This window comes from Neovison vison, chromosome 1, assembly GCF_020171115.1.
Source record: "Neovison vison isolate M4711 chromosome 1, ASM_NN_V1, whole genome shotgun sequence".
NCBI lineage: Eukaryota > Metazoa > Chordata > Mammalia > Carnivora > Mustelidae > Neogale > Neogale vison.
This window is the reverse complement of record NC_058091.1, coordinates 23,960,659-24,092,457: the sequence shown is the minus strand read 5'-3', so window position 1 is coordinate 24,092,457 and position 131,799 is coordinate 23,960,659. Positions and strand designations below refer to the sequence as shown.

Below are 131,799 nucleotides of genomic sequence, written 5' to 3'. Positions count from 1 at the left end.
CTTTTCTCCTCCCCCTCCTTTCCCAGAGTCCGAACAGGGTTTTGGGGGCTTCATTTTAGGGGGTCCCAGCAAAGACCCGTGGAAGAGTGGGTGTGCGTGGTTCACCTGGATGCTCCTGGAACCGCAGCTTTTCTGAGCAGAGCTGAGGCTGCGTTGTCTTTCCCTTCTCTCATCCTTACCTTACCCTTTCCGCCCTCTCGCTTATAAATTCCCTGGTTGATGATAACATTTCTTTAGGTTCCAGATCCATTCTTCCAGTCCCCACATTTTGAAAACAAGGGTCCTTCAGAATTGGGCGGTATAGGGAGTTTGGTGGTGGTGGGAGGGTTGTTGTGGTTTGTTTGCAAAGTAGTGTTTGCTACCAAAAGACTGCGATCTACGCTGCGCCCATTTTGCAGATGCAGATTCCGCAATCGGATAGAGATGGTGCTCTACCCCGTCCCAGATCACCAGCGTTTTCTTCAACCCAGGCCGTAGGCTAAGACCTTTATTGCTTTATTATCATTTAATCGTCAGTAAACCCCTTGGAATAAATCAAAGCATGCTCTCTCTCCAGATGAGGAAATTGAGGCTCAGGTTGGCTAAAGTCATGCACAGTGAAGAAAGTTCTGGGGATTCCAACTCAGATCACTTCGACGCCACAAAGCCAGTGCCCTTAGCCACCACCTCGTCATGGACCTTGACATTTCCCTCAGAGCAGCTGGCTCTCCTTGCAAGGTGTGGGCATGATCTGTGCTCTGAAAGGGATGGGCTTGGGAAGCAGGAACCTCTCACTTGGCTGTGTCTGAGGTCCCAAGGGCCAGAGTTGAATTGGGAGAGAGAGAAGTGGTGCCCTAATCTGGGAATGACCCGCATGGTCCACTGCAGCCCTGCCTGACGTCTATCCCCGTGTCTCCATCTCCCCCACCCCGGATCAAAAGGAAAGACCCACCCAACCTAACTCACAGAGTGGTTGTGAAGATTAAAGGGAATTATAGTGAAAATGCTTAGAAAAATGTAATAAGCCAATACCACACATTACACTATTTTTAAAAACATGTTTTAAGACTACAGTCTATTTACTAACTTCCTTTCAATATGCCTTCCGTTGTTGGAAGAGAAATCTGGTCACGTGTCCTTTATTTTGTGTCCTCAAAACTAGCATTGATCTTAATCGGTAAAGCTTTTCTTCATAATGGATTATTTTCACATGTATTGTCTCTTCACTTTCAAGTATCCTACCCATTTTGAAAGAACATTTTTTAAAATCGTGTTCTCTGCATTTCCCTCCCTACTTTTTTCTAATGTGAAGTTTTCAAAAGCTGTATTAGAGGTGAAAAAATTAAAGAGAAGTGAGGGGAAGAGGCTTGAACTATGAAGTCAGCATGGCAGTCTGATTACCCAAACGCAGATATGCAGAGAACAATTTGCCTTGTTCCAGAAACAAATTAGCCATAAAATTGGCTCAGCTGAAGTGGGTCGGTTGCTGAAGTTTCTTTTGTTTATGTTGAATTTGTTATTAAGTTGTCCCGGGTTTTAACAATGCTGAACAGGTTATTTTTTATTACTCTGATTATACATTTACTCAGCATTTGTGCAAAGATAATACATCAGTTTTATAACCTTGTGACAATATAAATTATTGATAATTATTCTTCTGACTTTTTCCCTGCAGGAATAATCTTTTCACTGCAGCTTTGGGATCATGCATAAGAGGGGCTTATGAACCATGAAATATTTTGAACAAATCATATTTACTTGCTAAATTCTAGAGCAATCTAAAATATGATTTTTTTAAGCAGATTAAAGAATGTGAAAGGAAAAAAATTTTAAAAAAAGAATGTGAAAGGAGCTGTCGGAAAGATATTAGGGCTTGATTAGGCTCAATTCCGAAATTATGAAAACAAATTTAAAGAGGGATTGAGGGCTATAGTTTGTCCTTTCGTATTGGGAGCAGGTCTGTATTTTGGCTCCTCTCTTTTCATAGGTATCTTCTATTTTTAAGGATAGAAAGACATTTTATCCTAGAACTTAATGTTACTGCACATAAATAAACTCAGATCACCCAAATATTCTCAAAGCAAATCTGAACCATACCTTTAATTAATCACAATTTCTGATTCAGCGATATTTTTAAATTAACACAATAGTTTCTTTCAAGAGATCCTTTTAATGAAATATTTAGTAATAGTAAGTGAATATGGTAGAACTAGATCTACAAACACATTTTGTTCTTAATCTAACAGCATGTCTTAAAGGGCATTTTTGTATTGTCTATATGTCTTTAAGGTTTTTGTTTGTTTGTTTGTTTTTTTAAAGATTTTATTTATTTATTTGACAGAGAGAAATCACAAGTAGATGGAGAGGCAGGCAGAGAGAGAGAGAGGGAAGCGGGCTCCCTGCCGAGCAGAAAGCCCGATGTGGGGCTCCATCCCAAGACCCTGAGATCATGACCTGAGCTGAAGGCAGCGGCTTAACCCACTGAAACACCCAGGCGCCCCCATCTTTAAGGTTTTAATCAACTTCATTACAGTTGCTAGGTAGATCATTCCTGTTAAGTATAGAAAGCCTGACTGTTTTTAGATTCTTCTTAATAAGTTACTCTTTCCTTAGAGCGAATCTGTCCTTCATTCCAAATCATCACCATACTGCGGGTGTTGACTTACATTTATACGTAGCAAAATACATTTGTGAGGCTATAATCAATATTATTTAATTTCCTGGTTAATGGAATTAGCCTCAAAGAGACTGGAAAGACCCGAATTAATTAAGCAGGGACATGCAATTATTTCTAGTCTTTTATCCCTCCCCCCACCCTACAATAACCTTCACTGCCAAAGCCTCGAAAATCATCCTTAATATTAAACCCCTTATTACTTCATTTCAGACTTAAGATTTTCCTTCATTAAGAGCTAAATCTCAGGTGCCTAAGTGGCTCAGTCTGTTAAGTGTCAGACTCTTGATTTCAGCTCATGATTTCAGGCTCACGATCTCAGGGATTGAGCCCCAAATGGGGCTCGATGCTCAGTGGAGAGTCTGCTTCAGATTCTCTCCCTCTGCCCCTCCCCCTGCACACATGCTCTCTCTCTAAAACAAATAAAAATTTTTAAAAGAGCTAAATCTCTTCTAAAACAAATTAACCAATTCTTTTTTATTTGTCCTTAACAGAGATGAAGAGTTCCCCCCATAGTAATGACAAATCATTAAACATTACATTAAACTTTGTAATCAACAAAGTAAAATCTGTACAAGACTTATGATTTACAAAAAGCTTCCACGACATTATTACAGTTAAAATTTCAGATCATGACCTACATGTTGGAACTTTGGCTAGATAAAAGGCATCAAACCATTTTAATTCTTTCATTCCCTACCCCTGTAAGGACCTCAGGATGCAATGAAACCCCAGTCTTACACTTGGAGAGAATATGAAGGGAGGTATGGGTTGGAAAGATGTTGGGACTTGATTATTCTCAACTCCAGAACCATGAAAACAAATTTTGAAAAAGATTTTATTTATTTATTCGAGGGAGAGAAAGCATGAGTGAGAGAGAGCATGAGCAATGGAGAGGGGCAGAGGAAAACGCACACTCCCCACTGAGCAGGGAGCCAGACCTGGGGCTTGATCCCAGGACTCCAGGACCAGGACCTGAGCAGAAGGCAGATGCTTAACCCACTGAGCCACCCAGGTGCCCCATGAAAACAATTTTAAAAGAGGAATTGAGGGGAGTGGTCTTTCAGAAGTATTGGGAGTAGGTCTGTATTTTGGTTCTTTTTTCATGAGTATGTTGGACTTGTCAACACTGTCCTTATTCCATCCCTACTTTTGTGATTACAAAACTGAGAATTTATTTTACTAAAACCAGTTGTCAATGATGTCTCAAGAAACTCGGGTCATTCTTTTGTGAATTAATTACCAACATACCCAAATTTGCTTGATTTAAAAAATAATAATAATGATTGACATTGCCCTCTAAGGTGTAGAACAGTTCTTGATGAGATTTCCCACCGAGATGGAAATACAGCTTGGAAGAATGGCCATACATAAACAGAAGAGTTCACTTTGGACAAATTTCAAATGTATGTATTTGATTAAGAAGGAAAAAAATTCTCAATAGAGATTAGAACTTCAGGAAAAACTTATATCATCTGGTTGAAAAGCAAATATTTGTAGGTCCTAAAGCATATAAAATGGGGAGACCCTAATTAGGAAAAAGAATATAAAATTATGATTATAAAATTAGGTACAAAAGTTAATATTTGCTATGGACTTTGGGCGATAATGATGTGTCAATGTAGGGTCATCCATTGTGACAAAGGTACCACTCTATGGGGGACACTGATAATGGGAGAGGCTATGCATGAGTGGGACAGAAATTATATGAGAAATCTCTGTATCTTCCATTCCATTATGTTGTGAACCTAAATCTGATCTAAAACAAAATAACGAAGTCTACTAAAAATAGTTAATATTTATAATAATTATAATTACTATAGGTTTGTGTACTACAAATGGAAGAATTCTGATAAATTCTATTTGCATGATTTCCATCAGGATTTTCTAAAACTATTTGGTACATTTATAATTGTATACATTGCATATTGAATATATTCCTACCAAGAGAGATTTTCCTTTTTGATAAGGCTTAATGAGAACCAAATCCTCTGCCTACAATTTTAACACCTACTGAGTGGAAGAATTTTCCATAGAGTTGTTTCTGGCTCTGTATATTTCAAACTATGTTTCCCCACTATTACCTATGTACTTCAGGTGCCAGGCCTCCTGGAATATACTGATATCTCTAATCAAGATGTATCACTCTTTCATGTTACAATAGGGCATGACTTTGCCCAGAGGGTGAGGTAGAAGGGATATACCTGAAGGTAGTAACAATTATACACAGAAGTAACTATACACTACATAAAAATATCTCTCTAAATCCAAAATGAATGTACCCTCTAACCTTCAAATATGCAGATTCTTATAAAGAAGAAATTCAGGGAGGTGCCTAGGTGGCTCAGTTGGTTAAGCCTTCTGCTCAGGTCATGATCTCACGGTCCTGGGATCAGTGAGGAGTCTACTTCTGCCCCCTCCGCCCTGCTCATGCTCACTTTCCTCTCTCTCTCTCTCACTCAAGTAAATAAATAAGCAAAACCTCAAAAAAAAACAAAAAAGAAGAAGAAGAAATTCAACAATCTAAAAACTAACTGTGATGAAAGATAAGATTGAAAGAAGATACGAAAAAATAAAACCAGTTTCATTCACTGGACTAACCAAAAAAAAATCATTTATTTTATTTTTACTTATCTAATATATATTGTATAATAATAAATGCAATTAATTAACATGGGAAAAAAAAAGAAATTCAGTCATTCAACGTTTAACGTCCAGAGAGCTGGACTGTTAGCCAGTGCAGGGAATATAAGTATAAGTGTTGGGAGTTTAAGAGTTTAAGTCTATGACCTCCAGAAATTCACCTACAATTTAATGAAGAGGACATGCTATCTCAATAAGTAGCAAAAACCCAAGGAAGGAACTGACAAACATTGCAAGAAGTATACTGATAAAAATATTTGCTGAGTTCACAGGAAAGGCATTTCTCTTGTCAGAAAACATCAGAGGGCTTCAAGGAAGAGATGACATTGAGTTAGGCCTCAAAACTTAAATAGAAATTGAATTTAAAAATCCAGATGGGAGTCAGCTCAGAGAACATTTGGAGAATAGCATAAAGTCCAGTCTGTCTGTGAATGGGACTAACAGTTAAAAAATGCTTTTAAGTCCATTCCAGGTCTAAGTCCAAGCTACATATTAGCAATTTTGCTTTTAAAATGAACTTTGTTAAAAGAGTGAATGAGTGGGAGACATTGCGGTCCCCTTGGGCTACCTTAAAGAAAGAGAAAAAAAGGAACGGTTTGAACTAGCATGGTTTAAGGACAGTCCTGCAGGAAACAAGAGGGTGAACTAGGTCACCATTTCTATTATTTTCCTCTTTTATCTCTACCCAGAATATAGTTTGCACTCTTTGATATCAATCAAACCTTCTTAAGATCGAATACAAAAGTTGTGTCCCCAAAAAGACTTCTTTGACATACCTTACCTCACTTGGCGGGCTCTTCTGTTTCACATCCTGTTCCCCCTCTCCTTCCAGTCTTGCTGCCCACCTCTCTTAGGCCTCACATCTGTTCCCTACATAGCAGTCAGGGATCCCTTTTTTCCCTCCTTTCAACTTTCGATTTTGAAATAATCATAGATTCACAAGAAGTTGCAAAAATAGTAGAGAGCAGTCCATGTACCTTTCACTAAGCCTCCTCCAACAGCAACATCTTATGTAACTAAAATACAATATCAGAATCAGAAAATTGACATTGGTACCATCTATAAATCTTACTCAGATTTCCCCAGGTTTATATGCACACACATCTGGGTGTGTGTACATGTGAGATTCTTCAAAGCCCTGTAAGATCTCTTAAAATCCTCCTTTCCTCAAAATCCTCTACAGTCTTCCTATCTCACAGAATGAAAACCCAAGGTTTGGGTCTGCAAGGTCCTAAGTCATCTGCCCTGTGCCCCACCTCTCTGGATCCATGACTACCACTGCCTCCTCATCAACTAACTCCCAGCCTCCTTATTGTCCTCAGGGCCTTTGCTCATAGTGAGTTTTTCTGCCTGGAATATTCTCCCCCAGCTACACAAGCGGTCCCCTTTGAAGTCCTCATCATTCAGGTCTCTGATCAAATATTGCTTCCTCAAAGAAGCCTTTCCTGATCTCCTTATAAAATTGTATCTGATGTGCCTGAGGGGCTCAGTTGGTTAGGCAACTGACTCTTGACTTCAGCTCTGGTCTTGATCTCAGGGTCATGAGGTCAAGCCCTGAGTTGGGCTCCACATTGGGTGTGGAGCCTACTTAATAAAAAAATAAAGTAACATTCTCCTTCATTTTCTATCTCCTTATCTGCTTTATTTTTCTTTAGGGCATTTCTCACCAAGTAATATATCTATATTGATTGGTTTGTTTATTGAATTTCTTCCCCCGCTATTTGACAAAATTATTTTTATTTTTAGTTTAGATTTTATTTTTAAGTAATCTCCTCACCCACAGTGGAGTGCAAACCCACAACCTTGAGACCAAGAGTCACTTGCTTATTGGTCTGAGGCACCTGAGCCAGCCAGGTGCCCCTAAAATTGTTTTTGTTATATTCTATATGTTCTATCTCTTACCTGTTACGTAAATTCATGTTAAATGTTACAATCTCAGAAACTTTTCTGCTTAAACTTGAGCAAAAGCTGATCAAAATCTTCCATTTAAATCAAGCTTCAGGGATGCATGGTGGCTTAGTCGGTTAAATGTTTGCCTTTGGCTCAGATCCCGAGATCTGGGATTGAACCCCACACAGGGCTTCCCCACTCAGCTGGGAACCTGCTTCTCCCTCTTCCTCTGCCACTCCCCCTGCTTGTGATCGAGCTCTCTCTCTCTGTCAAAAAAATAAATAAAATCTAAAAAGTAAGAAGGTAATAAAAGTAATAATAATTAAATAAGCTTCACTGGGATGGCTGTGTAGCTCAGTGGGTTAAGTCTCTGCCTTCAACTCAGGTCATGATCCCAGAGTCCTTCACTGACTCTTTTTTCCCTTTTTGTCCTTTCCTGTTTCTCCCCACTTTATTTGGTTCACACTGTGGAACAGCAGAAATAGGAAGGAGTGTGCTGTGGGATTTTTGCATTTGTATAGAGTGGAGACTTAAGCCGTACAGCTGAGCGCAATGGGTGGGTCTGGGTGGGTCTGGGTCACAGCCGTGCTGTAGTTGCCGGGGAGACGGGGAAAGTGAGCATTTGGTGAGATGAGAAAGTGAGTATCTTTGGTGAGATGGAGGTTCTGTCTCATGAGATGGGAGAATCTCAACCTTTGGGCTGCGGAAAGTGGGCAGTTAAATGGTGAGATCCTTTAGCCATTACTTCCTGGGCTTCAGTTGGCATCTGGCTGAGACCCTTAATTGAAATAAGAAGATACTGGAAGTTCAACTTGCCTGGGTTGATAAGGTTGGCAACCTTTGCCTGGCAGCCTAAGACCAGGGCAAGCAGCTGGATTGGGAGCCTGCTCTGTTGTTGGGTTACGGAGGGGTGAAGGTTATGGTCACTCTGGGGTCCGCAGCTCTCATGGCTCACTCAGATCACCACAGACTCAGAGTAGCCACCCTTGAGCTGAATGACCATGAACCAAGATATTTCCACATCAGTGGGCGCTTTCAGTCCACCGAAAACACATTTCCCTGAGTCATCCCTGGCAACTACTAACTACTCAGATAGAGGGAGGGAAACTTGGACTTAATAGGCTGCCTAGATTCAACCCTCATTTTCACTTCCGATTCGCTGGACAAGTTGGCAAGAGACCCTAAGTGTTGAATCAATGAATAAACTTGCCCTACAGGTTAAGTCTTTGCCTTGTTTTGATAGGTAAGGAGACCTCTGTGACAGTAGAACTTTAACACATAAACTTTACAGCAACCAGTTCAGGAAATCAAAACACAGTCTCTTCAGAAACCAGCCCAGAACATCAGGAGTAGGGCAAAAACTGCCAGCTTCCCAGTTTCCCCCCCCCACACCCCATTTTCGAATCAGGATCAACCAGCCAAATACGCTGCCTAAGCCAATCACACAGGATGACCCGCTCTGAGTTGGCCTGTCTCCAACTTCTCCAAACCCACAACCTCTAATCAGAGCATACAGGAAGCCTTCCCTTCTTGCACTATAAAGCTCCCCGATTCCCCTGGCTTTAAGTCTCTGCCAAACCCAAGTGATGGTGGCAGAGTCCCTTGCTATGGCAAACTCTGAATAAACAGCCTCCGTTTGTTCTCAGTTGGATGATCTTCATTCATTTCCACATCAGGTAAATGCTTAATGAATTGCTTTTAACAGTTGTTAGTTTCAGCAGTGCGCACAAACTAGTAGCCTAGCACACATGTCTTAATCATCTGTCAATGCCTACATCTCCTCTCACCAACACCCAGACACTCTGGGAAAAACAATTGACCAACCTGGAAAGGCAGCTTGCTGCTTGAAATTGGAGGCAGGACCACAGAAATAAAAAGCCTTTTTAGAATGTGAGGAATGTTCTTTCTTTGCAGGGATTACTGATTTGATCCTTATAATGAGCCCTTCTGCCTACTTATTTTACATGACACTCTCCATTCACATGCATGAGAACTGCCAAACCTTGTACCATATACAGCTGTGCTTTTCAAACTGCTTTTGACCATTATTCATAGCAAGAAATATATTTTACATTACAGCTCAGCGTATTACCGGGAAAAAGGTCAAAAAAAGAGCTCATCCTGAGCAGTAGAGCTGTGATATTTTTCTGTCTTACCCTGTAAAACTATTCAGATTAAATATAAGCAAATTATGCATAAATGTAAGCAAATTATGCAAATTGTGCATAATTTGTTTATAAAGTGCTTTCTTAAAGATATTCTCAACTACAGTGTGGAAGCTTCCTGAAGATGTGTAGGGATACTTGATCCCAGAATACAGCTAAAGTCCCCTTTGACAGCCAGTGTGTCCTTGGACATCCTTTGTCTCGTTGTGGTGGGGAATGTGTCCTATAAAGAACTCTGGTGTAGTAGTTCTTAAACTTTAGTTGCAAGAGAATCCCCTGGGAGGCTTGTTAAAACACGGATTTTACTATCATTTTACTGAGTGATATGACTATCACTCAGAGTCTCTGATTCAGGCTGTACAGTGTGGCCTGAAAACTTGCATTTCTCGTGCATTCCCAGGTGATGCTGATTCTGCTTAGTCTGGGAACCATACTGCTCTAATGAATTATCTGTAAATCAAATCACCCTTTTGTGCAGTGAATTACCACTTCATAATTTATCCATTTGTCATATGTCAAGTTTACGGAAGTAAACTTCCTGACTCAAAAGTCAGGAATTAAGGGAGTTAGTCTGCTTGTTGGCTCCTTCTCCTGGCCACTCTGGTGTTCCTTTGTAGAGTTATTTTACCACTCATAAATTTATTTAACAAATATTTGAGACCCTGTGCCAAGACCTGTGCTAAGCTCTAGACTACAGTCAGCCTGAGCATTTTATAAGAAAACATTTCCCGTTAGACAGCTGTAGAATGATGCCAAGACCATTTTTCTACACTTTTAAACTCAAGGAGCTCCTGATGGGCAAAGATCAGGTGCTCTTCCAGAAATAAGAAAACGATAGATACAGGGAAATGCTACAGGTTTTAGAGCTTCTAATCCACTGGTCTTTGGAAACAGTATCCTCCAAATCTCCTCTGTGAGGGGGAGAACAGCACTAAGGGCTGGCTAAAACTACAGCTCCCAGGCCCCTGGTGATTCTGACTCAGTGAGGTGGGAAGAAGGCCTGATTATTATATTTTCAGCAATTTCTCTAGGTGAGTCTTAAAATCAAATATGGGAAACCCTGTGTTACCTTTGAATATAACATAGACCCCAGAATTATGTTAACTGGAAGAAGGTATTCACAGTAGGTCAGTGGTCTCAAACTTTGCTGCATATAAGAACCACTTGGGGAACTTAAGAAATTTCCAATGCCCAGGCCATTCTCTATACCAGTTACATCAGAACTGCTCTCCCCACCTCCCACTGTAATTCCAGTTGGCAGCCATATTTTAGAATGACTACTGTCCTTTATAAAAGGTAAGCTCCTCTTCATGTTGAAGCATCTTTCACAACCTTTTACCATGGGAATTGCCTTCAATCACCGTGAAAACCTACAGCTTGCTTAAGTGTTGGAGTAGGTGATACCCCGTCAAATGATTTTGAGGGTTCTTGATCTGCTTTAGAAAGCTCTGTACTGAATTAGGAGCTACCCCCAAAGCTAGGTGGCTTCAGGGATGCTGCTCAAAGCTATAGACTAGTGCATTTCAAAATCTGGTGTGCATATGAATCCCCTGGGGACTTTATTAAAATGACGTTCTAATTCAGTAAGTTTGGGGTGGGATCTATGATTCTTCATTTCTTTTTTTTTTAATTTAAAAAAAATGTTATTTATTTATTTGAGAGAGAAAAGGAGAGAGAACAAGTCGGGGAAGAGTAGAGGGAGAAGAAGAAATGGACTTCCCATTGAGCAGAGAACACAGTGGGGCTCAATCCCAAGACCCTGAAATCATGACCTGAGCCAAAGTCAGACACTTAACTGACTAAGCCACCCAGGCACCCCTGTGATTCTTCATTTCTAACAAACTCTGGCCATGCTTATGTGGCTGGCCATGAACTACACTTTGAGTAGCAAAGCTGTAGATTTTCCCCCAAATCTACTGTCAATAGATAAAAGCTGCAGAAGTATATAGTGATTGCTAAAAGAGGAGGGACTGGCGACTATGACTCCCATATTGGCAAGGCTCTATATACCTACTGAACCTCAAAAAAGCAGTACTTTAGGAAACAAGAGTAGGAAGAACTGTAAACCAAACTGATGAGATAGATTTGAGACAGAGAGTGTGTGAGCAATACTGGAATATATGGCTGGAAGTATAGATAGAGAAAAGCAGACTAGCATAGAAGGGAAGGGTTTGGGCTTCGGAATCAGCTTACAGTTCAAAACCCGGCTCTACTACTTTCTACCCATGTGATCTTAGGCAAATGGCTTAACTTCATCTGTAAAATGGGAATAACCTTTTCATGTATGCTTGGAAAAGGAAAGGGCTTGGCAACAGTAGGTCCTCAATAAATGATTGCTACTAGTGTATAAATGTAGCCTAAGGGTCTAGAGCTTCCCCAGATTTAGGTTCATTCTCCCAGGTTTTTTTTTTTTAAAGATTTTATGTATTTATTTAACAGAGAGAAATCACAAGTAGATGGAGAGGCAGGCAGAGAGAGGGAAGCAGGCTCCCTGCCGAGCAGAGAGCCCGATGCGGGACTCGATCCCAGGACCCTGAGATCATGACCTGAGCCGAAGGCAGCGGCCCAACCCACTGAGCCACCCAGGCGCCCCAATTCTCCCAGTTTTGATGGGTCTCCATCCCTGCTTGGCAGGCTGTGGGAAATCCAGCCTCATACAGAAGTTGCACAAATGACCAGGGGAGCACTCTCATGTGCCTATTTTGAACTTGCAAATTGCTCTCCGCCATGGCCAAGTAGGTTACAACCCTAGAGGCTCAGACTACAGTGGAAACCAGAGAGGCCATTGCTCAGCTTTCACCATCATTGTTGTCACTGCTTAAGTGCTAGAGCCTTTGCATCTGATTGTTGAAGTCCATGTCATTGCCCTTGCAAAAAGAATATGCCCCAGTATCACTATGTTGCTTGGTGATGGCAGTAGAGTGTTCTTTGAAGTTGGGGATGGGGAATAGAAGACCCAACAGAGAAGTCCACAGGAAGGATTCTTGAGTGCCAAGAAATCACAGAACCTTCAGTTCATAGACAAAGACATTTTCTCCCCAGAGCATACAAATGAAGAGCAGTTCCAAGGTCAGTCTCCACTCTCTCCAGAACTGCTCCTATAGACTCCTCGATGCTAAAACCTTATTGATGATAACAGGGATATTTGCTGAATACTTTACATACATTAGTTCATTTCATTCCCAAACAACACTGTAAAGTAGGTACTGGAACAGCACCCACTTTTAACACAAGGAACAGGAGGCTTAGAGAGATAAAGAAATGTGCCCAGGGACACACATGTGGGAAGCAGTTGAGGTGAGTTTGGAATCCAGGCAGTAGGAATTCAGGACAGAGATGTTCCTCTGTGCTTCTGCTCCCTACCCCGCTCCTGGCACCAAGATTCCCCTTACTTACCAATGTGCTCTCTCAGCTTCCACCTGGGACCCCCAGTCAATCAGACTTTTCTATAGATGTTTTCACCCCAGTTGTGGACAGAGTTCGAGTGTTTTACCGAGGTCTCCTCAGTTCTGATGCCTGTAAATGCAAATAGTTTATAAAGTAAAGAAGTTCATCAGGCTCCACTCTCCTAGGGCGTCTGAATCTTAGATATATTCTGGCAAAGTCACCTAGTTATGGGATTAAGATGATACTGGTGGAGCCAGTTGGTAAAGGGCTTAGAAGATCAGAGTAAGGAATCTGGACTTCATAGTTAAATTCTAAGACTATATCATTAATATAATGTCAGGGGGTACAGAGGATCTTTAGAAAGGGCAAAAGGAAGAAAAAAATTAATCTTAGTTTCATTTGTTCAGGTTGTCGATGACTCAGATTTGGGTTCCAAAACTAGAATGAGGGCAGCCCCAGTGCTTCAGATGGAAAGTTCCATCTCCAATAAATGAATAGCTGTCGGACTGCCTTATTACCAGTCATACATCCCGCGCTATAGCTGCGGTGACCCACCCCTTACCTGCAGGTATCAGACGAAGGTGTGCTGAACTGGAATCAGGCAGGAAGAGAGAACAAAGAGAAGAGAGGGGATTGAAGCACACCCCCAAACTCTTGATATGTTAACTGGAATGTAAATCTCTAAGATGAAGGATAAGAGGTGAGGTTTCCCAAAGTATTTGGCCATTTCCCCCCTTTTAAAAAAGGGGCATAGGGTGCCTGGGTGGCTCAGTGGGTTAAGCCGCTGCCTTCGGCTCAGGTCATGATCTCGGGGTCCTGGGATCGAGTCCCGCATCGGGCTCTCTGCTCAGCAGGGAGCCTGCTTCCTCCTTCTTCTCTCTCTACCTGCCTCTCTGCCTACTTGTAATCTCTCTCTGTCAAATAAAAAAAATAAAATCTTTAAAAAATAAAAATAAAAATAAAATAAAAAAGGGGCATAACAAGGGTCTGTGGAAATGCATTCTGGGAAATGTTGATTTAGTAGGTACTGCAAGATGGCTGCCCCTGCTGGATGCCTTTAGGAAGAGCGATTTTATGGAATAGTTGGGGTGGGGGAAGCCGGGTATAGGAATTAGAAGGGAAAGGAGAGACAGGGATGAGTGTAGGTGCTCCGCAGCTGGAATATTCTGTCAGGAAGAGAAGGAACAGGAATGAGAGCTGGAAGAAGGGGCACAGGAGGGAGGTGTGTGCAGTGTCAAGAGAGAAGTGATGGTTGCATTTTTTTCTTTCTTTCTAAAGATAGATGACTTTGCCATGTTCATATAACATGCTCTCAGCCCTTCTATTTTCTTTCCCTCATAGGATGCACCTAGCTGCTTTTCCAGGTGAAAGATAATAGAAATTACTCCTGCTGCCTCCTCTGGGGCAGGGCCCCTCCTGGTCAGCCATGACATTCCTAGGCCCACTCGGAAGGGGTCTGAGTCCTCAGTTTTAGATACAGCCTTATCTTCGATCCCTACAGAAGGCTTAAGCAATAATTTATCCAAAGGTTCAGAAAAGAGGTCCAGAACAAAAGGTTACAGAGAATGGGAGATGGGGAGGAAGTTGGTCAAGGTGAGTATCGTCAGGCCCCTAACCAGACACTTCGCTTCAAGGTACCATTCACAGAAAAAAATCCCCTGAGTGGGGTTTCTGAAATCCTACAGTCTCAAAGCCTCTGGTTTTGGTCCTCAATAGCCAGGGGAAGGGTCCATCTCTGGTCTCTTGGATGAAGCAAAGAAAAAATGCTACTATCCGTTCTCAACAGACCTAACATTCAAGGATGTTGTCAATTCCCCTCTGGCCTAGAGCATCTAAAATCAAGCACATATGATCACTTTGAAGAGTAATTTTCAAACCCCATGTAGTCACCTTAAGAAATCCATATTTCTCTTACTAAGTGCACTCTGATTCTCTATCTTGAGAGCTCATGACTGGGTCTCATTCAGTTGAGACAGAAAGTGCCTCTTCCCTGTGGTAATTAACAGGCATGTGATAGCTTCTTTCTAATTCCTGGAGTCTGTATGTGAGCATGTCAGTGTCTGGAAAAGTTAGGGAAGGGGAAAAGATAGGGAAAAAGAAGGAAACTGTAGAGGGAGTAGAGCCAAAGATACAGAGGAAAAGATCATGTGAAGACTTACTTAGGACTGCTAAACTGTTTTTCACTCTAATAATTAGTATCGTTTTATAAATAGGCTTGGCAAGAAAAATGCAGGGAATTTATTACCCCAGAGACAAAAATACAAAACTTTAAAAACAGGTGCTAGTTCTGATGATACCATTAACTAACTTGGTGACCTTGGGCAAGTCACTTTACTTTGCACTTCACAGCTGTGTGTGTTTGTTTTTGTCTAAGAGTGATCTAACATTACAAACCTTATCTCCCTCCAAGGGATGCCATGGAGGTCAAACCAGATTACATTAAAATAGTTATAATTACTTGCATTTGCATAGTGCTTTATCATCCACAAAGCACTTCTGCATACATTATTCCATTTGCATGAAAGAGCTTTGAAGAGTTATAAAGTGCTTATAAAAGGACAAACCTGGGTATGAGTACCAGCTCCATCTTGCTCTACTTCAATCAGTAAAATGGGAATACAGTAGTATCTAACCTAGAGAGTGTTTTTTTTTAAGATTTTATTTATTTATTTATCAAAGAGAGAGCGCACAAGCAGGGGGAAGGGCAGGCAGAACAGGCAGAGGGAGTAGCAGGCTCTCTGCTGAGCAAGGGGCCTGATGCGGGACTGGAGCCCAGGATCCTGGGATCATGACCTGAGCCAAAAGCAGCCACCCAACCAACTGAGCCTCCATGTACCCCTACCCTATAGGTTGTTAAGAGGAATAAATAACATGTACATCTAAGCTCAGTGCCGCATAGGAGAAGACAAAATTCACATTATTCAGACCTTTGTGCATGTGTCACTCCCTAAAGACCTCTTCCCAGGCCTCTCATCTACAATAGCATCTCCCTCTCTCATCCCTTTCTAGCTCCTGCTCCTCTTTCTTTTCCTGAGTAACACTTAGCACTATCTGAGATCACATTGACTTATTTGCTTACTGCCTATCTCCCCATTAGAATAGAATAGAATTAGAGTTAGAGATTTTGTCTGTTTCTCTGTATCCTCAGCATCCAGACCATGGTAGGTCCTCAACAACTACTTGTTAAGTGAATGAAGTGAAGGGTTATAATTGTTATTGTTGTCATTCCCTAAGGTCCCCCTCACTTTGCCCTTTCTGATACAGTTTCATGGATAGGACAACTCTGCTTCACAAATATGATTCTCACCCCCTACCCCCATGGACCCCCTTTTGGAGCAACATCTTTCTTGAAATATAATTCTCATACCATAAAATTCACCCTACTAAAGTATACACTTTCAGAGGTTTTCACATAATCATGGAGCTGTGCAACCATCATCACTATCTAATTTCAGAACTCGCCATCACCCCAAAAAGAAATCCTGTATCCAAAAACAGTCACTGATATGTCCCCCCCAGCCTGTGGCAACCACTATAAACTCCTTTCTGTCTCTGTGAATTTGCCTACTCTGAATACTTCAAATAAATACAATTGCCTAATGCGGTCTTTTATGACTGGCTTCTATCAAATTGTACAGTGTTTTCAAGGTTCATCCACATTGTGGCCTACATCAGGGCTTCATTCCTTTTTATGGCTGAATAATATTCCAGAATATGGCCGTTCCACATTTTGTTTATCGAGTCCTTGGCTGACGGACATTACATTTGGGTTGTTATGGCTATGAGCACTCAGGGGCAGGTTGTCTGTGAGGAGGCGTGCGTTCCATTTCCTTGAGTATGTTCCTAGGAGCTGAACCTACCTAGCTGAGCTAGGTCATCAGTAGCTATGTTTAACATATTGAGGAGCTGCCAAACTGTTTTCCAAAGTGGCTGCCCCATTAAAAATCCCACCAGCATTGGACGGTGGTGGTCTGGTATGAGGGTTACAATCTCTTCACATCCTCACCAACATTCGTTATTGCTTTTTTTTTTTTTTTTAAGATTTTATTAATTTATTTGACACAGAGAGAGAAAGAGATCACATACAAGAAAAGCAGCAGGCAGAGAGAGAGGAGAAAGTAGGCTCCCTTCTGGGCAGAGAACCCAATGAGGGGCTTGATCCCAGGACCCTGACTGAGATCATGACCTGAGTCTAAGGCAGAGGCTTAACCCACTGAGCCACCCAGGCGCCCCTATCGTCTTTTTTGTTTTAGCCATTCTAGTGGACTTGAGTGATACGAAACTGTAGTTTTGACTTACATGCCCCTGATGACTGATGATGTGGGTCATCTCGTCATAGGCTTATTGGCCATTTGTCTGTCCTTAGAGAGGTGTCTATCCAAAACCTTTGTCCTTTTAAAAATCAGGTTATGGAGTCCCTGGGTGGCTCAGTTAGTTAAGCATCTGTCTTCAGCTCAGATCATGATCCCAGGGTTCTGGGATGGAGTCCTGGATTCCCTGCTCAGTGGGGAACCTGCTTCTCCCTCACCCTCTGTGGTTTCCCTCTCCCCTCCACCCGTTGTGCTCTCTGGCTCCCTCTATCTCTCTGTCGAATAAATAAATGATATCTTTTTCAAAAATCGAGTTATTTGTCTTTTTATTGTTGAGTCGTAAAAGTTCTTTATACACTCTGACGAAAGTCCAATATTAGATAGGAGAGTTAAAAGTATTTTCTCCCATTCCGTGGGTTGTCTTTGCATTTTTTTATTGGTGTCCTCGGAAGTACAAATACTTATAACTCCGATGAAGTCCAATTTATCTATTTTAAATTCACTTTTGGAATTTCTTCTTTTTAAAACCAGTGATGATTAGTCTTTGCCCTAATGCTTCAAGAGCTGGCAAGGATTCATTCTTCCTAAGGATCATGGCACCAGCTCTGGAACTTTCAATCAGCCTCTTTCTCATGTTCTATGCCACAGAATCATGTGCTTTTTCCTTCTCGGAATTCCATCACTGCCCCATCTCTGCTGCTTAGCCAAGTCTTTATTGTCCTTCAAAACTTTGCTCAAATATTTCCTCCTCCTCTTTGGGAGTAACTACTCTTCACCACAGATGGTGGCAACTCCTGTGTTCTCATGGAAGCCTCTGGAAGCAGAAGTTTTGTTTTGTTTGTTATTGGCGAACAGGGTCTAAACTGGTTTGCATTTGAGTTTCAGCCTCATATTTAGCTGCACAAACATGAGCAATGCAGTATTTCTGATCCCTGGTCATTTTTATAAAATGGAAATTATTTGGAAACATATGGTTGTTATAAGTTTAAAGGTATAGTAATAAAGATAAACTATTTAACTGGCTGGATTCTCAATAAATCCAGCTGTTGTTTTCAGCATTATGGCTTTTTTGTTTTGGGTTTTCTTTCTTTCTTTCCTTCTTTCTAATGTGGGAGTATTTACTTATTACTTACCGAGAACTTAACATGTGCTCGTGTTAAGTTCTCCAGGAATGTTAGTTTTCTTATTTTCTAATTCCAACTCGATTATACTCCTTTTAAAGTTTCCAGGGATCTGTGTTTCTTGAATCAGAGCCATCTTTGAGTATCTCATGAAAATAGTGAAGTATCTCCCCAGAAAACTCACATTAATTACCCAATAGCTTGTATGGGAGGTTGGCAGGATTCCTGAACACCTGAACCCCACCGCAGGCTCAGGGACTAAAGGTTAAAAAAAAGCATTCTTGTTGTAGATGTTCATGACCAGCTCTGCCCACTTAGTCCTTTAAAAATGAGCATGTTTTACCATACCAGCCAGCAATTGCACTTCCTGGATATTTACCTAAATAAGTTGAAAACTTATGTCCGCACAAAAATCTGTACACGAATGCCTAAAGCAGCTTTATTCATAAGTGTCAAAACTTGGAAGCCACCAAGATGTCTTTTGGGCAAGTGGACATGTAAGCTGTGCTACACCCAGACAATAGAATATTATTTAATGCTGAAAGGAAATGAGCTACCAAGCCATGAAAAGACAAGGAGGAAATTTACATGCATATTACCAACTGCAGGAAGTCAATCTGAAAAGGCTATATTCCGTATTATTCCAACTATATGACATTCTAGAAAAGGCGAAACTATGGAGACCATAAAAAGATCCGCAGTTGCCAGGGGTTAGAAAGGGACGAATAGGCAGAGCACAGAGGATTTTTAGGGCGGTGAAACTATTCTGTATGACACTATAACGTTTGTCAAAAATCATGGGATAGACAACACAAAGAGTGAACCCTGATGTAAATTATGGTCTCTGGGTGATAATGAAGTGAGAGCGCAGGTTCATCAACCCTAACAAATGGGCCATTCTGGTGCCAGATGTTTGTTGGGGGACCTGTGCATGTGTGGGCGCCAGGGATATATAGGAAATCTCCATACTCCTATTCAATTTGCTGTGAACCTAAAACTTCTCTAAAAAATAAAATGTATTTTTTTAAAAAACGAATGAGCAACTGGCCCTACAGAGTGATTCCTAGTCTCTGTGCAAGCATCTTCCCAGGAAACAACTACACCCGGAATGTTTCTGAGAGACATGTTTTCTGGAACTTCGGCGTGGCTCTCTGGTGTCATCATGGTCTTTGTGAGACATTAAAAATGTTGTTCTCTGTAACATGGCAAGAACTGCTAAAATCAAGCAACAACCAAGATGTTGGAATCTTCCCGGACATTTTTTTTTTCCAATATGGAAGACCACCAGCAGATGGCAATCAAAGAATACAAAACCCAAGCTAATCTTCAAGAAGGCCTTGATAAATTTAAGACTGAGAAAATGGTAAGTCTAAGGTAAGCAGACCTCTTGGATACCAGTTCTCCACAGAGTCAGCATTTCCTGTGTTCCAAATGAACAAGTCTTCTTCCACCATTGAATGAAATAAATGTCTAGCTGTCTAGCCTCAAAAAAAAAAAAAAAAAAAAAAAAAAGCACCAGGGACAAATTCTGAAATTCTTTTTTTTTTTTAATTCTGAAATTCTTTAGTTGATCCAATGAGAACTTCAGTTACTCTTTGTGAAAATGAATTTAAAGAATTTGTTGTTTTTATTTTGACATTATATCTCCTTTATATTTTCTGCTTACATCATGAGCGGGGATAACCGCTCACTGGTATGTAAAAATGGCTATTTGTGTAAAAAATTTCCCAATGATAAAAGACATCCAGCTGTAGTAGGACAGAACTACAAAATCAGAAGGAATTTGCTTGAAACAATCCAATGTCCCTGGGGGTGTGAGTCAAAAAATGGTGGAAGGAGATGGAATGAGCCTGGGGGCGGGAAGTGTTCTTACCAGAGGATTGTAGGACTGGTTGTACAGCAACAGGAATTTCTTCTTTCCTCCTTTTTGCTATTTGCTTCTGGGGATGTACTAGTGAATGGGTTCTCAATAAAACCAAACATTCTCAATAATGTGACTATCAAGCACAGATGACTTTGTCCTTGTGGTAAATTCTGACATGTATGCTTTTCATTTTCTAAAATCACCATGAGTCCACAGAGAGAGTCCATAGAGCCTACAAAATATGAATGTTGTTTATTCATCTGTTAAGGCAAAGAAAAGTTTATAGTTTACAGTTCAGGCTTATTGGATGGCATAACAAAACCCTTTTATACATGGCTATACATTGTAGAAAATGATTAACCTGTTTCGTTTTGTTTATTGACAAGACGTCCATGAAAAAAGCCTCACAGAGCATGTAAAAAAAAGAAACATTAGACCTAGGGAGTTTGGGGAAAATACTCGATGTTTAAGAAGACACCATGAGCAGGAAATAATACTTTTTGGACTCTTACTATATACTAAACAATATTATTTCAAGACGGATAAATTAGCTTCATATTTACAGGTGGTGGAATTAAAGTTCAGAGGCTTTCATCATTTGCCAAGCTAACACATCTAGTGAGTAGACGAGCTGGGATTTGAACCCAGGCCTCTGGGTAAATGTAAGCATTTCCCTACACAGTAATTGTTGGCCATATTCTAAAAGGTGATATTATACATTGAACCCTCTTCTCATATTCAGAAATTTAACCAAATCACCTAGAGAATTTGTTAAAGATTCAGAATCCAGGCCATACCCCCGAGAGATTCTAATTCAGAAGATGAAGGGTAGAGGCCCTGGAATTTGACTTTTTTTTTTTTAAAGATTTTATTTTATTTATTTGAGAGGGAGAGAGACAGTGAGAGAGAGCACGAGCGAGGAGAAGGTCAGAGAGCGAAGCAGACTCCCCACAGAGCTGGGAGCCTGATGTGGGACTCGATCCCGGGACTCCAGGATCACGCCCTGAGCTGAAGGCAGTCGTCCAACCAACTGCGCCACCCAGGCGTCCCTGGAATTTGACTTTTTAAGGGACACCCCACAGTGTTTCTGCTGCAGGTGATCTGACTTCAAACACAGAAAATACAGGGCCAACCCATTATGCTTTAACTTTCATGAGCAAAGAACCCTTTGAGAATCTGATGAAAGCCCTGAACCGTTGTTTTTTTCAGAAAAATACACATTTCTGTATACACCCCAAATTTCTCATACGACCTTAAGGGGTTCACGGACACTCTGAGGCCATGAACACTCATTTTCCAACATGTCCCAGTGAAAAGCGGTCTAATTAAAAGTCCCTTCCTTCTCTCCACCAAGAGGTGTCACCCTTCAGCCTCAAACAGCAACCCCCAAACCTCCAGTTTTTTCCTTTTTCCTTTCTCCTCAACTACAAAGGGAAGAGTTTCCCAGGAAAAGGAGTTTGCTGTTTGGGAAGGAGCTTCCCCCTTGAAAACAGAGCAGACCGGTGCGAGTGTCAAACAAACCTGCTAAGATAGCAGGTTAGTATTGTCTACAATCACAACAAAAGCCGATCTGGAAATATAGGTGTGATTAAAACCTACCAGTAGGGACCATAGATTAATCTAGGCACAACCAGTTTTGTGCCTATTACATGAAGGGTCATGTAATATATTTTCCCAAAAGCCCCTTCTCTAAATTCTTCTCAATCCCCAGGTTTTCTCATAGGTCTCCATGTTGAAGCCAGCCTTTGCATCTTTGAATACGTCAAGACTTATGGAGCCATCATGCTTGTGTATTTTTTCTGGGGAGAGAGTCCCTGTCTTTCATCAAATTCTTAAAGAAATCTTTGACTAAAATTGAAAAAGCTATCACTTATGGAAGAACCTTATTTTGCAAGGCTGGACATGTAAACAGGGTGAGCAGAGCCCTGTGGCTCAGCCTTGGTAAGAATCTTATTCAGACATAAAAGGATAGACAACCTTGTGGCATATGTTGGATATATGTCGTGTGGACACAAATGTGCCAGGATGTATATTTTTTATGGTTTAGATTTGAGGCCCCCTCAATTCTGGTTAATTATGGTTTAGATTTAATTATGGTTTAGATTAGAGGCCCCCTGCTAGAAGGTCTACTCATCCAGAAACATGTCGTCCTTGATATGAAGCCAGGAGCAAGTGTTTTGCATCAGGAAGACCTGCATCAGTGACCAAGCAAATTATACTCACCTCTCCGACTCCTAATGTATTTGTAAGTCAGGGATGATCATTTGTGATTTGTCAGGTGATTGGGAGACGGGAGTGAAATAATATACATAAAGCCCACAGGTTTGTCTTTGTTCCTCTTCCTCACCACCACACTAAGATGCACCAACCTCCCACTCCCTTGAACAAGGATGTTGAGCATAAACTATGTGCTGCTTACCTGGGGCTGCATCCATCAGATTGATTAGAGTCTGGTCGGGCAAACCGGAAGGAAAACCAGTTTCCTTTAGGAATTCCCACTTTCCAGTCTCCCCTCCATCTCTGTTGCAAAGGTAAACAAGGACTTCAGGACAGAACCTGCCTGAGGATCACAGGGAGTCGCAAGGGATGAAAAGACATCATCCCTGTCTTTGGAGTTACTGGACACTAATAGGGAAGACATGACCCAAAATAAGCTAGCAGGAGCCATAGGGCACGAGGCACTGAAAAACATAGCACTAAGTGCAAATATTTTACACACCTGAAAACAGGTTATGCCAGAAAGGACAAAGCCACTTGGGGTTGATTTAGGAAACAGCCATAAAGAAAATGATTATTAAGCCGTATGTTTTTTCAGTGCGGGAAGGGATATGACATGGCCGAATGAGAGAGAGCAGCTAAGAAAGGAGGAGAGAGTGCCACAGGGCCTAGCTGAGGGGGGAGTTGGGCATGGCGAAAATTTCCAGGGCAGCAGGGGAAGCCATGCTGGAGGGACTGTGGATAGATGACAGCAACTAGGTGTGGGGGAAGGGAGGCAGCTAATTGGTAGAGACCCTTGAGACCCATGATTAGGAGTTTTAATTTAATTCAAGAGGCAATTGGAGCTATTGTAGGCTTCTAAGAAGGGGAGTGATATGATCAAAATGATGCTTGAGGACAATGGTTCTTGCTGCTGTGAGCAGGGTGGATTAGATGAAGGAGACCCTCAGGCAGGGAGGCTGATCTGAGGCTTTTTCAGGAAGCCAGGGTTATAGGGTCACGGCCCAGAACAGGACTCTGGGCATGGGATGGAGGGAGCAGACGTGCAATATGTTATGCAGGATAAATATTTGTTCTTTTTAGAACCAAACACTGGGGTAGGTGCTGGGACACCATGGGGAATAGGCACAGCAGTTGGGATGGGGGGAGACGGTTAATAATATGGTGAGATAAATCCTATGATCACTGAAGCAAAGAAATATGAGAGTGCCTGGCAGGAACGGCACCGGAGTTGTGGGAAGGGGACGTAGGTCGTCAGTAAAGCCTTCCCTGAAGAAGCAGTGTTTAAACTGGGAGCTTAATGAAGAATTGGGCATTAACAGAGTGAAAAATCACTGGGAGAAGTGTTCCAGGCAGGAAGCCCCAGGATGAAAGAGTAGGAGTGGAGCCAGAGGGAAAGGTAAGAATGGTTTCCCAAAAGATTCAAGAGAGCAAACAGGGTGGGACCGGACCAAGAAAGGCCTTGAGTCTTCAATATGGACTGTGAGCTTTATCCTAAGGGTAGTGAGAGGCCAGAAGAGAGACATGGTTTGTTTTTCATTTTAGAAAAATCTCTCTGGCTATGTTGTGGGAGAAAAGGATTAGGTATGGTGATAGTTAGGAGGAGAGACTTGTCGTAGTCTAAAGGAAGAGATGATTAGGAAGTAGTGATGAGACAGGTAAATATTTAGGATGTAGAACTTATGGGATGTAGGGTGCCTGGGTGGCCCAGTCAGTTAAGCCTCCAACTCTTGATTTCAGCTCAGGTCATCATCTCGGGATCATGAGCCCAATGTAGGGCTCCGCACTAGGCATGGAGCCTACTGGAGATTCCTTTTCTCCCTCTCCTTCTGTTCTTCCTGCTCACAGCATCTGTAGAATCCTCAAAAAAGTATTGCCTCAACCATGGAGAATGATTATTACCCCTGAACTAAACACTATTCTAGTTTATTCCATAACTTCTTAAAAGCAAGGCCCAAAAAGATCAAATGATTTCAGTGTATTCAGAACAATGTTGAATATTTACAAAAATTTAAAAATATCCATCACCCAACAAGATAAAGTTCATAATGTCGGCCATCCAAACATGACCACGTACACAAAGAAGCAAGAAAATAGGTATCATTGTGCAGAAACAACAATCAACTAATTGAAACCAATCCAGACCTGGTATAGATGTTGGAATTAGCAGACAGTATTAAAATGGTATTTTCCATATGTTCAAAACGTTAAGTAGAAACAAGGAAGATTTTTTTTTTTCACCAGCTGCTGCAAAAGGCTTTGCTGTTTCCATTTGGTCCATGGCTTGGGAGAGGGCTCCAGGGTGGTTAAAAATGCCTGGTAGCTGCAGAGAGGCTCAGGCAGAAGCGCTGGCACCAGGGAGATGCCTGAGTGTTCCCTCAAAGGCTACTGTGCTCCAGAGGCTCTTAGTTGTGCTTGAGGGAGAGCCTTTCAAAAAGATACTCATCCAGCCCAGCCTGGGGGCCAGCCACACAGCAAAGGTTAGACAGGAGGTTGTCCATCTTCTTGTCGAATTTCACTTCCTCACCCAGGAAGTCGTTTTCTAAGAAGTCAGAGAGATGGGGTTCTGTGTTGGCAGAGCCCAGAGCATGCAGCTCTAAAAGGGCCTGGTTCAGGTTCTTCTCCAGAACCTAGGAAGCTTCCATGACATCCAGGGTTTTACCCAACTCATCTTAGGATGGCTTCTGTACATCCTGGAAGAGGGCACCGCCACCACCACTATTTTGCATCTTCAAGAGATGCTCAGTGTCCTCTTGCTTCTCCTCAACCAACTTGTAGAAGAAGGGGCCCATGCCCTCCAGAGCCACATCTTCATGGTTGAAATAGAAGCCCAGAGAGAGGTAAGTATAAGAGGTACACACATGCACGTTGACCAGGTGGCTGACAGCAGCCTCCACCTCAGTGGAATAATTCTGACAAATCTGGGAGCTCATGGTTGATCTGAAATAAGAAGCTAAGCTCAATATAGGCTATTGGCTGGACCTGGAGGCAGACGGTGGCTGAAAAGATGGCTCCAAAAGTTGCAACTAGTAAAAAGTTTGGAGGGTGTTTGGAGACTGGTGGAAGGAGCATTCCTGGATCTGTTCCATCCAAATACTGTTGAAGCAAGAGACAGATCCCCAGGACTGCTGGGTGCACTGCCAGAAAATATTTTTTAAAACACAAATCTAGAGATTAAACCTATACTGTCTGAGATAAAATATATGCTGGATGAGATAATAGCAAATTCAACTTTGCAAATTAGTGAGCTTGAAGAAAATATTCAAAATGAAATACAGAGAAAAAAGAAATGTAAAATTAAACAGTGCCTCAGTGATCTGTGGGACAACTCAAAGCAGCTGTGTATACATATTATATTATTATTACATTAATATAATAATATAATATAGACATATTTACATAATATGAATATATTATACTTATATTACATATTGATATGATGATTAACATATAACAATTTGAGCCTCCAAAAAAAGGGAAGGGGAACAGAAAAACACATGGAGAAATAATGGCTGAAAATTTTTCAAAATTTGTTGAAAACTATGAACTCAGGTCCAACGAATTTATAAAACCCAAGCACAGGAAACATGAAAAAAAATGTGTATACTCTAAGGCACATCATAATCAAATTGCTTTCAATACCTTAGAAGCAGGAAAGAAAAAAATACACATTATATACAGAGAGGAACAATTAAAATGAGAACAGACTTTTCAGTGGCGGAACAACACTTTAAAAAAGCAAAAACCTGTCAACCCACAATTCTATACCTAGCAAAAAATCTTTCAGAAAACAAAACAAAATAAAATGCTTTTAGATCGAGAAAAGCTGAAAGAATTAATCACCAGAAGAACTGCACGGTAGAGGACCCTTTACTCTGGAACTAAGTTAAGCCTGATACAAGAGCAAGTGCTTTATCTAATATGAGGCCTCTATTCTGGCTGGCAGAAATGCAAACTACTCTCATCCCTGCATGAACTTTGAGCATTTTATTATCCTACTGTTTTTAGAGTGGTTTATTTCCAGGCCTTGGGGAGTTTTCTCTTATATATGCTCAGATCAGTACTCAGCCAAAGACTCAAAAAAACTCCTGTGTAGCTCTCTGGAGTTCACCTCCCTTGACTTTTGTATTCTACACCTCAAATTCTCCAAACTCGGATCTCTGCCTTTCAACTCAGCAAGATCAACAGGCTCTGTTTAGTTTTTTCTTCTTGCCCTACAGCCTAGAATTTGCCTCCAGACAATGAGCTATAGTACTGGTAAGTCTTCCCTTGTTTCTTTACCTTTTCTCGGGGATTACAATCTCGCATGACCTCTTGCCCAATTTCTGACACTGTTGTGTCAAATATGTTATCCATTTTTCTAGTAGTTTATGGTAGAAGGGACATTCCTATAGAGACTGAAACAAAAATTTTTCAGTTTGATTTTAACTCTCCCAATTGTCACTGTGCCCATTGCCTTTGGGACCCAGTCCTTGCCAAGTAAAATGCAACTCCAACATACATTATATGGGAAGTTTGAGAGAAAAGATATTTACTCTACCAGGAGTGGGACCTGCATGAATGAAAGGCGGGAGGAAAGAGGAGAGCTAAGTCAAGATGTTACTTACCCAGGTTTCTGACTTGGGTGTTGAAGAGATAGTACTGCCGTTTAAACAGCATGAGTAGAATTGGGGCATGTTGACTTTGAAGATTTGATAGACAATGCTTAAATCTTGGATGAAAAATCTGGGCCGGGCTGGAAAACCACATTCCACTGTTATCATCATACAGGAAACAGTTCAAGCTTGGAAATACATGCAATTGGGAAAAGAGATTGTCTAAAGGAAAAGATAAAGAGGCCAGGGGGAGAATTGTGAGTAATGGCAATATTTTGGAACATAAGATAAAAACAAAGAGGCTCACAGGAAAGAGACTGAAAAACTTAGGGAGAATTGGAAGAAAATTTGAAAGAGAGAGAAAAAAGGATGATTAGGCCTGTGAATAAAACAAAGATAGTACTGAAAATTGATCTTTTGTCCTGGCAGTTACGAGTTCAGCAGACTTTGCAAGAGAAATGTCAATAGATTATGTCAGGCTAGAGAAAGCTTAGGAGTGAAAAGACAGAGAAAGTGAAGACGATGAAGGTAGGTGATTCTGAAAACTGGGTGAGAAGGGAAGGAAGAAGGTATAGTCACAGCTGTGGGAGATGGAGGATCTCAGAGAGATAAACATAGTTTTTCTTTTTTCTTTTTAATTAAAGAAAACTGGAATTGTTCATGGCATGAGGGAAAAGTTTGAAGGAACTGGAGAGAAAGATGATGAAGGGAAGTCTCACAGGAGACCAAAGGAGGAAGGAATCAAGCATTCAAGGAGCCCGGTGATGACTGTTTCCCATACAGTGAAACAATATTTTGTAAGGAAAGTAATCATGGATATTTTCCCTTCCCTCTTTTTCCTGCAAAGCCTTTCCTACTTTCTAAAAAATGTGCATGCTTTATATACTCTATAAGTTTGGATGGTTACACATCAGGTTTCCTTGAGGCAGAATGGCTTCTACATTCAAGTGCAGGACCCAGCTCTCCCATGCTGTCCCTTTGAGGTTGTTGGCTAGGGTGGACATGGGATAAAAATCTAGTCATCTGTTGTGAGTCAAGAAGTGTTCTGAGAACTGTTCGCATGTAATGTATTCTGCCAAAGGAAGTCTCATGAGCTCAGTCATTCACTGATCATTCACTGGGCACTGGACACTGCTATTGAGAAGAAAGTTCCTGTCCTTGAGGAGTCCACAGCCCAGGTATGGAGGAGACAGACACCCTCAAAACACTAAACTGATGATCGTAACCATGGGTGCTGAACAGCACAGAGTACGGACACTCTAGACAGAAGAGGATCTTGAAAAGTGTCGGTGGGTTGGGAAAGTTTTCTCAGAGAGGCAGGGCTTGAACTGGTCCCTGGAAAGGGCTTTACAGACCGGGAATTCATATAAACAAATGCATAGAGTTTGCATTCTGTTTTGTGTTAAATGCGGTGCATTTAAAAGGCAGCCCTGCATCCTGTCAGACCATGGCTGAGGGTCCAGACGTGGGAAGAAATCAGGCTGGAACCATGGTTGGGCCATTTCTCAAGATGATGCAGAAGGTCAGGCTGACATCAGTGACTAAAAGCCCTATTCTCCTGACACCAATAGCAAAAAACCATGAATTGGATAAGTGTTTTCCAGCGCCTATTGGAAAGAAACCAGTAGGGGAGGTTTTTCTAAATTTATCTCAATCTGCTCACGGAGGCAAGAATTGGGGTTTAAGGAAAATGAAATCCTTTAAAAATTGACATTTTAGAGACTTTTACTTTTTGTGACAAATTGCCGCTAGGATGAAAAAATTGGGGGGAATGACAGAAGTGCTTTCTGTCTTGATTGTGGTGTTTATATAGGAGAAAACATTTGTCCAAACCCATTGAATTGCACCCTTAAATGGGTGTGTTTTATTGTGTGTGAAGTATACCTCAAAAAAAATATTTTTAAAAAGCACATTGCACAATAAAAAACATCAGAGTGAATCTATAAACACAGACATACATATAATCGGTACATGCAAATATTCATCACTGCCCTTGGACTCCCTTCCTTTCAGCTAAGCAATACCATTTTGGAAACAGTTTAGGGCCATCAGGAAGTAAGCAGGAAAAGAAAAAAAAGATTTTGAGTTACAAAGAGAGTGGAAACAAAATTTTCCAATTAACTATTATGGTTATTAACCAGCCAGCATGGGTTTCTGTAATTAATGATCCCAGAGGTTTTTATGACTTTCATTTTTCTTTTGCCCTTAAACATGTTCTTCTGGAAGCCAATCATGGGAATGCGCCTTAGGGAGTGAGAGGCATAACTTACTGGGTATAATTACCTCCCTAGGTGTTGTATTAGGGGCACAGATACACTAAAACTGGCATTTTAGAATCTCTCTTTTCCAGCCTGTAAGTGCATGTGTTTGCTGTATTATTTAAGAATATCTGGGGCCTGTGTGGCTCAGTTGTTAGACATCTGCCTTTGGCTTTGGCTCAGGTCATGATCCCATGATCCCTGAGCGCCGCCTTGGGCTTTCTGCTCAGCGGGAAGCCTGCTTCTCCTTCTTTCACCCCCCCCCCCTGCTTGTGTTCCCTCCCTCACTGTGTCTCTCTCTGTCAAATAAAAAAGTAAAATCTTAAAAAGAAAAAAAAGGATATCCAATTCTGGGACTTCTGGGTGGCTCAGTCCATTAAGCATCAGCTCATGTCATGATTCCAGAATTCTGGAATCAAATCATGTGTCAGGTTCCCTGCCTTGCAGGGAGTCTGCTTCTCCCTCTCTCTCTCTCTCTCTGCCACTCCCCTCAACCCCCAACTCACGCTTGCTCTCTCTCTCTCTCTCTTAAATTCTCGCTTTCTCTCAAACAAATAAATAATATCTTTAAAAAAAGAATATCCAATTCTGCTATAAAAGAAAGCAAAACAGCTAAGACAGATAAAACTCATGAGAATGGATCCACAAAGATAGAAAGTAAATGAGTAGCTTATGAGAGCTAGAACTCCCAGCATCTGTTAAATGTAGATGAATGAGCGAAGAGACTATGAAACATAGCTAGAATTCATAAGATGTGCTCAGTGTTAGGTAGTAAGTGAATATGCTATATGTTTAAAAGGACAGAACAACAGGAGTGTTACTTATAGACAGGAAAGGATGGAAAGACACGTCATGGAGTATGGGTTATGCTACATGAAGCCTGACAGTTACAAAATCAACCACCTGCCAGTGATCCTGGTTTTATTCTTTATGGCATCATGGATGCTCTGCCCCAGAAATGCAAATAAAATCCAGAGCTGTGGGGCACCCGGGTGGCTCAATCTTTAAGCCTCTGCCTTCGCCTCAGGTCATGATCCCAGGGTCCTGGGATCAAGCCCCGCATCGGGATCCCTGCTCAGCGGGAAGCCACAACACTCTTGTGTTCCCTCTCTCGCTGTGTCTCTCTCAGTCAAATAAATAAAAAAATCTAAAAAAAAAAAAAAAAAAAAACAAAACCAGAAGCTTTTGATCTTGATGAAGTCCCAAAAGTCCATTTTTGCTTTTGTTTCCTTTGCCTTTGGAGACATATCTTGAAAGAAGTTGCTGTGGCTGATATCGAAGAGGTTACTGCCTATGTTCTCCTCTACAATTCTGATGGATTCCTATCTCACGTTGAGGTCTTTTATCCATTTCGAGTTTATCTTTGTGCACAGTGTAAGAGAATGGTCGAGTTTCATTCTTCTACATATAGCTGTCCAGTTTTCCCAGCACCGTTTATTGAAAAGACTGTCTTTTTTTCACTCTGTATTTTTTCCTGTTTTGTCGAAGATTATTTGACCATAGAGTTGAGGGTCCATATCTGGGCTCTCTACTCTGTTCCACTGGTCTATGTGTCTGTTTTTATGCCAGTACCATGCTGTCATGGTGATCACAACTTTGTAGTAAAGCTTGAAATCAGGTAACGTGATGCCCCCAGTTTTGTTTTTCTTTTTCAACATTTCCTTAGCAATTCGGGGTCTCTTCTGATTCCAGACAAATTTTAGGATTATTTGCTCCAGCTCTTTGAAAAATACCAGTAGAATTTTGATCGGAATGGCATTAAAAGTACAGATTGCTCTAGGCAGTATAGACGTTTTAACAATGTTTATTCTTCCGATCCAAGAGCATGGAATGGTCTTCCATCTTTTTGTGACTTCTTCAATTTCTTTCATGAGGGCTCTGTAGTTCCTTGAGCACAGATCGTTTACCTCTTTGGTTAGGTTTATTCCCAGGTATCTTATGGTTCTTGCTATAGTTAATGGAATCGATTCTCTAATTTTCCTTTCTGTGTTTTCATTGTTAGTGTATAAGAAAGCAACTGATTTCTGTGCATTGACTTTGTATCCTGCCACATTGCAGAATTGCTGTATGAGTTCTAGTAGTTTGGCAGTGGAGTCTTTTGGGTTTTCCATGTAAAATATCATGTCATCTGCGAAGAGAGAGAGTTTGACTTCTTCACTGCCAATTTGGATACCTTTTATTTCTCTTTGTTTTATGATTGCTGTTGCTAGGACTTCTTTTTTTTTTTTTAAGATTTTATTTATTTGACAGAAAGAGGGATCACAAGTAGGCAGAGAGGCAGGCAGAGAGAGAGAGAGGAGGAAGCAGGCTCCCTGCTGAGCAGAGAGCCCGATGCGGGACTCGATCCCAGGACCCTGAGATCATGACCTGAGCCGAAGGCAGCAGCTTAACCCACTGAGCCACCCAGGCACCCTGTTGCTAGGACTTCTGATACTATGTTGAAGAAGAGTGGTGAGAGTGGGCATCCTTGTCGTGTTCCCGATCTCAACGGGAAGGCTGTGAGCTTTTTCCCATTGAGGATGATATTTGCTGTGGGATTTTCAAAAATAGATTTTATGAAGTTCAGGAATGTTCCCTCTATCCCAATACTTTGAAGCGTTTTAATCAGGAACACATGCTGGATTTTGTCAAATGCTTTTTCTGCATCAATTGAGAGGACCATGTGGTTCTTCTCTCTTCTCTAATTGATTTGTTCTATCACATTGATTGATTTGCGAATGTTGAACCATCCTTGTAACCCAGAAATGAATCCCACCTGGTCATGGTGGATATTCTTTTCAATGTGCTGTTGTGCTGTTAAAGATCCTATTTGCTAGGATCTTGTTGAGAATCTTAGTATCCATATTCATCAGTGATATTGGTTCTGAAATTCTCCTTTTTGGTGGGGTCTTTGCCTGGTTTGGGGATCAGGGTAATGCTGGCTTCATAAAAAGAGTCTGGAAGTTTTCCTTCTGCTTCAATTTTTTGAAACAGCTTCAGGAGAATAGGTGTTATTTCTTCTTTGAAAGTTTGGTAGAATTCCCCAGGGAATCCTTCAGGTCCTGGGCTCTTGTTTTTTGGGAGGTTTTTGATCACTGCTTCAATCTCGTTACTAGATATCAGTCTATTCAGGTTGTCAATTTCTTCCTGGTTCAATTTTGGGAGTTTATCATTTTCCAGGAATGCATCCATTTCATCTAGGTTGCTTCACTTATTGGCATATAACTGTTGATAATAACTTCTGATGACTGTTTCTATTTCCTTGATGTTAATTGTGATCTCTCCCTTTTGGTTCATAATTTTATAAATTTGAGCTTTCTCTCTTTTCTTTTGGATTAGTGTAGCCAATGGTTTATCGATCTTATTGATTCTTTCAAAAAACAAGCTTCTAGTTTCATTGATACGTTCTACTGTATCTCTAGTTTCTATCTCATTGATCTCTGCTCTAATCTTGATTATTTCCCTTCTCATGTGTGGAGTTTGCTTAATTTGTTGTTGATTCTCCAGTTCTTTAAGGTGTAGAGACAGCTGGTGTATTCTGAATTTTTCAGTTTTTTTGAGTGAGGCTTGGATGGCTATGTATTTCCCCCTTAGGACCGCCTTTGCTGTATCCCATAGGTTTTGGGCTGAAGTGTCTTCATTCTCATTGGCTTCCATGAATTGTTTAAGTTCTTCTTTGGTCTCCTGGTTGATCCAAGCATTCTTAAGCAAGGTAGGTCTTTAGCTTCCAGGTGTTTGAGTTCCTTCCAAACTTTTCCTTGTGATTGAGCTCCAGTTTCAAAGCATTGTGATCTGATAATATGCAGGGAATAATCTCAGTCTTTTGGTATCGGCTGAGCCCTGATTTGTGACCCAGTATGTGGTCTATTCTGGTGAAGGTTCCATGTGCATTTGAGAAGAATGAGTACCCTGTTGTTTTAGGGTGGAATGTTCTGTATCTATCTATGAGGTCCATCTGGTCTAATGTGTCATTCAATACTCTTGCTTCTTTATTGATTTTCTGCTTGGATGATCTGTCTATTACTGAGAGAGGCATGTTAAGATCTCCTACTATTAATGTATTCATATCAATATGACTCTTTATCTTGATTAATAGTTTTCTTATGTAATTGGCTACTCCCATATTGGGGACATAGATATTGTTAGATCTTCTTGGTGGATAGTCCCTTTAAGAATTATGTAGTGTCCTTCTGTATCTCTGACTACAGTCTTTAGTTTAAAATCTAATTTATCTGATATGAGAATCGCTGCCCCGGCGTTCTTTTCAGGCCCATTGGCGTGAAAGATGCTTCTCCATCACTTCCCTTTCAGTCTGGGTGTATCCTTAGGTTCGAAATGGGTCTCTTGTAGACAACATATGGATGGTTCCTGTCGTTTTATCCAATCTGCAACCCTGTGTCATTTTATGGGCACATTTAGGCCATTCACACTGAGAGTGATTATTGATAGATATGTATTTATTGACATCGTGTTACCTTTGAAGTCTTTCTTTCTGTAAATTGTCTCCATATATTTCTGTTCAATGATATTGTGGCTATCAGACACATGAAAAAATGTTCATCATCACTAGCCTTCAGGGAGATTCAAATTAAAACTACATTGAGATACCACCTTACACCAGTTAGAATGGCCGAAATTAGCAAGATAGGAAACAATGTGTATTGGAGAGGATGTGGAGAAAGGGGAACCCTCTTACACCGTTGGTGGGAATGCAAGTTGGTGCAGCCACTTTGGAGAATAGTGTGGAGATTCCTTAAGAAATTAAAAATAGAGCTTCCCTATGACCCCGCAATTGCACTACTGGGTATTTACCCCAAAGATACAGATGTAGTGAAAAGAAGGGCCATCCCAATGTTTATAGCAGCAATGGCCATGATTTCCAAACTGTGGAAAGAACCAAGATGCCCTTCAATGGACGAATGGATAAGGAAGATGTGGTCCATATACACTATGGAATATTATGCCTCCATCAGAAAGGATGAATACCCAACTTTTGTAGCAACATGGACGGGACTGCAAGAGATTATGCTGAGTGAAATAACTTAAGCAGAGAGTCAATTATCATATGGTGTCACTTATTTTTGGAGCATAACAAATAACATAGAGGACATGGGGAGATGGAGAGGGGAAGGGAGTTGAGGGAAATTGGAAGGGGAGATGAACCATGAGAGACTATGGACTCTGAAAAACAATCTGAAGGTTTTGAAGGGGCAGGGGGTGGGAGGTTGGGGTACCAGGTGGTGGGTATTATGGAGGGCACATATTGCATGGAGCACTGGGTGTGGTGCATAAACAATGAATTCTGTTACACTGAAAAGAAAAAACAAACAAACAAATAAAGCATAGCTATTCAGCACGCTAATTGGCAAGCTAAGAGTCTGTGAAGATCTGCTTGCCATGGCTCTTTCCCGTAAGGCAAGCATGTGGTAGTTCCAGGCACCTTCTTTCTGCTGCCCCACCCCACCTTGTGCAACCCCAACCCTGGTCCTCCTAAGGACAACATAAACAGAGAGAGAAAGATAATCTTCCTTCCATGCTGCTTGCCCCCTACCAAAAGGGTGTTAACTCACCCCATCTCTGTCCACCTGCTTCCCAGCTTGTGCTTTAAATAGATTCAATACATCTTTTTATTTAATTGGGTCCATGAGTCTTTCTGTTCCAAGACCTGTGAGAGTTCCCTGGGAGTGAACTTGAAAGCTGTCATTCCTTGCAACGCAGCCTAATTTGAGGGGCAGTTAAAGCAGTCCTAAGTGCATACTTAAGTGCAAATGAAATTTTATTCCTGCCTTTCCCAACCAAATCAGTGCTTATTCATCAAGTCCCTTCGTCCCAGCCCTTCCAGGTAGCATGAATGGTCATGCGGTTACAGGCTAGGGGGAGGAACCCAGACATTTTGTGCAAGGGCAGGGGTGGAGATGGAGAGATTTAAGGGAGAGGCACATCCCTCCATGATTCTTGTTCATTCACTGGGTTAGTAAACAATTAATGAAGCCCCACCTCTTTTCACTTACTGCATGCAGTAGGTTGGAGGGATAAACATGGTAGGGTCCCTCCTCTGGGAGCATGCTTTCTCCAGGAGGCCCCAGATGCAGGAAATCTGAATAAGCAAGCCAAGTGCCACAGAAGAAATAATAAAGAGCCATGGGAAAGACAGCTGGGCGTGGATGCACCTGCTCAGGGTTATGTGAGTGTGTGCATGCGTGTACCTGTGTGCAAGCAGACCTCATAAAAGATGTGTCATTTTAGAGGTCTTAAAGGAGTAAGAGTTTGCCTGGTGGACAGATGTCCACACTTTGGCTGCCCAGTAGGAGGGATTAGCATGAGAAAAGACCCAGGCATCTGAAAGAATGTGAGGGCCGAGTGGGAATAGAGCACAGAACACAGAAAGAGGGAGGCAGGGGACACCACATAGAGGTGGGCCAAAGAGAGTCCTAAAATGGAAAGCCCATTGTCTTCATCCTAAGCCATGCTTCCAGTAACTTAAAATAAATAATAACATTTTAAAACTTGCAGTCCCTTTGATTCCTCTCCCCCTGTTCCTCCTCTCTCCATCCATGCCCACCACCAGCAAATCCTCCTTTTGGCTCTACCTTCAGAAACATCCAGTGCGGCCTCTTCCCACCACCTGCAGGATCCACCTTGGTCCAAGTAGCCGCCATCTCTCGGTAAGATGGTGGCGTAAGCCTCTGACCAAGTGTCCCTACCTCTGTCTCTACCCACCACCCCCCAGTATTCCACACAACAGAGCAGCCTGGGGGAGCTTGTACAAACTGAAGTTAAATCAGTGGGTGTGTGGATGGCTCAGTTGGTTAAGCACCTGGCTTCTGCTCAGGTCATGATGTCTCAGGCTCCTGGGCTCAAGCCCCAAATCCGACTCCCTGCTCCACGGGGAGTCCACTTCTCCCCCACCCTCCTGCTCATGCTCTCTCTTTGGTTATCTCTCTCTCTCAAATAAATAAAATCTTAAAAAAAAAAAAAAAACACAACACAAGTTAAATCAAAGCCCTCTGCTGAAAATCTTTCAAAGCTCTCCTTCTCACTCGGAGTAAAACCCAAAGTCCCCAAAATGACCCCAAGGTCCAACATTATCTACCTGCCCTCCTACTTGAGCCTGTTCTGTTCAACCACACTGGTGTGCCCCTTCCCACCAGATGACCTCCTTCCCTGTGTTTCCTAGGCCCAGAGAGCTCTCCCCTGAGGTTCCCACCTGGCTTGCTCCCTCCCTTCGCCAGGCCCCCTCTCCGAGTCACCTTCCTGCAGAAGCCTTTCCTGACTGACCCAGGAAAGCGCCTTCCCATCTCTCATTCCTGTCTGTCCCTCTTTCTCCTTCTCCTGTAGCACTTGTCATACGGTACATCTGACAGACAGACAGACAGACAGACATATAGCTCATCTGACATACGGCATTCTTGTTCGGTATTGTGATTCTTCCCACCAGAGTGTGAGCTCCCCAAGTGCAGGATTTCGGAGGGTTTGTTCACTGCTGAACTCCCAGCTCCCAGCGCAGTGCATGGCACATGGTGCGCGCTCTCTAAGTGTCTGGGGGAATGACCGAAGGAAGACCAGTGGAAGGACTGAGAGCAGAGGAGTGACGATATGCATGTCTTAGAAAGCTCCATCTTGGGGTGCCTGGGTGGCTCAGTGGGTTAAAGCCTCTGCCTTCGGCTCAGGTCATGATCTCAGAGTCCTGGGATCAAGCCCCGCATCGGGCTCTCTGCTCTGCAGGGAGCCTGCTTCCCCCTCTCTTTCTGCTTACTTGTGATCTTTCTCTTTCTGTCAAAAAGTAAATAAATCTTTAAAAAAAGAAAGAAAGAAAGAAAGCTCCATCTCAAGGAGGCTGAGACCGAAGCAGGGAGACGAGAAGAGGTATGTGAGTCTTGCCACAGAAAAGGACTAGATTCTAGAGGCAGTTATAAAAACAACAGAGATCAAAAGAGCGTTTACAGACAGACAGACTGAGATGAGAGCAAGCAGTAAAGAATAAATTCAATCAGACCCTGCAAATAGTAAATATTTGCTTTAGGCAAGGGATCACGGGAGGGAGGTTAAGGATAAGGGCATACATGGGACAGACTCTGTGCCAAGGGAGTGATGGTCAGTGAGCCAAGGGCATGAGATAAGTTTGGTGCATGTGCTGGGAATGCAGAAGAGGAAAATATTTGGTTTCCGTCAGTGAAGGATATTGGAGATGTCACAGAGGAGGGAGTATTTAAATTGGGTCTTGGAAAATTGGTGGAGGCTCAAAGGCAATGATAGGGTAAAGTGTGGGATTTCTCTGTTTCTACCACCATGTAACTTTGGATGGAGTTGCTAATGACTTGAAAAATAGTTCTTTTTAAACCCAAGGTACCATTTTCAGCAAGAGGACACAGAAAAGAAGGAAGGAAGACTGAGAATAATTCACCATCCAGGTACCTTGGTCCAGAACAAGTGAACCATACCAACAAGATTTTAAGAAAACATAGACAAAATCACTTCCCTGTTCAGAAGTGTTGCAAAGGGAAGAACAACAAAAAAATCACCCAAGCGAGGAACCCTGCTGACTCCGAGGCTTGGACCCAAGGAGAACAATTTTCGGCCGGGGTGACATGGTTTCACAGGCACGTTAAAACCCTTTGAAAACAGGATTCCTCCATGAGGACTGATGGTCATGGCGGCTTGTACACCTTGCCTACATCTTTAATAAAACTGTCAGCTTAAGCTATGCCTGGCCGCAGCATGTTATTAATACGAATTCTTAGCTGTCAATTAGTTGATGGGCCAGTAAAAAGAACCTGGTTTATAAGATTGTTGCTAATGAATACAATGCTTTGTTTTCTAGCAAAACATCTGCTGTGGATATGTAATTAGAAGAAGGGCCCCCTTCCTCCCTCCCCATAGGAAGAACATGTGCGGTTGAATAAAGGAGCTTATTATACCTGTGAGGGGTCAAAGTCTGTGGGTCTGTGGCTTACGGTATTATGACAGATTACAAAACCACTCCATTATGCCAGTCAATCTGTTTCTAAGCACCTAGCAGGGAGCTGGCCAGGCCCTAGCTGCTCTGAAAAAAGGTTCTCATTGGTTTTCTTCCTAAGGTCTTATGACAGATCAGCTGTTGTTGACATCACCTGACAGCTCACGTGTCAGAACCTCTCTGTCTGACTTCTGCCTCCATCCCTGCCAGGCTCTCCTCTGAGAGTCAGCCTGTGCCTCGGGCCACCACCAGCTCCCAAGAAGAGCTTAAGTGGATTTGAAACCCATGGGTCGCCCCATTACTTGTGCTAATGAAAGAGAGAAGGAAGCCGAACCCTTAAGCCCCAATGTGTCCTTTGTTTCTGACTCTCCCTATCTCCTCTCCTTTTCTCTTCCACTGTTTCCCAGTTCCTCATCCCCACCCCTACCCGCTTCTTCTGTTGGCATATGCCTCTTTAGAAGCATGTTTAGAGAGGAGAGCGGCTTGTTAGAGACCTGTTTCCTCTAAAAGCCCTTGTTTTGAAGTCTGTTGTCACATATACCTGCAAAACTGGTTCAGACTCAAGAGGCTGAAAGACAATTTAGTCTTTGCCAGATGCTCCAATGGGGGTTTTAAGGAAATTCAATTTTATTTCCTCAGCAGACTAGTAATTACTCTTACAAGTTTTCCTCCCTGTGCTTATACGTTCTCAGCAGTGCCCTGCCCGTGGCCCGATGGTACTGGCGTGGGGAGGAGAGAGGGAGTGGCTGTCTTCATTCCCACCAACTCCAACCTCCCTGCCTATTTCTGCACCTGTCCAAACAGCTCAGAGTTTACAAAGGGGAAACTCACTGGGGGATGTGACATGCAAATCATAATATTTATAAGACTTAATGAGCAGGAGTAAAAACACAATTTTTCCAAGTAAATTATGAAAATCGTATCCACGGGGGCTGGGAGGAGTGGAATCACATCCCTGAAGTTGAGAAGAGTTTGGCTTCACGGAGAAACAAGCACTCAGTACTTGCCCATTCACTGGGGGAAGTCACACCCCTTGGAAGATATGGCTACTTTTCATCAGTGAATACTTTCTGGGTAACTGTTAAGATCCAAAAATACCTATGCTAAGGCAAGAGATGAGAAGACTCTGGACAGACCTAGGGGATATACGGTGTCATTCTGAAAGGCTCTGTGGTTACAAAAGGGGCAGCAGAAGCTGAGCCCATTACGGGTCTTGTGTCAGTCACATCTGCAATGGATTATTTAGTGTCATTTTACCCCATGTCTTCTAGGTAGACTTAGAACTCCTACAGCCTTCTCTAATGGTTCTATCAGTACAATGCACCACTGGACTGCACCATTTTTGTAAAAAGACGGACTGGGTCTATGAGATTGTGACCTGGTATGTATTAAGATGTTCTTTGACATGAGCAGAGAAGGGAAATTGGAAAGAGGTCCAGGGTCAGTGAAAAGTGGGGGAACTGCATCCTGCAATATTTGAAACCAGAGCCTCTAGCGAAGCACAGGGAACCTTGGCTCTGGCGTTAGAAACACCTGGATGTGATTCATGACCTTGAACAAGATACTGAATTTTCCTGAGTTCCTGTGTCATCATAGGTAAAAATAAGTATAATAACATTGGAACTACTTGGGAGAAAAGGTGTAAAAAAAAATGCCAAGGGCAAGGTCTAGCATATAATAGGAGCTCAGTAGTGGGTAGGTTTTAAAAAAAAAATCATAATTGGTTTTGAAACACTGGACACATTAGCGGAATCTGAAGTGTCCTAGGCTTGAAAAGGTGACGGATTCAGGAAACTTGTCAACATCTTGTATCATAGTACAGCCCTGCTAAGACTGCTTCATGTGCTAATGAAACTCCCGTGGTCTAGGCCATTTACAAACAATAAAGCCCCTCATGTCTTCCCCCTGTTAGACTACAAGATCTTTTAGGAAAGGGATGGAGCCTTCATCATCTCTGTGTCCTCAGAACCTATCATGAATAGGTGCATCACACCTCCTGACATAGCTTGGGCTTTTTCTGATTGAGGAATTTAAACTGATATGTGATAGGAAACAGTACAAAGAGCCATCAGGGTACAGCCCAGATTTAGACAAAGTTCCAATTAGAAGCAGGCTTAGGCTGAGGAGTCTACGTGTCTTACGTCCCATATGGATGTCCTTGGAGGTTTGGATGCTGGCAGGCAATTCTGAGTCTGACTGACATTGTAATTGCGCGCCCGTTGTTATCTGAACAATACTCCACAATCCTCCAGCTCGTTGGATTCATTAATTCAGATACTCAACAAATACTCGTCAAGTGTCTACAACATGCCAGGTGCTGTCCGAGATGCTGGGGACACTCGGGGTGAACGAGACAAGCAGATTCTTATGGAGCTTACCTTCTTGGGAGATGGCACAGACAGCAAACAGTTAAAAACTAAGTCAATAATTTCAGATCATGAAATCAATTTCAGGTAGGTGCTATGAGGGAAACAAATAGGACAATGGGCTGGAAATGGACTGGATAGAGGCTGTGCTGCCTGCAGGTCAAGTGCTTCAGAAAGGCTTCCTCTGGGGATGAGGAGCCAGTCCTGGGAAGGGAGAGCATCCCAGGTCAAGGGCACGGGGGAGGGCAGTACCAGGGCCTCCAAGCAGAGAAGAGCAGGTGGAATTCAAGGAGTAGAATGGAAAAACAGCTGGGCCAGAGCATGGTGAATGAGAGGACTCTGCTCCGCCAGGAGCCTAGGAGAAGCAGATGAGGTCAAGGCATGAGAGCCATGCAGGCTAAACAAACGGAGGGGTTTAGGCTAACCACGTGGTTCTCAGGATTCTCTCGTAGAATGTTTGGGGGATACTTCCCATTAGTATACACGCTGACTCTTCTGCAGGGTACTAAGAGGGCGCTATGGGTCTCTACAAACCCCATTATAACTGTGAGCAATGACTCTCCAGCCAGTCTCTGTCAACCCCCTTGAGCCATAGGTCCTATGTTCTCAAGTTATACTTAAAGACCAAATTGGAAGCAGCCCTCCCTAGGAATATTTCTATTAAGTATAATCTATTTGATCTTTCATTTTTGTGTCAACTTTAATTTTTATAGCATACCTAAACAAAGAGACACTGGAATGGGTACCTTTCAAACACCTGAGAATGTAGAAGAAGAAAAAGAGTGAACCAAATCCATGAAAAGAAAGAAACAAGTAGGCATGAAAGAGAGTTCTAAGCCTCTTGAATTAATTCATCCAGGGCTGAGGGTGCCCACTGCTCAATAGAGTGTGATTAGGAGGACATTATTAGAGTCTTGTCCTTAAGAAATATGGGACAGCTAATTAGTTAACTGGAGAAACAAGTCAGAAATCTTTTTTTTTAAAGATTTTTTAAATTATTTATTTGACAGACAGAGATCACAAGTAGGCAGAGAGGCAGGCAGAGAGAGAGGAAGGGAAGCAGGCTCCCTGCCGAGCAGAGAGCCCAATGTGGGGCTCCATCCCAGGACCCTGGGATCATAACCTAAGCCGAAGGCAGAGGCTTTAACCCACTGAGCCACCCAGGTGCCCGTAAACAAGTCAGAAATCTAATGATAAATTTATATCTGAAGTATTTATATTTTCTAGTTGAATTGAGATTTCTCTTTTATTCTTTTACATGGGTGTAGCTCTTTAACTCAGAAAATTAATATTTTTGAAAGCACAAATGCATATGTGATATTGTTATTGGTCTTTTCCAAATAAAAGAGACTTTTTTTTCCTCTGCAAGCACTAGAGTCTTCTTTCTCCTTGTTATTCTCTGAGAGAGGCAAGGCAGCATTACACAGGAGGAAGAATTTAGGGCCCTGGGTCAAAGACCTACTTTCCAGCTGCTGTGGGCAAACCATTTCAACTCTCTGAGCCTCAGTTTTCCCTCCAGGGGTTATTAAACCAGATACTGGGGAGTCTCCTGACCTTCTAGCTCTATGAGTCTGTGATTTTAGAAAGCAAGGAAATGTTTTTGAGAAAAGATGAAGGAAATATTTAAAAGATGAGAAAAACAAGAAGAGACAGACTGTAGGGAAAACTCAGGTTCAAAAAAACAAGAATCTAGACATGTTCTGAAGTCATGAAGTTCTGTAGACATCCTCGTTAAACAACAGCAAGGCTGAATTAATTTTCTGTTTTTTTTTTTCTTTTCTCTAATGCATCTGCTGGTATAAGTACAAATAGGTACTACAGTACATTGGAGAAGGGCAGGAGCTGGACGAACAGGAATGATCATTAGCATAATTAGCCCACAGCCCACCCAGATGTGAAGATAGCTTTTCCCCCTCACATAGCAGTTGTTGTGGTTGTGCATTTGTTTTTAATTGACATATAACCAGCACATACATAACATTCCAGTTTTTCAGGTGTGCAACATGATTCAATATTTGTATTGTTGCGAAACTTACCACAATAAATCTAGTTAACATCTGTCCCCACAAACAGTTACAAAATTATTTTTCTTGTGATGACAACTTTGATGATATACTCTTAGCACCTTCTTAACATACAATGCCATATTATTAACTATAATCATCATGCTGTACATTCCATCCCCAGGTCTTATGTATGGATTGTCATTTTTTAATGAAGAATTACCTGCTCTGCCTATGGATAAGGCTAGTTGGGGCACAATAACCACATTTTTGGAGATGAGCACAGGATCCAGGAGAAAGTGTTCTTTTTTTTTTTTTTCCAATTTATTTATTTTCAGAAAAACAGTATAAATTGTTTTTTCACCACACCCAGTGCTCCATGCAAGCCGTGCCCTCTATAATACCCACCACCTGGTGTTCTTAAAAATGTTTTTCTTTTGGTTCTGGTGCCAGGAACATGAGATTTGGTAGAGAATTTCCCCTGAGTTACTCCTGAGTACATCTTGATCCAAAAGTCCGTGTCACCCACAATGGCTGATGAGAAAATGACCACCACTCCCTTCCCAAAGGGCCGCCTCAGCTCTGAACCCATCCACCTTGAGGCCAGGAACAGCTCAAGCTTCCAAAAAGCAGCTCTGGAAAAGGAGCTGGAAAAGGAGATCAATTCATCTCAAAACCAGGGAGAAGAAAGAGAAGCAGGGATTGGTACAATTTCATATTCACAAAGGAGAACAAGGAGGAGAAAGAGACTGTACTGTGTCTGAAGCCAAAGTTTTCTGATCCGAGTCTCAAAACCTCGCTCTCCTCCAGTTATCCAAGCCCAGTGGTTCCAAACCCATCCTGAGGAGCACCTTGCAAAAAACTCACCATCTTCAGTTCAAAAGAATTTGAACATTAAAAAGTTTCTCATCATTTTTTTCTGCACATATGAATACCCTCCATTCACTTAGCATTTTTAAAATTTAATTTAATTTTTTCAGTGTTCCAAGATTCATTGTTTATGCACCACACCCAGTGCTCCATGCGATACGTGCCCTGCTCAGTCCCCACCATCAGGCCCTCTCAACCCCTCACGCTCCTCCCCTCCAAAACCCTCAGTTGATTTCTCAGAGTCCACAGTCTTTCGTGGTTCGTCTCCTTAGCATTTAAGACTTTTGAGTGGGGCTCCTGGCTGTCTCGGTTGGCAGACCATGTGACTCTTGACCTTGGGGCTGTGAGTTTGAGCCCCAGGTCGGGCATAGAGATTACGTAAGCAAACAAACAAATAAAATGACTCAAAACTTAAAAAAAAAAAAAAAAGAATGTTTTGAGTTATACCACCAGTTCTGAAGAAGACTTTTATTGGTCTCCACTTTCTTTTACTGAAGTTAGAATATGCAGCTACCAAGCAAACTTGGTTATGGCTATATTATCTACAAGATCAATTAATCCAGAGGGAAATCATCATGCTCTTATAGTGAATTTTGCTCTTCATATAAAATTAAACCAGCCAAAGAAACAATAACCAACCTATTAAAAAGGTTATACAATTTTAAATCTTAAAAATTTGCAATTGCCTATTTTCAGTTAAGGTCAAGTCTCCACTATCTTTAAGTTAGTAATTCCTGGTTTTTCTCACCTGGGACCGCCTAGTTCCTGGCCTGGGCACTAGACCACCTCACTGACATTGTCATTAGATCAGAAAGTCTGTGAGGTCAGGCCCATATCCCTGTGCATCACTGGTGGAGCCCCAGTTCCTGGCGCATTGCCTGTCTCTCTTATGGAACCAGAAATATCTCTTCAGTGAATAAATGCATGGGCAAAATCCAGCACCAGGCCTTTAGGATAAACCAGATCTGGCTGGATTATTTCTGAAGTGCTGGAAGGAGATAGAATTTAAGGAGTAAATGTGAATCAAAGCAGAGGGAAGGAAGCCAACATCAGAGGAGTATCGAATGTACTTTGTTTTGGTTTTCCCCGGACGGATTTTTATGAGGCCAAAAACAAGAGATAAAAGGAAAGTTCAAGCCAGGGAGATCAGGAATTTCTCAGAAACTCGGGTTGTGAACAGGGCAAAGAAAAAAGCAGGGGTCCCAGATGTCCTTCTTGTTGGTGCTGGCCAGTCATGTGATATATGGGCAGGTCCCCCAGCTTAAAGATTAGCCTTGTCCCCAAAGAAATTTTCTTGAAACCAGACTCTTTCTGGGATGAGCATAAACCTGGGCTGGCTTAAAAATTTCAAAATAATTTGATAACAAAAATCTTTACAGGGAATTATACTGTAGTTAGAGACACCTTAGCTCAAGACCGCATTCCCCAAAATATCGTTCTAAATTTTTCTTAAAAACTTACATGGGGGGCTAATAAGTTTTTGTGGAAGGGGAAAAAAGGGTGAGTAAAACAAATGTTAAGCAGGTATCTTTTTGTCGCAATTCTCAGGGCCTTTAATGTGTTAATGTACATTAGAAGTCTCCAAAAGAGAGACTAATCTTAAAACTAATCTCTTAAGATTAGAATTCTGCAGGGTGCTCTTGGAAAATACTGATTTAGAGAGTAATCCCACCTTCCTGTTAAACACTCTTCTGCTAGAAGAAATTCCCCATCAATGTCAACACTTTTCTCTTTGAAGATCTTCATTTACTTTTTGTGCAGCATGGCAAAAGCCCAAATGAAAGCTTAAAGACCTGAAATACATATTTTTCAGTAAGAAAGAAATAGTTTCCCTCCTAAGTTTTGGTGTTCTGCCTATTAGAGCCAGAATTGGTGTTACTTCTTTTTAATGAATAAACTAGCCCTTTAGGGACCATCATAAACAGAAAAATGTGACGAAACTGTTTGGGAAAAGAATACCAAGTTAGAAACACAATTTACAAAAATATAACTTAAAAAATGCTTTTAAAATAAGACAATCACAAAAAACTGAGCTATAATGTGGTTTCATCATACATCTGAAAGTAGAATTACTCATTATCTTCATAATCCCTAAGAGTACCATTTTATAATTTGCCTGATGATTTGATTTTATGTCCTAGTGACCCCAAAGGTGGTAATAAGTGCTTATAAAAGCCTTGACCAGAAAGTGCAGGCTGCTGGCTTTTTTCCAGACATTTTCTCAAGAAAACTAGATTGTACCCCAGGTGGGTAGTGTCACTGAATCAATCACCTGTGCTTCCTGGAGACTTTTATGATCAAAATTTACCTTTTCCGTCTCTTTGCAATACCAATTTCTTTCTTAGCCAATGACTAGAAAATATGCTCTGAAAGAAAACTAAAAATTGTAGAATTTTTCCTTCTTAAATGTCAAAAGACAGTAGATTACCTATGTATTTATTCTTCATTTCACGCCAAATGTTTTCCCACCTCTCTTGCTTCCTTTTAATAGAAAATTTGTGAATAATATGAGATAAACTCAACTAAGAGTGGAACGGGCCTTGTCATGTGTCTTTTAAGAAGTGTTTATCTACTGGGGTGCCTGGGTAGCACAGTGGGTTAGGTGTCCAACTCTTGGTTTCAGCTCAGGGCCCTGATCTTAGGGTCATGAGATTGAGCCCTGCATCTGGCTCTAAGCTTCACACTGAGTCCCTTGAAAGTCTCTCTGCTTCTCCCTCTGCCCCTGTCCCCTCTCTAGCAAGCACTCACTCACTCACTCACTCTCAAATAAATAAATAATCTTTAAAAAGAAGAAGAAGAAGAAGTGTCCACTACCACAGTTTGAAACAAACTTTTGGTTCCTATTGATAAAATATCCATGGATTTTTCCAAAAATGAATGACCACATTAGGCCCAAATAAGAAATAGATGTTAATCCTTGAAGCAGCTTCTTATTGACCATCATCTACCTCTACACTCTGACAGGAGCTTCTCCTAACCTCTTGCGTGAAGGAATTCAGCAATGAAGACTGAGAGTGTGCTAAAGACTGGTTGGAGGGGCCACACTGAGGAAGAGAAGACACTGGGCTTGCGAGATGAACTTGCCCACACCGTCCAGCAGATTGCCTTCTGCAGAGCTATCCTTGCAAAGCAGCATAAGTGAGTGAGGCGTATTGAGCTCTGAGAGCTGCCCTTGATCCTGTGGGACTTGTTCCTAGAATTGCCCAAAGAGGCCATTTTTAATCAAAGTCTGAATGATGGCTGGATTACAGAGATGTTGTAGCTCAGAGATGGGATGTGCTGGTTATCATTCCTCTACTTGCCTTCAAGATTCATTGAAAGGCTCCTCCTGGGCATGAGGAGCCAGTCCACCTCATTCTGCATCCTTCCCTGCCCTGCTCCGTGCCCAAGGAGATGGATCCCCTCAGATGAGAGGGTGGGAGGAGCGAGAGGTCAGGCCTTATTGTCTGCCCTTCCTGCTTAGGGGCCATGTCTCTGTTGGCAGCCATGAAGTTCCACACCTATGTCTCCCTTCGGGTGGCCCATCTCTCATGTTCTAGCTCTCACCAGGCTCCAATACCATTTTCCTCCCCTTACCCCTTCTGCCCTGGGGAAAATAATGGCTTCCTTCGAGTGTCAGACTCAAAATCCCTTATTTATTTCCTCAACCCTGGCTGCACCTCTCAAGGTAGCCCCTTTGTTTCAGTCCCTTCATCGAGCTATCTGGGGACGAATTCTGTTTCCCGTGGGGAACCTGACTGATAAACCAACTGGCACTCATTTGCACAATGAAGCTGTTAAAAGAGACCTTGAGTTAATAAAACATATTTTCTTCACAGTTTCAGAGCATTGCTTAGGAGTATGGGTTCCGAAGTCAGGCGGATCCGTTCTTATAATGTGATTCTATAAATGTTTCCCCTTCCTAAATGTCAATTTTCTTATCAAGAAAATGGAGATAAAACAGTAGTTAGCACATCAGATTGTTGTTAGATTGACATAATGTTTGTAAAATACTTACCACAGTGCTTAAAACATCAAAGACTGTCAATAAGTTGGAGCTCTCCTTTTTATCTTTATTAAGTATATTTCCATTTTCAAACTATCTGAGAAAGCATCTTTATCTCTCTATTAATTGTTTAGCATTTCTTATTTATAAGATAAAGAGCCAAACACAATATAGAACACTATTATCTTGCCAGTTCGGACACTGGATGCTCAAGGGATTTGTACCTGTAGATTAAGGACCAATAGCAGAGAAAGAAAGGAGTTCCAAGCCTTGCCCTTGGTTACTTTTAGGAAGTAACATTGCTCCTACCAAGTCCCCCAAAACACATACCTAGTTTTTCACTCTTTTTCACACCAGGCTACCACATATTCACCCCATCCTGGACGAGCAGTATAATGCATTATCTTGTCCCTTAGTGCAAAACAGAATTTCTCTTTTCATCTGTTCACTTGAAATATACTGAATCAGTTGGTGTTGGTTTAACTGTGAATGACCCCAAACTCAGAATAATAGTAGTCTAAGCAAGATGAAAGCCTATTCTTCCTTCACATAAAATCTGAGTGGGCAGTCCTGAGGTGGTAGGGGGCCTTATGGTGTCAAGGACTCAGGCTTATTGCTCTGCTCTGCACAGCCCTTGTCCTTTCTTTCAAGATGGCGCTCTAGCCATTACAGCCGTATTCCAAACAGCAGGATGGTGGGAAAGGGGAAAGATAAAGGACTTTGTGAAATAATAAAAGTAAATATATATATTGGTCTCTGCTTCCCAGTTCCTGGCACAGAGCTCCTAGAACTCTTTTAATTTCCTAAGTAATAAGAGCACTAGGAGCAACTTTTGTTCTAATGTTTGGCCCTTGACTGTAGTTCGGACACAAAATTGCTTGGAATTTCCTGGGTGTGTCTTTTGTTCTAATGAAGCAACTCTTGTTGGTCTCCTAAATAGCTTCAGGATGGGAGCCGGTCACCAGAAAGATCAAACCATAATTACAAGCTTGGAATTTTCAATCCCACTCCCTCTTCTCTGGGAAGTTTTGGGAAGGGGCTAGAGATTGAGTTAATAATTGCTCATAGGTATGAGTGATGAAGCCTTCATAAAAATCTCCAAAGTACAGGGGATTCAGAGAGTTTCTGGATTGGTAAACACACCAACATGTGGGGAGGGTGATGTACCCCAACCACACAGGCTGCACTTAAGACCCTGTACCTCTCCCATGTATCTCTTTATCTGACTGTTCATCTGTATTCTATATCATATTCTAATTACATAATAAACTAATAAATATGTGTTTCCCTGAGTGAAGTCATTGTAGCAAATTATCAAACCCAAAAAGAAGGTTGGGAAAACCCCAGTTATATAGTCGGTCAGTCTGAAGTACAGGGAACAACACCAGACTTGTGATTGGCATCTGAAGTGAGAGATGGGGGGCAGTTTTGTGGAACAAAGCCCTTAACCTTTGGGACCTGACACTAACTCCAGGTAGTATGAAATCAGAAAGAAACCAGAAAGCTGTACTGTCTATTATTTTGCCCCACCTCAAGCTCTACTCAGATCACAACTTCCAAACCTGAGCAATCAGTAGATCTTGACTATTGAGATTTCCCCATCAAGAAGACTTTTGAGTAATGTGCAAATAAGATCAGAACTGCAGTACAAGATTATTAACCTGATAATGTGTTAAGTGGTCAGGAAAGAGAGAGAAGGAAGTTGACAACCAGTGAGCAGATACTGCAGCGCTAATGACAAGTGAGGTATACAGCGGGAATGGGAAGCAGATGACAGGTAGAGATCTACTCCAAAGAACTCGGAAGTAGATTGCTTTCAGGGGACACAGTGGGAAGGGGTTTAAAGTCGGAATCTACCAATTTGTCATTCCAGGTACTTGTCTTCCAATGTTGTCTTTGTAGATACTCGTTTCTCTGCCACTCCATAGGATTTTGGCAAGGCTGCCAAGTTGCAGGACTCTGCCTTTGGAACAGATGAGCAAGGACATGAGTATGTGCATTAGCAGTTGGGGCCACCAAGCGCAGACCCTTAGGTTCAATGATAGTACTTCATTCTCTTAGGTACAGTGACCCAGTCTGGGTCAGTTTGAGCCATTTTCTGAGACTTTTCAATTTGGAGCTGGAGGAGAAGGAGTGTAACTTTTTGGAAGTATGTGAATGAGGACCTCCAGCAAGCCTTTTTTTTTTTTTTTAACTGCATGGAGAGCACCTGTCTATAGTGGGAAAGAATGATGGCAAAATAGATAAGTGGACAAAGGGTGCATAGGGCAATCAGTTGAGTTCCCGAGTCCTGTCAAACTGGAAGTGACATCACTTCCTGGACTTTCCTGCTATGAAGTCCAATAAATCTCTTATGTGTAAGCTAATTTGAGTTAGGTTCTGCCACTTGTAATCAAAACAAGTGTGAAGGAAGGAAGGAAAGAAAGAAAAAAGAAAGGAAGGAAGAAAGAAAGAAGGAAGGAAGAAAGAAAGAGTACGCTCTTCCTATTAGAAATAGACTTAATAAACACTTAAGAGTTCACAGCAAATTCAATGAAAAGAATGCTTAAGCACATTAGTGTCTAAGAAATATTTATTAGCAAACAATGGACAAATCAAAGGTGTTAGGAGAATGTCCAAGAAACCAGTTTTGCTCATTTTTGTTCTTTTCCATTCTGACACTGGTAGTTTTTGCTTTTGAAATTTTAAGAGGAAGAAAAACAGATGTGTCAGTCAAGAGAGAAGGAATTGATTGAGAGGCAGTAAAAAGAGGTATGCGAACAGAGTGATGCAAAAGGAAATGTGGAGAGATGGCATGGTGTAGCCCCGGCTACAGTCTGGGAGTCAGGGGACATGGGTCCCAGCCCTGGCTTTGCCACTATAGTTCCATCTACTTGAGTAAACCACTTTGACTAGTTGTAATTTCTACATCTGAAAAATAAGGAAGCCTGGAATAAAGGATGATGAAGGCCCCCGGGTTCTAACAGTTTAACATTCTAGTATAGCCCCTATTTCTGCCAGAAAAATGAAGGAAGCAGGGGAATTGGATTGGATTTACAGCTGTCCAGAGAATGACCTTAGGTTTCCCAAGAAGTCCAGCTTGGATGTCAGCTGTGCTGACACACTCACAACAGTCTCAGATCATCCCATGGACAATTGAGGCTCTGACTTTCCCTTGGAGGGGACAAAACATGGTCAACAATTATTGGGCTTGGGGTGGAAGTAGATCCAAGGCAGGGGGCCCCATTTATAATTCATTAAATAATTTATCTAATTCCTTAGTCAGAGAGGGCAGGACCAACCTAGTCTCCCTCTTCTCTCCCCACCCTCTTCCTACCCACTGAGGAATCCTGACCCACACTAAATCCTATCCAGAGGAGCAAACCTGGAAGCCATCCAACCAAGGAAGTGCAGCCTGCTTGGCAGAGACCTGAGCTAACCAGTTTCACACAGGAAAATTCAATAGCCTGCTATTATCACAGGGAGGGAGGCAGTGGGAGGGGCTGTCCGTCCCACCTATCACAGCGGTTTGAGGGGAGAAGGAGAAATCAGAATGGGCAGAAGAGGCAAATAAACAAACAGGGAAAGGAAGCATTATAGAAGGTGCTCCTGCCCAAAAAACTGAAGGGTACTCTGTGAGAAGAAAGAGTTTTCTTCTAATTCTTTTAAACTGTTTTCTCCATCTCCACCAAAATGGTCAGGAAGATGTCTCTCAGTTCTTAGAGTTCTGAAAAGACTTGGTACACAGTAGGCGCTTAATAAATACTTACTGAGTGAAAAAAAAATCAATGAATAGATGGACAAATCTGTTTGTTTCCATGTTTACTCTTTGCAATATGCTCCATGGAAGAGAAGACATGATAAGGACAGAGGACCCTTGAAGGCTCGGCTGGGCTGGTAGTCCGCACTGTGAATATCCAGGCAGAGTCATAATTGGTCACATCACACAGAGGGTGTTTCCTTCAGTCAATGAGCAATTGTTAAAATAACATGCCCCTTTGGGCCCAGGCCCATGTAGATGCTAGTCCTGGACTTCTAACCAAAGGGACAGTGTTAGCCTGTATAGAGCAATGATAAGAGCCATATAAATTGATAAATAGCCTTATGTAGGGAGAACTATAATTGCAATTAAAGTTTCTTTGACGTCAAAGAAAAAAGAGATGAGTGGGGGCTGGAACAGCCTAGAAAAACTCCATTGAAGTGGGATTTGACCTTGATGCAGAGAACAGGTGAATGTTCATTGACTTGGGAGGAACTTGCATTAACATTCTGAACTCTGATCCCATGTGAGTCATCACAGTGTTATTTTCCAGATGCACGGCCAAGCCCCGTTCCAATTTGCCTACCATAGTCTGCGTGGCAGGCGAGATTTTCATCACCATTGGAGCAGAGGGGGGCCTCACAAAGAGCAGTGCAATTTGAGTGCTGATGAGGCCAACAGGTTTGATTCTGAAGGTTATTATTGATGCCAGCCTCTAACCTAGACATATAAATTTGCTGCTTCAAATGTTCCATCAGGAGAATCAGCTGGGGAGCACTAATCCTAAGTGAAACCATCTTTATTACAAAGGAAGAAATGACAACACCATATCCTTTAACTGCTGAACTTTACAATGAAACACAAAGCGGCATTAAAGTTCTCTGCCTGTAATGCCCTGGTTTAAGCAGTTAATCTTATTTTAGCTGAATGGCATGTTCATTACAGCAAATAAGTAGGTAATAAGTGGGATTACTGAAAGGAAAGATAAATTAAGCCAGTTATGGGCATCATGTTGATTTTTTTTAAAACTGTCTGGTTTAACTTGTATTTTTCAACAGTCAGATCTAATATATACTCATCTAGCAGAGATTAAGTAGATGGGACCCTTGCCCAGAAAAGGTATTATATACAACTTAAGATGCTAGTTTTAAGGGCAGCAATCCATGATACTCAGAACTGCCTCCAGCCTAGAATCTTCAGGGCTTAACCTAGAAGGTTCCTGAATGGTACAATGGCAGTTCTCTCTTTCCATTAAATATGTTTTCACCATTTATGCTTCTCCAGTGCAGCTGAAGGACTTTTCTTTAAGGTCTCAAATATCCTTCTAGGTAGAACTGCTACAAAGACATCTTTTAACATAACGTATAGTGCAGGAATGCATTTCATCTCATTTACATGTGTTTTCCTCAAGCAGGTATTACTCTTCCTCCAAATGCCATTCACTGAACTAGGAGGATGAGAGGAAAGGGAGATATATAGTCCTGGAACTGGGGAAGATTACAATTGAGTCAGGAGAAAAGGGATAATAGTCACCAATATAAGGCCCCTCGGAAACCATGGGAGAGGGTGTTCAATTGAGTGCCAGTTGCACAGTACTGTCCATAAGGGGGAAAAACGAATGCCTACTGAGGGTTATGACATACTGGATATTGGGCATTGGATTGTAGACTCTTGGTATACTTACTCTCATTTAATTTGCACAATAATCTTGTGAGGGCAGTATTACTACCTCCCATTTTCACAGCCCTCCCAAAGTGAAGGCCCAGAGAAGAAAATTGCTTGCCCAAGTAAGGGGAAAAACGAGAGTTTAAGCCCAGGTCTGATTGATCCTAAAGCCCTTGCTTTTTCTTTCATGGCAAGCTGCTTCCTTAAGAAATATGAAGAGTCAAGAGCAGAAGAAAATCCTAAAAGATGGAATGAAAGGAATGGAACTGGATCCGAGTCAGAATGTGTCTTCAGTCCAACTTAAAAATCACAAAGTTCTTGATCAGTACCTAGTTGACAATCCTTTCTACTTCGAGGAATGGCCTAAAGAAATAAACTTTTCAGATAATGCAAAGACCTTAAAACATTTTGACTCCAAAAATAATCCCCTCTTGACTTTTATGCCATTGTTCTGTATTTATTCTATTCATTCTCATATAGATTAATGAACATAGAGAGAGCATATATAGAGAGACATCCCAAAGAATATTTTTATTGTATGCAGTCATTATTATTTAAATTTATCTATATATTTTACCCTTCACATCAATCTTATCTTCCAATACCTCTGAGTTTCCATCTAGGTTCACTTTATTTCTATCTGAAGAACTGTTTTTGGTATTTCCTTGAATATGTAGGCCTGCTTATGAGAATTTTCTGTTCTTATGTCCAGAGGTGCCATTATTTTCCCTTTTAATTTTGAAGAACATTTTTGGCTGGGCATATAACTCTAAATTGTTATATTCTTTTAGCACTTTGAAAATACTCTATTTGTCTTTCTGGCTTTATTTCTTTTGAGAAACAAGTAATAAGTTTAATTGTTGCTCTTTTAAGGGTAACTTACCTTTTCTCTAGCTGTTTTATAAGATTTTCTCTTTGGTTTTCATCTGTTATGAATGTGACTAGGTGTTTTTTTGGTTTATTTTAAATTCTGTTCAGGCTTCTTAATTTGTTACATTTTTCACCAGTTTTGAAAATTCTCAGCTATTATCTTTTCAAAAATTGCTTCCATCCCATTTTCTTTCTCCTTTGCTTCAGGGAATCTTAACCACATTTATATTAAATCTTCTTAATACATCCCTTATACCTCTTATCCACCCCCTACCCAATCTGTATTTCCAAACTTTTCTCTAAGTTTCCTTCTGGAGAAACTCTTCTAACTTACTTTGAATTAACTTTTTAACAATGCCTTATTTGCCCTAAAACCCTTCTATTAAGTTAATTTCAGCTACCATATTTTTTTGTTTGGGATTTGGTTCCTTTTTATGTCTTTCATAATTGTCAATCTTGTTTTTTGTTTTACCTCTTTAAGTTTTGCTTTCTTGAAACCAAAACTATTTCATTAAAAAAAAAAGTAGGCTCTGAGAACAGAAGTTTAGTCCATTCAGGCCCTCAGTGTCCTAGTGGTAATTCTGTCCTTCTCAATGATGTGGACAATGAATCTCATGCCTGACAGTGCATCCCGATCCACAGCATTAGCATGGTTTGTGAGATGGTTTCAAGCAAATGTTCTAGATCCATGTCAGGCCCCAAGGGACTCACACATCACATACATTTATTTGGAGCAGGCACCACTGATCACAATGTTGTCAGACACCATGGGGCAGCAGAAAAGGTCTGGAGAGCAAATGAGCACTTCAAGTTCTTCAGGTCCAACCCAGTGATGACTGGCTCTGTGTAGTAGGGGCCAATCCATCTCTCATACAAAATGTTGGCCACCATGCCCAGGAAAGTATAAGACTTGATCTGCCGACCTTCCTTCAGTTCATACAGGTTTAGCTGGAACTTGAGGTGCTGAGCAACAGTGTGGACATTGCTGGTGAGCCCAGCCAGGCCTATGTACAGTCAATAACCTATGGGAAGAATCTTCTAGAAGTCCATGGTCACCACCTGTGATTAGATGCCAAAGCACCTTTTGTCAGCAATGACCACACAGTTCTTCCCATTCATTGTCATGATGTCCCCTCCATTATAGGACATACTAGACATGATTGCGTGGACCTCCTATTGCCACAATTCTAGTCAACTGGCTAAGGCCCTCACTGCCTGTTTTACCTCTTTGGATGTATTAAACTACTGAGAAATTTGCTGTCCAGTAAAATCTTAGAGTTGACAATAAAGAAGCAATCAATGAGTTCTAGCCCTACTTATGATACAGAAAGCCTTAAGCACTGCTCCTACAAACTGTTTTGCTTGGTGCAGAGTACAGGAGGAAGAGAAGCAGCCAAAAAAAAGTAAGAGGGAAAAAATTGAAATGTTAACAAAAGCTTAAAGCTTAAAGACCAAGTATGAGCTAGTATGACAACTTAGACTCTCCAGGGGCCATGGATACGAGGGAGTCTGCCCCATTTGCCAGCACTTTCCATAGTCCTCCCTGGGTGTTTGTTAAGAAAGACTTGGGGGGCAGATCAGAAGGTTTGAAAGAGCCTCCCTTTGGTGAGATGAGCAGATGACAACCAGGTATCACTAGGAGAGAGGCATACAAAGAAATTCTCCCATACAAAGAAAAAGCCATCTGCCACTAGAGGAGTGTACAAAACCTTCCTATCCCCTGGTGCCAAGAAAAGTCTGGCCGTGGTAGAGGATGAGTTAAAGAAAAAACCATCAGATGCTGAAGGAAAGCAGGAAACCCACCTGTCCCCAGGATCCTTCACTGATACAGAGCAGAGGTCTGGTGCCAGTGATACAGGGACAGAAAACTCATTCCCATTTAAGACCTCACCCCATTACAATGCAGAGTCTAATTGCCAAGGAGAGAGAGAGAGGTTCACCCTAAAACTCAAGAGCCCAGGACCTGCACGAGACTGGCTGCCCCAACCATAAGCCTTGCACAAAGAAACCAGCAACAGAATTCTACAGCCAAGGGAGCGAAACGACCATGGAGAGAGATCCCATTTGTTGCACATGTATACAGTCTGCTGAAAACTGAAGGTGAAGTAGAAACACCAAGAAAAACTCTCTGGCATTCCAGGCCACACACCAAACACAAAGTAGCATCAGTCTACCACTGGAGGAATTTGAAGCCTATCATGTACTGAAGGTAATGATATTAACCAATAAAACCTAAATCCAAATCAACTACTGGTAGGAGACATTCAGTTCACTCCATACTAATAGTCTGATAGAAAGGTTTGCCTATGTGCAGGTATGAATACTTTTTATCTCAGTTTCTTTTTTTTTTTTAACTTTTAAAGATTTTATTTATTTGTCAGAGATAGAGGACACAAGAAGGGGGCACTCTAAGCAGAGGGAGAAGCAGGCTCCCTACTGAGCAAGGAGACCAGTGTGGGACTCAATCCCAGGACCCTGGGATTATGACCTGAGCCAAAGGCAGACACTTAACTGACTGAGCCACATAGGTGTTCCTTTATCTTAATTTTTACTGTTCTTTTCCATGCAATGTCTGGCATTTAACCAAAAATTGTAAGACAAATTAAACAAGAAGAAAATGACAATAATATTGTCAAGAGATAAAGTAGTCAACAGAACTAGATCCAGAGATGGCCCAGATATTGATACTATCCAACAGGAACTTTAAAATACTAAACAATCTGGGGCACCTTGGTGGCTCAGTCAGTTGAGCAGCCAGCTCTTGGTTTCAGCTCAGGTCATGATGTTTGGGTCCTGGGATCAAGCCCTACATTGGGCTCCATGCTCAGTGGGGAGTCAGCTTGAGGATTCTCTCTCCCTCTGCCCCTCCCCCCACTTGTGCTTGTGCTCTTTCTCTCAAATAAATACATCTTTAAAAACAAATAAAATACTGGGGTGCCTGTGTGCCAAGTTGTCTTGGTGTCAGTTGAGCAACTGCCTCTTGACTTCAGCTCAGGTCATGATCTCAGAATCATGAAACTGAGCCCCATGTCAGGCTTCATGCTCAGCAGGGAGTCTGCTTAAGATTCTTTCCCTCTCCCTCTCCCTCTACCACTCCCCCTGTTCACTTTCTCTCTCTTTCAAATAAATAAAATCTTAAAAAAAAAAGGAATGATCTAAACTGAAACGCAAAGCAAAAGTCAGAGTGAATATAACAGAAGAGTGCATCCAATAAAGCTGCGAGACAATATCACATCACCTAACAAATCTAATTGGAATCCTAGAAGGCAATGAGAGAGAGAAGAGGGCAGAAGTATATTTGAATGTATATAGAGTATATACTCTATATACTCTATTTGAATGTATATAGAGTATATTTGAATGTATGTATATTTGTATGTATATAGAATATATTTGAATGTATATTTGAAGTATATTTGAATGTATGTAGAATGTATATAGAGTATATTTGAATGTATGTAGAATGGCTGAGAATTTTCCAAAATTCATCAAAAAGATCTAAGAGGCTCAGATAATGCCAAGGAGAATACAAAGGAAAATATACCTAGACATATCATAGTAAAGCTGCTAAAAATAAAAAATGAAGAGGAAATCTTGAAGGTAGCCAGAAAACAATAAAAACATTACACATAGAAGAATAAATGTAAGAATTATAGCAGACCTCTCACTAGAAACTTTGCAGTCCTGAAGGCAGAGGACTGATTTCTTTAAAGTACTGGCAAACTTACACTTCACCACACTCCTATAAGGTCACTTGAATTTTTGTTGTTGGTGAAACTAATTGGGGCAAATAAAACTGGTGGCACTATGGAAATAAGAGTAGTTGACAGGGCTTAGATCCAAGGAGCTGGGTGGCCTTGAGAGCGAAAGTGATATGGATATGCCTCATGAAATCAGGCCATCAATAAGCAAGGATCCCACCCCCCCCAAAAGGGTTTCCCAGAGCCTGACCAGGTCAGAGATTACATTCTCTAAACCACTTCCAGCATGGTAGGGTTGGTTACAAGAGAAATTTCTGTACCCATCCAAGCCCCTATCCCTGGTGTTTCAAAGACACAGAATGAGTGGTGCAGATTTGGTGACAAAAGCCAACCTACTAAGGATAGTTCCTGTAACTCCATTACTGGGTATTAGGAGACAGGGAAAAAAAGGAACAGAGAATCTCCAGATGAAGAGAACATAAACCTAGGAGGAACAGCCAAAGAAGTTAAACAACCATTTCATGCTGCTGCTGAGATGTGAGTTGATGCAAGAAGTCCTCAAAGGATGGTGAACTAAGTGTGCCAAGCAGTGTAATTTCAAGCAGTTTTAGCCCTTTGTGGATATGAATATCCATCCTTCATGGATATGAATGGGATATCTATTCCCACCTAATACTACCCACTGAATTTGCCATGCACATACAGTTTCAAGACAAGGGACTCCCAGTGCTCCTTTTCCATATAGCTTTCCATCCCTAGGTCCCTCCTGTATAAACATTTGAGAATCACAGGGTGAAGGTGCCCCGGGAGAGATTAAATCTGGAGATTCTACTTGCTCACTCACACTCTTTACATCCTCTGCTAGCTGTTTGCCCACACCACAGTTATCAATTCTCCAAACCCATAGGAGAAAAGCAATGAGAGAGAGCATGTGTATATGTGTCTGGGTGGGGCAGGGAGGGTAGGGTGGGAAATGCTGGATTTGGGCTGAGTTGTACAAAAAACACTGCCTTATTTAGTGAAGAACAGTCAAGATACGAAGAGGATTTGGATTTTAAAAGGTCAAGGTCAAACCCTTTATATGTCAGCTCCTATTACATTACTGGCAACAGCACTTCAAATGAATGTGGAAAATGAGGTAATAATAGGAGAGAGAAAAGGGAAGCTGTAACTTCCCCTCTGGAAACAGGATCACGGTTGTGAGTGCCTGCCTCTGAAAATAACACATTCCGGTGAGCAGAAAACCTCCAAACTTCTTCTGATTACTCCTTTGCTTCAGAAGTCAAAAAAGGATAAGCTAATAATTTTCAATCCTATCTACATTCTAGTTGTCTACAATTATTCCAGATAATTGCTGAATTGTTTTTCACTTCCAATGCATTAGGCAAATCTTGTGGATACCAATTCTGGCACTTAGGTAAGACACTGGAGGATTTGCTAAAATACCTAGCTAAAATGGGCTTATCATTTCTTTTAAAGGTTTGAAATATTTTTATTGCATTTGGGTATGGGATTTTTTAAAAATGCATTTGTTTATCACAGGAAAAGGCGATTTTACAAATTATTATTGAAAACCTCCCTACTTTAAGCACAAGTCAGGTCATATTATCTTTTAAAAGCTCTCTTTAGTTTCAAGGAGAAAAAGAAAATATCTGGTTATTAAGTTTGTTACATATATGACTAATATTTATTATGCCCAATGTAATAGTTTAAAACAAGCAAATTTTAGTGGAGTTGTAACTTTTATGTGCTAGATGTATAATTCACATAGGCTTAAGTCCTTTTTATAATCAATACAATCACTTTGGGGAATTTTTACAAGATAAGCTGAGTAGAAAAACATTTGATTAGGTATTTCAAGTCTCAGTTTTAAAACTATCAAACAATGGCTCAGTCCTAAATAAGGAGCTCTATGATGTTCTGCTTCCTTAGTTAAGAGAGAGGAAATAAATGATATACTTTTTAGAGGGAATGCATGCAGTGGACAGATTAGATCAAGTGATCTTTAGGGATCCATTTGGCTGTAGGAGTCTAAGACCAGATGACCTCTAAGGTTTCTACTAGCTTGGAAAACAATGTACTTGGAACGTAATTTTTTTCTATCTGCAACTGTTACAAAGGTTACTAGTGTGATTTTGCTTTCTTAATTCATTGCTGCTGATGTCTATTATTCATACAATGTCAAGTCTTTGATCAGAAAAGCAACCCCAACTGTATATAATGTTCTGGGAAAACATTTCACTTTATAAGGAGTACGCTGCAGTAGAATTAGAGCCCACCCGTGAAACATTAGAAAATGCCGTCCCATTAGAAGTAACATTTACCAACTAAACTCTGGTGTTACTGATTTAGAGTTACTTTAGGATAGCTGATGCTAGTTCAACCTCTCAAGACCAACAAAAAAATAAATAATCCACAAGCACATTTTTATTTACAACAAAATTATTAGATGGTACTTTTAAGATTTTATTTATTTATTTGACAGACAGAGATCACAAGTAGGCAGAGGGGGAAGCAGGCTCCCTGGTGAGCAGAGAGCCTGATGCAGGGCTCGATCCCAAGACCCTGGAATCATGACCTGAGCCGAAGGCAGAGGCTTTAACCCACTGAGCCACCCAGGCGCCCCTAGATGGTACTTTTAAAGTAGGCACTTAAACTCAATGCCTGAAAAACTGAAGTGTGATATTCAATTACATCTGAAGTTTTTAAAATGCATTTAAAAATCAAATATGGCTTGGAACGCCTAGGTGGGTCAATGAGTTAAGCATCTGAATCTTGATTTTTTGGCTCAGATCACGATCACGGGGTTGTGAGATCACACCTTGCATTGGGCTCCATGCTGAGTGTGGAACCTGCTTAGGATTCTCTCCCTCCTCCCTTCTCTTCCCCTCCCAACCCCCTTGCTCTGTTTCTCTCTCAAAAACAAAACAAAACAAAAAACATTAAAAAACCAAATATGGCACTGCAATTTCCTTAAATTACTTCCTTTATTTCAAAGTGTCAAAAAGCTAAAGATTATCTTATGCACACACATAAGCTATGTGTCTCAGAATTTGAAACTATGCAAAGAATTTTTCAGTATCACCTAAAAATGAAGTATCTACACACTTTAGTGTAATGCTTAATACTTACTTTTGAAATCTATTGCTGATGCTACTTCTAATGACCAACGACTCAACCAGAAAAATAGTAAAGGTTGTTTTTTCTTTTCTAAAGTGCTTATTAGCAACCATATCCAAAAGCAATGGTTTTTAGAAACACATAACATTGAAAGGTGATCAAAGAGTCAGTACTTACAGATTCAAATATGCCAGTTTGTAACTCTGCATATGTAAACTGGTTTTATCTGCATTAATGAAAGATTGCTTTCAATGGCCCTCAACTACTATGCTTCAAATCAAGACAGTGCTATTAGTATCAGCAGCGTGAACAGTGACAGTGGAATCAACCCCAGCACATTTTAAGTGGATCACAGCAGACTAGAAAACCTGTAACAGCTTCTGGATATGTTATATATCCAAAGATGAGTCTTACTCGCTCTGCATATACAGTAAACATGAAAAAAAATTCAAAACTTTCTTACCTCATTATAGAGCAGTTATAGTATACAAAGGGATTAAAATTCTTCTACTATTTAACCTAACTCTTACTTCTATATAGAGACTTCATTCTCTCAACGTTTAAAACAAAGCCTATTTTCACAAGAAGGCAAGAAGGAATTAACAAATGAAATACCTAGCACTAAAAACCTGAGGAAAAAAGTGATGCCCAATTCTGAAATGAAGCTTTTTTTAAAGAAAGTTTGATTTAAACATTCCAAAATAGAATTTGCTTTCTGACAGTGAAACATCATGTGAAACATCATTTCCATCATGTCACATTTATCTGTTTAAATAACTTAGAAAAAAAATAAACATCTTATCTTAAATGCTTTCTGTATCAGACTCTCATCTTAACTCATGCCCTCAACATGAACCATTCAACAGTCTTATGGTGCGCGTCCCCTCAGGTCCTTCCCTATCTATTTTCTGAGCCTTAAGTTTTTTTTACCCCTCTTTTCTTTCCCCTCCAAAAATCTCCATATAACCCAAGAGAAACTTGATTTTTTAAAAAAACCACAACTTAAATATATTGTGATAATGCTACATTTGACTTAAAGTAGTAATAAATTATAAATTGCCAAATAGCTTCATGTACTTCACAATGCAAATCTCTGGTAGAAAAAGAATCCATCTTGCCCTGAATATAATACAGCAGTCCAGTGATTTCAAATTACTTATGAAATAAAGACAAAAATAAGGTGCAAAATACTATTTATAAAAGTTAAGTAAGAAACCAGTTACCATGTATCTTTTTACAAAGATAAATGTAATGTGCCTTCCTGCTTCTAAAAATTGCTAGGGAGGTTTATAATTAGTGGTTTCAAAAGTGACTTTAAGGAAACTAGAGATTGAGTCACATATTATTAATAATATATATGATATTAAATATCTATGTAACAATAATACTGCAATGGTGAATTTGATCTTTGGACCGGCTACTTTTGGCAAGTATATTTCTTTTTCCAAAGTCTTTGCTATAACTGATTAATTTTTAAATGTTAGTTTTCAAAAACTATGCTACTTAAATACTACATTAATAAGGAGATATCAGAAGTCTCAAAGAGTAATAATATGCCTACAAAATAAAATGAAGATTGTTCTTGCACCTTATGTTATTATAACAAATACACTTTAAAATAGATGACATTGCTAGGCCTGGATATTAAAAACACCCAAACCCTTAAAAAGGGGATGGAAAAGGAAGAAAAATGGAAAATTATTATTCAAAAATAAATCCGCAGTTCTTGCATTTCTTAGGAACTTGACTTGTCAAAATCAGTTTATCTTCTTTTGGACCAAGCTGTATCTTCCACCCTTCATCTACGGAACGTGATGTTAATTCTCCGTTTTGTAGATTTCAGTTTGAATTTTCTTGAATGTTTGCAAAGCTGGTACTGGACTTGAGACGTTTGGCTAGATAAATCAGAAGTATTATATTTTAAGCATAAATTATCCAAACATAATTATTAATTATTTTTGTGTAAACTATAGTATTCACTTATTAACTCTATGTTTGAATCAGAATAGATGATTTTCAATAGAAAATGGAATCAATTTTCTAAGAATCAAAGCCTAAGCCTATTTTCTTCCACCAACCTCAAAAAACATAACTTTGCTTGAAGCCATATATGCCTTTGTTAGAAGCAGTACCAAATAAAACAGACATAATTTATATCATCCTGAATACTATAATCTCAAATATGTAATGCAGCTAAGAATACTCTACTTAAAAAAATGGAAGTGCTATAAGATACAATAATATAATGACATATTTAAAGTCGAAGTTAGAAATTCAAATCTAGATTTCTCTTAAAATAATTCTGTAATGTCAAAAAACTGTCAAAGTAGAAAAAAATTTAAATGGCTTACAAAGAAAAGTGAGTCATATTACACACACAGACACAGGCACACAAATATATATATGGCTGTTAATAAATATATACAATCCATTTTGATTACAATGCCAATGGGACTGAGTCATTAGGGTTAGTAAAGAAAATCATGCTCTTTCACTTGGTAATACTCATGCTGATAGTTAAACATCGATGTTTCTTATGTTCCAGGAATGAAAAACAACTGTGCTGGAGTAAAAGTATCTTACTTTGCATAAGGAGGAATCTCTCCACTTTAGAGGTTTTTCAACATGAGAGTAGAGGTTGTGGGTTAGAAGGTCTGCAATGGGACCCAGGCACCAACTTGTTTGTTCTGCTTTAAAGCTGTGCAGACAATTCTGATATGCGCTCAAGGGTGAAAACCAGTGTTTTAGTTTCTATCACAGCCTCTGCTGGTTTTCACTCTGAGCGCAAGATGACAACATAACGTTCCGAACCAGTGTATTGCTTCAGGCTAAACTAAAGGGCAACTGAACCTAAAAAACAGTCCAAGCTAGGAGTCTACTCTTAAGCCTTCTGTGGATTTGGAAGGCAAACTAAATTAAGAGGGCTTTATTTTTATTATTGTTATGCTGTTTAAAACCACTAGAAGTAATCTAGCTTCCTACTAAGTACCAAATTTATTAAACGAACCAGGTGGCAATATCAATGAGTGCATAGATCTCCAACTTCTTTGTTTCCTTTTCTCTGATAAATCCCTACATCCTTCAAAATTCTACCCCAGGGGATACTAAAAACAAAACAAAACAAACAAACAAACAAACAAACAAAAAACAGTTCTACCCAAGAGATCATCATCTAATGATGAGTTCCAACATCCCAAATGCAGAGTTAGTCTTATTCTCCTAGTCTGATTCCAACCACACTGTATACCTCCACTACATTTGTTGTAGTAACTGGATCACAGCAGTGTGTTCTTTGAGGGTATTTATTGTGCCTTGTTCCTTTTTTTAATCTCTAATTCCTACCACAGGACTTAACAAATGGAGGCATAAAAAATTGTGGCATAAAGAAAAGTAAGTAACAAAGTCCATCAGGTAACAGCATAAGAACTGTTTGCTTACACTAGCATTTTCTTAAATTCATAAATCAATTCATAAACAATGCTTCCAGGAAACATTAATAGGTGTTATGCAAAAGTTCTACTGTCAAGTTTTGGGAATGTAATCTTAGAGCCTTTAATTTATATTCAGGTACATTATAAAGATCATAAAAAGGAATTTCACAGGATTAGTATTTTAAGGAACACATTCTAGGAAATACTATCATTCAATACAATGTTTTTTTAGTCAATGAATTTTTTTTTAAGATTTTATTTATTTATTTGACAGAGATCACAAGTAGGCAGAGAGGCAGGCAGAGAGAGGAGGAAGCAGGCTCCCTGCTGAGCAGAGAGTCCGATGCAGGGCTCCGTACCAGAACTAATCCCAGGACCCTGGGATCATGACCTGAGCCGAAGGCAGAGGCTTTAATCCACTAAGCCACCCAGGTGGCCCTCGACGAATATTTTTGGGCACCTACTATAGGCCTGGTACTTTCTAGATGCTGGTGATACAATGATGAACAAGATAAAATCCTTATTCTGATGAAGCTTACAATTGAGTCAACTGTAAGAGATAAATTAAGTAGAAAATAAATGAACAAACAAATAAGGTAGAAAATAAATGAAAAAGTTCATTTAAGAAGTAATTAAATATCATTAAAGAAAGATTATAGATATAGGAGAATTAAAAGAAGGATGTATTCTTATAGGGTCATAAAACGTAACTTTAAGTAAGTAATTGCGGACCTAAGACCTGGATGTCAAGGAGTCAGTCAAGGGAAGTAGAGAGGGCCAGCACAAAAGCTTTGGGAAGCAGACAGTGTCAATGAGTCCGATGTTTGAGAGGAGCAGAAAGAAGGCCAACCTACCTACATAGAGCATCATGAGCAAAGAGAGAAGTGGATACAGTGAGTTTAGAAAGGTAGATGGGAGACCAGGTCACACAGAAGTTAAGTTTCAATGTTAATCTAGATGCAACAGAAACATATGAAGGGTTTTAAGTGGGAGAAAAGCATAGTACCATTGTGTTTAAAAAATTAACTCTAGCCACTATACGACAAGTGGTTTGTAGTGGGTCAAAAAAATGGAAGCAGGGGTACCAGTTAGGGGAGTCCCGCAAGGGCGGTTACGAGGCGGGATGACCTGGGGCAGGGTATTATCATGGAGGTACAGAAGAGAGAATTTAAGGAACATTTTTGGAAGTAGGGCTATTGGTACTTGTTGATGGTAGTGAAAAGGTGTGGGAAAGAGAATATGGGAAGAGGGAAATAAAAAAAGAAAAGAATTAAGAAATTAAAGATAACAAGGTTTGTGGCTCGTACAAACGGATGGATGGTAGTGCTTTAGAAAACAAACATACAAAAACCCTGATCAGAAGCAGTACATATCTTCCACAGAGTTAAATTATTTGCAAAATAGATAAGATGCTAAACTTTGAAAGTACACCAAGTCCCAAGAAATAAAGTTTTTCAACAGTGAGTTCCCTGCAACACTTTGTCATTATTCTAAATAAGTGCTTTTAGGACTGAGTTATTACTTATATTACAGATTGCTAGTGATCTTTGAAAAGCTTTACTAAATACCCTCATATTAAAGATTCTTCCCTCTATTAGCTAGCTTCTCAAGGAGACAAAACATTACAAATTCAGTTAAAACTGATTTGTAAGTGGGGCGCCTGGGTGGCTCAGTGGGTTAAACCTCTGCCTTTGGCTCAGGTCATGATCTCAGGGTCCTGGGATCGAGCCCCGCATTGGGCTCTCTGCCAGCAGGGAGCCTGCTTCCCCTCTCTCTCCCTGCCTGCCTCTCTGCCTACTTGTGATCTCTCTCTCTCTCTCTGTGTCAAATAAATAAATAAAATCTTTAAAAAAAACCTGATCTGAAAGTAACCTTTTTTTAGTTAGATATATTAGAAGTGAGGTTAAATAAACTATGAAGAACTAAGAAAGGCTAGAAAGAAATTTATTGGGGGGGAGGGGTGCCTGAGTGGCTCAGTCAGTTAGGGATCCCAACTCTTGATTCCAGCTAAGGCCATGATCTCAGGACCTCCATGCTCAGTGCAGTCTGCTTGAAGTTCTCTCTCCCTCTGCCCCTACCCCTGCTCATGCCCAATCTCTAAAACAGGTAAAGCTGGAAGGAAGGGAGGAAGAAAGAAAGGAAGGAAGGAAAGAAAGAGTATGAGAGAAAGAAAAAGAAAAAAAGAAAAATTTATAAGGGAATTTTTATTTCATAGGTTCCTAGACTAGAATAATTTTTAAGAGAAAAAAAGCCTAACATTTTTCTACAAAAGGCATTCTCTATTTAAAAAATTAAAATTACTGGGGCACCTGGGTGGCTCAGTGGGTTAAAGCCTCTGCCTTTGGCTCAGGCCATGATCCCAGGGTCCTGGGATCGAGTCCCGAGTCGGGCACTCTGCTCAGCGGGAAGCCTGCTTCCCTTCCTCTCTCTCTGCCTGCCTCTCTGCCTGCTTGTGATCTCTCTCTGTCAAATAAATAAATAAAATCTTTAAAAAAAGAAAAAAGAAAAGAAAAGAAAATTACTAAGGGATGGGGGCACCTGGGTGGCCCAGTGGGTTAAGCTGCTGCCTTCGGCTCAGGTCATGATCTCAGGGTCCTGGGATCGAGTCCCACATCGGGCTCTCTGCTTGGCGGGGAGCCTGCTTCCTCCTCTCTCTCTCTCTGCCTGCCTCTCTGCCTGCTCGGTCTCTCTCTGTCAGATAAATAAATAGGATCTTTAAAAAAGAAAAAAAAGAAAAAAGAAAAAAATTACTAAGGGATAAGCCCATATCTTCATCCTGATAATAAATGAGAAACCATGACACTTAGAAGCCACTCTTCTTCAGCTAGATGGGATTTTCTAGTTAGTGCTTTTTCTGCTCTGCCCTATTTGTTGGGGAGTATGTGTTGAGCACATGCTAAGTATGTCAAGTAATGATCTTGCAACTAGGATTCTAATTTGTTCATAAATCATCTGTGTTTTCACCATCGTTTCTACGTGCCTTTTTAGATGGCTTTCTAGGTGGCTCTGCCATGGCTTCAATGGGCCTAACAGCTGTCTGTCTCCCTACTATGGCCATTTCAAGTCTGCAAAACCTTTGTTGCTATTCTTCTGTTGCTGCCAGCTTTATTCCATGCTTTCTCAATTAAAACATCCGAAAGATCCTGTACTGTTGACTTTAATGATCTGTAATTATAAACTCCTTACATATCTCTTCTATTAGTAAGTGTAACTAAAATTTGAAGTAAAGAGCTTTTTTAGCTTAATACAGTTTGAGTTTGCAGAGCATGTACATCATTTCTAAAACAGGCCTAAGTGTTTAAAATACAGGTATTAGCTAAATAAATAAACAGCTGTAAAAAGGAACTTACGTAGAATGAGTTTGCGTTTCTTTTGCTCTGAATGAAGAAAGCTACTGAGGTAAAAGACAACAGGTAGAAAGAGAATAAACACAGAAACAGCGATGACAGGCACTGTGTCACTGCAAGGGACTGAACAATTGAAAGTGCGACTCCAAAGTTTTCGGGTAATATTCATCTGGAACAGTAACAAAAAAATTATTTTATTTTAAATTTAATTTGTCTTTAATTCATATAATTGTTTTATTAATAACATAACAGGCATCCAGAATTTAAATATATATCCCTAAAAAAATCTATTGATAGTTGAAGACAATTTCTTCTGCCAGGGAAGTTCAGTCATTATGTAAGTTCACAGTCACTATGTAAGTTTATATCCATATAGGAATTTCATATTCTAAATTCACAGCACCATCCAACAAATGCCAACCTTCACAGATCGCAAACAGAATCTGTAACAATACGAATATGGTTAGACCATGCTTCATTCATTAAAAAAGACCGAAAAGGGTAATTATGTGAGGTGATGGGTGTGTTAACTCGACTGTGCAAACCCTTTCACAATGTGTGTATATCAAATTATCACACTGTACACTTTAAATATATTACAATTATATTTGTCAATTATACCTCAATAAAACTAGGGGGGAAGGCTTACAAAAAAAACAAAAAACAAAAACCTTTTTTCTTGTGTTACATATAATCTCACAGAGCTTGCCGCATTATTTTTAGACTGGAAAGAAAAATATCAACTAAATATAGCTGCTCTTCAAGAGATATCTATGAAATGTTTAGCATATTACCCAAGATATTATGAAAGATTCATATGGCAAGCAATTTAAGTACATAATAGCTAATGAGTCATGGAAACTGTATTAGATAATATCTTATTTAGCTGCATACAGTAAAAACTGACATTTAGGGTCAGCAATACCTCATTTTCACTGAGCCCATGATTTCTGTTGAACATGCTAAGTGACATATGGAAACTCTCAAATTTAATGTTGAAAATAAATTGAATAACGTTCTTGCCTGAATTTTGTCTGAGATTCGATTTGCAATTGGTGCTTTGTATGTTTACTGCTAAGTTTTGCTTATTATAAGAAGGATGTTCTAAAACAGGGGGTCATGTTGATGTCCTGTGTAAACCAACTTATGTCAGAGAATCAATATTCATTTTTCTTTATTTTAAAAATTATGAAATAGACTATTATTCTTAAAACATATATTTAGTATTTATAGAGAGCCTATTGGAAGCCAGGTACTAATCCAGACAAAAATCCCCATGGAGCACCCATTTTAAGTTTGATATTAAGTGCTTTTTACCATCTTGAATATTATTGATGGACTATAGTTCACTCTGAGCTGTTTCACATTCATCATTCTCAACCATTAAGTTTATCAATTTGGACCTTAAGCTCTCTTTGAGCCAATTTCTCTTCCCTTGGATGCCTCAAAACTCAGGCACCATAGTCCCATAAAAAGGCAGGAACGCCATCTAGTGGTGCCCCATGTGAAGGCAGCCTATACCATGGAGGAAAAGGCTCTTCTTGACCGAACAATACACATTACTAATAGGCTCACTACATGCTAGGCACTGGGCTAAATACTGAATAGCAAAAAAAAAGGACATGAGGTCCTTGTCCTCACGTGGCTAATTTTTTAGTGAGGGGTGACAGGCTATAAATAAGAAAACAAATTAAAATTTTCAGATGATAATGAAAAATAAAAGCAGTGGGGTATAAATGGTTGCAGAAACACAATGATAGCAAACCAAAAACTTCTTTAATCAGCAACAAGTGCACAAGAAACTGAAATGTAAACTTATAACACCAATGCCTCTGCAAATGAAACATATCAAACTTGAAAGACCAAAACAAAAAACAAAGAAACAAAAAAACCCTTGAAAGACCAAATACACCAAATTCTCAACTCACTTATGAAGTACTTGATTAGTGTCCATTTTAGTTTGACAGATCAGGATATTCTAAAATTTTACTACTTATAACCAGTAATTCCTAGTTGAAGATAGCATATACAGCTTCCAACATACCTCTAAAGGGAATAATGATACTGAAGGCACAATCAACAACACCACAAAATACACATCATATCAGAAGTGAATTACTTACTGCATCTTCCACATCAATGCATAAATGTGTTCCAGATTCAGCCTTATTCTCAAGTTCATTCATTTTCTGCATTTCGTTGTACAAACTACTCAGAGTTTTGTATGCTTCACGACAGTTTTTGCAAACTTCTGAATAATTCCTTAACTGCTGAAGACTGTGAATGCTCCCCTAAAACATCAAAGGCACATAAAATATACATTACATTTCTTTAACATAAGCTATTTGGCCTCCTAGAGTACAAGTACAGGAAAAATATAGCACATTGAGGTATGGAGATATGATGCTAGACAGATTAGTAAATCACTGTTGAGCCTCAGTTTTATCATCTATAATATATTGCTACCACTACCTGTATTATAGATCTCAAGGACTAGAGACCTGGTATGAAAGGCAAACATATAGCAAAAACGGGGGGCGCCTGGGTGGCACAGTCAGTTAAGCATCTGACTCTTAGCTTTGACTCAGGTCATGATCACAGGGTCCTGGGATCAAGCCCTGCCGTGGGCTCCACGCTCAGTGTGAGGTCTGCTTGAGATTTTCTCTCTCCCTCTTGTCCTCCCACTCATGTTATCTTCCTTTCTCTTAAAATAAATAAAACCTAAAAGAAGGAAAGAAGGTGGGCACCTGGGTGGCTCAGTGGATTAAGCCTCTGCCTTCGGCTCAGGTCATGATCCCAGGGTCCTGGGATCGAGCCCCGCATCCGGCTCTCTGCTCAGCAGGGAGCCTGCTTCCCCCCCCCCCTGCCTGCCTCTCTGCCTACTTGTGATCTCTGTCTGTCAAATAAATAAATAAAATCTTAAAAAAAAAAAAAGAAGGAAGGAAGGAAGGAAGGGAGAAAGAAAACCACTGTACTAGCCACTGGTAACAGAGAACAGCTCAGATGCCAAATTACTAATGCCTAAATACCAAAAATTTCCTAAATCATCTGGTCATTATCTAGCTTACTCTCACAGAATAAATAAAATATGTCCTTGCCTGAGCTGACTTAACACTGAAGTCTGCCTTACTGAAACAGAGGGGACTTTATTAATGGGGAAGGAAAATGCACCAAAACTACATCCCCACTCCACTCTCTCATCCCAAGGCTTGTAATCCAGGCCTCTCTAGTCAACAAAAAGGGACTAATGCCAAAGAATTATATAACCTAACATGAAGGTAGTGGATATAACATATAAGATATTATATTACTGAATCTCAACCTTTTCTACTTCCCGAACCGACATTTGTCTTTTCAAGAACAAGTTTGCTAACCAGTCAGTTCACATTCCTGCTTTCTCTTCCCCTTATTCTTTACCTTAGAGCCTAAAGGAAAATGCTGGAATGAAAGAAAAGAAGAAAAATTAAAGAAACTAAACTGATGTAGCCCCCACAATGCTACCCTCACCATCTATCTGACAGAGAATCAGTCTCCTTAGTTTTGCCACAAGAAAAGCTTTTCACAGAACCATGTGCATTTAGCTAAATGTGTTAGGTCAAATATAGAGCACAGAACCTTGAAGGGGGAATGTAATTTAGCCACTGATATGAAAATGTAAAACGCACATATCTTTTGACAGAATAATTTCACTTCTAGGAATCTACCAGACAGTTAAAGTCAGAGGAATACTCCAAGTTATATGGAAAAAAAGACATGTTTGTAATCGTAAAATACTGAACCAGATAAAAATCTCCATCAACATGGGGACTGACTGAATAAACGATGGCAGAGGCTAAAGATAAAAAGCTTTGCAGTGCTTGAAAGGAATGAGGAAGTAGCATTCTGGGAAGAGGATGACAGAGCCCAGTGCCTTAAGAAAGGTAAATCCAGGCACTTAAGTAACACCTAAAATAGAAAGAGGTGACATGCAAGTCTCCTCACAGGAAGGTGATACTGTAAGACAAGCTACAATACCTGCCCCAGAGGGACTCACCAGAACCAGTCCCTTGTGAGCCTTGATCCTCTGCGCCCACTCACTGTCGTCTAGCGATGCAACAGGCGAGCACAGTAGCCCTAACTTGCCAGCAAATCCATCCACATAAAAGTCTTTCCACAGCCACCAAGACAGTACAGGTTTCCAGAGAAGCCATCTACAAACACTTAACTACCCCAAATGGATCTGGTTTGGAATAAACCCACATCCCAGCCCAGTCACTGAGCTTGGGGCCACTGCCACAGCCCACATCACCAGTTTCATTGCTAACCTTGAAAGAGGACTTCGTTACTTCCCTTCTGACTCAAACTTTTTAGTAGGGTTTTTCTTTGCTATTGGTCTCTTGACTCAAGTGGAAGACCCTAAAGGCAGAGCATCCCCTAATGGGAGCCAACAGTACCCCCTGAAGCTTCAAGAACTGCCCTAGCCTGTAAGACGCCCCCCCCAATGATTCCATGACAATGATCCATTTGACCTTCAAAGACTCCCTGCATCCCTGTATCCACCCACCTTTGCCCCACATTTTCCTTATATAAACCTAGAAGGAGTTTTGGCAGGCACTTTGGTGACAGTCTTTCAGAGGCTAGCCCACCCCCCATTCCCCACCCCTGCCCCACTTCCCAGTGTAGGCCTCACGGAAATTCCTTTCTGGTTTCAACACCATCACCATTCATTTCTCTGCCTTTGGATTTAGTCAGCAATGACGGCCAAACCTGGTGTGCTTGGGACCCCCGGAGTCAGGTGCTCTCACACCCCTGCGTCCCAGTGCACCTCTGTCTCTTTAGCTAGTTCCCTTACACACACACACACACACACACACACACACACACACACTACCTTTAATATCCCCAGAACTCAGTCTTTGGGGCTTCTTTATATCATCATAGCTTCACTCACTCACACCCAGTCTCACGGCTTTAAATGTCATCTGTACCTGATCTGACAATTCTCAAATCTCTATCTCCAGCTCACACGTCCCCCCTGTGCTCCTATTTCATTTATAATACTATTCAGTATTTCAACTTAGATACTTAATAGCTATTCCATCTTAACTTGTTCAAGACAGAATCCCAAACCCTTACAACCAGTTTTTCCTGAGGCTCCATCACCCTCTCAGCTACTGAGAGCCAAAAGCCTAGGAGAACCCTGGTTCTTCTTCCTTTTCCATCAGCCTCCACCATTCTCAGGAATTACCCAATCTACCAGCAAGTCCTCTTAGATACACTTCCAAAATAGATCCTGATCTACGTTTCTCCAACACTGCAGCCAGTACCCCAGTCCACACCATCTCTCTCCTGTGACAGCCTCTTAATTAGGTTTCTTCTTTCCATTCTTGCCTAGGTTCAACTGAGTTTCTCCACAGGGCAGCCAGAATGCTGTATTAACATGCAATTCATATCATGTCACATTCCTGATTTAAATGGCTTCCCATTGTGCTTAAAATTCAATCCATAGTTCTTCCTTTGTTCTGCACAGCTCTACATGATTTGGCCTCTGCCTATCTCTCCATATCACATTCACATATGCCCACTGTGCTCCAGCCAAATGGGCCTTCTTCCTATTCCTGGCACATCCCAGCTTATTCTCTTCCCCAAGGCCTTTATCCTTGCTTCTAAGGAAAACATTGTTCCTGTGGCTGACTCTATCTTATTTAGATCATCTCAAAATTCACCTGCTTGGAGAGGTACTCCCTGCCCACCTAATGTAGTACACTACACTCCTTTTCCGGGACTCATTACTCTTAATTACCTCATTTCTTTGTTATTAATCTTACCCCTACTAGGACATAGTTCATACAAACAGAAATCTTACCTGTCTTGGTTACTGCTCTATCCTCAGTGCCCAAAACACTGCCTCCTGGCACATATTCAGTGCCCAATAAATGTTGTTAAAGTGAGTGCACAGAGCCTGCTTGAGGGAACTTTTGAAAGCAAGCTACAGAAACCAAACTCTACATGGAGAGAGAGAGAGCGATTTCTTCCAGCCCTCCCAATCTGGTACAACCATCCTATTACATTACCACAGAAACACATAAGAAAGTAAGACATGCCTAATAATGGATAGAAAAAGAAAACAAAATAAAATAAATTTTTAAAAAAACAAGCAAATAAAATTATCCAAAGGGAAAATAGATTACTAGGCAGCAGAGCCAATGCCTCAGTGAAAAAGAATTCATTCAACAAATAGGAGGGAACTTTTATTTATTTTTTAAAAGATTTTATTTATTTATTTATTTGACACAGAGAAAAAGAGAGAGAGAGCACAAGCAAGGGGAACAGCAGGCAGAGGAAGAAGGAGAGGCCGGCTCCCTGGAGCCCCACTTGGGACTTGATCCCAGGACCCTGGGATCATGACCTGAGACGAAGGCAGCCACTTAACTGACCAAAGCCACTCAGGCGCCTCAGGAGAAAAACTTTCAAAAATTAATTATAATCCAATGTATGAAATAAATGTCCCTGAGCCCAAATTGATATAAATAAATAAATGTGGAAGAAGTGGCAAATCCTCCTTACAGAAAGATTGCTAAATAATTTAAGTAAAATGCTCCCCCCTCCACGACTTAAAGCTTAATTTCCCCACCCCCATTCCTGCTACTTCATAACTTGGTTCAAAGAATAGATTATGGAAAGAGGAAGAAAAAGGTAACTTTCCACTGAAGAAACCTGCAAGCACTATCCTGTCCAGGTGATGAGGATAACACCGTCGGGGATAAAGCAGGTCATCAGTGTGTATCTCTGACAGGATGTGGCGAGAAGGACACTTCACTTCTGCAGTGCTCTTCCCCAAACCCCACAGTCCCAGTGTAGCCAGGGGAAAAACATTAGACAAACTCAACTTGAGGGACATTCTATAAAATATTTGACCAGTATTCCTCAAAATTATCAGTCACGAGAAACAGGAAAGACTGAAAAATTGTCACAGACCCTAGGAGGCTAAGTGTGGTAATAATGGGCAACAGATATTTGGTCTTTGTCCTGGTTCCTGGCACACAGCTCCTAAAAACCTTTGGAGTATGCGGATAAAAAGAGTGTCTCTGTATGCTAATCAGACGGCTGGTGGGTGGGGGTCCCCTTACAGCTTCGGGATGCAGGCTGTTCACCAGAAAGCATGACTGGAGTTTGGAACTTTCAGCCCTACCTCTGACCTCTAAGGAAGGAAGAGGAGCTAGAGACGAAGTTAATCACCAGTTAACCAATCATGCTTACATAATGAAACCTTCAGGGGTGCCTGGGAAGCTTAATTGGTTAAGCATCCAGCTCCTGGTCCCGGCTCAGGTCCTGATCTCAGGCCACTGGGATCAAGCTCCACATCAGACTCTGCCCTCAGTGTGGAGTCTGGTTGAGATTCTCTCTCCCTCTCTCTCTGCCCCTCCTGCTTGTGCTCTCTAAAATAAATAAATCTTTTTAAAACATCTTTAATAATTATTAAATCACAAAGATATCTCAATAAATTCCAAAATATAGATAGGCTACATTTACTGGTCACAATTTCAATAAAACTTAAGATGTACTAATGCAAATAAAAGAAATCACTCCTATTAAAAAACAATCTTCCAAAGAATTCTTAAGTCAAAGAACAAATCAAAATTAAAATCAGAAATTTAGAAATAAATGCAATGTAATCCCTTTATATCAGAATCTATTTTCAGAAAGGCCAAAGTTATAAACTTTACAACCTGAAAATTATTTCATTGTTGAGCAAGAAAAGCTGGAACAAAATTAACCAGTCAACTCAAAGAACTAGAAAAAAGACAAAATTAGGGGCGCTTGGGTGGCTCAGTGGGTTAAAGCCTCTGCCATCGGCTCAGGTCACGATCCTAGAGTCCTGGTATGGAGCCCCACATGGCTGGGGGCGGGGGGTGTCTCTGCTCAGCAGGAAGCCTGCTTCCCTCCTCTCTCTCTGCCTGCCTCACTGCCTACTCGTGATCTCTGCCTGTCAAATAAATAAATAAAATCTTAAAAAAAAAAAAAAAGGCAAAATTAACTGAAAGATTCCAGGAGGAATTAATAAATGCAAAAGAATAAACAAACACATTAAGGGGAAAAAAAACCACTCAGGAAATAATAAATAAAACCAAACACAAGTTTTTGGAAATATCAATAAAAACGAACGTACCCTTAAACCTAAAGAAAACTCAAAGGAAGAAAGAGCTCACAAAAAAATAGCATTTGGAATAAGAAAGGGAATGTAGCTACATATATGATAGAAATTTAAAAGAGTGACCAGTTACTTGCTATCCTGGAATGGATCCTTAAACAGAAAAAGGACATTAGCGGGAAAAGTGGGAAAATCAGAATAAAGTCTGGCATTTAGCTAACAGCTCTGTACCAATGTTGATTTTTTTGTTTTGACAAACAGACCATGGTACCATAGGCTAACATCTGGAGAAACTGGGTCAGCAATATACAGGAATTCTCTGCGTTACCTATGCAACTTTTCTGTAAATCTAAAATTATTTCAAAATAAAACATTTTAAAAGAAAGTAACCAGTGAAAATCTGTGGCGGGGGAAGAAAAGATGTCATTCACAAGGGCACCCAAAGCAATAGAATAACTTGGAATAAGCGTTGGAAATAAAACCTATACGTAACTAAATAAATCAGTAAGACTGTGTTAGAAGACACTTAAAAAGTAGAGAAAAATGGTGGTCGCTGGGGGCTAGAGGAGGAGGACATGCGGAATCACTACTTAATGGATCCAGAGCCTGAGTTTGAAAAACTTCTGGAGATGGATGCTGGGGATAGTTGCACGCATGAATCTACTTAATGCCACGGAACTGTAAGTCTTGTGTTCTATTTTACAGCAATAAAAAGATAATATACCATATTCCTAAACAGGAAAGCTCAGTAACATAAACATGTCAATTATTTCCGAAAGACGGATCTAAATGTAATGTAATTGTAATAAAATCTTAAAATGATTGAATTTTTTTTAACTTGGTTCTATGATTCATTTCATCATGAAAAAAGGCTTGGAGCTATGCCTGACATCGTACGCCAAAATATATTTCAGATAGAGAAAAGATGTTTAAATGCAGAAAATGAAACCATTAAATTACTAAAAGAAATCAAAAGAGAGGGCGCCCAGGTGTCTCAGTAGGTAAAAGCTCAGGTCATGGTCTCAGGGCCCTGCTTAGGGCTCCCTGCTCAGCAGGAAGCCTGCTTCTTCCTCTCATCCATGATCCTGTTCTCTGTCACTATCTCTGTCTCTCTCAAATAAATAAATAAATAAAATCTTTAAAAAAAAAAAAATCACAGGAGAAATTTTAAAAATAATCACAAAGTGGGGAAAACCTTCTAATGTGACACCAAGTGTGCAAGCTATTAACATTTTTTTATAAAACTGACCATATAAAAATTAAAACTTTCCTCATAACAAAGAGAGAAGCAGAATGAAAAAATAAAAATAAACTAGGAGAAAATATTTGCAACTAACATCCCAGGAAAAATGTTAATTTCCCTAAAACATTCATCAGAACACTTACAACCAAAGAGGAACTGGTCAATAGACTTGTATATAAAAATTACCATTTGGAGTTTTACAATGTACATTAGTCCACTCAAGTTCTAAAGTCCTGTAGTAAAGCATTTCCCAACCTTATCAGAACACTGAACCTTTTCTTGTGGCCATGTATTAACACCTCGCAGAACACATCTTGGGATCTGCTTATCTAATAGTTCTTATTCTCAGGGAAATTCGTAATCCTGTGCCATCACATTGATTAAAGAGGAAATCATATATATCTTATACTAAACATTTTTACATCTATTTGCAGGGATTACTTACTTGCTAAGCAAATTCCAAATCTAGGATTTTATCAGAGTTCCAAGCTCACCCCTAGAAATCACCAGGAAAGTTCCAAGACCAACATTCAAGGGTCAGAGGTGGAGAAAACAAAAACCAGAAAGAGGTTTCTTTTTTTTTTTTTTAAGATTCTATTTTTTTAAGTAATCTTTACAACCAACATGGGGCTTGAATTCACATTCCCGAGATCAAGAGTCACATGTTCTACCAACCCAGCCAGGCACCCCAAGGGTAGGTTTCTTAAAGGCTACCTTTTATATTATAATTCAGTTACCTTCCTAAGCAGTGCCTTTTAAAGCAGGTAAAATACAGTCAAGCAAATACTAAGGCAAAGAATTAGCTGCCTATAGACAGAATCATATGCTGCATTACATAATACCTTATTGCATAAACAAAGCCAAGGTAAATTATTGTCAGAACAACATTGTGTTTTTAATTAAACAATCATATGCCTAAGTTACTGTGTTCATACTCAGTATCTCATCGGATTCTTGCTATGAAATACTTGAAGGTAGGCAGGATAGATTTTACTGTTCCCACCTTACAAATAAGAAAACTAAAGTTTTGATGATTTTCCTAAAGGCTAGTAATATTAAGAACCTGGCAAAAATTCAGGTCCACTTACTCTTCTACATTGTGTGTATAGGTAAATATCAACAGTTATTGCTAAAAAAAAATTGTTGAATTATTCATTAAGCATTTGTACAAGGCAGCGTTTTAATTTCAAGTATCATACAAAAAATACCTGGAGGTTATGCTCAAAGCAGGTCAAGGTTTGATTAAATAGACTGAGGAAGTATTGTGTGCTATTTGATAATTCTTCACTTTTGTTCGTTAAACAATCTGTCAAAAAAACAGAAATGTATGTTAATGTATCTTCAGCAAAAATTATAAAATGTCATTTATCTCTCAAGCAATCATCTTCTGTTTCAAACTATAGTAATTCTTTATTCAAACAAGCATTGTGTACTGCACAGAAGAGAATTTTTCAGGGTGCCTGAGTGGCTCAGTTGCTTAAGCAACTGCCTTCGGCTCAGGTCATGATCCCGGAGTCCCAGGATCCAGTCCCACATCAGGCTCCCAGCTCCATGGGGAGTGTGCTTCTCCCTCTGACCTTCTCCTCTCTCATGCTCTCTCTCACTGTCTCTCTCTCAAATAAATAAATCATTTTTTTTTAAAAAAAGGAAGAATTTTTCAAATACATGAAGCTTAATTACCCCTTTTCGTTTCTAAAAGGTTTTTTTTTAATATCATAACCATTTTCACAAAAACCTTAAAATAATCGCATACTCTGTTTATGAAAACAATGCACCAAATAAAATTTAAATTGATTTTTCATATGCGGTAGTCTTTTTTTTTTTTAAGATCTTATTTTTATTTATTTGACAGAGAGGGAGATCATAAGTAGGTAGAGAGAGAGAGAGGAAGCAGGCTCTCTGCTGAGCAGAGAGCCTGATGCAGGGCTCGATCCCAGGACCCTGAGATCACAACCTAAGCCGAAGGCAGTGGCCCAACCCACTGAGCCACCCACGTGCCCCTCATATGCTGTAGTCTTAATCTTGAACATCAGCTATCAAATGCTGACTTAATAAGGGTACTCTTAGTGCGGTTTGGGCATCAGACTGTTTATCCTACACTAATTTAACCTAAATTCATATGCTTTTTGATCCTTTTTTGTGTCAAATTTAGTAGTTCTGTGTCTCTTCCATCTTCACTTCTATTGCATCTAACCTTTTTCAGTTTGCTCTTTTAAATCTATTGAGTTGTGAGACCAGAGAAACAAACTGGTAAGAATCTGGCCTAAAATACTGATAAAGGGGCTTTAAGTAAAGTCTGGAAATAAAACAGAATTATTTTACATGTTTTTTTAGAATCTGAAATAAATGCTATTCTTCTGCAACTTGATACTCTTGCTTAACATTAGCTCAAGTTCAGTCCTCTTGCTTTCTATTTATCTAGGATGTAGGTGCAAGTGCCTGGCTTCATATCCTGAAACTTGGGGTCAGCCATTTCAGTCTCACTCTTCTGGAGTCCTTGTCCTCATTACGTCCCACATACTCAGAAACATCTCCAATCCTGGACAACCTCCAGGCACTTTCTCTACTCCCAATTCTGTTTGCAGCACAGTCTTAGAGAAAATTCTAACTCAATTCCAATGCTAATCTCAGGGCCACAAAACAATCCTTGGAGACACCCTACCAATTATTCCACAAGGAAGTTCCAAATATTTTCTATGCCTTAGTACCTACTCCACTCTACTTTTTTTTTTTTTAAGAGTTTATTTGTTTGAAATACAGAGATCACAAGTAGGCAGTGAGGCAGGCAAGAGAGAGAAGAAGGGAAGCAGGCTCTCTACTGAGCAGAGAGCCCAATGCGGGGCTTGATCCCAGGACCCTGGGATCACGACCCGATCTGAAGGCAGAGGTTTTCACTGAACCACCCAGGTGCCCCTACTCCACTCTACTCTTGTCCTTAATTTCAACTGATGGCTGTGTATTATACCCACTCAGGGCTGTCTAATAAGATCTCTCCCAACTGGGAGTGGAGAGACAGGATAGGAAGCTCTTACAATTATCTGGGAGAAAGGTGGCAGTGCAAACAGAAAGAATTCAATGGGTAACAGACAGAAAGAGTAGGTAGTGAAAGGTACTAGAATATGGCCCCCTCAAAATATGCATATAGACTATCTGAGAGAGAGAAAGCAAGTGTGGGGATGGGGGGAGGGGACAGAGGTAGAGGAGAGAGTCTCAAGAAGACTCCACGCTGGACTCAGGACCAGTCTCACGACCCTGAACATCATGACCTGGAACAAAATCAAGAGTTGGCTGCTTAAGCGAATGAGCCACCCAGGTGCCCCTGGGGTATCAACCACTGGGAACCAAGAGAAGCAGGAAAAAAGCTCTAAATCAGGGAACACCATTATGTTTCCTAAGATAAATTTACATTTTTTTAAAAGATTTTATTTATTTATTTGACAGAGAGAGATCACAAGTAGGCAGATAGGCAGGCGGGGATGGGGGGGATGCAGGCTTCCTGCTGAGCAGAGAGCCCGATGTGGGGTTCGATCCCAGGACCCCTAGATCATGTCCCAAGCAGAAGGCAAAGAGGCTTACCTCACTGAGCCACCCAGACGCCCCAAAATTTTACATTTATAAAGGAAATTTCCATTTGTAAAGATGTCTCCTTCACGGTGAAAGGAAGTGGACTCTAATAGCTCTAACCAACAGAAAGGCTCTAACTTAAACCTGTACAACCAACCTGACTAAACAACCCTGGTTTATCCTACTTTTCCTGGGTCACCTTCCCATAACTTGCCGCCTCCACCCAGAAGTCCCAAACCCCTTTTCTTTTGATTGGCCTAAGATGATAGGTAGACCCAAATTCTAGCCATCCCTTTGGATTACTCCCGTCTGTCACTCCCATCCCTGGGACATGTTAATAAACTTGTTTGTTTCTCTCAATCTGTTTTTGGTCAGTCTAATTTAGAGTTCCAGCCAGAGAACCTACAACAGGTAGAGAAAAGAGGTTTTCTTTTTCCCTCCCCTACAGGAGACACTAGGCTATGACATACTGTGACATATGCACATGCTCTCATAATATTAAGAGGCAGGCATGATCATTATCCCCATTCTCTAAATCAGGAACAGAGGCTTAGAGCATTAAGGAAGTTGCCTATGGTCACAAAGTTGTTAAGTGAAAAACCTGGAATTCCTATTCTGTCTGATTCCTGAGCCTGCATTTCCAAACACTGTGAAATTAATAAAATATTCACATTTATATTCTTTTTTTAAAGATTTTATTTTTAAACAATCCCTACAACTAAAGTGGGGCTCAAACTCACCACCCCGAGATCAAGAGTTGCAGGCTCTTCGAGCTGAGCCAGCCAGGCGCCCCTCACATCTATATTCTAAACCATTAAAGTTCAATCCTGGAATCAATAACTATATGCCACTTCTCCTCCCTCCATTACCTATAGATATCTTACCCGACACAGGGATTCAGTCACTACCAACTGATCAGTATTGGCAACTGACATGAGCCTTAAACTTGGTGAGCAGGAGGGCAGCAACCAGCACATTAAAACTCCTTTGTGCAAATTAGAAAAAGACATCCTCTCTGGGCAGAGTTATCACAAAAAGGCACTCTGCCTCCAGAAGCTGAGCTGGAATTCATCCCTATTCACCTGCTTATGCCCCAGCTCAGGGCTTGGTGTGTGCCAGGTATGCATGGGGACCCCTGATGAACCTATTCCTAGAGTCTTTCCCTCCCTGAACTCTTCTCTGCATTCTGCCCATCTTTATCTTCTCAGGAATGTGAGTCCCATTCAGAGCAATAAAGTAATACACTGAAGATCATACATCAAGTTAGCAAGGCACTGAAATACCAAACATCCTCTCAGTTAAATAGTCTCTTCTTTACATCACCTTTTCTTTACTATTGGAAAATGTTACTCCATCTGTCAGCTTTCGAAGAGTTCACACACTCAATTCTTTTTTAAAAAAAAAGGTAACATAAACCCCTCTTAATCCTGGTTTAATGTCACCACAAAGTAGCCTTGAATCCTTTCACACAAGGGGCAGTACATAATATATAGAAACAAACACAACTACAAATATGCAGAATATTAGTATATTGGCCAAAACGATTAAACAGGTTTTCTGGTTTTGTAGCTGACATTTTGCAGGGAGTAGTGGGAATACAATTTCATCCATAGCAATTGCACACCCATGTTAATGAGCCATGCCATGGCAACTGACACACAGTATGTGGACAGAGGAGTGGGTCCCTGTACTCTTATAACCAGCCAGTATAAAGAACATGAATGTGAGAGAGCAGTGGCAATTTCTTCTCTATACGGTATGTAATTGAAATAATTTCTTTACAAAAAAGTAATTTATAGGATAATTATGGAAAATAAAAACAAATGAAAAAAAATCATTTATAAAGGAAGCTTCCTCTGAACAAAAGAACTTAATCTCTTCTCCTTTACTGACAACCATTCCTTTTTATTTAAATTAATTTGAAAATTAAACCAAAAGCTAATATAGACTGGTCATCTTGTTAAGTACCACATTAATGCAGTACCATCAAAATTTTTTCAATGATCATTAAGAGTGGTATTATAAAGCACAAAGGAGGTCATTTATACAATAGGATTTTAAATGGCTTCATTATTAAAGAGCCCTAACTTTCTGATTTAAAATAAAGTAACTCTAGTAAAATTCCTCTTTTACACTTTTGTAGGAATTGGGAGCATAATGTTATAAGCAGTGAGAAGCTATATATTTTAGAAATTAGTAAGTTAAGGAATATTAGTAATAATAAAGCTTCCTATAAGCACTAAGTGAAGTGGTTATTATGAATTTTCCACATCTCAGATAATCAATGTAGCCTCATCAAGGACAGATTAGCATAGCCTCTTTCTCAGTGAGGGCTCGAGCATCAGCTCAAGAGGCATTCTTAAGGTGTGGAGGATTCAAGTTAAAATACATAGACCTAAATTATCATGACGGAAATTATTAGCATCTTTAGATAAAGTATTTGGCATCCATTATGAGTTTGTATAAAGATCTCTGCTGTTTTGTAAAACTAGTTTTATAGAAAACAACAGAGACAATCACCAATTTTTGAAAAATAGGGCAAGCTTCAGAAAATATAGTATAAACTCTGAGAACTTTGTACCTGAAGAACATAATTAGGTTTAATGAGTATGAAAACAGAGACTTCTTAAATTATAAGATACAAATAAGTGAGTCTAATGCTTAGTAAATTACCATGTATAAAATGAAAAAGAGGGGTTCTGTTTAACTGAACTTTTGGTTAACCATGTAGTTTTATTATTCACCTTTTTAAAAAAGATTTCATGTATTTACTTGAGAGAATGAGAGAGAGAGAGAGAGAACGAGTAGGAGGAGGGGCAGAGGGAGAAGCAGACTCCCTGCTAATGGGGGAGCCCGATGGGGGCTCAATCCCGAGACTTTGGGATCATGACCTGAGCTGGCTTAACCGACTGAGCCACTTAATATTGACTTTTAAAGAAGACAAGACACAGTAAGTGCTAAAAATATGCCCCTTTCCTTAAAGATATTTTGAGCTAAAGTCACTTGAAAAACAGTAAATGTAGAAAGCTTTCTGTGAATTGCCCTTATCTACCTAAAAACAGATCTTCCAAAAGAAACTTGATTATCATAAATCCCTTTCCTGGAAATTCCATCAACTAGGTAAGATTGACTCTTATCACAGGAAAGGAGACCAATGGAATAGAACTGAGAGTCCAGGAATAAACCCCAGTGAATTCATAGAAAGAGAAGGATGATGATTGCTATGGGGCTCAAGAAAATGAGGAGATGTTGGTCAAAGGATACAAACCTCCAGTTTAAAGATCAGTCAGTCCCAGGAATCTAATGTACAGCATGGTGATTATAGTTAGTAATACTGTCTTATATACTTCTATATTTGAATGTTGCTAAGAGAGTAAATTTTAAACTTTCTCACCACAGAAAAGAAATGGTAATTATGTGACACATTACACCTCACACCATGATGGTAATCATTTTGCAATACAGATCAAATCAATACACTGTACACCTTTTTAAACCCATATTATATGTCTATTATATTTCAATATAGTTCAAAAATAAAAAACAGAGAACCAAAACACTTTACCATAAAACAATCCATGGTCTCATCAAAGCTCGTGAGCCTGCTAATTATTCAACTGTCAAATGCACAGGATAACTAAGAAGTATGTCAACAAGTAGACTATCCCTATGTCAACAATATGCTTTTGATAACAGCTTTAAAATTCTGTACAGGAGAAATATTAATATATTTTCTTTACTACTTAGCAGTCTCCACAAGAACTAGTTTCTGTGATATTTGTAACGTGAATTGGAAGAGCTGAGCTATTAACATTTTTTTAAAGACTCCATCAATTTCCAGAAGCTTTCCTACCAAGTCTAATATCATTCAAAGACACAGGAATTCTAAAGATAAAAGAGATAGGAGTGGTACATGGATCACACTCTCCTTTCTATTGGGTTTCTAGCCTTCCTTTCATCAACTAATAACTGCAGAGACAAGATGTCAACCCACAGCTAGATCAAGTAGAAAGGAAAGGTGGTTTATGGCAGTGTATTAATTTTAATAATATTCTTTTAAACAGTATTTTAGCTTTTGTATTTTTGTTTTTAGTAATCCTTTTTAAGCTTTTATTTATTTATTTATTTTTAAAAGGGAAGGCAGAGGGGGACAGAGAGGGACAAGTAGACTCCACACTGAGACTGGTTTCAGTCTTACAACCCTGAGATTATGACCCGAGCCAAAACCAAGAGTCGGGAGCTCAATCAAATGAACCACCCAGGTGTCCTTTTAATAATCTTTTAAATTGTTTTGTATTTTTATATTTTAAGTAATATTCTTTTTAAAAAATAGTCTCAGGGTGCCTGGGTGGCTCAGTGGGTTAAAGCCTCTGCCTTCGACTTGGGTCCTGATCCCAGGGTCCTGGGATTGAGCCCCGCTTTGGGCTCTCTGCTCAGTGGGGAGCCTGCTTCCCTTCCTCTCTCTCTGCCTGCCTCTCTGCCTACTTGTGATCTCTGTCTGTTAAATAAAAACAATTTTTTATGAAAACAAAACAAAAAAGCCAAAACCAAAAACAAACAACAACAAAAACCCAATTTTTTAAACATATCAGTAGTTTTTGTTCATACTTTGTCATTTTTTCCCTTCCTATTTTACCTTTTAGGTGCTAGAATGAATGGATTCCATATTACTCATCATTAAAGATCCTTATTGTTGGCCTCACCCATTGGGGTGTATTTGAAAATTTAATTAACTAGATCATCACAAAAAGGTAATGGAGGCAAATGGGTCAGTTGCTTGAGTTTAATAATTTCACACAAATTCTGAGAACAATGTTTTTCTTTGTATTTATATAAAAAGGCAAATAATCCAGAAAATTTTAAATTTATATCATTATTTTCATGATATAGAGGAAAAATAATTTTCCCTCTATTTTTCTAAGTTCTCAACTAGGGCTCCTGCAATAAGACAGGTAACAAGAGAAAGACAAACAGAAGTTTGTTAACTTGTATCTCTCATATATACGTGGCAGACGCACAAGAAAAATGAGTAACTCAAAGAGATGGCTTAGAATTCAGGCTTAAATGTCACCTTCAGCTGAAAACAAAGAAAGAGTATGAGGGAGGCTGGTTATGAAGAACTGACCAGGAGAAGCATGGTAAGCAAATGTAAGGTTATGTAGATGTATGTCCCTGCCTTTTCCATTTTTAATATTCATTTGTGATTTAGAATCATCTGTTTCTTGGTAACAGAGAAGGAAATACTCTTACAAATGGAGATTTTTTTTTATAAATACAAATTTCCCTTATAAAGTGGTTACTTCTACTCTGTCTTCACAGCTTCTCCTGTGTCTGATGTTTATCAAAGTAATCTGCTCAAAATTATCCTCATAACAAAGAGGCATTTTTGGGGGTGGCATATTCTGGTATCCTATAGTCATATTTTGGAGTAGTAGTTACTAGTTTCCTACAGTACAAAATTACAACATCCAAACAAACTTCTGACCAGGCATAATTCCTTTAAAATTGTAACATAATAAAACTGTTGTCTTCCCTTTATTAAAAGAGTAAATATCCCTTGTATTCTTCTACATATTTCTAAAGGTCAATGATTTAAAAAACAATGAATAGGTAGGAAATAGATTTTCTTCTAAGTGCACAAGTAAATGGAAACCTTTATCATCACTCATTAAGAAAATTAAAGTCGGGGCACCTGGGTGGCTCAGTTGGTTAAGCATCCAACTCTTGGTTTCTACTCAGTTTGTAATCTCAGGGTCCTGAATTCAAGCCCTGCATCTGGCTCTGTACTCAGCATGGAGAGAATTAAGATTCTCTCTCCCTCTCCTTTTGCCCCACCTTATCTCAAATAAATAAATCTTTAAAAAAAGAAACAAAGAGTAAGGATCCCATTAAATTAGTCTTTAATAGATCTGGTTGCTAGAGATGCAATTTAATGAGAAATTGAGGCCAGATCACTGCTGAGCATTTACATTTTCCTAGAAAATGCACAACTCTATTAAAAAACTTTTTCACTTTTAATTTTATGTACTGTTAATTGCTCTTTAGAAAAAGAGAGTATTTTACATTTATATTTTTAGTAAAAGATTAGGCTTTCCATAATATCAAGCATGTAAATAGCATAAATGCATCTGGCTTCTTTTACCTGACCACATGTCTTGACCAAGTTATTTTTAATTAGAAGTAAGCATTTCATTTGTTCTTCAAAAGAAGTTCAATGAAGGAATATTTTCAAGATATGATGGCTCACAGAAAAACAAAGTTAACCTAAGAATTCATTCTAAAGAATTTTATAACTATATATTAAGTAAATATGCAGCAAAATGTTTTCCTTCTTTTTGAACTAACTTGAAAAGAAAGCTCCTTTGAACTAGTGAAGTCTTTGTCACAAAACATCTTTTAAAGAAAAGATGTTTTACCTCTCAAATATAAAAATTAAATCACACAAGTCAAAAGAAGTGAACCCCAATATATATCCATTTATTCTAACTAATTTTAAATTGTTTATAATTAACATATTTTTCTTTATCAATGGAAATAAGGGTTTAAGAATACTTAAAAATAGCTCTCCCATACAAGTTAAGCAAACTGTTCCATCATATTTTACTAGAAACTTTCTTTTTAAAGATTTTATTTATTTGACAGACAGAGATCACAAGTAGGCAGAGAGACAAGCGGCGGGGGGGGGGGGGAGCAGGCTCCCCACTGAGCAGAAAGCCTGACGTGGGGCTGGATCCCAGGACCCCGAGACCATGGCCCGAGCCAAAGGCAGAGGCTTAACCCACTGAGTCACCCAGGCGCCCCTATTAGAAACTTTTACACCAACGGAGTAAAACTTTTGCTCTTACAAAAAAAAAAAAAAAGTAACTGTCAGCCAAGCCTCTGTTCAAATTACCAGAAAATCTCAATTAATAGAGAAAAAACTAAAAAGAATCAATAATCAATATACCACAATGTACTACAAAGAAAAGAAATTTAGCAGGGGTCTTTTTGCCATTTAGTTTTTCTCATATGAACTAAATAAAAAGACAAGTCCTTAAAAAAGTTAAACTCGGTAGCAGGGGGGTGCCTGGATGGCTCAGTGGGTTAAGCCACTGCCTTCGGCTCAGGTCATGATCTCAGGGTCCTGGGATCGAGTCCCGCATTGGGCTCTCTGCTCAGCAGGGAACCTGCTTCCCTCTCTCTCTCTCTGCCTGCCTCTCTGTCTACTTGTGATCTCTCTCTGTCAAATAAATAAATAAAATCTTTTAAAAAAAAAAGTCAAAAAGTTAAACTCATTAACAACTTACAGGCACACAGATTTTTTTAATCCTGTCGATTTCTCCTGCCCATGCCTTACTTTGTTTTCTTTGCCTCTTGCCTAAACTATTTTGTAATAACTTCCTCACTGGTCTCTCTATTCCTTTTCCAGTGGGATTCCATAAAAAGAAAAAATACAGGGTCTTCGTAGCAAAAAAGAAGAAAAAAAAGAGCTACAGATATCTGTCCATTCCCCACTCCCATCAAAATGGTCCCCATGTAGCCTAGCCACCATTTCTCACATTCCTGCAAGAGTCTCTTAATTTACCTCCCACACCTACTCTTCCCCTCCCATCCCCATCTTCTGTTCCCTCCACTTTCCCTCAAGTACTATAGTTACTGTGGTAAGCACTGAGTAATGTATAGAATTGTCGAATTGCTAAGCTGCACCCCCGAAATTAATGTAACACTGTAGGTCAACTATACTTCAATAATTTTTTTAATGAAATACAGTTTAAAAAAAAGCTTGGGAAGTGCTAGCTTAAATGTTGAAAAAGATTTATTTTAACCTGTAGTACTTCTTACTGCCTTTAATATTCCATGTGTTTTGCAAATGTCCAAAATACTATTGCGATAAACTACTGTATCAGTCAAGGTCCTACTTTCCTTTTCCGACTTTACCTCCCACTGGGCTTCCAGACCCTAGAACACCTACCATTCTTTTACTCCTCTGTGCCTCTCTCCATGATGCCCAGCTCTCAGCAGTGTCCTTCCTCTCATCTCTACTTCCCCCCAGGATTCTCTAACTTTATTAAAGCATTTATTTGTCTGCCTTAGGTTATCCTATAAACATAAATTTCTCCCCCACTAAATTATAAGGCATGGAAAATAAGACCTGCTTAGTACACAGCTGGTAGTCAAAACACAAACTGAAACAGTGGTTTTAATTTTTCCAAAGAGTGCCTGAAAATAGATCTCATTCTGTTATACAAATACATATAAACTTATAAAACTGGTAGAACAGATGTTACCACCTTCCATCACCACCATTTGACAGATTATAAACATCATAATTTATTAAACAGTTAACATTTCTTCAACATTATGTGCCAGCTACTCAGAGAAGTTCTTTACATAATATTTTTCATTTAATCCTAAAAACAATCTTATAAGGTAAGCTGCATTATTATCTCCAATTCATCCCCAAATCAGATGAGGAAACTGAAGGTCCAAGAGGAGAATTTACAAGTGCAAGGTTTGACTGCTAGTGAGTCAGGGTTAAGAAGTGGCAGAGCTTAGAATCAAGGCCAGATCTGTCTGACTGCAAAGTTCATTCTGTTAACTACTACACTTTTCCGCCTTTCAATATTTGCCCAAGTAATTCCCACTAATAAACCATGATGCTAATAGTAGTTCATTTAAACTTAGTAATAAAAAGTATTATCTAGCTTCAAAGATCTCAAAATTCACTAAAATACAAAATAAAATCTGACATCTATACTATTGAACCATAACTGCAACATGAAAAGGAAAGAATTACTTACTTGCACAATTTGCCTTCTGCCAGGTGGAATTAAAAAACTCAGACAGAATCACAACTATCTGCATTCTATCTGCCATTAAGAGACTTTTGGCACAACTATGACTCTCTGAGGTATTCTGTAACAAAAAGACAGAAAAATACAATCTGAATATTTTTAGACTTCCCAAACAACAGCTTTAGGCAAAAAAAACAAACAAAACAATAATGACCAAAAAAACCTTATCAAAATAACTAAAGTATTTATTAAAAGCATTTTTTAACATTTTGTTTGATATAATCAAATAATTATGTCATTAATAACTGTAATAAAACAAAAACAACTATTTATTGATACCAGGTTCACCATCAAGGGAAGAAAATCTTTGCTTCTTAAATAAATACTTGCTTCTGTTGAACAATGTCAACCACTTAGGCCAAATTGTGTGCATCATATTTCTTACTTTTTATACACAGGAAAAATTCTGGAAAGCTTTCATCAAAATGTAGCACTGGTTATCTCTGAATACTGGAAATATAGTCATTTTCATTTTCATTTTCTTTTTTGCCTCTTTTATAGTAAATTCTTCTACAATGAACATATACTACTTACATAATTTATCTGGTGAGTAAATGATTACAAAATATTTAAGTGTCATCTTCTGGGAAATCTTTGGTTCAAAACCTTATAAATCACAAGAAAATGGGACACACCAATTTTGCACCCAAATAGTTCATATCCACATAGAATATGCTTTCCACAGATCACTTTAATGAAAACTCACACTATGCAAAAAAGTAAATCCAAGTTCCTAAATTAGTTGATCCTTATTGATTTCCTTTCCCTTTTGCCCCAAGCAAAAAATTAGGTCATGCTGACACTTCATTCTTTCGAAGTTATTTAACTCCTACTACTTACTTACCAGGCACTCTATTTAAGAATCCTGGGTTTTGAGGATACAGAAAGTATAAGGAATGGCATAAACCCTGGAACTTCAAGAACCCTCCCTGAGGTTAACTACCAAATCTTGTCAATTCTATCTCCTACATATCTCTGAAATCTGTCCATTCCCCACTCCCATCAAAATGGTCCCCATGTAGCCTAGCCACCATTTCTCACATTCCTGGAATTTACCTCCCACACCTACTCTTCCCCTCCCATCCCATCTTCTGTTCCCTCCACTTTCCCTCAAGTAACTAGAATCTGGTCATGTCATTCTACAGAATTTCTACTGCTCAAACAACACCAGACTCAGTCTTCACACCTGCTACTTTTTACATGTATTCCTTCTCACCCTTGCCCCAAACCCTCTCAGATTTTAAATATCAGCTTTAACCACTGACCACTCTACCTACTATTAGTCAAGATCAGCTCCCTTATTATATGCTTTGGAAGCATCTGGCGTTTTTTACTCTGCAACACTTATCGCACCTGGATTAAATAATTACTTGTATTATTACATGCTTAATATCTGTTTTCCCTACCAGACTACAAGTTCTGCTTATTCACAGCTATATCCTTAGTAACTACTAGCCTGCACATACTAGGTTCCCAATAATCTTGAATTAAATGCATAAGAAGAATTCTTTTTTTTTTAAAAGATTTTATTTATTATTTGACAGAGATCACAAGTAGGCAGAGAGGTAGGCAGAGAGAGAGAGAGGAGGAAGAAGGCTTCCCGCTGAGCAGAGAGCCCAATGCAGGGCTCAATCCCAGGACCCTGGGACCATGACCTGAGCCGAAGGCAGAGGCTTAACCCACTGAGCCACCCAGGTGCCCCAAGAAGCATTATTTTCAGATCACTAATGAAAGATTATTATATTATTCTATGTTCTGAGTTTCTCGTATATTTCTAAGAGTTTATCAGTCTATAGCCAAAAAAAGTATGTTGAAAAAATAAATAGATAGATAAAATAAAATAAATTTTTTTTAAAGTATGTTGAATGGTTCTAGGTACATACCCCTAATCACTAGCACCTTCATAAATATATATACACATATCTTTATATATCTATACCTACTTATATAAATTTTAAACAAACGAAGTAGAATGAGAGAGAGCTAAGTTCGGGGGTCAAAGCATCCTGGTAACTTCTCTGAGGATGCTGAACAGCTCAGTGAAATCACTACCAGTTCATACTAAAAGAAGAAAGCATGACTCCAAGGAAGAGGAAATCAGTCACTCATACCACTCAAGTTTCACAAATCACTGTATTCTTTACCTTCAGATAATAAAACTATACGTGGTCCTTGTCTCAGTAATTCCAAGAGGAAGTGACAAGAGAGAATTCACTAGACAATTCCATTAGATTAAATGAATGAGCTTGCTGTAACAGAGAAATAGCGTGCAAACTTCTACCTTTGATTCTTTTTCTCGTTATACTTCCCTCCTCTCTCAATCAATCCATGGACATGGATTCACCCTGAAGAGATGATAAAGGATATCTTATTCAAAATTCAGCTTATAGGTTTTCTTTGATTAACCCCACCTGGCTCTGTTCCCCCCTTTAATTCATTATCTCCCTTAACCTTTTTGCTGTAAATTGCTATTGTTCAAAATATAATATTCACATTGATGATTTTTTCCTTTTTTCTTCTTCTCAAAATAGGTTTGTTTCCCCCAACTATGCTGATAGTTTGAAGCTTGGGCCTTATCCTTCTTTTCCTACTGTATCGTTTCACCAACCCAATATTTAAGAATAACATGTGCTGGGGCACCTGCGTGGCTCAGTGGGCTAAGCCTCTGCCTTCAGCTCAGGTCATGGTCTCAGGGTCCTGGGATCGAGCCCCCACATACGGCTCTCTGCTTGGGGGGGGAGCCTGCTTCCCCCTCTCTCTCTGCCTGCCTCTCAGCCTACTTGTGATCTGTCAAACAAATAAATAAAATATTTAAAAAAAATAAATAACATGTGCTTGCTGATTAAACTGATTTAAGGGAAAGACTGAGTCTATGTAGGACAAATACATTACTCCCTAGAAATAACCTCCCCCTCACCACACACAAAGAACAACTGATTCCTTCAAGTTCACTTCTAAGAAACTCAGAACACTTTTTCCGTAAGTTCATTATTACACACTATGATTCAATTCCCAAACCAATCCAAGAAAGCCTATTAAATCCATGAAGAACCTCAGAACCTTGGAAATAATGCTTTTGAGCTAGAAAAACACATCCACCTCTATTGAGGAAAGGAAGGGAAAGAAGTCAAGGTCTAAGATGAATTGGAGAAGAAATCCAGATTGAGTAAAGGGTTTTTCTTTTTCTTTTCTTTCTTTTTTTTTTTTTTTAAAACTCTTGACTCTTCCTTCCATACAAGGGTAAAGTGAGTCTGATGCTCAGATCACTGGGAGAATTTAACAGGCACAAATGAGAAGAAGAAGGAAGTTTCTACACCCCTCCCCCAGGCCCTCACCATGCCTCTCTTGGGCAATGAGGAATTCATGTGGAAATTCAAACACAGATTGGGTGATGATCATAATACTGCACCACTAGAGTCTGGGGTAGTTTTTTATTTTATTTTTTTGGGGGGGGTAGTTTTTTAACCTCTTCTTAATTCCACAGTACCTACACAAATGAGGAAAGCATTTGCTCCCTCAAAAGATCCACACTGTATCATTATTTAATCACCTTGGCCACAAAACAACTCATGAATTTGCTCAAATCAGAACATGATGTCATATCATACCTTGCTATATAGTGACAGGGACAAGTGTTGGGTACTTTATTTTTAACTCATCGGAAGACAGAGAGATAGGGATATATGTTATATCTAATAGAAGTATGCCTGGAGAATATCGCAGGTAACCCTAAATTTATTTAAACTATGTTAAAATCAAATACAAATGGAGACCAGACTTGAACATTTCCTGATCAGACAAAATCAATTTAGTCATACAAACAAAAGCTTAATTTAGCTTATCTTGCAAGACAAGTGAGGTTAACCTGACCTGGGCCACTTCTTCTCTCTTTGGAAAATCAGAAACCAGACTTATACTGTTCCCCAAAATTGATATGATGTAATTGCTAAGCCATTCTCTTTTAAGAAAATTCCTATGAAAAATAAAAAGAAAGTTCCTATATTGTAACCAACTCTGTGAAGAACTAATGCACTCTTCCATACTATGTACATTGCTTTATAACAATGCATCTCTAAGCCTCATTCCAGGTTTTGGTTTGAGGTCTCCCAGGTTGCAAACTGTCTTTTTTGGTGTGTGCACAATGAACTTTTACTAACTGCTATTTCAGTGATTCATTGGTTTTACTTGTTTTTTCCAAACTTGAAAACTAGCTGTTTACAGAGAGATTGACTATATAACTTATTTAATGCAAGTAAATTTCCTATTTATGTAAAAAAATTAAAAAAAAAAAACCTAGATCTGTTAAGTAATATCAGGCTCACTTAAAGCAGGATACATCTCTATGCAAGGTCATATTTGGTCACAACAACTATGATTTATGCAATAATTCCAATCACATTTTTGTGAGACTACTTGTCCTCTCAATACAAGAGGAACTTTTCCTCTCCACAATCCCAATGTCATTCTTCATGTTTTTCCTTTACAAGGCATATCCAGCCCACACCTCATGACTCCTACCGGGCCTGACACTCTTACCCTTTAGGACTCTAGAACCTGTAAGTTTCTTATTACCAGGAACATGCATTATCTTCCTTTCTCCCTCTCTCTCTTTTTCATTAAAAAGCTCACAGTACCTACCACATGACCAGAAAAGGGCTAAGAGTACCAAAAATGAAGGACAGTTATACCACTTCCCAAAATTTTAGCTCCCATTAACTGAGAACTACTACTATGTGCTTGCTTTCTAAGAGCTCTTTTTATCTTAATCAATAAGAAAACAGGCATAGAGAATGTAAGTCACTTGCCCAGAATATGCCGCCTAATACAAACTGGATTCCTGGCTGACTGGCTGCAGACTGTCTTAATCACTAAAATAAGCTCTCATATGTTACCTCGTTTAATCTTTGTAACAGTCACATCAGACAGCTGTTTTTCTCCATTTTGCAGAGGAGTAAACTAAGACTATAAGATAATTAATCCAAGACCAAGCTGCTATAAAGTGGCGGATCTGATATTATCTGGTACAAAGCTCAAGCCTCCTAACCACACTACAGTTGCCCCACTCGGAGTTTCAGGAAAGAGTCCTTCCTGGGAACACCTAGTAGAGATAGGAAGAAGCTGTATCAAAGTGGGGTGAAGGAGTAAAGGAGGGGAGGGAAAGGAAAGGTAGGGTTAAGGGTGCAGGATCCCCACGAAAAACAGCCATACCTATCTGCAAATATGTATCAAGAAGATGCCCAAAAGCAGCCATGGAGGCAAAACTCCAAACTTCAAGACCTATAATACCACCCACTCTTCTGATGCCCCAAACTACAATCCCTTTTCCTTAAAAACAGAGAAACTGAGCCACCCCGCCCCCCGCCCCGAGTAAACCACCATTACATCCTCCTTTCCCAACCCTCCATGCCGGAGGTCCCGGGTGTGCTCCTCTACCCACCCCCACGGCTCGACTGATGTTGTCCATCCTGTTGGCGACCTGTTGGAAGAGGGGGTAGCAGGTCTGACAGAGGCGCACCGGCCGGGCGCTGCGCACTAGGCACCCGGTCAGCTCTGCACTGCTGTTGGCGAAGTCCAGTAACAGCTCCCGACACTCGGGATCCAGATCCGGCAGGTCCGGCGGTAGTGACAGCGGCCCCAGCCTTCCGCCTTGCAGCAGCGCCAGGGACAAGTCCTCCACCTCCAGCAACTGCTGCTCCGACAGGAGGTCGTGAAGGACCCTGTGAGGTCTGCTGACCACGGCGAGAGTGCCCAGAGCCAGCCCCGACCACAGCAGCGGCACCAGCAGCAGCCGCGGCAGAAGCAACGACCTCCGCCGCGCAACTGTCGCGCCCGGACCCATTGCGGGGTTCACAAACCCCAAGGCACTCCGTGCCGCCTCTCCAACCCCAGCCGGTGCCGCTGACCTCCGCCGCTTCCGGCTTCCTCGGGCGCAGGCCGCGAGCAGGGTCACGAGGCACGCGCGTCACGGCCCCGCCTCCGGCGCGCGGCGCCCCGCCCCATTGGCTGCCTTGAGCCTCTCGCGGCCCTCCGGCCGGCGCGCGTACCGACGCGCGCACACACAGACGGGCTCGCGCTCCCGGCCGGCTCCAAGCACCTGAGTGAGAGGATGCGAGACCGAGAGCGGCGTCAGGCTGTGGACCACCGAGCCGAGGCTCGCCCACGCTGTGACTGCACGCGTCCACCGCGTCGAACAATTGAATCTCTGGGATCGCGGCCCTCGGTCGCCCACCGCTTTGGGAGTTCCCTGCGTTCTAGAAGTCTGAGGAGTTACTCCACACCGCAGAAAGCCGGACGGCCTGCGCCGTGGGAATTACGAGTGAGTTCCTTGAGAAAGCCTGCTAGCAGGTGCCTGTGCAGGTCTTTGCTTGGTGGTTTCTTAGCATAATTTCCTCCCTCGTCCTATCTGGAAAAAGTAATAACATCTGTTTATTTTGGGTAGGGGAGCCTAGTGGCTTCCGAGCTTTTTTTTTTTTTTTCCCCCATTTAACTTGAAACTGTTAACGTCCGCGTTGTCTAATAGTCGTTGTGCGATCATGGAAGAATTCTAGATCTGCCTTTTCGAATACGGTAGCCACTAGCCACTTGTAGCTGTAGAGCGGTTGTAACTTAGCTACTGCGACCGAGGAACTTAGGTTTCATTGTTCTTAATTAAATTGTAAGCAGCCCCATCTGGCTCGCGGTGCTGTGTTGGACAGCGCAGGTTCTCTCACTGTGTCGTCTGGTCCTCGGGTGGCTCGTGTCCGGGTTTGCTTGGGACTGAAGTGGTTCTCGGGGTGCAGCACAAACCTGCATCCAGGGCAAAACCCTGGAAAGACCTGGGCAAACCGCCTACCTGCAAACTCCCAATTGCTGACGTGCCCAAGCACTGTCAGCAACTGCTGACAACGCTGACTGTTGGAGGGGACACGCTAACCAGTGCTGGATACCATTGCTGGGCTGTAAGATGCAAGCTAATGACCTGCAAAACGGTTTTCTGACAAGTATCTGTCGAACAAGTTTGGTAGAAAAAATACTCCCTGGCTGTTTTGTGTGATCCTGTCTTCATTTTTCCTTGTAAATTGCAGAGTTACTGTACTAACTCTCATTTAGCTTTTGGTACTAATTTATGTTTCTGAGGGTTCTTAAAGTTACTTCTTACCCAATCTGTTTGGTTATTGTTTTGTATTTCTAAATTTGCGTGCGATGGCTAAATTTTGTTTCATTTTCTTTACCAAGAAACTGAACTAGTGGGAAACTTGATTTAGGGGTGCTGTGTGGCTCAGTGGTTGGGCGTCTGCCTTCCGCTCAGGTCATGATCCCAGAGTCCTAGGACCAAGTCCCACATTGGGCTCCTTGCTCAGTGGGGAGTCTGCTTCTCCCTCTCCCTCTGCCTGCCACTCTGCCTACTTGTGCTCTCTTGTCAAGTAAATACATTTAAAAAAAGAAAGAAAGAAACTTGATTTATATAACAATAAATGTATTTCCAGAGAAGAGAAAATAAGTTGTCTTAATTTTTCTCAAATGTTATCCTGTAACTTTAAGGTCTTTCCTATGCATTAGAATTACTATTCTTGAGAGTTATTTCAGGCATCATCATCATCATCAGTAAATTGTTCAAACTCTGAAAATTAATGTGGCACAGTCAACATTACAAGTGCCCGTACTCTCTGACCCAGCAAGTCCACTTCTACGAATTTACTTTAAACATATACTAACCTTGTATAGACATAGTTATTAATTGCAGTATTGTTTGTAAGAGTAAAAGAATGGGTGAAAAGAGAATGTTAAAGAAATCATGGGCCTTTTTCCCCTCCCTTCCCTTCCTGGAACAAAGTGTGTCAGAGCACAGGTAAGAAGACGACAACGACACTGGAAGGTGAGGAGAAAGCATCAGCCTGATGCAGAGTACTGGATGGTGGGTAGAGTAAAAAAGACTTTCTGTGCAGGGAAGGAGGCCGCACTGAGTGGGAGTTTGCTTACATTCAGAAGGATTGATCAAATAAGAAAATATATTAAGGATAATGGGAGTCCAGTTTCTCACTGTCAGAGAAGGGAATTCCAAATATGAAAACAGAAAAGTCAGGGTGTCTGGGTGGCTCAGTTAAGCATCTGACTCTTGATTTCAGCTCGGGTCATAATCTCAAGGTTATGCGATTGAGCCCCACCTTGGGCTTCTCCCGGTTGTGGAACCTGCTTAAGATTCTCTCTCTCTCTCTCTCTCTCTCCCTCTCCCTTACTCCCTCTCCTTCCCTCCCTCTCTGCCTCCTCCTACCCAAAAAAAAAAAAAAAAAGAAAGAAAGAAAGAAAAACAGAGAAAAGTAGAATGAACTCTGTAGTGCTGGATTAGAATGAGCAATATCAGTGACTGGAAATACATATAAATATAGATGTTAAATGTATATGTCTGTATATTTATATATATATGCATGCACGCACTGTGTGTGTGTGTTTTCCCTGACTTTATCCACTGAGAAGGCCTAGTAGCAGAAGTACCCTATTAATAATAATGAGTATATATAGGGCCCAGATGGTGGCTTCTAAATATTTTTCTCCACTAAAGGGAACCAAGAATCCTTGGAGAAATAACTGATTCTACCACTAGGACTGGGAAAGCTTAAGTTTAGCCTGGATCTTGTTGTGGCAGAAAGTAAGAAAGTGCTCAATGAGTTAATGGGGCATGTCAAGAACATACAGAAGCCAGCTTGAATAGGCTCCCACTGGCCAAATGTGGGACAGTTTGAGCATCAAAATAATTATGTTAACATGTCATAATCCATTGAATAAAATGGGAAATCATGAGCCTATATTGATATATTTAAATAAATTAATAAATTGAATGTTTCATGAGAAATAAGATATTTACATATTTTCAAAGTGACCCCCCCAAAATACTTACTAATTATAAATGGAAAAAATGAGTAAATTTACAGTGGAGAAATCTATCAGACTCCATGTTAATCAAATGGTCAACATGAATATCAGCACAATGGGATAAATAGAAATTGTATGCCAGTTAGAAGGTCACAGCATCACCTTCTTTACATTCCTGTCAAAGATGCATAATATGCTAATAGGAGAAAGCATCAGACAAAGCAAATTAAGGTTCATTCTGAAAAATAGCTAGCTTGGGCCTCCTAGGTGGCTCAATCAGTTGAGTGTCTGCCTTCCACTCAGGTCATGGTCCCAGGGTCCTGGGATCAATCCTGCATCTGGTTCTCTGCTCAGAAGAAGCCTGCTTCTCCCTCTCCCTGACACTCCGCCTTCTTGTACTCTATCAAATAGATAAATAAAATTTTTTTAAAACTTTAAAAAATAGCTAGCCTGTAATCTTCAAAAGTGTTATAGCTATAAAAATCAGAAAGATTAAGGAACTGCACCTGACGTGAAGGACATTATTGGGATAACTAGTGAAATCTGAACAGGGTCTGAGAATTAGATGGTAGTAATGCATAATGTTAATTTCCTGATTTTGATTATTATATTGTGGTCAATGTAAGTGAATATTTTTATTTGTAGAAAATATATACAAAAGCATTCAAGGGTGATAAGATATCAAGTTAACAACTTACTCTCACATGGTTCTGTAAAAAATTATCTGTACTATGCTTACAACTTTTTTATAAGCTTGAAATATATTGTAAAAGCAATTAGGATACAGCAATGCAGTAGAATTCCGTGCATTTGAAATCTTATATATTGATGTGGGAGAATTGCCAAAATAAATGCAAAAAAAGTGTCAGAAGAAAAGAATTTTTAATGCTTGTGCCTGTGTATGCACAGACTGTTTCCAGAAGGTTACACAAAAACTGGTCACTTTGATAAAAGTTGAATTGAGGCGAGGAGTGTGGGAACTGGGCTAGGAGACAGACTATTGATTGTAAACTTTGGTACTTAAAAATTTTGTTCCATAGGAGTATACTTCTTACTGAAATAAATTAATAAAAAGTAAAAGAGTTCAATTTGTCAGCCATCAGTGGGCTCAGAGCATTTCTGAATCCCACAAAACTTGTTTGCAGAATTTTGTATGTATGTATATTTTTCTTCGAAAAAAGTCATAGCTTTAATCATAGGAGTCTATAATCCAAAAAATTAACAACCATTGATTTAAAATAAACCTCAATAAACCTAGATGTGCATCAACAGATGAATGGATAAAGAAGATGTGGTTTATATAGCCATCAAAAAACCAAAATCTTGCCATTTGCAACAACATAGATGGAACTAGAGCGTATTAAGTGAAATAAGACAATCAGAGAATGACGGTTATCATATGATCTCTCTGATTTGAGGAATTTGAGAGTCAGTGTGGGGAGGTCATGGGGGGAAGGGAGGGAAAAATGAAACAAGATGGGACCAGGGAGGGAGACAAACTGTAAGACTCTTAATATCAGGAAACAAACTGAGGGTTGCTGGGGGAGTGAGAGGAGAAGGGATAGGGTGCCTGGGTTATGGACATTGGAGAGGGTATATGCTATGGTGAGTGCTGTGAATTGTGTAAGACTGATGATGCACAGACCTGTACCCCTGAAACAAATAATACAGATTATATTAATAAAAATTTTTTAAAAACTCAATAAATTTTCTTTCTTCAAGTTTGAATTACATTAAGTTTGCCTTTTATCTCGGCTATCTTAGAATATGTGACACAAACAACAAACAAAAAGCAGTAATTCATTGTGGTAGGTACTAGAGTAAACAAAGATAATTAGAATACAATTGTGCTCTCAAAGAATAAGACATAAATTCAAATGTGTACAATAAAATTAAATATTAAAGAAGATAATGCATAAGTATTTTAGAAACATTAAAGATGGAACCAGTTCCATCTAGGAGCTTGGGAAAGAGTCACAAATGTCTCCAAAGGGAAACTGATTTTTGAGTGGAATCGTATAGAATGAGTAGGAATTCAACCAGTAGCAGCTTCAGAATGTCTCTGTAGGGAGGAGTGAGTGGCAGCAGTCTAGATAGAAACAAGGACTGGAGAATTTGTCTTAAAGCTTCGTCAATAAGGCAAACACACAGTATTGTGGAGGGTTTTAAATGTATTTTAGAGAGATGGAGAGAGAGCGTGGGGAGGGGCAGAATGAGAGGGAGAGAGAGAATCTCAAGCAGACCCCCCACTAGGCTGAGTGCAGAGCTGGGCAGCTGGATCTTAGGACCCTGAGATCGTAGCCCAAGCTGAAATAGACACTCAACCAACTGAGTGATCCCACACTATTTTGTCTTCGTGGGGTTACTGGTGGAAATTATGGGGATGGTGATAAAGTCAATCTGCCCACTTATTTTCTGTGCTTAAAAAAAAAAAAACAAAACTTAATTTTATCCTGTAAGAAATGGGGATTCATTTGAAGATTTAAGTAGGACAATAATAGAATCATATGAGCATTTTAGGAATGGAACTCTCACAACAGTGTGAAGAAGTTTTTTGTGGTACTGAGCCTAATGCATAATAAAGGAAAAGATGATAAAAGCCTAAAGGAGGCCGAGGTGGGAGCGGGAGAGAAAAGGGATTAGATTGAAGAGATTTTTATGATACAGAAGGAACAAGAATTGATGATTATGTAATTCTGGAATGTGAACTAGTGATGGCTCCAAGGTTACAAATTTGGGCAACTGGTAGTGCTATGGATACTACCAGAATGGTAGTGCCATGGATAGAAATAGAGAATACAGGAAGAATGGATACATTTGGACTGTGATAGAAACAGTGAATTTAACTGGAATTTTAAGTTTAGGATGCTTTTGATAGAGACACCCAGGGAGTATTTTAAATGAGAGAGTGGCCCAGGCTAGAGACTTAGAGTTGGGAGTCACTAAGGTTGATATGGTAGTTGAGTCCTTGAAGGTAAAGGAATCACCCAGAGACTGAAACACTAGGATTAATTAATGCTTGTTTAAGAAGATTACATTCATGGAAGATATACACAGTAGCCCCCAAATTTAAGAATCAGATAAAGTACCTAAATTCAGGTCTCTTGCAAGTTTTGGCTACATTATTGAAATAGCATAGGACAAAGATCAAAGGAAAATGTAAGAAACCCAGAGAAGAGGAAGAGAAATTGACCTGTAGTGCCACCCCAAATTCCTCAAGTTAACTAAAAACATGAATCAATTTTCATGGAAAATTATTAAGAAAATTTACTCATGGCAGGGCGTCTGGGTAGCTCAGTCATTAAGCAGTTGCCTTTGGCTCAGGTCATGATTCTATGATCCCAGGTGCTGGGATCAAGCCCCACATCGCATCAGGCTCCCTGCTCAGTGGGGAGCCTGCTTCTCTCTCTCCCACTCTCCCTGTTTGTGTTCCCTCTCTGTCTCTTTTTCTGTCAAATAAAATAAATAAAATCTTTAAAAAAAATTTTTTTAAAGAAAAGAAAATTTACCCATGTCAAATCACTGTTGAACACCTGAAACTAATGTAACATCATATGTCAACTATACTTCAATAAAAAAAGAAGAAAAAGCAAAAATATATGCCAATTAAAAAAAAAGTTTTTTAATTTACCCAAAATGTAGAAGTAAAACAAAAGAAAGTCAGTATGCTGGAACATTGTTCAACAGGTTCAAGCAAGGATTATTTAATTTTCAAGTCTAGGAGGATAAATGTATGTGGCTCATTCACAACATAAATGTATGTGTTGTTAGAGCTCAAACACTATGAAGTTATGTGTTAATGTGTAGATTTCTCTCTGCTAGGAAAGATAACCCTGCAGGTTATGGATTGATTACCCTGAGGATCATTAACAAGTTTTGTATCTAATGTGGCAATCTGATCCTAATATTCTTCCCTTTTCTCAATGTCTGTATCCAGTTTGAGAAACATTAATGAATTCATAAATATTTGACACATTTTTATGTTGTATTTGTATTAGAGTCATGTTTTTAAGTTTTTTAAAATGATACTTTATTTTTTTTAAAGATTTTATTTATTTATTTGACAGAGAGAGATCACAAGTAGGCAGAGAGAGAGAGGAGGAAGCAGGCTCCCTGCTGAGCAGAGAGCCCGATGCGGAACTCGATCCCAGGACCCTGAGATCATGACCTGAGCCGAAGGCAGCAGCTTAAGCCACTGAGCCACCCAGGCGCCCTTTAAAATGATACTTTAATAGTTACTTCCTTTAGAACATGTGGAATTGGGGGGAAGTAAGGATGTAAGCCAAGAAGATAATCAAAGATGACCTGACAAGGCCCAGAGACCCAGGCCAGTAACCAGTCTACCTGCTAACACCTTTTCTCCCCTATGGTCTATATTCTCACCATTACAGACAAAGTGATCCTTTCAAAACCTAAGTTGGATCATATCACTCTTTATGCTCTGACTCTACCCGTGGCTACACATCTCACTCAAAGTTAAAAGCAAAGTCTTTACTATGTCCTAGAAGGATCTACGTGATCTGCTACTCCCACCAGCCTTCCCTTACCCCCTAACCTGCTATATTTTTCTCCCTGGCACTTAATACCATATTTAATCCTATACTGTTATTTATTTCCTGTCTCCTCCCACTGACATTTAAGCTCCTTAAGAGCAAAGACTGACAGTTTTGTCCACTGCTCTACCTATAGTATATAGATATCTATATCTATAGTACTACATAGTACTATAGTATATACTATATCTATAGTACTTAGAACAATGTTTGGCACTTAATAGATGTTCCATAAGTATTTATTGAAAGATGATTTCATTTAGAGAGGTGTGGAGTATAAAAAGTTTGAGACTTGAAAAGAAGGTGAAATAATAGTTTTGGATAGTGAAACAGTGAGTGTAATAGTGCAATAAGTTTGTCAGACATTATTGAATACCAATTTGAGATTTGTGGCCATCATTTTAAGGTCTGCCCAGTCAGCCTAATGATGTGTTCTCTTCAGCAATGATCAGTTGTTCAAGTAAAAGCATAGAGCAGGATAAAAGTTGAGCTTAAAATTGTTGGGACATTGCCTAGGCCAGTATGATGAAAGGAGGGAGCACCATACCACTTTGTATGTCTCCTCACCTGACCCAGTTTCCCATGCCCTTCCACCTTCTCACATTATTCCTTTGGATCCTTTGGAACTCACAATCTATCATCTATAATCTCCCATTTCCTCAGCATCTCCAAACAGTACCTTAATCCTCTTTGCCCTAACAAAACCTGGTTATCCTCTGATGACCTCACTTCATCTCTGCTTTGTGACCTGTAGGTATTTCATAGAACTTCCTCAAAAGCAACCCTAAGCTGAGGGTAAGTGGAGATCAGACAGCTTTCCAATTCCCAAGCAGAGTGGTTTACTTTGATCAGTTTTACACATTGATATTTGATGTGAGATTTTTAAAAAATTCCACTAGGGGAAGATTAATTTGTACATTTTTTGCAGTGGGCTGCTGCCTGCTATGTATCTGCAGTCATCCCATTTCTGAAATTATCCTGACTCTGTCCCACCATCATCTTTTGGTTTCTGAGGAGAGATAATGTGGCTTTTTAGTTAGATTTGGACCAAGATGAGCCACATTTGAATCTGTTGTAGAGACTACAATATATCACTCAAAGATTCTAGACATTGAGCTCTGTGCTATAATAAAATGGGACTTTTAGGCTGTCTCACTTGGAAGGGGGTGGGGGATAAATGTATTTTGTCCACAGGAAGGATAGTCAATCACATATTTAGGTGAGCTATAGTAGTCATTAATCATTCATTAACCATTTCCAGTTTTTCTCCTTCCAGCACTTAGTAGGATTACACTTTGCTAGGCCCTTAGGTTAGCCATTTGACTTAATTTGGCCAGTGAAATGTGAGCAAAAATGGCAGGTTGAAGCTTTAGAAATCAGTGTATGTTTCACCAGGTTTCCCCTCTCCCCAGTTCCTCTCACCTTTCTAGATGATAGACGTTCCATCAACCTGTGTGAGAAAGTATGGAACAAAACCTCCCAGCCTGTGAGGGACATGCATCTTGAGAAAGAAATAAGCCTTTTTTGTTTTGTTTTTTGTTTTTTGTTTTTTAGATTTATTTACTTATTTTAGAGAGAGAGTGTCCATAGGGAAAGTAAGCAGAGGGGGAGGGAAAGAGAGAACCTCAAGCAGACTTCATGCTGAACACAGAGCCCACCGTGGGGCTCAATCCCACAACCCCGAGATCATGACTGACCCAAAATCAAGAGCCATTTAGGAGTCCTTAACTAACTGAGCCACCCAGGTGCCCCAAACCTTTGTTTTCATAAGCTATTAAGATTTAGGGGTTGTTTGTTACCACAGCAAAACTTAGTCACATGTTTCTTTGTGGATTCTCTCCCCATTATTTTCTCTGGTTCTCTCTTTGGATCTCCTTTTATATGTTAGACCTTATAGCAAAGATAGTGCTCCACTTCTCGAATATCCATCCTCTCCTTCCTTTTTTTTTTTTTAAATCCTCTCCTTCCTTTTAATAATAGAACTCTTGTGTTTTAGCAGAACTTAGGACCACATGGGCAAGACTATATGCCCCAGTCTGTCTTCCTTGCAGCTAGATGTGAACAGAAGTTTTATACATACCTTAGGAGTCATTACGTTTGTGGTTCTTACCTCCCTCCTGCTAGTTAGAAAATGTTAACTGAAACAGCAGCCCTGACTTCAGGGACGGATATGGAGCAAAATGTTTACTACGACAGCGCCAAGTGGTCGTAATGCAGAGCCCTCTGTCCTAGGCCCCTGAGAAATAAACTTCTATGCTATTTAAATCACTGTATTTTGGAGTCTTTTTGTTACATCAGCTTAAGCTTTTTCCTCATATAGTCCTCCTAGACTATTACTTCACTTTTCTTATCTCTGTGTCCTCTCCTATTTTTCCATCTCTTTGTCTTTCTACTTTACTTCCTGGAGATTTCATGAACTTTGTTCTCCAGAGCCTCTATTAAGTTTTTCATTTCTATCATATTCTTAGGGTCTAAGAGTTCTTGTTTCATAGATACTGTACCTTTTTTTAAAAATCTTCTTTTTCATAACCTGTTTCCTCCAAGTTTTTGTCTCATTTTTTTCTTGAATCTTCCTCAGTTTCCTTGAACTTTGGCTCTGTGCTCATAAGAGAGAGGCACTGCAAAGCTAAATGGAAGTTCATAGATAGAAGTATTTGACGATAGGCATCACTGTAGACCAGTGGTTCTCCACTGAGAGCAATCTACTCCCCTTCCCCAGGGACACTGACAATGTCTGGAGACATTTTTTTGTTGTCAGAACTGGGGGAGCAGTGCTACTGATATCTATCTACCGGATAGAGATCAGAAATGCTGCTAAAAATCTTATAATGCACAGAATGGCCACCCAAAACAAAGAATTGAAAGTAGAGAAAGACTGGCAGAGTCTGCATTTGGTTAGTAAATGTTTATTTAATTCCCCTATTCTCAGTAAAATGCCCCTGCTCTCAAATGTATTTATGCCTCTTGGTCCAGACACTCTCTGCTTTACTCTCCAGAGATTAGAAAACTTTGGGAGTATTCTGCTGGGTGGGACAGAGTTGTAGGGAGCTTATTGTAAAGAGACTTTCAGACTTTTAGCTCCTCCTTTCCTACATTTTGAAAAGTACTTCAAGTCCTGTATTTTTCAGGTTACTCAAAAAGTCTATAATGTAATTCACTTGCTTTTTTCCACTGTAGGCTTAGGATTCAACTTTTCTGGTTCCACAAGTCAGTTGTCACTAGCACATATGCTTTCCAGATCCCAGTATTCTTATTTTATTTTCTCATCTCCTGTTCTCTTTCTTTGTGTGTCTCTTAAAAAATCGTTTTAGGAGTGTCTGGGTGGCTTAGTCAGTTAAGCACCTGCCTTCAGCTCAGGTCATGATCTCAGGATCCTGGGATTGAGCCCCTCATCAGGCTCCCTGCTTGGCCTGTTCTACTTCTCCCTCTGCCTGCCACTCTGCCTGCTTGTGTGCGCTCTCTCTCTCTCTCTCTCAGTGTGTGTGTCAAATAAATCTTTAAAAAATAAAAAATAAAATATCCTTTTACTCTCATTTTGGTGGGATTTCAGGAAGAAACAGATCTAATCCTGCATTCAACTTGCTATCTTAAATAGCAATTTCTTCTGTTTTACTTCACTCTTCATTAACTAGAATGTGTCTCTTATGCTCCCAACCCCCACCCATTCAATGATAACCTCATGGAGAATGTGAACTGTGCCCTGTTTATATTTGTATACTCAAGAACTTGGCCTTAATAGGTACTCAATACATTTGTTACACTGAGTTTATGTAATACAAATGTACATCTGCTTAAAATGCTTTTTCCATTGATAGATCAGTAGAACTTACACATTTTATTTTCCAAATTCTCTATTATGCAAAAAAAAACAACCCACAATAAATTTTTTTAAAAAGCACACACACACACACACACACAGAGTGAGTTAACTCCTAATGCCCATGAAGTTTGCATGCCTGACTAGAGTGACGTGAGTACATGGAACATATAAATCATATTGTTCATTCCTTACACTTTGAAAAACATCTCATGTGTTCACTCTGGTGGCCAATCTCATTTCCAAATCTTCCACCATAAAATAGAGTATTTTATGGTATCTGCATTAGAGGATATTTTTAAAACATATTTAATCACATTTCTATGACAGATTATCTGATTATAAATATATACTTACATGAATTTTATTATAACTTCAAGTTTGTATCAATATATTTTTAAATAAATATTTCCTCAAAAAAGAACAGAAATTCACATGAATATGTGTGCTCCAGCATTTGTATATTAGCACCACCATATTCTAATCATAGAACGCATTTCCTAACATAACAGGAAAATCTGGTGGTTAATTAGATACCAAATATATGGTGCTATTTCCCCCATAGCCAGAAGTCAAGGGTCCAGGAATCAAGGGGTAGAAATGGGAGTGGTAGTATTCACTAGTACCCCTAGTAATCCACTAGCAAAATTTTTGCTTTCTGTTCCCATGGCCTTATGTTCTGCTGGCCTAGAGATCTTTGCTCCAAAGGGAAGAATTATTTCTACCAGACCATACAGCAATGATTCCATTGAACTAAAAGTTAAGACTGCTGCCTGGCCACTTTAGGCTCCTCATGAATCTGAATCAATAGGCAAAGAAAGGAGTTACTGTGCTCGCTGGGGCCACCAACTGGAAATTGAACTACTCATCTACTGTAGAGGGAAAGAAGAGTATGTCTGAAATATAGGGGATCCCTCAATATTACCATACCCTGTGATTAAGGCCAGTGGAAAACTACAACAACCCAATCCAGACAGAACTACTAATGGCTCACACCTCTTCAAGAATGAAGATTTGGGTCACCCCACCAGACAAAGAATCATGGCCAGTTGAGGTGCTTGCTGAAGACAAAGGGAATGCAGAATAGATAGTGGAAGAAGGTAGTTATAAATACTAATGATGACCATGTGACTAGTTATAGAAATGAAGACTATAATTGTCATGAGTACTTCTCCTTATTTTGTTATGCATGTATGTATGTGTGCGTATATCACAAATATCTTTGTTTTCTTCCCTCTTAATTCCTTATCATATAATGTAAGATATACTGAATTTATGTCATAATATTTAAGTATTATTAATTTTATATTATAGAGTTTGGATTACGGAATATCAAGAAGAGTGAACATCACTCAATGATATTACCTCCTGGGGAAAGGGTTAGTATATTTTTTTAAAGATTTTATTTACTTATTTGACAGACAGAGATCACAAGTAGGCAGAGAGGCAGGCAGAGAGAGAGGGGGAGGCACTCCCTGCTGAGCAGAGAGCCCAATGTAGGGCTCCATCCCAGGAGCCCGGGACCATGACCCGAGCTAAAGGCAGAGGCTTTGACCCACTGAGCCACCCAGGCGCCAAATGGGTTCGTATATTTTTTGTTGTATGTAGGATAACTATCCTACATAATGTTAGGTAGAATTATGGCCTTGTTATTGTCATTATTTAGAGATTAAATTTGGTTTAAGGAGTTGTATATATGGGGTCTAAGTTGACAAGGTGTGGACTTCTGATGGCTGATTTTATATATGAATTTGACTGGGCCATGGAGTGTCCAACATTTGGTCAAACATTATTCTGGGTTTGTCTCTAAGAATGTTTCTGGATAAACTAATATTTGTATAAGTACACTGAATAAAGCAAGTTGCCTTCCCTAATATGGGCAAGCTTCATTCAGTCAATTGAAGACCTAATGGAACAAAAAGACTGAGTAAGAGGAAGGTCCTCCAACCTGACTGCTTTGAGCTGGGACATTGATTTTTTTTTTTTCTGCCTTCAGTCTTGAACTAATATATCTGTTCTTCTTGGGTCTTGAGTCTGCCAGCTTTGGACTAGCACTTAAATTGTTGGCTCTCCAGGTTCTCACTCTTAAGATTCTGAATATAACTGCACATCAGCTCTCCTAGGTCTCCAGCTTGCTAACTGCAGATCTTGGGTCTTCTCAGCCTCCATAATCTTGTTAGGCAATTCCTTGTAATTACTCAATCTCTCCCTCTATCTAGCCAGCTAGCTAGTACTGTTCCCTCTCTCTCTCTCCCTCACTCTCTTTCTCTCTCTCTCCCTCTCATTCTATATATATCCTATTCGTTCTATTCTCTGTAGAACACCAACCAACACACATATCTTAATTATAAATAGAAAAATGATTGTACTATTTTAAAAATCTTAATTTTTCAATGCTTATTAATAACCATATATGAATTTTATGTATCTCTTGATAGTTTCAGAGTATGTTTTCTTATTTATTGTTTGTTATCCATTTAATTTGTTGGGATATATAGATTGCTAAAAGAAATGCACAAGATGCTATAGAAATAATATAAACTTTTTTAAATGTCAAATTTTAAGTATTGTTTATAAGTAAGTCACATTCACTGTGTATATAACAACAGAAGCAGAAGGAAGAAAATGTTACAAATAAGGTAAAATGTATGAATGTCCATGTCTCAGGAAGTACATGTTCACCTATGGCAACATTTGGAGCAAGAACTACTTGTTATCATCCTTCTACTATACTTCTTGAAGACCTGGGCAATGTCAAATTGTTTGCTTTGTTTCTTTTGTAACCTATTTTATTTTTCTTCCAATTTTAATTCAGCCCAACTGTTCCATTCAAGTCAAGTCATTTTATCTCTCCTGTTCTGATTGAAATTTTAATTATCCAGTTTTAACCATCTGTGTCCACCCCAGTATTTTATGAAGAATGAAAAACTATCCTTTCTGTAGTTGAATAATGAAACTATGGAGAGCGTAATTTCCCCCCCCAAAATTAAGAAAGAAATTACCCATGAAAAGAGACTAATCTGAAGCTCTGAGTACTGTGGGGGGAAAGAGTTGCCTATCTATTCCCTTTTATTAGTCTCTTTATATTTTAAAGATGGCAATAGCTATTTAAACTATTAACTAAGTGGTACCTGGCTGGCTCATTTTGCTATAATCTTGGGGTTATGAATTCAAGCCCCATATTGGGTATAGAGATTACTAAAGAAAAAATTATGTGATGGTAAAATAGTTCAAAAAAATAATTACTTGATTTTATAGTAAAGAAAAATATATATGTATATATATGTACATTTATTTGCACATATAAATCTCTGACTTATCGGATCTTATTTTGACTCTTCTGGGGTACCTTGATTGTATTCCTAGATCTTTAGAGACTGGTTTCTTTGTGCATTTGACAATAACTACTGGTTGATGTGATAAAAGCAATAATGTGACTGTAGGACTAACCAATAAGTTTCAATCAAGACAGTCTATCTCTTGGATCACTTTTGGCTTCAAGAATCAGAAACCAATTCAAGTTAACTTATGCAAAAAGTGAAAACATAAGGATGAAACCCAGGCCATTTCTCAGGGTTGAACTGTAATAATGCATGAGACACTTTTTGTTCCACTCTATGTATCTCTTTAACAACCTAGTCTTCATGGTAGAAAATATGGCTGCACACACCATTTTTTTTATCTCCTGCACTGAAAATTGCAATTTAAACACAGACGAGCTCTCTTATTCCCAATTCCAAATTTTCCAAGGCTGAGTCTCTGCCAGCCCAAACTGTATTTAACATGAATGTTAGGGGACATAATTTATAACCATGGCAGCTTGAAGGCTATCTTGTGACCATGTAGATAAAGGAGAAAGGGAAGAATTTGCAGAGAGGGGAGGCTGGATGTCAAACTTAATAGGTGTTCTTTGCAAGACCCTTCACTTCCCTCCTAATGAAAAATTGATATTAAACAGTAGCTTATTGGTGGGGCACCTGGGTAGTTCAGTCGGTTAAGTGCCTTCCTTTGGCTCAGGTCATGGTCCTGAGGTCCTGAGATTGAGCCCAGGATCAGGCTCCCGGCTCAGCAGGAGAGCCTACTTCTCCCTCTTCCTCTGCCATCCCCCTGCTTGTGCTCCCTCTTTCGAATAAATAAAATCTTAAAAACAAACAAACAAACAAATTTTAAAAAGAAGAGAAAACAGTAGCTTACTGGAGTCCATGCTGGAGAAAATGAAGTGGATGGTATTAAAGGTGGATTGGGTTAAAGGAGAAATTTTGAGGCAACTGGGTTTTTAGTGACTCCCTTCAATTCATACCCTAAGTATTGTTTCTTAAAATACAGCTCAATGGATTGTGGACTTTGGGGAGGGTATGTGATACGGTGAGTGCTGTGAAGTGTGTAAGCCTGATGATTCACAGACCTGTAACCCTGGGGCAAATAACACATTATATGTTAATAAAAATAATTAATAAAATAAATACAGCTCATTCTCACAAAAAGCCAGTCTCACACAAAGAGCTTTAATTGACTACAGCAAATCTATTGCTAAATTTTGAGCCATCTTCAAATTTAAATATATACTAATTATCCACATCAGCTTTGCAAGAGATTCAGTTATCACAGTGCCTGAAATGACCAGAATGGACAAATAGTCACTCAGTTGTTTCTATCCCATAAACCAGTGGGTTCCAGCCTGAGATCTCTAGACAGCCAAGAGTACATAAGAAAGAATTAAAGATCCATAAGCTATTTCCAGTATTTCATAAGGTCTATAAGAAATCAAACTTAACCGACACGTCAAAAACTTGACACCTAAAAAGCATCAAAATTTTCTGTTTTAGAATGTAATTGTATCAAGGCAGACAGCAAATCTATTATCACACGCTAAGTTTAAGCTCTGGATGTATACACACACACACACACACACACACACACACACAATTGTTCATTAAATAGATTCTGGATAAATGATATCCTGGGAGAAATGTGACTTTAATAAATTTATGTGTGGCCACTATTATTCTGTTTATATTCTAAAGACTATAGAAAGAAAAACAAAATTCAAGATTACTAAAGTCAACTCTCCTAGAAATCTATAAACTTGAGATAACTAGGCATCTCTAAAATAATGTCTAAAATAATGACCTCTGGAAAATCCTTCTGCTTTCCTCTTAAAATATATATTAAAATATCATCCAGCCCATTATTAGAAGATATATTAATTAGGATAATATAATGCCTTAATGACAGAGATCTGTCAGTGGTAAATTGTTTCCAGAAATGTTCTGTCTTTAGAGCATGAATTTTGGATCCTGTGAATGTCAAGACCTTGGATGTTTAGGATTTTCTGCAAGTCCTCACCTCCATAATGATCACAAGCACTTGGTTATTTCTCTGCTTCATTCCATGATTAGGCCCTCTGGATCCAGATGGAAAGAACAAGGTGGATAGGAAAGGTTTCTAAGATACTTACTCTCTACTTGTAGTCCAAATTGTTAGAAATCTTTGATTCCCTAAGCAGCTGAACACATAGTTGCCTGAAATCCACTTTGCAGCAAAGCCACTTGTCTTCCTATCACGATATGTCAGTGGGTCATTTTTAACAGCTTAAACACTTTTCTCAACTCGCCAAAGCTTAAACCGCTGCACCAAGTTGCTGTTCCATTATTCCATTCTGCCTTTCAGAAAAATATTTAGAGTAGATCCTTGAACATATCGGGTTTAAACTGTACAGGTCCAATTATACATGGATTTTTTTTAATAAAGACAATACAGTTGTGTAAATGTATTTCTTCTTACGACTTGCTTAATAACATTTTCTTTTTCTTTAGCTTTATCGCAATAATACAGTATATAATATACATAATATACAAAATATGTATTAACCAACTGTTTATATTATTGGTAAGGTTTCCAGTTAATAGTAGGCTATGAGTAGGGGCGCCTGGGTGGCTCAGTTTGTTGGATCTCTGCCTTGGGCTTGGGTCATGATCTCAGGGTCCTAGGATCGAGCCCCACATTGGGCTCTCTGCTTGGCAGGAAGCCTGCTTCTTACTCTTTCTCTCTGCCTCCTTCTCTGCCTACTTGTGAGCTCTGTCAAATAAATAAAATCTTTAAAAAAAAAAAAAAAAGTAGGCTATGAGTAGTTAAACTCCAGGGGAGTCAAAAGTTACACACAGGTTTTCCACTGCACAAGGGTCAGACCTTGCTGTATATAACTCCCACATTGTTCGAGTTCAAATCCAAGTTCAAATAAGAAATCCCACAACTGCAATTTCATCTTTAAATGTCCCCTCTAGAGACAAACCATAAGCAACTCTTAATCATAGGAAACAAACTGAGCATTGCTGGAGGGGAGGGGGTGGGATTGGGGTAGCTGGTGATGGATGTTAAGGAGGGCACAGGATGTAATGAGCACTGGGTGTTAATATAAGACTGACAAGTCACTCACTGAACTCTACCTCTGAAACTAATAATACATTGTATATTGATTAATTGAATTTAAATTTGAAAAACAGAAAAATAAATGTACCCTTTACTTCAGTCTTGGAAATGATATATCTAAGTTTGAAAAAAAAATTAATTTAGAAGTAATAAGTCACAAATTCTTTTTTTTTTAAATATTTTACTTATTTATTTGACAGGCAGAGATCACAACTAGGCAGAGAGACAGGCAGAGAGGTAGAGGGGGAAGCAGGCTCCCTGCCAAGCAGAGAGCCCAATGCAGGGCTCGATCCCAGGACCCTGGGATCATGACCTGAGCTGAAGGCAGAGGCTTAACCCACTGAGCCACCCAGGTGCCCCGAAGTCACAAATTCTAATAGGAAGTATTAGTTTTATAATCATTGTTTTAAATATAAAGCTACACAGAAACAAACCAATAAATATGGAGAACAAACTGATGATTATGGGGGGGATGGGCAAAATAGATGAAGGGGAGTGGGAGATACAGGCTTCCAGTTATGGAATGAATAAGTCACGGGATTAAAAGGTAACAGCATGGGGAATAAAGTCAACGATATTGTAATAGCATTTTATGGTGACAGATGGTAGCTACACTTACGGTGAGCATAGCATAAGGTATAGACTTTACTGAATCATGATGTACATCTGAAACTAAAGTAATGTATATGAACTGTATTTCTATAATAAATTATAAAGCTACAGATTCAGAATTGATTCATATTTTGTGATGGACTAATCACTTCTCAAATGTGCTTCTTTGTAAGACTATGAAAAGGGAAGAGTAAGTAGGACATGCATTAATGACTAAGATTTTCTAACCCTTAAATACTTGGACAATGGTGTCCAAGAAACAGAATGCTGTTTCTTTGTAAAGAAAATGTGAAAACTCTCGTTTTCTTTCTTAAAGCTTCTGTGAGTTTTTCTTCTTTAGATAAAATGAGCTTTTCTGAACACATGACAAGGGAGGAATTCAATGTAAGAGGCAATCGTGGATTTTTTTTTAAGATTTTATTTATTTATCAGATTGAGAGAGAGAACTAGCACAAGCAGGGGGACCAGCAGGCAGAGAGAGAAGCAGGATCCCTACTGAGCAAGGACCCTGATGCAGTACTGGGATTACTACCTGAGCTGAAGGCAGATCGTTTAACCAACTGAGCCACCCAGCTATCCCAGCAATCATGCTATTTTAAAGAGCTCCATCTCTCCTTCTCTAAGTTTACAGGAGGCAGCTTTTTATTTTTTTAAAGATTTTATTTATTTATTTGAGAGAGAGAGAGAGAGAGACCATGAGAGGGGAAAGGTCAGAGGAAAGGTCAGAGGGAGAAGCAGACTCCCTGCCGAGCAGGGAGCCCGATGTGGGACTCGATTCTGGGACTCCAGGATCATGACCTGAACCGAAGGCAGCTGCTCAACCAACTGAGCCACCCAGGTGCCCCTGGGAGGCAGCTTTTTAGAGAGTTAGGTTGCACCTGAGCAACCTGAGCAATTAAAAGTGTAACATTTCATTTACAGGTTCAGAGTAACTTTCAGTACCCTGTGTGTGTGTGTGTGTACTTCCTTTCCCCCCCCAGGGATTTATTTTTATATATTTTAGGGAGGGGGAGGGGCAAAGGAAGAGGGAGAGAGAGTTTTAAGCAGATACCACCACCACCAACCCCCACCCCCGCCCATGAGCATGGAGCCTAACACAGGGCATCGATCCAACCACCCAACCACGCTGATATCATGACCTAACAAGAGTCCACACTCAACTGACTGTGCCACCTGGGGGCCCCCCCTAGTGTGCTTCTAATTAAATCTCAATTGTACCATTCATTATGAAATGAAAGAAACACTAATATACTGGATTTTATGTAAGAGGAGGTCAAGATGGCCTTCATAAAATGGCTGGCTAATCCAAAGAAAAGAAATAAAATGTGGAAATGAACCTTAAAAACAAAGTCTAACATTTGAGGTTTCATAATTATTAAATTATAATAAGTGATATTTTTGATAGATCCAAGTGATTTAAATGTATATGGTTAGTTATAGTAGGTCATCAGAATGTATTCTGGTGAAGTCTAAATTCAAAAGCACCAGATTTTAGGAATGATGACTCTATGGACAGGAAGAATTAAAAATGGAAGAGAAACTAATTTGTTTTCAAAAATTATATTATGTTAAGTTGAAAATATAAATTACCCAGCGCATACCAAAAAGGAGTAATGAGACAAGGGTAACAATTATCCCCCAATTCAACAAAAGTCCTGAAAGTACCATTGGACTACTTACGTTTTTTGGTCCTTCCTTCTTTTGACTTTACGATAAAATCAACTTCAAAAATGTTTATTTCAGGGGCGCCTGGGTGGCTCAGTTGGTTAAGCAACTGCCTTCAGCTCAGGTCATGATCCTGGAGTCATGGGACCTTGTCCCACATAAGGCTCCCTGCTTGGAGGGGAGTCTTCTCCCTCTTACCTCTCCCCTCTCATGCTCTCTCTCTCTCTCAAGTAAATAAAGAAAATCTTTAATAAAAAAGCAAACAAACAAGTAAAATGTATATTTCAGGATATATTTTTAAATTGACATATGATAAAGTAGCAACTTAAATTATTGGATATATCATTTTTATTACATTTGCCACCTACTCACTACTCCTCATACATTTGGTTAAAATTCACTTTTAGGGGCGCCTGGGTGGCTCAGTGGGTTAAAGCCTCTGCCTTTGGCTCAGGTCATGATCCCAGGGTCCTGGGATCGAGCCCCGCATCGGGCTCTCTGCTCAGCAGGGAGCCTACTTCCCTTCCTCTCTCTCTCTGCCTACTTGTGATATCTGTCTGCCAGATAAATAAATAAAATATTTAATATATATATATATAATTCACTTTTAACTAGTTCTATAGAGAACAAATGAAATCATAACTTGAAGAGTATACCAAGAAAGTCTCCAACTACATGAAACTGAAAACAAAGGATGTATTTCTCATATCTAGACGGCTAGAAGATAAGATCTCAGTCCTAGGTTTTTCTAATAGTCTGGAATTGGGAATTTATTCTCTCTTTTTGAAAAATAAAGAAAATATGGAAAAGCATATATGATAATATACCAAATAAATACCCATGTTCCCAGAACCCAGATTTTAACAATTATTAACATTTTGTCATGTTTTTTGAAATTCATTTTTTTAATTCACATACAATGTATTATTTGCCCCAGGGGTACAGGTCTGTGAATCATCAGGCTTACACATTTCATAGCACTCACCGTAGCACATAGCCTCCCCAGTGTCCATAAGCCAACCACCCTATCCCTACTCCCTCACTCCCCAGCAACCCTCAGTTTTTTGTGTGAGATTAAGAGTCTCTTCTGGTTTGTCTCCCTCCCGATCCCATCTTGTTTCATTTTTTCCTTCCCTATTCTGCACAACCCCCAGCCTTGCCTCTCAAATGCCTCATATCAGAGAGATCATATGATAATTGTCTGAAAGTCATTTCTATAAAAGTATTTTTTAAATTCCCCTTCATTTTTCCTCTAATCCCATTCCCTCCTACTCCCTCCCCAATCCAGACTATGACCCTCATAATGTGTTTTATTAGTATCTATCAGTGCATAACAAATTACCCCTAAACTTAACAGCTTAAAACATTTATTTTCTTACAGTTTCTGTGGATCAGGAATCCTTGTGCTTTACCTGGATCCTCTGGCTCAGGATCTCTCACAAGGTTGCAGTACCTGGGTCTACAGATTCAACTGAGGCAGAATCCACTTCTAAGTTCACTCAGTGGGTGTGGGCAGGATTCAGTTCCTTGAAGATTGTCAGACTGAGGGCTTTAGTTTCTTCTTGGCTCTTAGCTAAAGGCTGCCCTCGGTTCCTTGGCACATGGACTTTTCCACAAAGCAATTCACAACATGCAACTTGTCTCATCAGAGCTAGAAGAACCAAAGCCAAGAAGAGAAGTCAGAGCTTTTTTTATACCTAATCTTGAAAGCAACACCGTAACTTCTATTTATTGCAAGCAAATCACTAAGCCCTGGTCATACTCAAGGGGAGGGGATTATACAAGGTCAGGATTCATTGGGGATCATCTTTTGGGTTGGCTACCAAAGTATGTGTCTTTCTGCTAATTATTTTATACTTTTCTATGAATATCTATAAGTGAACACTTTATAAACATAAGAATGTACAATGTTTCATATGTTTTCAATTTATAAAAATGATTTCATAATGTGTATATTATTACCTTTTTTCTCTCAATATTGTGGGGTTTTTTTTAAAAGATTTTATTTATTTGACAGAGAGAGAGACAGCAAGAGGGGAAACACAAGTAGGAAGAGTGGGAGAGAGGGAGAAGCAGGTTTCCCACTGAACAGGAAGCCTGATGCAGGGCTCCATCCCAGGACTCTGGGATCATGACCTGAGCCGAAGGCAGACACTTAACAAGTGAGTCACCCAGGTGCCCTTCAATATTGTATTTTTGACATCAATTCATGTTGTTCTGTTTAGAGTATTATTTAGTATCTTTTAACCCCTATTCAGTACTCAATCTGTGGATTACCATATTTACTTAAAATTCTTCTCATTTATTTTCCTGTTAATGGACATTTCTTTCTTTTTTTGTTTGTTTTTGGGGTTACTAATGAAGTGACAATGAGGGCGCCTGGGTGGCTCAGACGGTTAAGCCTCTGCTTTCTGCTCAGGTCATGATCCCAGGGTCCAGGGATCGAGTCCCGCATCAGGCTCCCTGCTCAGTGAGGAGCCTGCTTCTCCCTTTCCCTCTGCTGCTCCCCCTGCTTGTGCTCTCTCTTTCTCTCTCTGTCAAATAAATAAAATCTTAAAAAAAAAAAAGTTTAAAAAAAATGAAGTGACAATGAACAACTTTGCACATGTCTCCTTGAGTACATACACAGGGGTTTCTATAAGCCTAGAAGTTATTTAAATATTATAACATACTTCCAGACTGTTTTCGTGAGAGATTATACCTACTTACACTTATGCCAGTAGTTTAAGAGATTTACCTTTCCCCAACTTGCATGCCAACCCTTAACTGGTGATACACCATATCTTGTCATTGTTCTACTTGTTTTTTTTCCCTAATTACCTGGAAGGTTGAGCATCTTTTCACATGTTGATAAATCATTTGGGTTTCCTAATCTTCCTCCAATTTCTGTTCACATTCTGCAGCCATCTTTTTATTGAGTTGTTTGTGCTTTTCATTGCCTTGATTATATGTTTTCATTACTTCGGTTATATGTTTTTTGTCATACAAAAAACTTATGTAATCAAATACCAGTTCTTTGCCATTATGACTTGTACTTTTTGTGTCTAGTTTAAGAAATTTTAAGGGCGCCTGAGTGACTCAGTTAAACATCCGACTCTTGATTTCAGTTCAGGTCATGATCTCAGGGTTATGAGATCCAGGCCCTGGGCTCTGAGAGGAGCATGAAGCCTGCCTAAGATTCTTTCCCTCTCCCTCTGCCCTCCCCACTCTCCCTCTTTCTTAAAAAACAAACAAACAAAACAAAACTAAACAAAAGCTTTTTTTATCCTAAAGATATTCCTTGTATTTTCTTCAAATGGTTTTAAAGTTTTATTTTTTTAATGGGGTGCCTGGTTGGCTCAGTCAGGTGAACATCTACCTTTGAGGGCACCTGGGTGGCTCAGTGGGTTAAGCCTCTGCCTTCAGCTCAGGTCATAGTCTCAGGCTCCTGGGATTGAGCCACGAATGGAGCTCTCAGCTCCTTGCGGAGCCTGCTTCTCCCTCTCACTCTGTCTGCCTCTCTGCCTACTTGTGATCTCTCTGTCAAATAAAATAATAATAATAATAATAATAAAATCTTTTTAAAAAATAAATAAAATAGTAAATAATTACTTAAAACAAAAATCTGGGTGCCTGGGTGGCTCAGTTGGGTAAACGACTACCTTCAGCTCAGGTCATGATCCCGGAGCCCCAGAATCGAGTCCCGCATCAGGCTCCCAACTCCATGGGGAATCTGCTTCTCCCTCTAACCTTCTCTCCTCTCCTGCTTTCTCTCTCTCTCAAATAAGTAAATAAATAAATAATCTTAAAAATAAAATCTACCTTTGGTTCAGGTCATGATCCTGGGATCCAGCCCCACATTGGTCTTCCTGCTCAGCAGGGAGTCTGCTTCTCTCTCTCCTTCTGCTCTTCCCCCTGCTTGTGCTCCCTCACGCTCTCACACTCTCCTGTGCGCTCTGTATGTGTGTATCAAATAAATAAAATGGGTTTTTTTTAAGATTTTATTTATTTTTTTTGACAGATATCACAAGTAGGCAGAGAAGCAAGCAGAGAGGGGAGGAAGCAGGCTCCCCGCTGAGCAGAGAGCCCGACGCGGGGCTCTATCCAAAGACGCTGGGATCATGACCTGAGCTGAAGACAGAGGCTTTAAGCCCCTAAATGAATAAAATCTTTAAAAAAAAGTTTTGGGTTTTATACACTTCATGCTTTAATCTATCTGAAATTTGCCTTTGTGTTGTCTAAAAGTTGAGATCTTAATTTAATTTTTTTATGTAGAAAGTGAATTGTTCCAACATTATTTATTGCTCACTCTTATTTGTGAGAGAGAGAAACAAGAGAGGAACACAAGCAGGGGGAGTGGGAGAGGGAATATCAGGCCGCCCTCTGAACAGAAGGCCTGGTGAAGGACTTGATCCCGGAACTATAGATCATGACCTGAGCCAAAGCCAGAGGTTTAAGGACTAAGCCACCCAGGTACCCCATGTACCTCTATTTAAAAAAAAAAAAAAGTCCTTATGGTCTTCATAGTATTTTACAATTTTCTCTTAAAGAACGTATACATCGGGGCACCTGGGTAGCTCAGTGGGTTAGGGCCTCTGCCTTTGGCTAAGATCATGATCCCAGGGTCCTTGGATCGAGCCCCACATCGGGCTCTCTACTCAGCCCCCACCCCCTCTGCCTGCCTCTCTGCCTACTTGTGATCTCTCTGTCAAATAAATAAATAAAATCTTAAATATGTGTGTGTGTGTGTATATATTTTTTTTGTTAGATTTATTCCCAGTACCTTATCATATATTTAGTATAGTGAATGGTCTCCTTTATCAGTTAGTTTTTTAATTGTTATATAACACTGATTTATAGAAATGTCATTGATTTTTGTGTTCGTATTATATCACGAAATTAAACTTTTTCACTAATTTCACAAGTTTGATTATGAATTACCTTGGATTTTTCGTGTAGATTATTATAGCATCTGCAAATAACACTTTATTTTTTCTTTTCCTGAGTGGACATTTATCCTTTGTTTTGACCACCCAGCATCTAACCTCCTTTCTGTGTTTGAGGAATTTCCCACTTTATGAGTCTGGTTGTAGGACAAAGACTGCTCCCTCTTTAGGAGCTTAAAATATTCCAAACTTCTTTCCCAGCCTTCCTTGCAACTGAGGAACAAGCAATTACTGATACTGTAGTGGTGACAGCAGTGACAGTAAGAGCAGTGATGGAGCAGAGCTGACATCAGTGTTAGGAGGGGTAGCAGTTGAAGTCAAGTTGCAGGAACAGAAGTGATAATGGTCTATCCATAATGTATGGGCCTCAGTGGTGGCAGCAAAGGATTCCTTGTCAGACATTCCTACAGCACGGTATAGGCACTTCTGGAAACTCTTAAGCCTAGTTTCTCAGCTATCCCAATGATTCTGTGAGCTGTCAAATATTCTGGTAATAAATTCTTTCTGCTTAGTCAACCAGAGTCAGCATCTGTTGCTCTTAATTAAGAACTCTAAGGGATATATCCAGGGTCTTTGAACTTTTCTTCCTTTTTTTTTTTTTTTTTAAATCTCAGTGGGTTGTCAAGGATCTCCAATACAGTGTTAAAAAGTATGAGTTGGGGGCACCTGGATGGCTCAGTTGGTTGAGAGTCTGCCTTTGGCTCAGGTCATAATCCCAGGGGCTTGGGATTGAGCCCCCTGTCAGGCTCCGTGCTCAGTGGGGAGCCTGCTTCTCCCTCTTTCTCTGCCCCCCAGCTTATGCTCTCTCTTGCTCTATTTCAGAAAAATAAATAAAATATATATTTTTTTAAAGTAGGAATGGTAGTATTTAGTATTGCCTTGCTCCTAACTTTAAAAGGAGTGTTTCCGGGGACCTGGCTAGCTTAGTCAGTAGAGCATGTGACTCTTGATCTGGGAGTCATGAGTCACAACCCCACTTTGGGTATGGAGATTACTTATTTTAAAAAAAAAAGGAATGTTTTTGAAGTTTCATCACTCAGCATGGTGTTTGTTTGTTTATAGCAGATATCAAATAATCAGGCTAGGGAAATTCTCTTCATTACTATTTTGCTAAGAGGTTTTTAAAACTCATGAATGGATCACATTTAGGTCTTTAATCCATTTTGAATTTATTTTTGTGTATGGTGTAAGAAGGTGGTCCAATTTCATTCTTTTTCATGTTGCTGTCCAGTTTTCCCAGCACCATTTCTTTTTTTTTTTTTTTTTGATTATTTATTTATTTGACAGACAGAGATCACAAGTAGGTAGAGAGGCAGAGAGAGAGAGGGGAGGAAGGAAGCAGGCTCCCTGCTGAGCAGAGAGCCTGACGTGGGGCTCGATCCCAGGACCCTGAGATCATGACCTGAGCTGAAGGCAGAGGCTTTAACCCACTGAGCCACCCAGGTGCCCCCCCCCCCCGCACCATTTCTTAAAGAGACTCTTTTTCCCGTTGGATATTCTTTCCTGTTTTGTCGAAGATTCATTGATTTGTGGGTTCACATCTGGATTTTCTGTTCTGTTCCATTGTTCTGTTTGTGCTAATACATACTATTTTGATCATTACAACTTTGTAAAATAACTTGAAGTCCATAATTGTAATGCCTCCAGCTTTGCTTTGCTTTTCCAAGGTGCTTTGACTATTAGGACCTTTTGTGGTTCCATACAAATTTTAGGATTTTTGTTCTAGCTCTGTGAAAAATGCTGTTGATATTTTGATAGGGATTGCATTCAATATGTAGATTTCTTGGGTAGTATGGACATTTTAACAATATTTGTTCTTCCAATCCATGAGCATGGAATGTCTTTCCATTTGTGTGTGTGTGTGTGTGTGTGTATGTGTCTTCTTCAATTTCTTTCATCAGTATTTTATAGTTTTCAGAGTATAGGTCTTTCACCTCTTTGGTTAGGTTTATTTCTAGGTATCTTACTGTTCTTAGTGCAATCGTAAATGGGATTGATTCCTTGATTTCTCTTTCTGTTGTTTCATTATTGGTGTATATAAATGCAAAGATTTCTGTATGTTGATTTTGTATCCTGCAACTTTACTAAATTTGTGTATCAGTTCTAGCAATTTTTTTTTGCTGTTTTCTATATATAGTATCACGTCATCTGCAAATAGTGATAGTATTACTTCTTCCTTGCCAATTTGGATGCCTTTTATTTCCTTTTGTTGTCTGATTGCTGTGGCGAGGACTTCCAGTACTATGCTAAATAACAGTGATGAGAGTGGACATAACTGTCTTGTTCCTAACCATAGAGGAAAAGCTCTCAAATTCAAAATAGATCAAAGACCTTGATGGGAGACATGAAACCATAAAAATTGTTAGAGGAGAACATAGCCAATAACCTCTTTGATATCAATCATAGCAACTTCTTTCTAGTTATGTGTCCTGAGACAAGGGAAATAGAAGCAAAAATAAACTTTTGGGGCTTCATCCAAATAAATAGCTGCTTCTGCATAGTGAAGCAGAACTAAAAGGCAACCTACAGAATGGGAGAAGATATTTGCAAATGACATATCTGATAAAAGTTTACTATCCAAAATATATAAAGAACTTATGAAACTCAACATCTAAGAAATGAACAATCCAAATAAAAAATGGGCAGAAGACATGAATATCTTTCTCAAAGAAGGCATACAGGTGGCCAAGAACACATGAAAAGATGCTCAACATCACTGATCACCGTGGAAATACAAATCAAAGCTACAATGAGATATATCACCTCACACCTGTCATGGATCTATAATTATAAAAACCTTTCTTCCTTCGTGACAGTAATTTCTCTGTCTTCATATCTTACCATAGCTGATTAAGACAAATCCTGAGTACATGATTTTAAAACAGCCTAGTACCTTTCATGATACCAGAGTTTTTATTAGAGTTTTACCACTGTAAGAATTTAATTATGCCAATAAAATTTTCTTTTTTTAAACATAATTGTTATTTTTATTTTTGATATTATTAACCACATCTTCTATAAAGTACTTTTCATCCAATGTTTGTTTATTTTCTTCCAAGATTTTATTTAAGTTCAAGTTAGCTAAAATACAATGTAGTATTGGTTTCAAGAGTAGAATTTAGTGATTCATCACTTACATATAATACCCAATGCTCATCACAACACGTGCCCTGCTCAATGCCCATTACCGATTTAGCCCTTCTCCACCCACCCACGTTCCTTCCAGCAACCTCAGCTTGTTCTCTGTATTAAGAGTCTCTTATGGTTTGCCTCCTTCTCTGCTTTTATCTTATTTTATTTTTCTTCCCCTACTGCTGTGTTTGTCTGTTTTGTTCTTAAATTCCACATATGAGATCGCCAGGGTGGCTCAGTTGGTTGGCAACAGCCTTCAACTCAGGCCATGGTCCTGGAGTCCCGGGATCCAGTCCTACATTGGGTTCCTTGCTTGGCAGGGGGTCTGCTTCTCTCTCTGACCTTCCCCATCTCATGCTCACTTTCTCTCATTTTCTCTCTCTCTCTCAAACAAACAAACAAAAATCTTAAAACAAAATTCCACATATGAGTGAAATCATGTGGTATTTGTCTTTGTCTGACTGACTTATTTCACTCAGCATAATACTGTCTAGCTCCATCCATGTTGTTACAAATGGCAAGATTTTGTTCTTTTTGATGGCTGAGTAATATTCCATTATATATATATATATATGTATGCATGTATAAAGTCTTTTTTTTATTTCTTTAAAGATTTTGTTTATTTATTTGACAGACAAGAGAGCACTAGTAGGCAGAGAGGCAGGCAGAGAGGGAGAGGCAGAAGCAGGCTCCCTGCTGAAGCAGAGAGCTCGATGCGGGACTGGATCCCAGGACCTCGGGATCATGACCTGAGCCTAAGGCAGTGGCTTAACCCACTGAGTCACGAAGGTGCCCTAAAGTCTTCCTTATTCATTCATTAGTCAGTGGACATTTGGGCTCTTACCATAATTTGACTATTATTGATAGTGCTGCTATAAACATTGGGGTGCGTGTGCCCCCTTGAATCTATTTTTGTATCCTTTGGATAAATACCTAGCCATGCAATTACTGGACCTATTTTTAACTTTTTGAGGAACCTCCATACTGTTTTCCAGAGTGGCTGCTACACCATGCCAATAAAATTTTCTTAACAGTTATTGTTCTAGGTAGTTTTTCTGTTTCTTCTTAAATAAGTTGATGATTTTTTTTTCAAGAAAATTGGCTATTCTGTTTTCAAACATACTGGCAAAATTAATAAAATGATCCTGATTTTTAAATATTTACAACTTCTGTAGTAATGTTGCCCTTAATTTCTAGTATTGTTCATTTAATGCCATTCTCTTATTAATTACTTTGTGAAAGATGGTTCTATGTTATTGTTCTTTTCAAAGAAGCTGCATTTGGTGTTATTGATCATCTCTTTTATTTTTCTGTTTTCATATTAATTTCTGATTTTATATTTGTTCCTTTTACTCTACTTCCCATGAATTTTTGTAGCTTCTAGAATTGAATGTTTAATTCATTTATTTTCAGTTTTTCTTTTTTTCAAATAAATTCTCCAGTCCCCAAATTTCCTTCCACGTTGAAAGAACTCAGTGTAATACTTCTGAACTCTGTCTACCCTTACTGTACTGCAAGACAAGGAAAGAGACTAATTTGGTAAATTTTAGAAGGATTCTGAATTCTTCTAAGAACTAAGAATATTTGGCTCAGCTCTTCTCCTCCTTTTGAGAGTAAATGACCAGCAAAGAGCATGAGTTCCTTTCTGTTATACTGTGATGTAACTGTCATGTAGCTAGGATCCCATGTGGAGAGGCTTGCCCTCATCCAGCATCCAGTGTCCTTGCATATAAACTCTCAGTTCTGGACTTATGTTCCCACCTTCATGAGTCTTGTTTGTTACTGTTATTCCATGAAAGCTAGCTGTGCCTTTAAGATTACTGTCTTCATCAGTAATCTTAAGAGTCTAGGACCAGATGGCCTTCCAGTGGAATTCTACCAAAAATTTAAAGAAGAATTAATACTTATTCTTCTGTAGCTGTTTCAGAAATAGAAATGGAAGAAAAACTTCCAAACTCATTCTGTGAGACCAGCATTACCTTGATCCCAAAACAAGATAAAGACCCCACCAAAAAAAGAGAATTACAGACCAATATCCCCAATGAACATGGATGCAAAAAATCCAAAATACTAGCCAATAGAATCCAACAATACAAAGGATTATTCACCAGGACCAAGTGAGATTTATTCCTGGGCTATAAGGGTGGTTCAACATCTGCAAATCAATCAATATGATACACCACATTAATAAAAGAAAGGATAAGAACCATGCAATCCTCTCAATAGATACAGGAAAGCATCTGACAAAATACAACATCCTTTCTTAATTAAAACTCTCCACAATGTAGGAATAGAACACACTTCATATCATAAAAGCCATATACAAAAAGCCCACAGAGGATGTCATTCTCAATGGGGAAAAACTTTTCTGCTAAGGTCAGAAACATGACAGAGAGGGGCGCCTGGGTGGCTCAGTGGGTTGAAGACTCTCTCTCTCTCTCTCAAGTGAGTAAAGAAAATCTTTAATAAAAAAGCAAACAAACAAGTAAAATGTATATTTCAGGATATATTTTAAAATTGGCATATGATAAAGTAGCAACTTAAATTATTGGATATATCATTTTTATTACATTTGCTACCTACTCACTACTCCTCATACATTTGGTTAAAATTCACTTTTAGGGGCGCCTGGGTGGCTCAGTGGGTTAAAGCCTCTGCCTTTGGCTCAGGTCATGATCCCAAGGTCCTGGGATCGAGCCCCGCATCGGGCTCTCTGCTCAGCGGGGACCCTGCTTCCCCCCACCTCTCTCTGCCTGCCTCTCTGCCTACTTGTGATCTCTGTCCGTCAAATAAATAAATAAATAAATAAATAAATAAATAAATAAAATCCTAAAAAAAAAAAAGGAACATGAGATGTCCACTCTCACCATTGTTCAACACAGTACTAGAAATCCTAGCCTCAGTGGTTAGACACAAAAACAAATAAAAAACATCCAAATTGGCAAAGAAGAAGTCAAACGCTCTCTCTTCACAGATGACATTATAGTCCATGTTGAAAACTCAAAAGACTCCACCCCAAAATTGCTAGAACTCATACAGAATTCAGCAAAGTGGCAGGATATAAAATTAATGCACAGAAATCAGTTGCATTTCTATATACTAACAATGAGACAGAAGAAAGAGAAATTAAGGAATGAATCCTATTTACAATTGCATCAAAAACCATAAGATGATACCTAGGAATAAACCTAACCAAAGAGGTAAAGGATCTATACTCTGAAAACTGTAAAACACTCATGAAAGGAATGAGGAAGACACAAAGAAATGGAAAAACAGTCCATGCTTATGGATTGTAAGAACAAATATCGTTAAAATATCTGTGCTGCCCAGAGCAATCTACACATTTGATGCAATCCCTATTAAAATACCATCAACGGGGCGCCTGGGTGGCTCAGTGTGTTAAAGCCTCTGCCTCCAGCTCAGGTCATGATCCCAGGGTCCTAGGATCGAGCCCCGCATCAGGCTCTCTGCTCAGCAGGGAGCCTGCTTCCCCTTCTCTCTCTGATGGAAGGACACGGTTTTATGAAAGTATGGAAGATGATGTGTGAGAGAGCAAAGAAGAATGGAGCTGGTGTAGGTGGATTAACATTTCATTTATGCCCTACCTCTCTGCCTACTTGTGATTTCTCTCTCTGTCAAATAAATAAATAAAATCTTTAAAAAAATACCATCAACATCTTTCACAGAGAGAACATAGAGGAAGGGAAGGAAAAATAAAATAAGATGAAGATTGAGAGAGGCAAACTGTAAGGACACTGAACTCCAGGAAACAAACGGGATTGCTGGAGAGGAGGTAGGTGGGGGATGGAGTAACTGGGTGATGGCCATTAAGGAGGGCACATGATGTAATGTGGCCTGGGTGTTATATGCAACTGATGAATCACTAAATTCTATCTCTGAAACTAATTTAAAAATTATGGAGTAAAAAAAAATAATGTTTATGACTATGGTGGATACTATGGTGGATGCTTCCCCTGCTTTCTCTCTCTAAAATAAATAAATAATAAATAAATAAATAAAATTTTTAAAATAAATAAAGTATTTTTAAAAATAAAACAAGGGCTAGGGAAAATAATATAGTGAACACCCATATATCTATCACTTATGTATTACAGTTGCTAATATTTGGCCATATTTGCTTCATATATTTTCCTGCAGTGTACATCCCTAAAAATTAAGGACCATTTTTATGACCTCAATGTCTTTCTCACAGTTAACAAAATTAACAAGTATTTCTTAATATTATCTAAATCTACTTTATTAAATAAACTTCATAGTATCATTTCATGGGCAAATGAAATTATGACCATTAAGTGGGAAAAAACATGCTTTAGCTTCTGATATTCTTCTTTTTTGCTCACATATGTAGCTTGGTGTTGTGACTAGCACTCTCGGACTGAGGTTACCTGGGTTCTGTTTTTGGGTCTGCTGCTGATTCGTGGTGAGATTACAAACAAGTTGCTTAATTTCTCTTTGTCTTAGGTTCCTTGCTTATAAACAAAGAGGACAGAATAGATTATTTCTACTTGGATTTATTTGAAGAGCCGATAACCTGTAGGCCTAAAGATTATGGGCTATATTTTCACACACTGTTGAGATTGCTCAGGGATAATGCAGAAACCCGTTGTTTTACTGTCTTAGTCCATTCAGGCCGCTCTAACAAAATACCACAGGTTGGGCAGTTTATCAGCAACAGAAACCTGGAAGTCCCAGTTAGGGTTCCAGCATGGTCAAGTGAGGGCCCTCTTCTCAGTCACAGACGCCTTGTATCCTAACATGATGAAAGGGGCTAGGGAGCTCTTTGGGACTTTTTTATAAGAGCACTAGTCCCGGGGTACCTGGGTGGCTCAGTCAAACATCTGCTTTTCAGCTCAGGTCATGATCCCAGGAGCCCCATGTCAAGCTCCCAGCTCAGCAAGGAGTCTCTTTCTCCTTCAGCCCTGCTCCTGCTCTCTCTCTCTTTCTCTAGCAAATAAGCAAATAAATAAATAAATAACTTTTAAAGGTTTTATTTATTGAGAGAGAGAAAATACAAGCAGCGGGGGAAAGGGAGAAAGTGAATCTCAAGCAGACTCCCCACTGAGCGTGGAGCCCATCATAGTGGGGCTCGATCCCATGACCCTGAGATCATGACCTGAGCCAAAATCAAGAGTTGCATGCTCAGGGGCGCCTGGGTGGCTCAGTCATTAATTGTCTGCCTTCGGCTCAGGTCATGATCCCAGAATCCTGGGATCGAGCCCTGCATCGGGCTCTCTGCTTGGTGGGAAGCCTGCTTCTCCCTCTTCCACTCCCCGTACTTGGGTTCCCTCTCTCACTGTCTCTCTGTCAAATAAATAAATAAAGTCTTTAAAAAAAAAAAAAAGAATTGGATGCTCAGTGAAATGAGCCACCCAGGCATCCCAAGTCTCACAGTATTTTTATTCAGGCTGGATTACACAACATATAGTAAAGCTTTTATAATTGTCAGTACTTTCTGTGTGAAAAGATTTGATGGAGTGCACCATGAGTGCGTTTAGAGTGGACTCCCTTGCCTAGTCCAACCCTTACACTCCTCATCTTCGGAGCAAAAGGGCTGCAAGAACTAAACCAGAGGGGCGCCTGGGTGGCTCAGTGGGTTAAGCCGCTGCCTTCAGCTCAGGTCATGATCTCAGGGTCCTGGGATTGAGTCCCACATTGGGCTCTCTGCTCGGCAGGGAGCCTGCTTCCTCCTCTCTCTGCCTGCCTCTCTGCCTGCTTGTCATCTCTCTCTGTCAAATAAATAAATAAAATCTTTAAAAAAAAAAAAAAGAACAAAACCAGAAAAAACTAAAAGATGTAGTTTTGTTTTTAAAGGGTTTTTTAAATATTTTATTTATTTGAGAGAAAGTGAGAGAAATAAGTGGGGGGAGGAACAGAAAGGGAAGCAGACTCCTTGAGGAGCAGGGAGCCCAACAAGCGACTCAATCCCAGGACCCTGAGATCATGACCTGAGATGCTCAACTGACTGAGCCACCCAGGTGCCCTGTAGTTTTGTTTTTGAAGTTATGCTGTCTTTGAGAAGTTAAGGGCATGAGTCCCCTGAGACACAGACATCAGTGACTCTACAGGCAGCATCAGGGACTTGCCAGTGACAGATGGGCCAGGAGTATGTCCTAATGATGGCACCAGGGACTTTGCACAGCCAATCTGGTACGGAGGCTAGTAGTGGAGACTTGCAGGAGACCTTGGGATACATTGCCAGAGTGCATCAGAGGGAAAGACTCAAAACTCCAGGATGGCCCCAGGACCAGTTCTAGGGGCAACATGAAATATTCCATGGTGTCTTTCAGAGGGCCTGGAGCTCTGATGAAGAAGTGGTGACTGTGACCATTATTGTGATACACTTCATACTACCTGATTGGAAAACATGAGCTATATTTTTCTGACCCTAGGCTTATTCTTCTGCTCATTTCCACATTTTGGAGTTCCCCCTAGCTTCTCTAGATAATCCTCCATTCAGAGGAGCTAGTACTGGCCCTTCTGTGGGCATACGTTTCCACTCTACCCCCTCCATGATTCTGTTTCTCAGTTCTGTATGTATGAATGTTGGTGCTGTGGGGCTGATATCTTCTATTCTAATGTGAATATCCTGCTGGGGTCTGCAAAGGTTAGGGCCAGAGCCCAATCTTACGAATACATTTCTCACCTGGAGAGGGAGATCATTTGGGAGATGAGTCATTTGAGTGAGTTTGAGAGTTCAGACAGGAAACTAGGACTCTGGTCAGAATCTGAGGAGGGAGACCCAGCCCCTCTTCTCAGTATAGTTTCCTAGGTCTTTAAATAGCACTAAGTGCATGCTTGGCTTGTGGAGGTCAAAATGGCATCCACCATGTGGAGGGAGGATAACCTTCAAAAGATCTCTTTTCCTGAGTTTTCTGACCAGTGACATGAGTCTTTATCATGGGGGCAAGCTGTGTCTCAGAAACTCAGCTTATTTCCTTTTTACCTTCCCTTTTGCTATCCAGCCTTGAGTAAAGTCTTTTCTAATGTTGAGTAAAGTATTTTCTAATGTTCTAACCAGATCTCTGCTGTGCTATTGGGAAATAAGAGGATTGATTTCTCACTCTTGGCCCCTGGAGGTGAAGAATCTGGACTTTATTTAAATTAAGTAAGAAAAAAAATTAAGAGAGACATCATTTTTCCTTGAGGCCCTCAATATTTTGAAAAAAATGTAAGTTAATGTTGCTTTTCCAGAACTATTTGCATTTTAATATTATCACTTACTATGATACAGATTTTGTCCACTGTTAAAGGAATTTTCAAGCATTGACAAATCATGTGCTGCAGACATTTTTGGAGAGAGGTAACTAGAAATCTGTCTGTGGTGGAAGTCTCCTGATGTCAGGGCTGCTTTCTGACTCATAGTACCCTAGCTCACATTTTGTGTCCTGCAGGTTTTTCCCTACTTCTCACTCTCATTCCAACCCCAATTTAATAGCCTTATATCCTCTAATACCCTTATACCAACCGTGTAACTCACAGATTAGTAAAATTCAATTCATTAACATTAGTGACCACCCAAGGTACTCATTCCCTCCTGGAGGTTGGAGCCAGTCTTTGTCTGATTACCATCCCTTCTGGTCAAAGGGGTTTATGGACATGCTTACCCCTTACCATTTGTCCCTCAAAATGAATGAGGAACTCGGTTTTATGAAAGTATGGAAGATGATGTGTGAGAGAGCAAAGAAGAATGGAGCTGGTGTAGGTGGATTAACATTTCATTTATGCCCTACCCTCATCTCCTTTGCTATCTGTACTATAGAGGTTTGAAAGCCAAATACTGCTTTCCCAGATCTTTAGTCATTCAGGATGCCATAATGTCCCAGTTCTGACCCAAGAGAATGCTGCTAGCGGGCTTCGGATAAAGGATATGTTTTCCTTATTGATAGATGTGGCTGACATAAATCTTTTCTTGAGTCCTCTTCTTCTGCCTTGAATGCAGACATGAACACTGGAGGCCATCTTGAGACCAAAGGGAAAAGACTAAGACATAACATCTGCATGTCATCATCAAACTACTAAAGCAAAGCCAGCAACTGCTAACCTCAGGTCTTCTTGTTCTGTGAAAAATGAAATCCTAATGGTTAAGCCCCTGAAATTGACATTTCTGATACTTTGAACTGAACACAACCCTTACTGTAAACAGCCCAGTGCTAGGGACTGGAATATTTCTAAGTGAGAGAAACAGTCCTCTTTGGTTTATCTGGCCAAAGTCATGCAAATGAAAAGTTGGCTCAGACGGTGAAGATGTGGGGCACCTGGGGGGCTCAATTGGTGGAGCATGTGATTCTTAGTCTCAGGGTCTTGAGTTCAAGCCCCACATTCGGCATGGAGCCTACTAAAAAAGTAAAAAATTTTTAAAAATGAAGATGGTTTGGACTTTTAGATGTTTGTAACCAAGCAATTCAAACTTTTTATATCTGACATCCAGACCAAAGAAACCCAAACTGATTAATTCTTAATTAAGATTTTTAAGTCAAAAGACTTTGAACCTTTGATCTCTGTTTTAAAATATTCCTTTGGGGCACCTGGGTGGCTCAGTTGGTTAAGCAACTGCCTTCGGCTCAGGTCATGGTCCCGGAGTCCTGGGATCGAGTCCTACACTGGGCTCTCGGCTCCATGGGGAATCTGCTTCTCCCTCTGACCTCCCCTCTCATGCTCTCTCTCACTCTGTCTCTGTCTCTCTCTCTCTCAAAATAAATAAGTAAAAATCTTTAAAAAAATTTTTTTAATAATAAAATAAAATATTCCTTTGGATTCCAAATGGCAAGATACCAGGAAGCATTATCACCTATCATGTTTCCTGCCATAGAAAGGAATTTGAACTCAAGAAATTCAGCAGACTTGAATTTCGGTTATGCATTGGCCCCAGGTCACTATGTGATCCCCTG

At 39.8% G+C, this 131,799-nt stretch overlaps 1 protein-coding gene and 2 pseudogenes across 1 annotated transcript; all 3 read right to left on the bottom strand.

Moving 5' to 3' along the window:
* Positions 1 to 24,655: 24,655 nt before the first annotated feature.
* On the bottom strand, positions 24,656 to 35,741 carry LOC122909539 (annotated as a pseudogene).
* Positions 35,742 to 54,080: 18,339 nt separating this feature from the next.
* On the bottom strand, positions 54,081 to 54,694 carry LOC122898506 (annotated as a pseudogene).
* A 5,511-nt stretch (positions 54,695 to 60,205) lies between these two features.
* Positions 60,206 to 94,817, bottom strand: OSTM1 (osteoclastogenesis associated transmembrane protein 1). The gene is made up of 6 exons (XM_044244571.1): positions 94,345 to 94,817; positions 88,854 to 88,968; positions 77,718 to 77,815; positions 69,259 to 69,426; positions 67,139 to 67,304; positions 60,206 to 62,252 (listed from the first exon to the last, which is right to left on the bottom strand). The coding sequence occupies exons 1-6, from the start codon at positions 94,744 to 94,746 to the stop codon at positions 62,197 to 62,199; spliced, it is 1,005 nt and encodes a 334-aa protein (XP_044100506.1). The 5' UTR covers positions 94,747 to 94,817; the 3' UTR covers positions 60,206 to 62,196.
* Between the last annotated feature and the right edge of the window lie 36,982 nt (positions 94,818 to 131,799).

Bases quoted from the DNA above. Each gene is read 5' to 3' on its own strand.
- OSTM1 (XM_044244571.1), bottom strand. From the start codon at position 94,746: ATGGGTCCGGGCGCGACAGTTGCGCGGCGGAGGTCGTTGCTTCTGCCG. The intron at 77,816-88,853 runs GTAAGTAATTCT...TTTTTTTGACAG, and splicing joins GCAGAAGGCAAATTGTGCAA to ATTGTTTAACGAACAAAAGT. The intron at 69,427-77,717 runs GTATTTTTTGTA...TTGATGTTTTAG, and splicing joins GCTTTGAGCATAACCTCCAG to GGGAGCATTCACAGTCTTCA.